This window comes from Patagioenas fasciata, chromosome 35 (genome assembly GCF_037038585.1).
Source record: "Patagioenas fasciata isolate bPatFas1 chromosome 35, bPatFas1.hap1, whole genome shotgun sequence".
NCBI lineage: Eukaryota > Metazoa > Chordata > Aves > Columbiformes > Columbidae > Patagioenas > Patagioenas fasciata.
The window spans coordinates 363730-485625 of NC_092554.1; the positions used below are offsets into that span (position 1 = coordinate 363730).

The 121896-nt window shown below is 53.9% G+C and overlaps 1 pseudogene; it reads right to left on the reverse strand.

The window, feature by feature from the left end:
- Positions 1-52868: 52868 nt before the first annotated feature.
- On the reverse strand, positions 52869-121662 carry LOC139826163 (dynein axonemal heavy chain 9-like; annotated as a pseudogene).
- Between the last annotated feature and the right edge of the window lie 234 nt (positions 121663-121896).

Sequence of the window (121896 nt, forward strand, 5' to 3'; positions counted from 1 at the left end):
CATTCTGACATCCTGGGGATCCCTCCTTGTCCTCAGGGCCCATTGTGACGTCCCAGGACCCCCCATTGTCCCCAGGACCCATTGTGACATCCTGGCCACCCCCTTGCTCCCAGGGCCCGTTGTGGCACCATGGGGACACCCCCTTTGTCCCCAGGGCCCATTGTGACATCCCAGGACCCCCCTTTGTCCCCACGGCCCATTGTAGCACCATGGGGACCCCCTTGGCCCCAGGGCCCATTGTGGCACCATGGCAACCCCTTTTGTCCCCAGGGCCCATTGTGACATTCTTGGACCCCACTTTGTCCCCAGGGCCTATTGTGACACCATGGGGACCCCTCCTTGTCACTGGGGACCCATTGTGACACCATGGGGACCCCCCCTTGTCCTCAGGACTCATTCTCACATCCTGGACACCCCCCATTGTCCCCAGGGCCCATTGTGACATCCACTGCACCCCCTTGTCCCCAGGGCCCATTCTGACATTCAGGGGACCCCTCTTTGTCCCCAGGGCCCATTGTGACATCCTGGGGACCCCCCCTTGTCCCCAGGGCCCATTGTGACGTCCCAGGACCCGACATTGTCCCCAGGGCCCATTGTGACATCCTCTGCACCCCCTTGTCCCCAGGGCCCATTGTGACGTCCCAGGACCCCCCCTTGTCCCCAGGGCCCATTGTGACGTCCCAGGACCCCCCTTTGTCCCTAGGGCCCATACTGATACCGTGGGGACCCCCTTTGTCCCCATGGCCCATTGTGACATGCTGGGGACCCTCCTTGTCCCCAGGGCCCATTGTGACATCCAGGGGACCCCCTTTGTCCCCAGGGCCCATTGTGGCACCATGAGAACCCTCTTTGTCACTGGAACCCATTGTGACATCCCATGACCCCCCTTTGTCCCCAGTGCTATTGTGAAATCCTGGGGACCCCTTTTGTCCCAAGGGCCCATTGTGACACCATGGGGAACCCCTTTGTCACTGGGGGCCATTGTGACATCCCAGGATTCCACTTTGTCCCCAGGGCTCGTTCTGACACCTTGGGGACTCCCATTGTCCCCAGGGCCCATTGTGACATCCTGGGCAACCCCATTGTCCCCAGGGCCCATTGTGACATCTGGGGGATGCCCTTGTCCCCAGGACCCATCGTGGCACCGTGGGGACCCTCCTTGTCACTTGGGCCCATTGTGACACCATGGGGACGCCCCCCTTTGTCCCCAGTGGCCATTGTGACATTCTGCGGACCCCCCTTTGTCCCCAGGGCCCATTGTGACATCCCAGGACCCCCCATTGTCCCCAGGGCCCATTGTGACATCCTCGGCACCCCCTTGTGCCCAGGGCCCATTGTGACATTCAGGGGACCCCTCTTTGTCCCCAGGGCCCATTGTGACATCCTGGGGACCCCCCCTTGTCCCCAGGGCCCATTGTGACGTCCCAGGACCCGCCATTGTCCCCAGGGCCCATTGTGACATCCTGGGGATCCCTCCTTGTCCCCAGGGCCCATTGTGACGTCCCAGGACCCCCCATTGTCCCCAGGGCCCATTGTGACATCCTGGGGATCCCTCCTTGTCCCCAGGGCCCATTGTGATGTCCCAGGACCCCACATTGTCCCCAGGGCTCATTGTGACTTTCAGGGGACCCCACTTGTCCCCAGGACCCATTGTGACACTATAGGGACCCCCCCTTGTCCCAGTGACCATTGTGACACCGTGGGTACCACCCTTGTCCGCAGGGCCCATTGTGACATCCTGGGGACACCCCCTTGTCCCCAGGGCCCATTGTGACATCCTGGGAATCCCTCCTTGTCCCCAGGGCCCATCGTGACGTGCCAGGACCCCCATTTTCCCCAGGGCCCATTGTGACATCCTCGGCACCCCCTTGTCCCCAGGGCCCATTGTGACATTCAGGGGACCCCTCTTTGTCCCCAGGGCCCATTGTGACATCCTGGGGACCCCCCCTTGTTCCCAGGGCCCACTGTGACGTCCCAGGACCCCCCATTGTCCCTAGAGCCCATTGTGACATCCAGGGGACCCCCTTTGTCACTGGGGCCCATTGTGGCACCATGAGGACCCTCTTTGTCACTGGGGCCCATTGTGACATCCCAGGACCCCCCCTGGTCCCCAGGGCCCATTGAAATGTCCCAGGACCACCCTTTGTCCCCAGGGCTTATTGTGACACCATGGGGATCTCCCTTGTCCCCAGGGCTCATTGTGACATCCCACGACCCCCCTTTGTCCCCAGTGCTATTGTGAAATCCTGGGGACCCCTTTTGTCCCCAGGGCCCATTGTGACACCATGGGGAACCCCTTTGTTCACTGGGGGCCATTGTGACATTCCAGGATTCCACTTTGTCCCCAGGGTTCGTTCTGAACACCTTGGGGCCTCCCATTGTCCCCAGGGCCCATTGTGACATCTGGGGGACGCCCCTGTCCCCAGGACCCATCGTGGCACCGTGGGGACCCTCCTTGTCACTTGGGCCCATTGTGACACCATGGGGACCCCCCCTTTATCCCCAGTGCCCATTGTGACATCCTGCGGACCCCCCTTTGTCCCCAGGGCCCATTTTGACATTCAGGGGACCCACCATTGTCCTCAGGGCCCATTGTGAGGTCCCAGGACCCCCCATTGTCCCCAGGGCCCATTGTGACATCCTCGGCACGCCCTTGTCCCCAGGGCCCATTGTGACATCCTGGGGACCCCCCCTTGTCCCCAGGGCCCATTGTGACGTCCCAGGACCCCCCATTGTCCCCAGGGCCCATTGTGACATCCTGGGGATCCCTCCTTGTCCCCAGGCCCCATTGTTATGTCCCAGGACCCCCCATTGTCTCCAGGGCCCATCGTGACATCCTCTGCACCCCCTTGTCCCCAGGGCCCATTGTGACATTCAGGTGACCCCTCTTTGTCCCCAGGGCCCATTGTGACATCCTGGGGACCCCCCCTTGTCCCCAGGGCCCATTGTGACATCCCAGGACCCCCCATTGTCCCCAGGGCCCATTGTGACATCCTGGGGATCCCTCCTTGTCCCCAGGGCCCATTGTGACGTCCCAGGACCCCCTATTGTCCCCAGGACCTATTCTGACATTCAGGGGACCCCCTTTGTCACTGGGGCCCATTGTGACACCATGGAGACCCGCGCTTGTCCTCAGGGTCCATTGTGACATCCTGGGCACCCCCCATTTTCCCCAGGACCCATTGTGACATCCTGGCCATCCCCTTCCTCCCAGGGCCCGTTGTGGCACCATGGGGACACCCCCTTTGTCCCCAGGGCTCATTGTGACATCCCAGGACCCCCCTTTGTCCCCAGGGCCCATTGTAGCACCATGGGGACCCCCTTTGACCCCAGGGCCCATTGTGGCACTATGGCAACCCCTTTTGTCCCCAGGGCCCATTGTGACATTCTTGGACCCCACTTTGTCCCCAGGGCCTATTGTGACACCATGGGGACCCCTCCTTGTCACTGGGGACCCACTGTGACACCATGGGGACCCCCCCTTTTCCTCATGACTCTGACATCCTGGATGCCCCCCATTGTCCCCAGGGCCCATTGTGACATCCACTGCACCCCCCTGTCCCCAGGGCCCATTGTGACATTCAGGGGACCCCTCTTTGTCCCCAGGGCCCATTGTGACATCCTGGGGACCCCCCCTTGTCCCCAGGGCCCATTGTGACGTCCCAGGACCCCCCATTGTCCCCAGGACCCATTGTGACATTCAGGGGACCCCCTTTGTCACTGGGGCCCATTGTGAAATCCCAGGACCCCACATTGTCCCCAGGGCCCATTGTGACATCCTGGGGACCCCCCCTTTGTCCCCAGTGCCCATTGTGACATCCTGCGGACCCCCCTTTGTCCCCAGGGCCCATTTTGACATTCAGGGGACCCACCATTGTCCTCAGGGCCCATTGTGCGGTCCCAGGACCTCCCATTGTCCCCAGGGCCCATTGTGACATCCTCGGCACCCCCTTGTCCCCAGGGTCCATTGTGACACTATGGGGACCCCCCCTTGTGCCCAGGGCCCATTGTGACACTGTGGGTACCACCCTTGTCTGCAGGGCTCATTGTGACATCCCAGGACCCCCCATTGTCCCCAGGGCCCATTGTGGCACCATAGGGACCCCCTTTGTCACTGGGGCCCATTGTGAGATTCCAGGACCCCCGCTTTGTCCCCAGGGCCCATTGTGACATCCTGGGGACCCCCTTTGTCCCAAGACTTCATTGTGACATCCTGGGGACCCCCCTTGTCCTCAGGGTCCATTGTGACAGCCCAGGACCTTACATTGTCCCCAGGGCCCATTGTGATATCTGGGGGACCCCCTTGTTCCCAAGGCCCATTGTGACACTCTGGGGACTCCCATTGTCCCCAGGGCCCATTGTGACATCCCAGGACCCCCCATTGTCCCCAGGGCCCATTGTGACATCCTCTGCACCCCCTTGTCCCCAGGGACCATTGTGACATTCAGGGGACCCCTCTTTTTCCCCAGGGCCCATTGTGACATCCTGGGGACCCCCCATTGTCCCCAGGACCCATTGTGACACTATGGGGACCCCCCGTTGTGCCCAGGGCCCATTGTGACACCGTGGGTACCACCCTTGTCCGCAGGGCTCATTGAGACATCCCAGGACCCCCCATTGTCCCCAGGGCCCATTGTGACATTCAGGGGACCCCCCATTGTCCCCAGGGCCCATTCTGATACTGTGGGGACCCCCTTTGTCCCCAGGGCCCATTGTGACATGCTGGGGACGCTCTTTGTCCCCAGGGCCCATTGTGACATCCTGGGGACCCCCCCTTGTCCCCAGGGCCCATTGTGACGTCCCAGGACCCCCCATTGTCCCCAGGGCCCATTGTGATATGCTGGGGAGCCCTCTTTGTCCCCAGGGCCTATTGTGAAATTCAGGGGACCCCAACTTGTCCCCAGGGCCCATTGTGACATCCTGGGGACCCCATTGTCACCAGAGCCCATTGTGATATCCTGGCGACCGCCCTTTGTCCCCAGGGCCCATTGTGACATCCTCGGTCCCCCTTTGTCCCTGTCGAGGGTTAGGATTGCGGGGTGACAATCAAACCCTGGCAGATGTGTTGTCAACCTCCTCTCCCCCCCCCAATTCCCCCTTTTGCCCCTCCCTCTCCCCCCTTCCCACTCAGCACAGGCGATCGGGAGGGGAAGAAGCACAGAGGGGAGAGAGTTGGAAAAGTTCAAGATGTTTTACTGATGCTACTGATAAGAATCGAGAAAATAATACAAATATACAAAACCCATCTTGTAAGTCTGAGCAACTGCGGAGCCAGCACCCAAAGTCCTGGATCAGACTCTGCAGCCAACCGGAGCTGGATTCAGTCTCTCACTGGCCTCCGTTCGCAGGGACGACCAGCAAGGTCCTCTCCTGATGTCGGCCATGAGGAAAAAAGGGAGAAAGGGAAAAGGGGCGAGATCCTCGTGATCTCCCACTTTTATATGAAGTATTCACGTGAATGGAATGTTATTCACCGTTGGTCAGTCTCTCGATCACCAGTTTCTCGTTGCCCCTCTCGCGAGATGTCCATCCGTGCTTATCAATAAGTTTTCATTCCATTGCTGGGTTTGCCAAAACATGTGTTGGGTTCTCCAGGAAAATGCAGCTAATATGAAGCTTGAGCTGACAGGCAAATTCACTAAAAGAGAAACTTGTTTTTTACCAAAACCAGGACATTCCACCCCTTATAATATGACATTCACTGAATACTTAAACCTTATCAATACAATCTATCAATACAATCTAATTAATCACTACTACTATATATATATACATATGTACATATATACACAGGAGTAATTAATCAGTGGACCATCCTTTGAAAAGTTCATTAAGTTCATTTTGTCACCACAGTCTCCCAGGGCAGGGAAAATGGTCCAAGTGCATCTCATGACCCCTGTTGGTGGGTTAAGGACACCAACTTCGAAGAAGGTGTCGGGCGCCACTCGAAGAAGCCAGCGCTGGTTTCATCACCATTGTCTTGATCTGAAAGACACTTATTAAACATTGTTAGTGCAGCAATTCACATCGTACAGTTCAGCATTGCACATTTTCACCTAAAATCCAATCCCCTTGAGGTGCACACCGAACTTCTCCATCCTTAAGCATCACCCACCAGGTGCTGCCAGGTCCCTGGGCAAAAACAATCCCACGAATAGGTTTGCCTGTGCCTGAGGCAGGAGGAACCCAGACTGCCTTTCCTAACATATTTTTCATGTGTACTACAGGGACTTTATCTCCTTCCACAGTCCATAGAATTTCTGATTGGGCAGGCCCGGCTCGATTGGTTGATCCCCTGGTGTTGACCAACCAAGTGGCTTTTGCTAAATGTGAATCCCAGTTTTTAAAGGCTCCACCACCCAGTGCCTTTAGTGTAGTTTTTAACAAACCATTGTACCTTTCAATTTTCCCAGAGGCTGGTGCATGATATGGAATATGATACACCCACTCAATACCATGTTCTTTGGCCCAATTGTCTATAATACTGGTTTTGAAATGAGTACCATAGTCTGATTCAATTCTTTCTGGCGTACCCGGCCACCAAAGGACTTGCTTCTCAAGGCCCAAGATGGTATTTCGGGCTGTAGCATGAGGTACGGCAGATGTTTCCAACCATCCAGTGGTTGCTTCCACCATTGTAAGTACATAACGCTTACCTTGACGTGTTTGTGGAAGTGTAATATAATCAATCTGCCAAGCTTCTCCATACTTACACTTTAACCATCGCCCCCCATACCATACAGGCTTTAACCGTTTTGCTTGTTTGATTTCGGCGCAAGTTTCACATTCATGAATAACCTGTGAAACAGTGTCCATAGTTAAATGCACCCCTCGATCACGAGCCCATTTGTATGTTGCATCTCTACCTTGATGCCCTGAAGCACCATGGGCCCACCGAGCTAGGAAAAGTTCACCTTTATGTTGCCAGTCCAAGTCCACCTCAGCTACTTTAATCTTAGCAGCTTGATCCGCTTGTTGGTTGTTTCGATGTTCCTCGGTGGCTCGACTTTTAGGCACATGAGCATCTACATGACCAACTTCCCCAGGCAGGCTCTCCAGCCGAGCAGCAATGTCTTCCCACAGCGTGGTTCCCAATGGTTTCACCTCTGCGCTGCCAGTTACTTTTCTTCCATTGCCGTAGCCACCCCCACAAGGCATTTGCTCCCATCCATGAGTCAGTATAGAGATAAAGCATTGGCCACTTCTCTCGTTCAGCAATGTCCAAAGCCAGCTGGATGGCTTTCACTGCTGCAAACTGACTGGATTCGCCTTGTCCTTCAGTGGCTTCTGTAACTTGTCGTGTGGGACTCCACACAGCAGCTTTCACCGTCGATGTTTTCCTACAGACGACAGGATCCACCTGTGAACAGTGCACACTGCTTATCAGTCTCTGAAAGCGGATTATATGGTGGTGCTTCTTCAGCACGTTTTACTTCCTCCTCATCTGGAGACATCCCAAAGTCTTTGCTTTCTGGCCAGTCTGTAATCACTTCTAATATCCCTGGACGGTTGGGACTTCCAATCCAAGCTCATTGCGTGATCAGTGCAATCCATTTACTCCATGTAACTTCGACTGCATGATGTGGAGAGGGAACCGTCCCTTTGAACACCCAGCTCAGCACCGGCAGTCGAGGTGCAGGAGGAGCTGTGCTTCAGTGCCCATCACTTCTGAAGCAGGTCGAACTCCTTCATATGCTGCCAGTCTCTCCTTTTCAGTTGCAGTACAGTTGGCCTCAGATCCTTTGTATCCTCGACTCCAAAAACCTAAGGGTCGACCTCGGGTTTCTCCTGGTGCTTTGTGCCAGAGGCTCCAGGTAAGTCCATTATCTCCGGCTGCGGTGTAGAGCACATTTTTAACACCTAGTCCAGTTCGGACTGGTCCAAGGGCCACCGCATGAGTTATCTCACGCTTCATTTGTTCAAAGGCTTGGCGTTGTTCAGGGCCCCACTCAAATTGGTTCTTTTTACGAGTCACTCGATAGAGAGGGCTCACAATGTGGCTGTGGTCAGGAATGTGCATTCTCCAAAAACCTACAATGCCCAAGAAAGTCTGTGTCTCCTTTTTATTAGTAGGTGGAGACATTGCTGTAGTTTTGTTGATCACCTCCATTGGGATCTGACGACGGCCATCTTGCCATTTTATTCCTAAAAACTGGATCTCCCGTGCATGTCCCTTGACCTTGCTTCGTTTTATGGCAAAACCAGCATCCAAAAGAATAGGAATTATTCTCTCACCTTTTTTGAAGACTTCTTTCGCTGTGTCGCCCCATACGATGATGTCATCAATGTATTGCAAGTGTTCTGGAGCTTCACCTTGCTCCAGCGTGGTCTGGATCAGCCCATGGCAGATGGTAGCACTGTGGTCCCTGGGGTCATTGGTTGGGTCATGGAGTCACTGGTTGGGTGATGGGGTCATTAGTTGAATAATGGGGTCATTGGTTGAATGATGGGGTCATTGGTTGGGTCATGGGGTCACTGATTGGGTGATGGGGTCATTGGTTGAATGATGGGGTCATTGGTTGGGTTGTGGAGTCACTGATTGGGTGATGGGGTCATTGGTTGGGTTCAGGATTGGTTGGTTGGATGATGATGATGATGGTTGGATGATGATGGTGGTTGGATGATGATGGTGGTTGGATGATGATGGTGGTTGGATGATGATGGTGCTCTATGCCAAGGATGCACGGAGCATCTGGGCCAGTCACAAGAGGATGCTTTTGGATATTGGGGTGCAGGGCTTTGGTGTGAAGGTTCGGGAGACAGACTTTTGGGTGCAGGGATTTGGGCACCAAGAGTTCTGGGTGCAGCATTTGGGTCTGCAGGGTTCAGGTGTTCAGGACCTGGGGGTGCAGGACTTGTGGGCTGGAGGATTTGAGGGTGCAGGGATTTGGGGTGAGGGATTTCAGGGTGCCAGTTATGGGGGGGAAGGATCTGGGGTACAGGTTTTGGGGGTGCAGGGTTAAGGGGTTTAGGATTTGGGGGTGCACAGTTTAGGGTGCACGTTCTGGGCATGTATGATTTGAGAGTGCAGGGCTTTGGGGTACAGGATTTGGGATGCAGGGTTTTGGGGTCAGGATCTGGGGGTGCAGGATGTTGGGGAGAAGGATTTGGGGGTGCAGCATTTTGAAGTGCAGGGTTTGGAGGAGGGAGGTTTTGGGGGTGAAGGATTTGGTGGTGCTGGTTTTGGGGGTGCAGTGTTAAGGGCGTGGAAGATTAGTGGTGCAGGATTTGTGGGGGTTCAGGATTTGGGGGTGCAGGGTATGGGAGGGAAGGATCTGGGGTTGCAGGATTTGGGGGTGCACTGTTGGGGGTGCAGGGTTTAGAAGTCAGGTCTAAGAGTGCAGCGTTTGGGGTGCAGGGGCTTGGGGGGAGATTTAAGGTTGCAGAGTGTGGGGTGCACAGGACTGGGGCACAGGATTTGGGGGTGCGGGGTTTCAGGGTTCAGGATTTGGAGGTGTGGAGTTTTGGGGTGCAGGGGATGGGGTGAAGGATTTGAGGCTGCAGGGTGGTGGGGGAAGGATTTGGGGGTGAGAGATTTGGGGTGCAGGATTTGGGGGTGCAGAGTTTTGGGAGGCAAGGATCTGGGGCTGCAGGACTTGGGGGTTCAGTGTTTAGGGCAGCACAATCTTGGGGTGCAGGGGTCTGCACTGAAGGGTTTGGTAGAGCAGGATACGCAGGTGCAGGACTTTTGGGTGAGGTTTGGGGGTGCAGGGTTCATGTGTTCAGGAACTGGGGGTGCAGGATTTGAGGGTGCAAGGCTCTGGGTGCAGAGTTTGGGAGTTCAGGGTTTGGGGTGCAGGGTTTTTGGCAGGAGGATCTGAGGGTGCAGGATCTGGGGGGCAGGATTTGGGGTTCAGCATTTTCAGTGCAGGTTTTGGGGGGACTTGATTTTAGGGTGCTCGCTTTGGTCTCCAGGATCTGGGTGCAGGATTTGGGGTTTCAGGGTTTAGGGTAACCGGAATTTGGGGTGCAGGGGCTTGGGGTGAAGAGGATGGTAGAGCAGGATTGGTGGGGGCAGGATCTAGTGTTTGGGGTTCAGGGATGCAGTGTTTTGAAGTGCGGGATCTGGGGTGCTTGATTTTGGGGTGCAGAGTCTTGCAGGAAGGATCTGGGGGTGCAGGGTTTAGGGTGCAGAATTTGGGGGTGTAGGGTTTTAGGGAGAAAGGCTTGGGGGTGCAGGTCTAGGGGGGTAAAATTTGGGGGCAAAGGGTTTGAAGGAGCAGGATTTGGGTTGCAGGATTTGAGGGTGCAGGGTTTGGGCGTGCAGTGTTAAGGTGGTGGAGGGTGCAGGGTTTGTGGTGAAGGTTTTGGGGTGCAGGATCTGGGGGTGCAGGATTTGGGAATGCGGCATCTGGGGTACTTGATTTGGGGTGCAGGATTTAGGGTGCAGGTTTTTGGGTTTCATGGTTTTGGGGCACAGGGCTGGGTGAGGCCAGATTTGGGGTGCAGGTCTGGGTGAGGGATCTGGGGGTGCAGGGTTTGGTAGTGCGGGAATTGAGGGTGCAGAGTTTGGGGGGCAGGGCTTGGGGGAGCAGGAGTTTGGGGTTCAGAACCTGTGGGTGCAGAGTTTGGGGTGCAGAACCCGTGGGTACCGGGTTTGGGGAGGCAGAATTGGGGGTGCAGGGTTTTGGAGTTCAGGACATGGGGTTGAGGATTTGGGGGTGCAAGGTTTGGAAATGCATTGATTAGGGGGAAGGATTTAGGGTGGTGGGATTTGGGGGCACGGGGTTTTGGGGTCAGCATTTGGGGGTGCAAAGCTTAGGGGGCAGCGTTTTGAGTGCAAGTTGGGGGAGGACTTGATTTTAGGGTGCAGGGTTTGGGGTGCAAGTTTGGGGATGGCAGCATTTCGGGTATACAGTTTGGGGGTGCAGGGTTTTGGGGAGCAGTATCTGGGGGTACAGGATTATGGGATGTGCAGGGTTTGGGGGCGCAGGGTTCAGGGTTGCAGGGTTTGGTATCACAGGTTTGAGGGGTTCATGGCTTGGGAGGAAGGATTTGGGGGTGCAGAATTTAGGGGTGCACGTTTTAAGGGTGCAGAGCTTAGGGGGAAGAATCGGAGATGTAGGGGTTTTGGGGACATTATCTGGGGGTCAGGATTTGGGGTGCAGGGTTTTGAGGTGCAGGGTTCAGGTGTTCAGGGTTTGAGGGAAGGATCTGGAGGTGCAGGGCTTTGGAGTGGAGGATTTTGGGGTGCAGGGTTAGTTGGGATTTGGGGTTGCAGGGATTTGGGGTGCAGGGTTTGGTGGTGCATTGGTTTTGGGGGTGGAGGACTGGGGGACACAGGGTTTCAGGGTGCAGGATGTGGGGGTGCAGGATTTGGGAGTGCAGAGTTGGGGGGCAGAATTTTTGGTGCAGGGCTTTGGGGTACAGGACTTGGGGGTGCAGGGGTTTGGGTGGGGAATTTGGGGTGCAGGGTGTTGAGGAAGGATCTGGGGGTGCATTGTTTGGGGGGCTGGATGAGGAGGTGCACGATTTAGGGCTGCAGAGCCTGGGGGGCAGGGGTTTGTTGGCAGAATGTGGGGGTGCGGGGTTCTGGGGTGCAGAGTTTGGGAGATCAGGGGTTTGGGGTGCAGGGGTTTGGGGGGAAATTTAACGTTGCGCAGTGTGGGTTGCATTGGTTTGGGGGTGAAGGATTTGGGGGTGCGGGGTTTGGGGGTCAGGATCTGGGGGTGAAAGGCAGTGGGGAAGGATCTGGGGGTGAGATATTTGGGGTGCAGGGTTTGGGATGCCAGGTTTGGGGGTGAAGGGTTTGGGGGCAAGGATCTGGGGTGCAGGATTAGGGCAATCAGGGCTGGGGGGATAAGTTTGTGTGGGGCAGAATTTCGGGGTGCAGGGTCTGGGTGGGCAGGATTTCAGGGGATCCGGGCTTGGGAGTGCAGGATTTTGGAGTACAGGGTTGGGGGGTGCAGGCTTGGGGAGGCAGAATTTGGGGGTGCAGGTTTGGAAGGGTCAGGACCTCGGGGGGCACAGTTTGGACAGCACAATGGGGGGTGCAGGATTTGGGAGAGAAGGATCTGGGGGGGCAGGGTTTGGGCTGAAGGGTTTGGTAGGGCAGGGGTTGGGGGGGCAGGATTTGCGGGTTCAGAACCTGAGGGTGCAGGGTATTGGGGAGCAGGATCTAGAAGGGCAGGGTTTGGGGGTGCAGGATTTTGGGGAGCAGAGTTTGGGGGTTCATGACGTGGGGATGGAGGAATTCGGGGCGCAGGGTTTGTGGGTGCAGGGTTCACATGTTTAGGACCTGGGGGTGCAGAATTTAGGTGTGCAGGGGTCTGGGGTGCTGGGTTTTGGGGTGCAGGATCAGGGGGTGCAAGGTTTGGAAGTGCAGGGTTTTGGGGTGCAGGGTTTGGGAAATCAAGGTTTGGGGTTCCAGGATTTGGGGGTGCAGTGTTAGGGGGTGAATGCTTTCGAGGGGCAGGGTTTGGGGGTGTATGATCTGGGGGTGAAGGGTTTCAGGGTGCAGGGTCAGGGGGAAGGATTTGGGGGGCAGGGTTAGGTGGGATGTGGGGCTGCAGGGTTTAAGCGTGCAGGATTTTGGGGTGTAGGGGTTTGTAGTGCAAGGTTCGGTAGGGCAGGATTTGGGGGTGCAGGGCTTTGGGGTGAGGGATTTCAGGGTGCCGGGTTTGGGAGGGAAGGATCTGGGGGTACAGGTTTTGGGGCTTCGGGCTTTTAGGGTGCAACTTGTGGAGCACGGGGTTTCAGGGTGCAAGGTTCCGTGGTGTGGGGTTTGAGGGTGAAGGGTTTGGGGAGACAGAATTGGGGGTGCAGGGTTTGGGATTGCAGGGTGTGGGGGAAGGATCTAGGGGTACAAGGTTTGGGGTAGCAGGGTTTTGGGGAGCAGGGTTTCGGGGTCAGGCTTTAGGGGACAGGGTTTGGGGGGCAGGGCTGGGAGGGATGATGTGGGGGTGCAGGGTTTAGGGCAGCAGGATCTTGGGGTGAAGGGGTTTGGGCTGAAGGGTTGGGTAGAAGGGATTTGGGGTGCAGGATTTTAGGGTGCAACTTGTGGGGGCAGGATTTGGGGTACAGGAGGTTGGGGGTGCAGGGTTTGGGGTGTAGGATTTGTGGAGCAGGGACTGGGGGTGAAGGTCTTGTGGAGGCAGAATTGGGGGTGCAGATTTTGGGTGTTCAGGACCTGGGGCTTCAGGATTTGGGGGTGCACTGTTTGGGGGTGCAGGGTTTAGAATTCAGGTCTAAGAGTGCAGCGTTTGGGGTGCAGAGTGTGGGGTGCACAGGACTGGGGCACAGGATTTGGGGGTGCAGGGTTTCAGGGTTCAGGATTTGGAGGTGTGGAGTTTTGGGGTGCAGGGGATGGGGGTGAAGGATCTGAGGGTGTAGGGTGGTGGGGGAAGGATTTGGGGGTGAGAGATTTGGGGTGCAGGATTTGGGGGTGCAGAGTTTTGGGAGGCAAGGATCTGGGGCTGCAGGATTTGGGGGTTCAGTGTTTAGGGCAGCACAATCTTGGGGTGCAAGGGTTTGCAGTGAAAGGTTTGGTAGGCAGGATTTGGGGTGCAGGATTCTGGGGTGCTGGTTTGGGGTACAGGATTTGGTGTTGCAGGGATGGGGTTGAAGGGCTTGGGTTTCTAGGCCTTTGAGGTGCAGGATTTGGAGGTGCAAGGTTTGGGAGGGAATTCTTTGGGGTGCAGGGTTTGGGGGCAGGGTTTGGGGCTGTAGGCAACGAGAAGAGAGGAGATGGAGAGAACAGTGGGGAGGTGGAGGAGCAGGAGTGGAGGTGAATACCAGAGAGAGCGAGTGTGTGCGGATCAGCAGTGATCACCCCAAACCTGCCCCGCAGACACGGCACCCAAAATCCTGCACCCCAAAATACTCTTCCCAAACCTGCACCCCAGATCCTGACCCCAAGCCCTGCACCAAAACCCTGCCCCTCAGTCCTGCACCCCCAAATCCTCCACCCCCGATCCTGACTTCCCAAACCCTGCACCCCAAATCCTGCACCCCCAAATTCGGCCCTACCAAACTCTGCACCCCTAAACCCTACAACTGAAACCTTGCACCCCCTAATCCTGCCCTCCCTACCTTCCTGAACCCCGAAACCTGCACCCTAAACCCTGCATTCCCAAATCTTTCCGTCCTATACCCTACACCCCTAAACCTGCCCCCAAACCCTGTACCCCAAAGAATTCCCTCCCAAACCTTGCACCTCCAAATCCTGCACCTCAAAGGCCTGGAAACCCAAGCCCTTCAACCCCATCCCTGCAACACCAAATCCTGTACCCCAAACCCAGCACCCCAGAATCCTGCACCCCAAATCCTGCCTACCAAACCTTTCACTGCAAACCCCTGCACCCCAAGATTGTGCTGCCCCAAACACTGAACCCCCAAATCCTGCAGCCCCAGATCCTTGCCTCCCAAAACTCTGCACCCCCAAATCTTGCACCTCTAAGCCTCCACCCCTTAACACTGCGTCCCCAAATCTTTCACCCCAAAACCTCAACCCAGAACCCTGTACCCCAAAACCCTACACCTCCAAATCCTGAACCCTTAAACCCTGCACCCCCAGATCCTCCCCCCAAAGGAATGAACCCCCAAAACCTGCACCCCCAGATCCTGCTGCCCCATACCCAGCACCCCAAACTCTGCACCCAGAAATCCTGCACTCTCATAACCCTGCACCTCAAACAATTCCCTCAACCCTGCACCCCCAAAACCTGTAACCCCAAATGCTGCACCCCCAGGTCCTGTCCCCACACTCTGCACTGCCAGATCCTGCCCCCCTAAACCCTTAAAGCCCAAATATTGCACCCTCAGATCCTTCCTCAACACCCTGCACCCCCAAATTCCCCACCGAAAACCTGCACCCCCAGATCCTGCAGCACCAAGTTCTGTGCCCTGAAACCCTGCACTGAAAATCCTGCCCCCTAACTCTGCACTTCCAAATCCTGCACCCCCAAATCCTGCATCCCTAAACCCTGCACCCCCAAATCCTTCAACCCCCAAAGCCAATGCACTGCCAAACCCTGGACCCCCAGATACTGCACCCCAGAACCCTGCACGTTGAAATCCTGCACCCCCAAACCCTGCAGCCCAGAACCCTCTACCCGATATCCTGCCGCCCCACAACTTGCACCCCCAAACCTGCAACCCCAAATACTGCACCCCAAATCCTGCATCTTGAAACCCTGCTCCCCTAAATCCTTCCTCCCAAGCCATGTTTCCCCAAAAACTGTAATACCAAATCCTGCACCCCCAAATCCTGCACCCCAAAATTGTTCCCCCAAACCATTCGCCCCCGAATCTTTTATGTCCAAACCTGTCCCCCAAAACCTTGCACCCCTGAACTCTGCTCCCCCAAAGCCGGCCTGCGAAACCTTGTCAACCAATTCCATCACCCCCAGATCCTGCTCCCCAAACCCTGCACCCAAAATCCTGCCCCACAAACCCTGCGCCCTCAGATCCTTCCTTACCCAACCCTGCACCCCCAAATCTTCCAACCCCCAAGTCCTGAACACCTGAACCCTGCACCCCCAACTCCTCACCCCAAAGCCCTGCACCCCCAAATTCTGCCTCTAAATCCTGAACAACAAGGTTCTGCACCCCATATCCTGCTCCCCAGATCCTGCTCCCCAGATCCTGCACCCCAGAATCCTGCACCCCCATGCTGTGATCCCTGCACCCTGCACCCCCAGATCCTTCCCTCCCAAAACCCGTAGCCCGATAACCCTGCACCCCAAAACGCTGCACCTCCAGATCGTGAACCTTTAAACCCTGCACCCCAAATCCTTCCTCCCCAAAACCTGCACCCCAAAACCCTACAATCCCAGATCTTGCACCTGCAAATCTCTGCACTCCACAACCCTGCACCCTCAAATCCTGCACCCCTATATCCTGCCCCCCAAAACCCTGGCACCTCCAGACCCTTGATCCGCAGATCCTGCAACCCTAAACCAGGCACCCCCAAACCCTTCCCCACCAAACCCTGCACCCCTCAGACCCTGAAGCCCAAATCCCTCTCCCAAAGCCCCTGCACCCCTGAAATCCTGTTCCCTAAGACCCTGCAGCCACAGGTCCTGAACCCCAAACCCCTGCACCCCAAAATACTGCACCCCAATCCCTGCAGGCCAACCCCGGCACCCCAGAGCCCTTCAACGCAAAATCCTGCACCCCCAGTTCCTGAACACGCAAATCCTGCCCTCCTAAACCCTGCACCCCAAAACCTGGCCCCCAACACTGCACCCCAAAGCCCAGCACCCCAAGACCCTTCATCCCCAAACCCTGAGCCCCCAAATCATGCACCTCCAGATCCTGAACCCCAAACCCTGTACCCACAAACACTGCACCCCCATATCCTGCACCCCAAGATCCTGCTACCCTAAACCCTGAACCCCCAAATCCTGCACCCCCAATTCCTCTCTCACAAGCCCTGCACCCCAAAACTCTGCACCCCCAAATCCTCTCCCCCCAAACAATGCACCTGGAACCTTGAACCCGCAAAGCCTGCACGCCCAGGTCCTGAACACCTGAACCCTGCCCCCGCAAATCTTTAACCCCCAAACCCAGCACCCCAAACCCTGTACCCCCAGATCGTTCCCCAAACACCCTGCACCCCCAAACCCTGCACCCCAAATTCCTGCCCTACCAAGCCCTTCACCCAAACCCCCGCACCCTTAAATCCTGCACCCCTAAACCCTGCACCCCCAAATCCTGCACCTCCAGATCCTTCTTTCCTTCCTTCCTTCCTAAAGCCTGCACCCCAAATCGTGCCCTACCAAACCCTTCACCCCAAACCCCTGCACCCCACAGTCTTGCTCCCCCTAATCCTGCCATCCCAAACCCTGCACCCCAAATTCTCCCCCCAAACCCCGATCCCTGAAACGCTGCACCTCCAAACCCTGTACCCCCAAATCCTTCCCCAACACCCTGCACCCCTAAGCCTGAACCCTAAATCCCTCACCCAAAACCCCTGCAGCCCCAAACCCTGCACCCCAAGATCCTGCTCCCCTAAATCTTGAACACCCAAACCTTGCACCCTCAAACCCTGCACCCCTAAATCCTGCAGCACCAAACCCTGCCCCCCAAATCCTGCACCCCTAAATTCATCCCTACCAAACTTTGCACCCCTAAATCCTGAAATCTTACACCCCCTAATGCTGCCCTCCCAAATCCTGAGCCCTGCACCCCCAAAGCCTGCATTCCCAAACGCAGCACCCCTGGTCCTGAACACCCAAACACTGCACCCCCAAATTAGGCAGCCCCAAACCCAGCACCCCAAAATCCTCTATTCACAAACTCTGCACGCCCCGAACCTGGACCCCCACATGTGCACCCCCAAAACCATGCTCCCCTGAAACGCTGCACTTCAAAACCCTGCACCCCCAAATCCTTCCCCCAAAACCCTGCCCCCCCAAACCCTACACCCCAAGGTCCTTCCCCCACCTCCTGGAACCGCAAACCCTGCACCCCAAAGAATTCCCTCCCAAACCTTGCACCTCCAAATCCTGCACCTCAAAGGCCTGGAAACCCAAGCCCTTCAACCCCATCCCTGCAACACCAAATCCTGTACCCCAAACCAGCACCCCAGAATCCTGCACCCCAAATCCTGCCTGCCAAACCTTTCACTGCAAACCCCTGCACCCCAAGATTGTGCTGCCCTAAACACTGAACCCCCAAATCCTGCAGCCCCAGATCCTTGCCTCCCAAAACTCTGCACCCCCAAATCCTGCACCCCAAATCTCTCACCCCCAAATCCTTCCCCCACCGCCCTGCAGCCTCAGATCCTTCACCCCCATCCCCTGCACCCCAAAACTCCACACCTCCAAATCCTGAACCCTGACACCCCACACCCCCAAATCCTGTGCCCCAGTCCTGTGCACCCCACACTCTGCACCCCAAACGCTGCACTCTTAGACCTGACTTCTAAACCCTGCACCCCCAAATCGTGAAGCCCCAGATCCTTCCCTCCCATACTCTGCAGCCCCAAATCCTGAACCCCCAAATCCTGCACCCCTAATCCTCCACCCTCTTAACACTGCACCCCCAAAACCTGAACCACCAAATCTTTCACCCCCAAAACCTCCCTCCTCCAAACCCTGCACTTCAAAATGCTGCACCCCCAAATCCTTCTCCCCAACACCCTGCACCCCCAGATCCTGACCCCAAAAGCCTGCACCCCAAATCCTGTACCCCAAAGCCCTGCACTCTCAAATCATACATGCCCAGAACGTGCACCCTAAACTGTGCACCCCAAAATCCTAAACCCCTTAACCCTGCACCCCAAATCCTCCAGACCCATGTCCCGAACCCAGCACCCCAAAATCTACCCCCCAAAACCTACATCCCCAAATCCTGCACCCCCAGGTCCTGAACAGCCAAAATCTGCACCCCCAATTCTGCCTCCCCAAGACCTGCACCCCCAATTCTGCCTCCACAAGACCTTCACCCCCAGTCCCTGCTTCACTAAATCCTACACCCCCAAACCCTGCACCCCCAACCTCCTGTACCCCAAATCCTGCCCCCACAAGTTGCACCCTAAAATCGTGCACCCCAAATCCTGTCCTACCCACCCTTCACCCCAAACCCCTTCACCCCAAGATCCTCCTGCCCTAAACCCTGCACCCCCAAATCATCCCTCCCAGCCCTGCCCCCCAAACCCTGTCCCCCTAAAGCCTGACTCCGAAACCCTGCTCCCCAAAACCCTGCTACCCCCAATCTTGTACCCCCAGATCCTTCCCCCAACACCCTGCAATCCCAAACCCTGCACCCCCAATTCTGGCGCTAAACCCTGCACCCCCAAAACCCTGCACCCCAAAACCTTCTACCCCATAATTTGCACCCCAAAGCCCTGCACCCCAAATCCCTGCACCCCAAATCCTGCCTCTAAATGCTGAACTACAAGGTTCTGTACCCCAACAGCCTGCTCACCCAGATCCTGCACCCCAGAACCCTGCACCCCCATATTCTGATCCCTACAGCCTGCACCCCCAGCTCCTGCACCCCCAAAACCTGTACCCCTAAATCCTGCACCCTTCAACCCTGCAGCCCACAACGCTGCACCCCCAACCTCTGCAGCCCCAGTTCCTTAACGTGTGAAACCTGCGCCCCCAAGTCCTGCACCTCAAAACCTTACACCCGGAATCCTGCCCCCCAAACCATGCACCCCAAAATCAAGGCCCCTCAAACTTGCACTCAAAGGTCCACACCAAGAAACCCTCCCCGCCCAGTTCCTAAAGACATGGAACCTGCACCCCCAAATCCCGCACCCCAAAACCCTGCACCCCAGTACCCCAGACCACCAAATCTTGCACCTCCAAATCCTGCCCCCTTTAGCCCTGCACTTCAAACCCTGCACCCCAAATCCTGCAACCAAACCCTGTACCCCAAATCCTGCAACCAGCCCTTGTACCCCTAAATCCTTGACCTCCACATCCTGAATCTCCAAACGCAGCAACCCCAAAACCCTACACCCCCAATCCCTGCACCCCCAAATCGTTGTCCTTCAAATCCCACACACAAAGCTCGTACACGCCCAGATCTTGCACCCCAACACATTGCACCCCAAATCCTGCACCCCCAAATCCTCCAGCCCCATGTCCCAAACCCCCAAACCCTGCACCCTCAAGTCTTGCACCCTAATTCTGCCTCCCCAAGACCTGCACCCCCAAACCCTGCACCACTAAACCCTGCACCCCCAAACCCTGTACCCCAAATCCTGACCCCCACAAGTTGCACCCTAAAAACCTGCACCCCAAATCTTGTCCTACCCAACCCTTCACACCAAACCCCTTCACCCCAAGATCCTGCTGACCTAAACCCTGCACCCCAAAATCATCCCTCCCAACCCTGCCCCCCAAACCCTGTCCCCCTAAAGCCTGACCCCTAAACCCTGCTCCCCAAAACCCTGCTACCCCCAATCTTGCACCCCCCAACTCTGCACCCTCAGATCCTGCTGCTCCAAACCCTGCACCCCCAAATCCTCCAGCCCCACGTCCCGATCTCCCAAACCCTGCACCCCACAACCCTGCACCCCACAACCCCTTCACCCCCAAATCCTGCACCCCCAGCCCTACCCAATAAAATTTCCACCCCCAAATCCTGCCCTACCAAGCCCTCCACCCCAAACCCCTGCACCCCAAGATCCTGCTCTCCTATACCCTGCACCCCCATATCCTCCTTCCCCAAACCCTGCACCCCAAAACACTGCACTCCAAACCACTGCACCCCTAAATCCTGCAACCCCAAATCCTGGCCCCCAAACCCGGCACCCCAAACTCCTGCACCCAAATATCCTACTGCCCTAAACCCTGAACCCCCAAATCCTGCACCCCTGGAACCTGCAACCCCAGACTCTGCAGCCACAAATCAGGCCCCGCAAAATCCTTGCACCCCCAAATCCTGCACCACCTAATCCTCCAACCCCCTAACACAACCCCCTAACCCCTTCTCCCCAGGGTCCATTGTGACACCCTGGGGATCCCCCTTGTCCCCAGGGCCCATTGTGACACCATGGGGGACCCCCTTCTCACTGAGGACCCATTGTGACATCGCAGGACCCACCCTGGTCCCCAGGGCCCATTGTGACATCCTGGGCACCCCTTTTGTCCCCAGGGCCCATTGTGGCACCATGGGGACCCCCTTTGTCCCCAGGGCCAATTGTGACATCCCAGGACCCCCCTTTGTCCCCAGGGCCCATTGTGACAGGGTGGAGATCCCCCTTGTCCCCAGGCCTGTTGTGATGTCCCAGGACTCCCCATTGTCCCCAGGGCCCATTGTGACACCTTGGGGACCCCCCTTGTCCTAAGGGCCCATTGTGACATCCTGGGGACCCCCTTGTCCCCAGGGCCCATAGTGAAGTCCCAGGACCCCGTTTGTCCCAAGGGCCCATTGTGACGTCCCCGGATCCCCCATTGTCCCCAGAGCCCATTGTGACATCCTGGGGACCCCCATTGTCCACAGGGCCCACTGTGACATTCAGGGGACAGCCTTGGTCCCTAGGGCCCATTGTGACACCGTCGGGACCCCCGTTGTCCCCAGGGCCCATTGTGACATCCCAGGACCCCCCATTGTCTCCAGGGCCCATTGTGACATACTGGGGACTCCCCTTTGTCCCCAGAGCCCATTGTGACACCGTGGGGACCCCCTTTGTCCACAGGGCCCATTGTGGCATCTAAGACCCCCCCAATTGTGCCCAGGGTTCATTGTAACATATCAGGACGTCCCATTGTCCCCAGGGCCCATTGTGACGTCCCAGGACCCCCCGTCATCCCCAGGGCCCATTGTGTCATCCTGGGGACCTCCTTTGTCCCCAGAGCCCATTGTGACATCCTGGGGAACCCTTTGTCCCCAGGGCCCATTGTGACGTCCCAGGACCCCCCTTTGTCCCCAGGGTCCATTGTAAAATCCTGGGGACCCCTCTTTGTCCCCAGGGCCCATTTTGAAACTGTGGGTATCCCCCTTGTCCCCAGGGCCCATTGTGACATCCTGAGGACCCCCTTTGTCCCCAGGGCCATTGTGACACCGTGGGGTCCTTTTGTCCCCAGGGCCCATTGTGACAACCTGGGGACCCCCTTTGTCCCCAGGGCGCATTGTGACATCCCAGGACCCCCTTTGTCCCCAGCCCCATTGTGACATCCAAGGGACCCCCCTTTGTCCCCAGGGCCCATTGTGACATTCCAGGACCCCCCATTGTCCCCAGAGCCCATTGTGATATCCAGGGCACCATCCTTGATCCGCAGGGCCCATTGTGACGTCCCAGTACCCCCCTTTGTCCCCAGGGCCCATTGTGACATCCCAGGACCCCACTTTATACTGAAGGCCCTTTGTGACATCCTGGGGACCCCCTTTGCCCCAGGGCCCATTGTGACGTCCCCGGACCCCCCATTGTCCCCAGGGTCCATTGTGACATCCTGGGGACCCCCATTGTCCCCAGGTCCCATTGTGACATTCAGGGGACAGCCTTTGTCCCAAGGGCCCATTGTGACACCGTTGGGACCCCTGTTGTCCCCAGAGCCCATTGTGACATCCTGGAAACCCCCTTTGTGCCCAGGGCACATTGTGACCTCCCAGGACCCCACTTTGTCCCCAGGGCCCATTGTGACATCCTCGGGACGCCCCTGGTCCCCAGAGCCCGTTGTGACATCCTGGGGACTCCCCTCTGTCCCCTGGGCCCATTGTGACACCGTGGGGACCCCCTTTGTCCCCAGGGCCCATTGTGACATTTAGGGACCTCCCAGTTGTGCCCAGGGATCATTGTGACATCCCAAGACCCCCCATTGTCCCCAGGGCCCATTGTGACGTCCCAGGACCCCCCGTCATCCCCAGGGCCCATTGTGACAGGGTGGGGACTCCCTTTGTCCCCAGGGGCCATTGTGATGTCCCAGGATCCCCCTTTGTCCCCAGGGCCCATTGTGACATCTCAGGACACCCCAATTGTTTCCAGGGCCCATTGTGACATCCTGGGGACCGCCCAGTTGTCCCCAGGGCCCATTGTGGCATCCTGGGTACCCCTTTTATCCCCGGGGCCCATTGTGACATCCTGGGGACTCCCCTTGTCACTGGGGACCCATTGTGACACCATGGGGACCACCCCTTTCTCCCCAGTGCCCATTGTGACATCCTGGGGACCCCTTTGTCCCCAGAGCCCATTGTGACATCCCAGGACCCCCCTTTGTCACCAGGGCCCATTGTGACGTCCCAGGACCCCTCTTTGTCCCCAGGGCCCATTGTGACATCCCCAGACCCCTCATTGTCCCCAGAACCCATTGTGACATCCTGGGGACCCCCCTTGTCACTGGGGACCCATTGTGACACCATGGGGACCACCCCTTTCTCCCCAGTGCCCATTGTGACATCCTGGGGACCCCTTTGTCCCCAGGGCCCATTGTGACATCCCAGGACCCCCCTTTGTCACCAGGGCCCATTGTGACGTCCCAGGACCCCTCTTTGTCCCCAGGGCCCATTGTGACATCCCCGGACCCCTCATTGTCCCCAGAACCCATTGTGACATCCTGGGGACCCCCCTTGTCACTGGGGACCCATTGTGACACCATGGGGACCACCCCTTTCTCCCCAGTGCCCATTGTGACATCCTGGGGACCCCTTTGTCCCCAGGGCCCATTGTGACATCCCAGGACCCCCCTTTGTCACCAGGGCCCATTGTGACGTCCCAGGACCCCTCTTTGTCCCCAGGGCCCATTGTGACATCCCCGGACCCCTCATTGTCCCCAGAACCCATTGTGAACATCCTGGGGACCCCCCTTGTCACTGGGGACCCATTGTATACACCATGGGGACCCCCATTGTCCCCAGGGCCCATTGTGACATCCTGGGGACCCCCCCTTGTCACTGGTGACCCATTGTGACACCATGGGGACCCCCGTTTGTCCCCAGGGCTCATTGTGACATCCCAGGACCTCCCATTGTCCCCAGGGCCCATTGTGACATCATGGGGACCACCTTGTCCCTCTGGCCCGTTGTGGCACCGTGGGGACCTCCTTTGTCCCCAGGGCCCATTGTGACACCATGGGGACCCCTTTTGTCACTGTGGTCCAATGTGACATCCCAGGACCCCACTTTGTACCCAAGGCCCATTGTGACACTGTGGGGACCCCCCTTGTCACCAGAGCCCATTGTGACATCCTGGGGACCCCCTTGTTCCCCAGGGCCCACTGTGATGTCCCAGGACCCCCCCTTGTCCCCAGAGCCCATTGTGACATCCTGGGGACCGCCTTGTTCCCCAGGGCCCACTGTGATGTCCCAGGACCCCCCCTTGTCCCCAGAGCCCATTGTGACATCCTGGGGACGCCCTTTTTCCCCAGGACCCATTGTGGCACCATTGGGACCCCCTTTGTCACTGGGGCCCATTGTGACTTCCCAGGACCTCACTTTGTCCCCAGGGCCCATTGTGACTTCCGGGGGACCCCCTTTGTCACCAGGGCCCATTGTGACGTCCCAGGACCCCCCTTTGTCCCCAGGGCCCATTGTGACGTCCCCGGACCCTTCATTGTCCCCAGACCCATTGTGACATCCTGGGGACCCCCTTGTCCCAAGGGCCCATTGTGACATCACAGGACCCCCTTTGTCCCCAGGACCCATTGTGACATCCTGGGCACCCCCTTTGTCCCCAGGGCCTATTGTGACAGTGTGGGGACTCCCTTTGTCCCCAGGGCCCATTGTGACATCTCAGGACCCCCCAATTGTTTCCAGGGCTTATTGTGACATCCTGGGGACCCCCCTTTGTCCCCAAGGCCCATTGTGATAGGGTGGGGAACCCCTTTGTCTCCAGGGCCCATTGTGCCATCCTGGGGACCCCACTTTGTTCCCAGGACCCATTGTGATGTCCACAATGGCCCCGTTGTCCCAAGGGGTCATTGTGACATCCTGGGGACCTCCTTTGTCCCCAGGGCCCATTGTGACGTCCCAGGACCCTCCGTTTTTCCAAGAGCCCATTGTGACATCCTGGCTACCCCGCTCTTTCCTCAGGGCCCATTGTGGCACCATGGGGAGCCCCTCTGTCTCCAGGGCCCATTGTGACATTTAGGGGACTCCTCTTTGTCCCCAGGACCCATTGTGACATCCCAGGATCCCCCAATTGTCCCCAGGGCCCATTGTGACATCCTCGGGACCCCCCTTTGTCCCCAGGGCCCACTGTGACACCGTGGGTACCCTGCTTGTCCCCAGGGCTCATTGTGACATCCTGGGGACCCCCCGTTGTCCCAGGTCCCATTGTGACGTCCCAGGACCCCCCTTTGTCCCCAGGGCCCATTTTGGCACCATATGGACGCCCTTTGTCACTGGGGCCCATTGTGACATCCCAGGACACGCCTTGTCTCCAGGGCCCATTGTGATATTCAGGGAACTGCTATTTGTCCCCAGGGTCCATTGTGACATCCCAGGACACCCCCTTGTCCCCAGGGCCCTTTGTGACATTCAGGGGACCCCTCTTTGTCCCCAGGGCCCGTTGTTGCATCCTGGGGTCCCCCCTTCTCCCCAGGGCCCATTTTGACATTCAGGAGAGCCCTCTTTGTCCCCAGGGCCTGTTGTGACATCCTGGGGACCCCCTTTGTCTGCAGGTCCCATTGTGACATTCAGGGGACCCCACTTTGTCCCCAGGGCCCACTGTGACGTCCTAGGACCTCCCTTTGTCCCCAGGGCCCATTGTGACACCGTGGGGACCCCCTGTTTTCCCCAGGACCCATTGTGACATCTGGTGGACCCCCTTGTCCCCAGGGCCCATTGTGGAACCGTGGGGACCCTCCTTGTCACTAGGGCCCATTGTGACACCATGGGGACCACCCCTTTCTCCCCAGTGCCCATTGTGACATCCTGGGGACCCCACTTATCCCCAGAGCCCATTATCACATCCTTGGGACCCCTGTGTCCCCAGAGCCCATTGTGACATCCTGGGGAGCCCCCTTTGTCCCCAGGGCCCATTGTGACATTTCGTGACCCCCCACTGTCTCCAGGGCCCATTGTGAACATCCTGGGGACCCCTCTTTGTCCCCAGGGCCCATTGTGACATCCTGGGCTGCCCCGTATGTCACCAGGGCCCATTTTGACACCGTGGGCACCCCCTGTTGTCCTCAGGGCCCATTGTGACATCCCAGGACCCCCAATTGTCCCCAGGACCCATTGTGGCACCATGGGGACCCTCTTTGTCACTGGGGCCCATTGTGACATCCCAGGACCCCACTTTGTCTTAGAAGGTCACTGATCGGACTACTGGTACATCCTGACTCTGCTTTCTCAATAAACATTGAAGAACACCTGGGGTTTGTTTGCTCCAAGGGAAAACTTCCCTGCCACGGTTCCTGGTTCCCGGTCCTGTTTCCCGGTCCGGTTTGGCTTCGCTATCAGAACAGCTGCTGCCTCCACAGCCGCGCTCAAAGTCCCCGTTGTGACACCGGGATGGCGGGAGAAGGGGGGTGGCGGGGGCGGCAGCGGCGGCGATTGGGGGGGGGCAGTCGGGGCTGGGCGGACAAGCGGCGGCTGCTGCGGCTCCTCAGGCAGCGACAGCAGCAGCGATCGGGGGGACGTGGGGGGGCGGACAAGCGGCGGCTCCTGCGGCTCCTCAGGCAGCGACAGCAGCAGCGATCGGGGGGACGTGGGGGGGCGGACAAGCGGCGGCTGCTGCGGCTCCTCAGGCAGCGACAGCAGCAGCGATCGGGGGGACGTGGGGGGCGGACAAGCGGCGGCTGCTGCGGCCGCGGCCAGGACGTGGCTTCGCCGGCACCGGGGCCCGAGACCGCGCGCTGTGGGGCTGCGGGGCGGGTGTGGGGCCGGGGGTCTCCGGGGGTCCCGCAGCAGCCGCTGTGGGGCGGGATGGGGCGGCTGTGGAATTACCTGTGGGGCACTCATGGGGCTGCTGTAGGGGTCTTAAGAGGCATGTCTGGAGCACTTATGGGGCGACTATGGGGCAGGTGCTGGGCTGCTACAGCGGGACCTGTGGGGCAGCCATAGGGCTGCTATGGGGTTGGTTATGGGTCACAGATGGGAGGGGGCAGCTGGGTGTGGCCCCGCCTACATGGGGTGGGGTCAGTGCCGAGGGGCGGGTACTGAGAGGGCACGCCCACGGGGAGCCCCTCGGGGGGGCGGAGCCTCTGTGTCACGCCCCATGGGAGGCGGTCTGGGGGCGGGCATTCTCTGGGGCACGCCCCCATGGGAGGAGCCTCTTGGGGTAGGGAGAGGGTGCGGTCAACATGGCACGGCCCCAAGGGGGCGTGGCTTAGCTCGGGAAGAGGTGGAGCCGAGAAGGGGCTGCCCGACCCGGCTCTCCAGGCGGCTCTGAGACGGAGCGGAGCGGGCCGGGCGGGGCCGGGCCGGGCACTCCCCGGGGCCTCGCAGAAACAGCGGCGCAGCGAGTCCGCTCCGGGCTCCAACGGTGCGCGCACGGGGCCGCCGAGAGCGCCCCGTGCACCTCGCAGCGCCCATTTCTGCGCATGCGCATTGGGAAGCCCTCGAGACAACCCTTCCCCCGCGGCCCGCCCCTTCTCTTCCCTCTCCGCAATCTGATTGGCCAGCTAAGCACGTCAATTTCCATTCTCTCCGCCTATCATCACCCGTCCCCGTTTGTCCCGCGCTGCGCTCTGATCCAGTGTCTATTTACACTTAAATACATTTAAACTTCCATTTTAACACTCAGGTATCTTTTCAAATTTACAGATTTTGACATATTTGCAATTATATATATTTAGACTGGGATATCGATTTACATTTATTAATAAATTAAAGGTATGTATACGGGTGTGAGTGGATATATATAGATGATATTTATTACCTATTTAGACTATGTAACACGTAGTAATTATACATAGCTCTGCCTACTCACACTTTTTTCTATTTTAAGTTCCTATCTAGATATTTTTTTCTTTTTCAAGTCCTTCACTTTTTAATCTACAAATAGATAAGATGTTTGTATTCTTAAAACCATCAACAGAAATTTTTTACATTCTAAAATCCTTTATATAACAGAGTAGAAAAGGGGTTTTATTTTAAAATCATTTTATATCTACATGAATACCATTCTGCAATATATAAATACAAACGACAGACTTCTCTCTGTTTGAAATTCTCACGCTCATATTTACAGGGTTTAATAAGTTTTATCCTCCCCCAGGAATTTTCAGGCATTTTTGGACTGTGACCCCCTCTTTTCAGGGGGACTCCCTTTTGAGCCCCACATTGTGGGGGATTTGAGGGATTTTCTTGCAGTCAGTGAACATTGTATGGAACTGAACTGAACTGAACAGGGCTCTGAGGCCTCTGTGTCCTGCAAGAGAGCAGGAGCGGAGCAGCCCCCGTGTCTACGTGACTGTACAGCCTTCTTCAGTGTTGGAACCGAGCTGCTTCGCCTTCTGTTTGTCCACGTGCACACACACCATTCCTCACTGGAAAACAGGCAGAAACCTTTCCACACGCACCCAGGTCTGTGCACCCAGGCCTTGTCTATTCCTGTCGGGTTTGCTGGGCTCTGTCAGGCTCCTCTGGCTCTGTCGTGCTTTGACAGCCTCTGTCAGGCCCTGCCAGACTCCACTGTTCGCTGTCAGGCGCTGTCGGGATTTGTCGGCCCCTGTTGAGTTCTATCAGGCTCTGTCAAGCCCTGTTGGGCTCTGTCGCGCTTTGTCAGGCTCTGCCTGGCTTTATCATGTTCCATAAGTGCTCCAAAAACTGGATGCTCTTGCGATGCTTGTATTCACACAATTATCGCATATTCATTACAATTTGGGGGAATTTTTAGCATCAAACGCATCTATAGTAAGAAAAAATGTCATAAACCTAGGGGTAGACTGAGGTTAATAATTTCATGGTCTTTGCTGCCATCTAGCGTCCCTTAAGAGAATGCACAGAACACACATTCGGAGGTGCCTGCAGGTATGTGCCTGTTCTTGGACGAACCTGTGCGCGAAAGCCTTAGTGCCTATAAACGTTGGTCTGTCCACATGTGAGAGCCTTGATGTCAGCTCCATTTATGCTAAAGCTGGAGCATCATCGTTCAGACGTGTGCGTGTGTGCAGTGTGCCAAACATCCACGCACGTGTTTACCCTCAAGCATGTCAGTACATTTCACGTACGTCTTTCTGTCAATAGATGGGACTGGGCACGCTTGTGGAAGTGTGCGTGTGTGTGGCCACGTGTTTGCTTACACATCAGTGTGTAGCTGCGTGTGCGTGCACGCGGTGCTGGGTGCACATACCTGGGTGCCCCACAGGTCCCGCTGTAGCAGCCCAGCACCTGCCCCATAGTCGCCCCATAAGTGCTCCAGACATGCCTCTTAAGACCCCTACAGCAGCCCCATGAGTGCCCCACAGGTAATTCCACAGCCGCCCCATCCCGCCCCACAGCGGCCGCTGCGGGACCCCCGGAGACCCCCGGCCCCACACCCGCCCCGCAGCCCCACAGCGCGCGGTCTCGGGCCCCGGTGCCGGCGAAGCCACGTCCTGGCCGCGGCCGGAGGAGCCGCCGCTTGTCCGCCCCCCACGTCCCCCCGATCGCTGCTGCTGTCGCTGCCTGAGGAGCCGCAGCAGCCGCCGCTTGTCCGCCCCCCCACGTCCCCCCGATCGCTGCTGCTGTCGCTGCCTGAGGAGCCGCAGCAGCCGCCGCTTGTCCGCCCCCCACGTCCCCCCGATCGCTGCTGCTGTCGCTGCCTGAGGAGCCGCAGCAGCCGCCGCTTGTCCGCCCCCCACGTCCCCCCGATCGCTGCTGCTGTCGCTGCCTGAGGAGCCGCAGCAGCCGCCGCTTGTCCGCCCCCCCACGTCCCCCCGATCCCTGCTGCTGTCGCTGCCTGAGGAGCCGCAGCAGCCGCCGCTTGTCCGCCCCCCCACGTCCCCCCGATCGCTGCTGCTGTCGCTGCCTGAGGAGCCGCAGCAGCCGCCGCTTGTCCGCCCCCCACGTCCCCCCGATCGCTGCTGCTGTCGCTGCCTGAGGAGCCGCAGCAGCCGCCGCTTGTCCGCCCCCCACGTCCCCCCGATCGCTGCTGCTGTCGCTGCCTGAGGAGCCGCAGGAGCCGCCGCTTGTCCGCCCCCCACGTCCCCCCGATCGCTGCTGCTGTCGCTGCCTGAGGAGCCGCAGCAGCCGCCGCTTGTCCGCCCCCCCACGTCCCCCCGATCGCTGCTGCTGTCGCTGCCTGAGGAGCCGCAGCAGCCGCCGCTTGTCCGCCCCCCACGTCCCCCCGATCGCTGCTGCTGTCGCTGCCTGAGGAGCCGCAGCAGCCGCCGCTTGTCCGCCCCCCACGTCCCCCCGATCCCTGCTGCTGTCGCTGCCTGAGGAGCCGCAGCAGCCGCCGCTTGTCCGCCCCCCCACGTCCCCCCGATCCCTGCTGCTGTCGCTGCCTGAGGAGCCGCAGCAGCCGCCGCTTGTCCGCCCCCCCACGTCCCCCCGATCGCCGCCGCTGCCGCCCCCGCCACCCCCCTTCTCCCGCCATCCCGGTGTCACAACGGGGACTTTGAGCGCGGCTGTGGAGGCAGCAGCTGTTCTGATAGCGAAGCCAAACCGGACCGGGAAACAGGACCGGGAACCAGGAACCGTGGCAGGGAAGTTTTCCCTTGGAGCAAACAAACCCCAGGTGTTCTTCAATGTTTATTGAGAAAGCAGAGTCAGGATGTACCAGTAGTCCGATCAGTGACCTTCTAAGGCAAAGTGGGGTCCTGGGATGTCACAATGGGCCCCAGTGACAAAGAGGGTCCCCATGGTGCCACAATGGGCCCTGGGGACAAAGGGAGTCACCAGGATGTCACAATGGGCCCTGGGGACAAGGGGGGTCCCACCCTGCAACAATGGGCCCTGGGGACAAAGGGGGTCCTGGGATGTCACAATGGGCCCTGGGAACAAAGGGGGCTCACCAGAATGTCAAAATGGGCTCTGGGGACAAAGGGGTCCCCAGGATGTCACAATGGGCACTGGGGAGAAAGGGGTGGTCCCCATGGTGTCACAATGGGTCACCAGTGACAAGGGGAGTCCCCAGGATGTCACAATGGGCCCCGGGGATAAAAGGGGTACCCAGGATGCCAGAATGGGCCCTGGGGAAGATTGGGGGGTCCTGAGATGTCGCAATGTGCCCTGGGGACAAAACAATGTTCCCTGAATGTCACAATGGGCCCTGGGGAAAAAGGGGGGTCCCCAGGACGCCACAATGGGCCCTGGGGACAACTGGGCGGTCCCCAGGATGTCACAATGGGCCCTGGGGACAACTGGGCGGTCCCCAGGATGTCACAATGGGCCCTGGAAACAATTGGGGTGTCCTGAGATGTCACAATGGGCCCTGGGGACAAAGGGGGATTCTGGGACATCACAATGGCCCCTGGGGACAAAGGGAGTCCCCACCCTGTCACAATGGGCCCTGGGGACAAAGAGGGTCCCCAGGATGTCACAATGGGCCCTGGGGACAAAGGGGGTCCCCAGGATTTCACAATAGGCACTGGGGACAAGGGGGTCCCCAGGATGTCACAATGGGCCCTGGGGATGACGGGGGGTCCTGGGACGTCACAATGGGCCCTGGGGACAATGCGGGGTCCTGGGATGTCACAATGGGCCCTGGGGACAACGGGGGTCCCGACGGTGTCACAATGGGCCCTAGGGACAAAGGCTGTCCCCTGAATGTCACAATGGGCCCTGTGGACAATGGGGGTCCCCAGGATGTCACAATGGGCTCTGGGGACAATGGGGGATCCGGGGACGTCACAATGGGCCCTGGGGACAAAGGGGGTCCCCAGGACGTCACAATGGGCCCCAGTGACAAAGGGGGTCCCAATGGTGCCACAATAGGTCCTGGGGAAAAAGGGGGTCCCCAGGATGTCACAATGGGCTCTGGGGACAAGAGAAGGTCCCCATAGTGTTACAATGGGTCCCCAGTGACAAGGGGGGTCCCCAGGATGTCACAATGGGCCCTGGGGACAAAGGGGGTCCTGGGACTTCACTATGGGCCCTGGGGACAAGGGGGGGTCCCCAAGATGTCACAATGGGTCCTGGGGACAATGGGGGTCCCCAGGATGTCACAATGGGCCCTGGGGACAAAGGAGGTCCTGGGACTTCACTATGGGCCCTGGGGACAAGGGGGTCCCCAGGATGTCACAATGGGCCCTTAGGACAACGGGTGGTCCCCATGGTGTCACAATGGGTCCCCAGTGACAAGGGGGGTCCCCAAGGTGTCACAATGGGCCCTGGGGACAATGGGGGGTCCTGGGACATCACAACAGGCCTGGGGACAAGGGGTATCTCCACCCTGTCACAATGGGCCCTGGGGACAAAGGGGGTCCCCATGGTGCCACAATGGGCCCTGGGGACAAAGGGGAGTCCCCAGGATGTCACAATGGGCCCTGAGGACAAGGGGAGGACCCCATGGTGTCACAATGGGTCCTCAATGAGAAGGGGGTCCCCCATGGTGTCACAATGGGCCCTGGGGACAAGGGGGATCCCCAGGGTGTCACAATGGACCCTGGGGACAAGGGGTTAGGGGGTTGTGTTAGGGGGTTGGAGGATTAGGTGGTGCAGGATTTGGGGGTGCAAGGCTGGGGGAGCAGGATTTTGCGGGGCCTGATTTGGGGCTACAGGGTCTGGGGTTGCAGGTTCCAGGGGTGCAGGATTTGGGGGTTCAGGGTTTAGGGCAGTAGGATCTTTGGGTGCAGGAGTTTGGGGTGCCGGGTTTGGGGGCCAGGATTTGGGGGTTCAGGGTTTAGGGGTGCCGTGGTTTGGAGTGCAATGTTTTGGGGTGCAGGATTTGGGGAAGGAGGATATGGAGGTGCAGGGTTTAGGGTGCAGGATCTTGGGGTGCAGGGGTTTGGGGTGGAGGGCTTGGTAGGGCAGGGTTTGCGGGTGGAAAGTTTAGGGGGTAGGGCTGGGGGTGCAGGATTTGGGGGTGAAGGGGTTGTTGGGTGCAGGGTTCTGGGGTGCAGGGTTTGGGAGATCGGTACGTGGGGCTGGAGGATTTGGGGTGCAGGGTTTGGAGCAGCAGGATCTGGGGGTGCAGAGTTGGGGGGTGCAAGATTGGGGGTAGCAGGGTTTTGGGGAGCAGGGTTTCGGGGTCAGGCTTTAGGGGGACAGGGTTTGGGGGGCAGGGTTGGGAGGGATGATTTTGGGGTGCAGGGTTTAGGGCAGCAGGATCTTGGGGTGAAGTGGTTTGGGGTGAAGGGTTGGGTAGGACAGGATTTGGGGTGCAGGTTTTTAGGGTGCAACTTGTGGGGGTCAGGATTTGGGGTACAGGGTTTGGGGGTGCAGGACTTCGGGCTTCGGGTTTGGGGGTGCAGGGTTCGCATGTTCAGGAACTGGGGGTGCAGGGTTTGGGGGTTTGGGACGTGGGGCTAGAGGATTTGGGGGTGCAGGATTTGGGGTGCAGTGTGTGGGGGTGCAAGATCTTGGGGTGTACGAGCTTTGTGTGTGGGATTTGAAGGACAATGATTTGGGGGTGCAGGGATTGGGGGTGTAGGGTTTTGGGGTTGCTGCGTTTGGAGATTCGGGATGTGGAGGTCAAGGATTTGGGGGTACAAGGGTTGGTTGCAGGATTTGGGGTACAGGGTTTGGTTGCAGGATTTGGGGTGCAGGGTTTGAAGTGCAGGGCTAATAGGGGCAGGATTTGGAGGTGCAAGATTTGGTGGTCTGGGGTACTGGGGTGCAGGGTTTTGGGGTGCGGGATTTGGGGGTGCAGGTTCTATGTCTTTAGGAACTGGGCGGGGAGGGTTTCTTGGTGCAGACTTTTGAGTGCAAGTTTGAGGGGCCTTGATTTTGGGGTGCATGGTTTGGGGGGCAGGATTCCGGGTGTAAGGTTTTGAGGTGCAGGACTTGGGGGCGCAGGTTTCACACCTTAAGGAACTGGGGCTGCAGAGGTTGGGGGTGCAGCGTTGTGGGCTGCAGGGTTGAAGGGTGCAGGATTTAGGGGTACAGGTTTTGGGGGTGCAGGAGCTGGGGGTGCAGGCTGTAGGGATCAGAATATGGGGGTGCAGGGTTCTGGGGTGCAGGATCTGGGTGAGCAGGCTGTTGGGGTACAGAACCTTGTAGTTCAGTGTTTACAGGCAGGATTTGGGGGTGCAGGGCTTTGGGGTGAGGGGTCTGGGGTGAGGGGTTCAGGTGTTCAGCACCTAGGGGTGCAGGACTTGAGGGCTGGAGGATTTGGGGGTGCAGGGATTTTGGGGTGCAGGGATTTCAGGGTGCAACTTGTGGGGTGCAGGGTTTTGGGGGGGAGGATTGGGGGAGCAGGGTTTTGGGGTGCAAGGTTCAGTGGTGCAGGGTTCTGGGGGTGCAGGGTGTAGCGTCAGAATTGGGGGTGCAGGGTTTGGGATTGCAGGGTGTTGGGGGAAGGATCTGGGGGTACAAGATGTGAGGTAGCAGGGTTTTGGGGTGCAACTTGTGGGGGCAGGATTTGGGGTACAGGAGGTTGGGGGTGCAGGGTTTGGGGTGTAGGATTTAGTGGAGCAGGGACTGGGGGTGAAGGTCTTGTGGAGGCAGAATTGGGGGTGCAGGTCTTGGGGAGGCAGAATTGGGGGTGCAGATTTTGGCTGTTCAGGACCTGGGGGTGCAGGATTTGGGGATGTAGGTTTTGGGGGGTAGATTTTGGGGTGCTGGGTTCGGCACATGGGTCTGGAGGATTTGGGGGTGCAGGGTTAAGGGGTTTAGGATTTTGGGGTGCACAGATTAGGGTGCACGTTCTGGGCATGTATGATTTGAGAGTGCAGGGCTTTGGGGTACAGGATTTGGGGTGCAGGGTTTTGGGGTCAGGATCTGGGGGTGCAGGGTGTTGGGGAGAAGGATTTGGGGGTGCAGCATTTTGAAGTGCAGGGTTTGGAGGAGGGAGGTTTTGGGGGTGAAAGATTTGGTGGTTCAGGTTTTGGGGGTGCAGTGTTAAGAGGGTGGAGGATTAGGGGTGCAGGATTTGGGGGTGCACTGTTTGGGGGTGCAGGGTTTAGAAGTCAGGTCTCAGAGTGCAGCGTTTGGGGTGCAGGGGCTTGGGGGGAAATTTAAGGTTGCAGAGTGTGGGGTGCACAGGACTGGGGCTCAGGATTTGGGGGTGCGGGGTTTCAGGGTTCAGGATTTGGAGGTGTGGAGTTTTGGGGTGCAGGGGATGGGGGTGAAGGATTTGAGGCTGCAGGGTGGTGGGGGGAGGATTTGGGGGTGAGAGATTTGGGGTGCAGGATGTTGGGGTGCAGAGTTTTGGGAGGCAAGGATCTGGGGCTGCAGGATTTGGGGGTTCAGTGTTTAGGGCAGCACAACCTTGGGGTGCAGGGGTTTGCAGTGAAAGGTTTGGTAGGGCAGGATTTGGGGTGCAGGATTCTGGGGTGCTGGGTTTGGGGTACAGGATTTGGTGTTGCAGGGATGGGGTTGAAGGGCTTGGGTTTCCAGGCCTTTGAGGTGCAGGATTTGGAGGTGCAAGGTTTGGGAGGGAATTCTTTGGGGTGCAGGGTTTAGGGTTCCAGGAGGTGGGGGAAGGACCTTGGGGTGTAGGGTTTGGGGGGGCAGGGTTTTGGGGGAAGGATTTAGGGGTGCAGGGTTTTGAAGTGCAGCGTTTCAGGGGGGCATGATTTTGGGGGTTTGGGGCACTCACCGCCGGGTCCTGGCGCAGCAGCTCCTGAAGCCCCGCCCACAGCCCCTCCCAGCGCAGCCATTGGCTGCGGGCCAGCGCCAGCCCCGCCCATGCCTGGGGGTCACCAGAGGTCAGCGGGGTCACCCTGAGCCCCCAATGTCCCATTGACCCCATTGATCCCAATGTCCCCATTGACTCCCATTGATCCCCAATGTCCCCAATACCCTCAATGTTCCATTGACCCCCAATTTCCCCCCAATTTCGCATTGACCCCAATGTCCCATTCACCCCATTGACCCCAATGTCCCATTGACCCCCATTGCCCCCCAATGTCCCATTCACCCCATTGGCCCCAATGTTCCCCCATTGACCCCCATGTCCCCATTGATCCCAATGTCCCCCCATTGACCCCAATGTCCCCCCATTGACCCCCATTGCCCCCAATGTCCCATTCACCCCATTGGCCCCAATGTCCCCATTGACCCCAATGTCCCATTCATCACATTGACCCCAATGTCCCCATTGCCCCCAATGTCCCCCATTCACCCCAATGTCCCAATTGACCCCAATGTCCCCCCATTGACCCCAATGTCCCATTGACCCCAATATCCCCATTGACCCCAATGTCCCATTGACCCCAATGTCCCCCCATTGACCCCATTACCCCAATATCCCCATTCACCCCAATGTCCCATTGACCCCAATGTCCCCCCATTGTCCCCATTGACCCCAATGTCCCATTGACCCCAATGTCCCCCCATTGTCCCCAATGTCCCATTGACCCCAATGTCCTATTCACCCCATTGACCCCAATGTCCCCCCATTGTCCCCATTGACCCCAATGTCCCATTCACCCCATTGACCCCAATGTCCCCCCATTGTCCCCATTGACCCCAATGCCCCCACTGACCCCAATTTTCCCCCAACATCCCCAATGTCCCCATTGTCCCAAATGTCCCCATTACCCCCATTGACCCCAATGTCCCATTGACCCCTATTGACCCCATTACCCCAATATCCCCATTCACCCCAATGTCACATTGACCCCAATGTCCCCCCATTGTCCCCATTGACCCCAATGTCCCATTCACCCCAATGTCCCATTCAGCCCATTGACCCCAATGTCCCCACCACCCCCATTGTCCCCAATGTCCCATTGACCCCAATGTCCCATTCACCCCATTGCCCCCATTGGTCCCCATTGCCCCCCATTGGCCCCAATGTCCCATTCACCCCATTGTCCCCATTGACCCCAATGCCCCCATTGACCCCAATTTTCCCCAACATCCCCAATGTCCCCATTGTCCCAAATGTCCCCATTACCCCCATTGACCCCAATGTCCCATTGACCCCCATTGATCCCCATTGCCCCTCATTGACCCCATTGACCCCAATGTCCCCATTCACCCCAATGTCCTCCCATTGTCCTCATTGACCTCAATGTCCCATTCACCCCATTGGCCCCAATGTCCCATTGACCCCATTGGCCCCCATTGTCCCATTCACCCCATTGGCCCCAATGTCCCCCCATTGACCCCAATATCCCCAATACCCCAATATCCCCATTCACCCCAATGTCCCCCCATTGCCCCCAATGTCCCCCCATTGTCCCCAATGTCCCATTGGCCCCCATTGATCTCCATTCACCCCCAATGTCCCATTGACCTCAATGTCCTATTGAGCCCATTGACCCCAATGTCCCCATCACCCCCATTGACCCCAATGTCCCCCCATTGACCCCAATGTCCCATTCACCCCATTGGCCCCAATGTCCCCACTGACCCCAATGTCCCATTCACCCCATTGACCCCAATGTCCCCACCACCCCCATTGACCCCAATGTCCCATTCACCCCACTGACCCCATTGATCCCCATTACCCCCAATGTCCCATTCACCCCATTGACCCCAATGTCCCCCCATTGTCCCCACTGACCCCAATGTCCCATTCACCCCATTGCCCCCAATGTCCCATTGACCCCAATGTCCCATTCACCCCATTGACCCCAGTGTCCCCCCATTGTCCCCATTCACCCCCATGTCCCATTCCCCCCAATGTCCCCATTGACCCCAATGTCCCATTCACCCCCATGTCCCATTCACCCCATTGACCCCAATGTCCCATTGACCCCAATGTCCCATTACCCCCAATGTCCCATTCACCCCATTGACCCCAATGTCCCATTGACCCCATTGATCCCCATTACCCCCAATGTCCCATTCACCCCACTGACCCCAATGTCCCCACCACCCCCATTGTCCCCATTGTCCCCAATGCCCCCTTACCTGTCTCACCTCCCTCTCCAGCTCCGCTCCCACCCCCCCAATCCCCCTCAGCGGGGCCAGCCCGGGGTGCAGCTCCTGCAACGGCTCCTCCTCTGCATTCATTAACAATTAACACCCTCAGCAGCGCTAATTAACACCCCCCCCACCCCCCCATATCCCCGCTGCCCCCTAATTACCCCCTAATTCGCGCTAATCACCCCTAATTCCCCCTCATTACTCACCCAGCAGCCCCTCGATGTCCGCAACCGCCATCTTGCCCCGCCGGGAGGGCCACAAACCACCTCAAAATTGACCCAAAATAGCGCTTTTTCAACCCAAAACCCTCCCGGTGATGCTCCCCGAGCTGTGTCCCCAAAGCCCCCGCTGTTGTCACCTCGGGAAAAGCGCGAAAAAAGCGGCCCCGGGGGTCCCCGCGCTTCGTTTCGCGCTCTGAGGGAAAGCGCGGGAAAACGAGCGGAGACGGAAAGAGCCGAGCGGAGCCGAATGGGCCCGAGCGGAGCCGAATGGGCCCGAGCGGAGCCGAACGGCGCCCGAGCGGAGCCGAATGGGCCCGAGCGGAGCCGAATGGGCCCGAGCGGAGCCGAATGGGCCCGAGCGGAGCCGAACGGCGCCCGAGCGGAGCCGAACGGCGCCTGAGCGGAGCCGAACGGCGCCCGAGTCCCGGCCGGGGCCGAACGCACCCGAAGTCTTCCCGAAGGGGTCCGAGTGGAGCCGAACGCACCCGAAGGGACCCGAACCCACCCGAGTGGACCCGAACCCACCCGAAGGGACCCGAACCCACCCGAGTGGACCCGAACCCACCCGAGTGGACCCGAACCCACCCGAAGGGACCCGAACCCACCCGAGTGGACCCGAACCCACCCGAAGGGGCCCGAACCCACCCGAAGGAGCCCGAACCCACCCGAGTGGACCCGCACCCACCCGAAGGGGCCCGAAGTCTCCCCGAAGGGACCCGAACCCACCCGAAAGTGCCCCAAAAGGCGCCAAACTCCCAAATCCCCCCCTTTTTACCCCAAAACCCGTGTTCCGCTCCCCCCCCGGCCCCTCCTCTTCCTCCCCCCCCCCCCCCCCCCCCCCCACTTTCTCCCCCTTTTTCCGCCTCACGATCGTTTCCCGCCGCGGCGGCGGCTGCGAGCGAGGCCACGCCCCCTTCCTCGGGAGGCGGCCAATGGGAAGCGGCGGGGGGGTGCGTGGCCACGCCCACTGTGCGTGGCGTGCGCAGAGGCGGCTCCGAGAGGAGCCGAAGATACACGAAGGGAGCCGAACGGACCCGAACGCACCCGAAGGGACCCGAACGCACCCGAAGGGACCCGAGTGGGGCCCGAACGCACCCGAGGGGACCCTAAGGCACCCGAAGGGACCCGAGTGGGGCCCGAACGCACCCGAAGGGACCCGAACGCACCCGAAGGGACCCAAACGCACCCGAAGGGACCCGAGTGGGGCCCGAACGCACCCGAGGGGACCCTAAGGCACCCGAAGGGACCCGAACGCACCCGAAGGGACCCGAGTGGGGCCCGAACGCACCCGAACGCACCCGAAGGGACCCGAACGCACCCGAAGGGACCCGAGGGGACCCGAACACACCCGAAGGGACCCGAAGGGACCCGAGTGGGGCCCGAACTCACCTGAAGGGACCCGAGGGGACCCGAACGCACTTAGGGGGCTCCATGAGTCACTTATGGGTCACTATGGGGCACTCCTGGGTCCCTAAGGGGGAAATTATGGGGGTCTATGGGGAGTTCAGGAGGGACCCAGGAGTACCCCAAGGGACCCAGGAGTACCCCAAAGGACCCAGGAGTTCAGGAGGGACCCAGGAGTGCCCCAAAGGACCCAGGAGTTCAGGAGGGACCCAGGAGTGCCCCAAAGGACCCAGGAGTGCCCCAAAGGACCCAGGAGTGCCCCAAATGTGTTGTGTTTTGTTTTTTCTCTCTTGTTTATGTCCTCTTTTACCTGAAATGGGACAATGGGGGCAATGGGGGGCAATGGGAGTCAATGGGGGGCAATGGGAGTCAATGGGTCAATGGGGTCAATGGGGGGCAATGGGGATCAATGGGTCAACGGGGTCAATGGGGGCAATGGGAGTCAATGGGGGGCAATGGGGGTCAATGGGGGGTCAATGAAGTCAATGACTCAATGGCTCAATGGGGTCAATGGGGATCAATTGGTCAATGGGTCAATGGGGTCAAAGGGGATCAATGGGTCAATGGGGTCAATGGGGATCAATGGGGGGCAATGGGGATCAATGGGTCAATGGGGTCAATGGGAGTCAATGGGGTCAATGGGTCAATGGGGTCAATGGGGGTCAATGGGGGTCAATGGGGTCAATGGGGATCAATGGGGATCAATGGGGATCAATGGGGGTCAATGGGGGTCAATGGGGGTCAATGGGGGTCAATGGGGGTCAATGGGGTCAATGGGGTCAATGGGAGTCAACGGGGTCAATGGGTCCCAGGGTCACATTCCCGCTGTCCCTGTCCCCGCTGTCCCCGCTGTCCCAGGGCTCAGTGCTCACTCTTCATTGGTTCCTGGCCTTTTGCATTCATTAATATTCGGTTAATTATTCGTTAAGGTTTTCTTGCCATAGTTGAGCCCAGCAGGAACCCCCGGGGTCCTAAAACCCTCCCTCTCTATGGGTCCCTATGGGTCTCTATGGGTCCCTATGGAGCTCTATGGGGCTCCTTGGATCTCTATGGGGTCCTATGGGTCTCTATAGGTCCCTATGGGGTTCCATGGGGCTCTGTGGTTTCCTATGGGCCTCTATGGGGCTCTATGGGTCCCTATGGGTCCCTATGGGTCCTTATGGGTCTTAATGGGTCTCTATGGGGCTCCTTGGGTGTCTGTGGGTCCCTATGGGGCTCTTTGGGGCTCTATGGGTCCCTATGGGGCTCCTTGATGCTCTATGGGTCTCTATGGAACCCCCAGGGTCCTAAACCCTTCCCTCTCTATGGGTCCCTATGGGTCTCTATGGGTCCCTATGGGTCTCTATGGGGTTCCATGGGGCTCTGTGGCTCCCTATGGGCCTCTATGGTCTCTATGGGTCCCTATGGGGTCCTATGGAGCTCTATGGGTCTCTATGGGTCCCTATGGGTCTCTACGGTCCCTATGGGTCTCTATGGGGTTCCATGGGGCTCTGTGGCTCCCTATGGGCCTCTATGGTCTGTATGGGTCCCTATGGGGTCCTATGGAGCTCTATGGGTCTCTATGGGTCCCTATGGGTCTCTACAGGCTCTACGGTCCCTATGGGTCTCTATGGCTCCCTATGGGCCTCTATGGTCTGTATGGGTCCCTATGGGGTCCTATGGAGCTCTATGGGTCTCTATGGGTCCCTATGGGTCTCTACAGGCTCTACGGTCCCTATGGGTCTCTATGGGGTTCCATGGGGCTCTGTGGCTCCCTATGGGCCTCTATGGTCTCTATGGGTCCCTATGGGGTCCTATGGAGGTGGGTGGTTTTTTCCAACCAAAGTGATTAATGAGTTTTTAGGGTTTATCCCAAATGATGGGAACCTCCGGCTCCTTCCTTCCCTCCTTCCCTCCTTCCTTCCTTCCTTCCTTCCTTCCCTCCTTCCCTCCTTCCTTCCTTCCCTCCTTCCTTCCTTCCCTCCTTCCTTCCTTCCTTCCCTCCTTCCTTCCTTCCCTCCTTCCTTCCTTCCCTCCTTCCTTCCTTCCCTCCTTCCTTCCTTCCTTCCTTCCCTCCTTCCTTCCTTCCCTCCTTCCTTCCTTCCCTCCTTCCTTCCCTCCTTCCCTCCTTCCTTCCCTCCTTCCTTCCTTCCCTCCTTCCTTCCTTCCTTCCTTGCCCTCTCATAACCGCACGCGAGCCCCGATGCTGAGGGCTTTTGAGCTCCTCCTCGCCTTTGAAAACAACACGGCCGACCTCATCTTGTTGATGATGGGGATCTCCTGGAGCAGGCCAGGGATCTTCTGGAGATCCTCGGAACGTGGTGCTTTCTTTTGAGCCCACGACTTCTCTGCCTGGGGCCTCTTCCCATTGGACGCTCTTGGAGGAGCCACTGAGTTTTTGGAGCTCGCCACCTCTTTTGGATGAAGCTGGAGCAGCTGGGGATGGGCCTGGGATGCTGGGCAGGAAGAGCCAGGGCCGGTGCTGGACCCTCCCCAGCCCATTTCTCGCTGTTCGCTCCTCCAGAATCCTCTGAATCTGATGGTGAAGATGACGAAGATGACGAAGATGACGAAGATGACGAAGATGACGAAGATGACGAAGATGACGAAGATGACGAAGATGACGAGCGCGGCCCCATGCGGGAAGACATCAAGAAGCTGATGGAAAGCAAGAAGAAGCAGTAGTCGCTCCAGGAGAGCTTTGGATGGCCCAGACCACCCCTTGTGCTTTGGATGCCCACACCACCCCTTGTGTTTTGGATGCCCCAGACCACCCCTTGTGCTTTGGATGCCCACACCACCCCTTGTGTTTTGGATACCCCAGACCACCCCTTGTGTTTTGGATGCCCCAGACCACCCCTTGTGCTTTGGATGCCCCAGACCACCCCTTTGGGGAAGACCCTCCGTATGCTGAGGTGTTGCGTCTCCTTCCTCTTCATCCTCTAAAAGGTGTTTGGTAAAGAGCAGAGCTGGAAGCGGGGGTTCCCATCATTTGGGATAAACCCTAAAAACTCATTTTGGTTGGAAAAGACCCTCGAGGTCATGGAGGCCAAGCATAACCCACCCCTGGCACTGACCTGTATCCCTGAGGACATTGTTTTGTGACACCATGGGGACCCCGCCTTGTCCTCAGGGCCCATTGTGACATCCTGGACACCCCCCATTGTCCCCAGAGCCCATTGTGACATTCCAGGACTTTACTTTGTCCCCAGGGCCCATTTTGGCACCATGGGGGATCCCTTTGTCACTGGGGCCCATTGTGACATCCAAGGACCCCCCCTTGTCCCCAGGGCCCATTGTGACATGCTGGGGACTCCCATTGTCCCCAGGGCCCATTGTGACATCCTGGGGACCCCCTTTGTCCCTGTCGAGGGTTAAGATTCCTAACCCCAACTCCTAACCCCAACTCCTAACCCAGACCATAACGCTAATCCTAATCCTAAACCTAAGCCTAATTCCTAACCGTAAACCCAATCCTAACCCAATCCCTTAACCTTAACCCAATCTCTTAACCCTTATCCCAATCCCTTAACCCTAACCCAAACTCCTAACTCTAAGCCTAAGCCCAACCCAGACGCCTAAGCCCAACCCAGACGCCTAAGCCCAACCCAGACGCCCAACCCTAACCCTAACCCAAACTCCTAGCCTTAAGACTAACCCTAAATCCTAACTCAAACTCCTAACCCTAAGTCTAAGCCTAAACCAAACTCCTAAGCTTAAGACTAAGCCTAACCCAAACTCCTAAGCCTAACCCTAACCCAAACTCCTAACCCTATGCCAACCTTAACCATATTCCTACCCTTTCCCCCTAAACCTGAAGTCTTACTGCTTACACAAACACTATTCCCTAACCCCTAACCTTAATCCTTACTCCTAACATTAACCCTAATACTAACCCTTATCACTAACCACATCCCTACCCATAAGCCCTAATCCTAATCCTAATCAAACCCTAATAATAACCCTAACCCTACCCCTAACACCTATCCCTTCATCTAAACTTCTAATATTAGTCCAATCACTTACTGTAATCCTAAAGCAAGGCTAAATCGAAGACCAACCTCTACCCCTAACTCCAACTCTAAACCTAATGCTTAGCCCTCTTACTCTAATCAGAAATCTATGCCTAAACCTAAAACCAAACTCTATCCCTCACCCAAAACCCCTCACCTTAACTCTAACCCTAATCCTAATCAAACCCTGACCCTACCACTAACTCTAACCCAAACGTAACCCTAACCCCAGCCCTACTTCCTCAAACCAACCCCTAACCCCAACCACTTCCACTGACACTACTCTCTATCCCTAACACTAATCAAATCCTAACCCTAACACATGAACACCTAACCTAAACCCAAATGCAAACACATACCCGAACCTAAAATCCTAACTCTCAGACTAATCCCTAGCTCCTAAGTCTAGCACTAACCATAATTCCTAACCCTAAAGCCTAACTCTAACACATAACCCTAATCCGAAACATCACCTAACTGAAACACATACTCCTAACCCTAACAGTAATTCTAACCCTAACTCTGACCCTTGCCCTGCGTTTAACCCTATTTCTAACCTTCGATCTAACCCTCCCCCTTAAACATAAATCAAACCCGTAACCCCAAAGTCTAACCCCACTCCCTAATTCCTAAGCCTAACCCTAACTGTAACTCCTAACACTTCCCTTTACCCTAAATCGAACCCTATACCTTAACCCTACTACTTAACCCTAACTTAAACCTCATAGAACCCAATCACAAACTTCTAATCCTAACCCTTAACGCTATGCTCTAACCTCTTGCCCAAAGTTTAATCCTAACTCTAACACTAAGTCTAACCCAAAACCTGACCCATAACCCTCACTCAAAACCCTAACCATGCTCCCTAAGCCTATCCCAAACTCTAACCCTAACTCTATCCCCTAACCCAAAACCTTACCTAACACTAACCCTCAACCTTAACTAAAACCTAACCCTTATCTAAATGCTAAACCTAAACCTAACCCTAACTCTAAATCTAACCCTAACTTAACCCTTACACTAAGCCCTAATTTTTACCCTAACTCTAACCTTTACTGTAAATCCTAACCCTAAGACAGCTGGGAGCCAAAAGGCTGAGCTGAGGACGCAGCTGAAGGTCGGCTTTTCAGGATTTGCCTGATGCAGTGCAGATGAGGACAGCCTGCAGAACAGGAAAAGAGGCTGACATGATCTGAAGGCCAGGTCAGGAGCCCCCCTCTTCCTCCACACTCCACAGTGCACAAGCACAGCACTCAATTGCTACCATCTTAGCCAACCCAAGAGAACAGGAGAGGTGGCTGCTGAAATCACTCCCTCCCCCGGGCCACCTGCCATGCAGTTGTCTCGTGGAGTACTGGCCTTGCTGCCAGTCAGGAGCCTGAGAGCGACTGGCACCACTAACCTCGACTTGCCAAAAGGCCCAGGAGTTGGGCTGGGTGCTGTCCATGGGGAAGGTGTGCTTGGCAAATTGGGAATGAGGTGGTGTGCAATGGTCGCTTCTGCTCGCCTTCCACAGGATGCTGCGCTGCAGCTATTGACATGAAAAAAAAAACAACAAACTTGGTGATCTAAAGAAAAGAGGTTTCCATGAGCCAAGAGAAGAAAATAAGAAGGAGAGCCCAGAGAAAAAGGAAGGGTAAAGACACAGCAGGGGAGAGGAAAGTGGGGGTGGTCAACAAATCAGAAGTGTTTTCTGTTAGAAGCAGAAAGGAAAAAAGGAAGGAGGGAAATGTAAACAACAGAAACCCCAGCGCACTGTCCTGAGCCCTGGCTGCACAGCGGCGCCCAGAGGGCCGGTCCCAGCCACTGCCTGGAGGCTGCAGAGTCTCCTCCTCCCATCACCCCAGGGGACAGGATACCCAGAGAAGATTGGCGAGGCCACCCCGCTCCAGGGACTGGCACCCCCGCCCCTCTGTCCTGAGCAAGAAGACAGGAGGCGTTCCTCCAGCCTTAATCCGGGATGGGAACAACAGCAGGGACCTGGCCCTGCACCCCAAACCAGAGCAATTGCTGCAGCCCTGGGGCTGAGGGGCTCTCCCTGTCTGCCTCCAGCTGAGCAAGACACCCAGCATCTGGTCTACACTGTCCCCAACACAATCTCCAGATCACAAGACACAAGGCACCTATTGAAGACCCCAGGCAGAAGCTCAGACTCACTTTTTGGCACAAAACACCAGCTTCTTGGCTGGTAGTGGTGACATGGTGCTCTGGCCCTGAACAGCCTTCAGGACTCACCTGGCCTGTCACTGGGGAAGACACGGGTCTGTTGGTCACAGCTTTTTTCACCTGATCAGAGGCGCTGGCCCCAAGAGATAAAACAGAGCATGAGCACAGGGCCCCAGACTGCACCAACACCCTGAGCCTGCCCCCAGCCAGGCCCTGGCCAGCACGCCATGAGGGACGGCTGCACTGTCCCCCACAGCACGGAGCCTCACTGGAGGAGTCGTGGCTCATGCTCAGGCAACGGGCTCTGCTTTGCCAGACAGAGGCAGCACAACAACAGCAGCTGCTTCCCTCTTGCCCACACCCTGCCTGACACTGGCAGTTAAGCAGCCTTGAGAGCAGGAACGGTGCAGCTGCAGGAACATCCCCTGTGAGAGCAGAGCTCCCCCCACCCAGACCCTGCCCCAGTACCTGATCTCCAGCGCCAGGTCCAGGAAAGGGTCAGAGGTCTCCCAGATGCTCCTGCACACTGAGAACTTCACTGCAAAAGCAAGAGCAGTAAGCACACCCTGGCACAACACCTGCACCCAACACCACCCCAGCACAGCACAGGCAGCTGCCGTGTTCCCCCTCTCCAGCTTTGGGCTCTGGGATGTCGGCACCAGGATTCACAGCGTGCAATTCCACTGCGTGCTGGGACAGCAAGTGTTGCTCCGTAACTGCCAACGTGGGTTCTTCAGCTGGTGGCAAAGAGCTGGGGCCCACAGCCAACAGCATTTTCCATCACCACAACACACCCCACAACCCACAGGAACATCCAGACTGAGCAGCTGCAGCTCTGGAGAAGTTACACACACTCAGCAGTTTTCCCAAAAGGTTTTTGCTCCAAGGCTCTCAGGGAAACCACTGCCCTGAGAGTCACAGGCCCAGGACCTGGCAGCCGGCGCTCACCACGGGAGCACAGGGATCTGCCAAAGATCTGGTGAACCAGCACGGTGGTCTGGTGATCCAACCTGGAGACAGCAGCACCAGAGCTCACACCGCCCCTCCGCAATGGCCACCTCCGTGAGCCACCGCAGGATCCAAACCCATCCCAGTGGCAGCTCCTCTCTCCTTCCAGTCAGGAGCATCTTGCCAACATTTATCCAGCACTTGCAGTGGCCACTAAGCAGGCCTGGAGCTGTCAGGAGAAAGGACTCCCTGGAGCTCACCCAGCTCTAAACTCAGCCCCAACCTGCTGCTGCCTCGGCAGCCGGCACTGCGAGCGGCGCAGAGATGGAGCAGTTGGCAAAGAGCTTTGCAAGGCAGAGCCCTCTGGGGCACAGCACTGAGCTGGACCCACTTCCCCTCTGCGTGACCGAGCGTCAGCCAAGAAAGCAGCAAGCTAAATTTCACAGGAACGGAAAATTAACATGGAAACGCTCATTTGCTCCCAGGTCGTACCTGTGGGATCGCCCCGAGGCTCACGGACACACTCAAGTGAAGCAGTCAAGGAGCCGCTGCCTACAGGGACGGCTGGAATCGAGCAGAAAGGAAAAGCGTTTCCATTTCACGTTGTGAAATGACCTGCAGCGCCTGGACGGGGGTCAGGCAACAACACGGGACCCAGACGCATGCTGAAATTGCCAAAGCTGCAGAGGGGCTGCAGAGCCCTTGTCTGGGACCTGGCAGCTTCCAAACTACTGTGTCCAGGCCACAGGCAACACCCCTCAAGGACCAGATGGACCAACACGGGGCCTCTCAGGGCCTTCTGACCAGGAGACCTCTCACACACACAAAAGGAAACCCACACTAACGTGGGAGCATGGAGCACCAGGGCAAAAAATGATCATCCATGTTTCTCCTAAATCAGAGCCTGCTGGCTACTGCAAGGCTCAACTATTGCAAGAAAACGTTCACAAATAATAAACCAAATACTAACAAACGCAAAAGGCCAGTAACCAATGAACACTGAACACTTACCCCTGCGATTCCCCTCAGGCTCAGGAACAGGATTACACCAAGAGGCTTGATCAGCATGGACTGCAGGAACCAAACAGGGAGTCAAACACGGGTGGGAGCTTCCATGGCACGTTGTGATCTCCTGCTTCCTCAGTCACCTGCTGTGATGGGAGAGGGTGAGATAATGACACGAGACATATACAGAGGTGTGTGTTCCCACAGCTAGAAACAGAGCACGGGTGACCTTTTTGCTGAGACCTAGCAGGTTTTCAGGCAAATTGAACATTCATGACTTGTCTGTGTAATACCACCAAGGCACAAAAAGCTTTTGGAAAGCCTCTGAGAGGATCTTGGGTACAATCACACATGAATAACCTATTAAAACACGAGTGTTTATTCGCTCAAGCAGACAGACAGTGACAACTCACCTCTGGGACAGCCCAAGGCTCCTAACCAGGACCCAGCTGAGAAGCTCGATCAACTCTGCCAAGGCCATGTCCTGGAGTCAAGCACAGATCAGAGAGGTTTCCAGGCTCACCGAGCAACACTCCTGCATTCCAGGTAAAAGAGGACATAGACAAGAGAGAAAAAACAAAACACAACACAACATATTTAGGACAACAGTGCCCATATCTTGCAGAAAAATAGCCGTATTTGGGGAAAAAACTGGCAAAACGACAAAATATTCCAAATATTTGGGGGCTAAATTGGTCAACACAGGCAAAACAATCTGAGTATTTGGGCAAAAAGTGGCCCAAAGAGGCAAAAACATCCACACTTGGGTGCAAAGCTGTCGGCAAACATGAAAACATCCCATATTTGGGATCACAGTGCCCATATCAGGGGAAAAAATGGGCAAAAGCACCTGAGTATATCGGGTCAAGAGAGGCAGAAAAAACCAAAGCACCACTAGATTTGAGCAAAACTGGCCAAAAAGGGGTATAACATCCCCAGATTCAGGGTGAAACTGGACCAAAGAGTCGAAGTATGCCCAGATTTGGGGAAAAAAATGGCCAAAAATGGCCCAAACACCCCCAGATTTGGGTATAAACAAAACTGGAAAACCAAAGAACTCCCAGATATAGGCAGAAACGATCCCAAAGGGCACAAATGTGCCCAGGTTTAGCTCTAAAGTGGCCCAAAGTGCCAAAGCAATCCCAGCTTTGATTTGAAACGGGCCCAAAGGCTCAAAGCGCGCCCTGGGATGGGGCCGTGTGGCACGAGGCTGGGGGGCAGGGAGGGCCCCACAGGGACTCAGTGCTGGTTTCTGCCCTGTGCCAGCACTCCCAGCCCCTGCTTGCCCAGAACCTGCCCCTGAAGCAGCCGCAGCCCCTCTCCCCTCCCTGCGGGTGTCTGCCCCCTGCCCACACCCTGGTGCTGCCTGGCTCGCCCTGCCCGGCCCAGCCCGGCTGCTCTCCCGGCCCCAGCCCCAGCCCTGGCCCCACTGCTGCCCTGCTGAGCTGCTCGGGGCTGGGTGCTGCCCCTGCTCGCCCACCTGCTCCCTGCGCTCGGCTGGAGCAGCCTGGGCGTCCCGGGCTGGCAGGGACACCAGGAGGAGGAACAGGGTGAGGACCATGGCCCCCACGCTCGCCCCATGATGCTGCTGCTGCCAAGACACAGCACAGCACGTCACCGAGGGGCTCTGACCTCACAGTCACATTGGAATCACCACATCTGCACACTGCTGCATGGCCTTGTGCTGCACCAGCATGGAAGGAACCGAGGTGGAGAAGGGGGCACCTATTTTGGGAGGCAGCTCTGCCTGTGGGAGTGCACAGGCTCTCACTTCTTGCTTCCCAGAAATCAATCAATCAATCAATCAATCCCAAAAGCTACATATTAATAGTAAATTTAAATAAAAAAAGCCAACTTCAAGGGTCTTTACTTGTAGCTATATTTGTCAGGCAGCTCTCTGGGAAGAAACCAGCTTTTCCTGCTAGTTTGACCACAGCTTCAACGCCTTTAAAGCCACCACTTCTGACCTCTGCTGCTCCAACACAGCCTCACAGCCCAGCAAAATCATAGTGCAGGCAGAAAGCTTCACCATACAGAGATGGAGACAGTCAGGAATACGTTCCTCTCAAAAGCAGACACTGCAAGCCACTCTTCCTCTTGCTTACCAAATTCAGACAGCGTTAGAAAACAACAACAAGGAAGCGAGATTCTTCTTTTATGCACCCCATTGTATGGACCATTCAACATCAAGTCCAACCGAAGTCTGAACCTCCGAATGAGAAATGCCATCTTCAAATTTCTAGGAAAATGAAGGGCTTTGAAGTGGCAAGACCATAAAATGTTCATTAAAGCAGTGCCATGCAAGTCCGCACCCCTGATCACAGACCACCTGCCCTGGTACCAAAGGCAGTGATGTTCTCAGCTGACATCTGGAAAGCAGCACAAAGTCTCATGTTCTCCAGTGCCAAACATGTAGTTTGGAACTGAAACAGGGCAGTAAACCATCTCCAGTCAGTCTGTTTTCATTCGAGTACATCAGGACAAGTTCAGTTCACATTCACCAGGAATCACAGCAGGTCCCACCCGTCCCTGCACACCCCAACACCGCTCCTGTGCAGGGTCCCCAGGAGCAGTAAGCACAGAACAAGAAACCTCCCTTCCAAAGAAGGCCCACAGCTGCTCTTCCAACGAGCTGCATAAGCAGCAGCTGAGAACAACCTCTGCTGTAGCTGCACCAGGCTCTGCTGTCTGCAGAAGGAGAGCAGCTCCTAAATGATCCCCAGCCCTACAGACACAGCCCAGGGCAGTGATGAGGAACCACCAGAGTGCAGGGACACCTGGCCATTCAGTTGAAGCTGCTGGGGAGAAGGACAGAGGACTAGCAAGAGACAAATCAGACAAGAGAGAAGACAGAGGAGCTGAGAGAGAAAGAAACACACAGGGAAAAGGATGGAGAGATGAAGGCAAAAAGGCACAATGAGCTGGGATGAGACAGGGAGGAAGAACCAGCAGGGCTGATGAGGAGGACAGAGGGATGGGGAGGGGGGAGGAGGAGAAGCAGGAAGGGGCTGGAGAAAGACAGGGAGGGGGATGCACAGATGGAGAGACAAAAAGAAAGACAGGGAACAGAACAAAGGGAGTGAGAAATAAAGCAAAGTGGGGATCCAAATGAAGAGACTGGAAAGGGGAAACATGCAGCAAGGAGCTGGAGAAAGAGGAAAAGAGGGCTGAGCAGCAGGAAAGAGGAAGAGAAGACAAAGAAAAGGCAGAGCCAGCTGGACAGGGGTGATATAGTGAGAAGGGATGGCACTGGGAACAGCGATGGGAGACAGAAAGAAAACCAGGACAGAAAGACATCAAAAGGAAGAGGGGCAGTAATCTGGACAGAGCTGGAGAAAGAAGCAGCCGGGAAAGGGAAGACAGGCAGAAGACAGAAGGGGAGCAGGAGAGAGAAAGAACAACAAGGGTTGGGGGCAGGACAGAGATTGGGGAAAAAATCCTGGGGCGGACAGCAAGATGGAGAGGGAGTAAAAAAGAAGAGGGGCAGGAATAGGTGCAGGGAGCAGGACAGAGGGATACAGTGAGAAATGATGGGGCAGGGAGCAGGACACAGCAACAGAGCAGAATGGTGACAAAGAGAAACCAGGGATGATGAGAAGCACAGAGCAGCGGAGACAGAGAGGGAGATACGAGAAACCCTGCACAGAGGTGCAGACGGGTGGAGGAAACGGTGAGGAAGAAGCAGAGAGGGGCAGAGAGAGAAGAGATGAAGAGGGAGAAGGACACGGTAGGAAAGAGGAGGGAGCAGGGAGGGAGGGAGGGAGGGAGGGGAGCACAAAACAGGACGAAATGAGCCCAAGGCCCCAGCACTCACCACAGTTCCTGCTCTCTGCACTGCCAGGCAAGCTGTGCAGTTCAGGCCCTTCTGTCTGCCTGTCTTTCCCTCCCCTCCTATTCTGTAGCTCCAGCCGTTTGTCCATCCCGCACCTAAGAGAACACATGGGTGTCTGACAGCTCTCACAGCACGAGGCTCCCCAGACGCACCCCACACACACACACACTATACGGCCGGACAGTGATTTTCCCCACTTACACAGACCCTGCGGTGCACGTTTGTGATCTGCTCTGCTGAGGCTGCTCACAGGGACTCTTCCTCACCCAGAGGGGCAGCTGTCTCTGGTGCAGCTGCAGCAGCAGCTGTGGGGATCCCCTGCACTTCACCCTCCAGCTGCTTCCCCTTCTCCTGCTCTCTCCAGCTCCAGCCCCAGCCCCAGCTGCTCCTCTCCAGAAAGTGCCCCCTGCCCCCTCCCCTGCCCAGGAGAACAAGGCCAGAGCAGCCCACACACACCTGGGCCAGAGGCAGCAAGACATCTCCAGGGCCCCAGAGGGAGGATAAAGGGCCCCAGGGCTGGGCCGGGCGCTGCTCGGCCTCGGGCAGCTCCACGGGCGCCATGGCAAAGCTCACGCTGGCCGCCTGCAGAGCAACCGCCTGCTCAGCCTGGGCTGCGCCACCATTGGTCGGGAGGGCTGTCAGTCTCCTCCCCTGAGCTGATCCTGCAGCTGATTGGCTGCCTGGGCAGTGATTCTGTCCTGCTTTGGGGCTCGCCCTGCCCTGAGGTGATACTCTCTCTGATTGGCGGCCTGAGGGGTTACTCCCCCCACAGTGTCCGCCTTCCCTGAGCCGCTCTTTTCTCTGATTGGCTGTCTGGGATTTCCCACTGGCACCCCCCACCAAATAATTGGTCAGGTTATTTGTCAATCATCCCTCTGCTGCACTCCCACCAGGTGTGATTGGTGCAGCCAGCACAGCCCGCCCCTGAGCGCTGCCCAGTTTGTCCAACTGTCGCCAACTGTCCTGCAGGTCTCAAAGCTCGATTGGCTGCTTACATTTCAATCACATGACTTGCCCCGCCTCCTCAAATGTGATTGGCTGCATTTCATCCCCTGGCTGTCCACAGACTTCCGGGCGGTTGTTGCCAGGCAGCGAGCTCCACCTGAAAATGAAGCTGCGGGCCGTGGGTGATGAAAGACGCGTTGGGACCCTAAACATGAGGATTTGGCCCCAAGAGGGAGGCTCTGGGCGCTCAGAAGGACGGGCAGATGCCACAGATGGCGCTTTGGGCCCTGCACACGAGGGGACCCTCTTGGCTCCCACCCGAGCTGGGTTTGGTGCCCGTGACCCCACGTTCCAGCTCTGCTGTGCTTTCTGACCTCATGGGCCCTCTTGTCCTGCCAAACTTCTGCTGCCAAACCCTGCTGTGGGAAACAATCCCCTTGCCAAGAGAACAGCCCCGGGCAGGATCTCTCAGCAAAGCGTATTTTATAAACGATTTGGCAAGACCAGGTGTTCTACCCAAAGACAGCACAGGGAATGGGACAAAAAGCCCCCGCTTACACATCCCCCAACCCCAGCTGCACATTCCCTGCCCTGCTCCCCAGCGCTTGGCACTGCAGGGGTTACAGACTCCCCAGGGCTGGCCTCAGTTTACCTGTCTCATTCATCTAATTAACAACCCTCTCACCTTATTGATTTATTTGAAATATGGATTCCTGGCTCTTTGGTTGCCCTTCCCCCTCGATTATCTTTTTAAACACAGTGATCAGTTTGGACTGTGAGCACCTTGGTGCCACCCTCGCCACCCTTGGCCACCGCCACCGCCACCCCAGTGACCACCACGGCTCCACCAACGAATTGGAATGATGGCACGGGGCGTGCGTGTGTCTCTGGGGTCCCTGTGGCCAGCTGTGTGTCCCACGGGTATGTGTCTGTGCTGGGGCACGTATCCCATGGCTGGCATGGCCAGGACAAGCACGTCTGCAGGATGGAGCTGCCCCAGCCTCCCTGCTCCTGTGCTGGCTCTGACTCGTGCCCATGACCCAGCCCGTCTGCACATCCCAGCAGTCTCTGTGACCCAGGCCATCCATGTCCCAGCCTATCTCTATGTCCCAGCCCACCCCCGTGTCCCAGTCCATCTCCATGTCTCAGCAGCCTCTGCGCCCCACCTGTCCTGGTTTTGGTAAAAACAAGTTTCTCTTTTAGTGAATTTTGCCTGTCAGCCAAAGCCTTCATGTCAGCTGCATTTTCCTGGAGAACCAGACACATGTTTTGGCAAACCCAGCAATGGAATGGAAACTTATTGACAAGCACAGATGGACATCTCGCGAGAGGGGCAACGAGAAACCGGTGACCAACTGTGTATAACATTCCGTTCACGTGAATACTTCATATAAAAGTGGGAGATCACGAGGATCTCGTCCCTTTTTCCCTTCCCTTTTGCCTTTTTCCTTCCCTTCTGCTCATGGCCGACATTAGGAGAGGACCTTGCTGGTCGTCCCTGCGAACGGAGGCCAGTGAGAGACTGAATCCAGCTCCGGTTGGCTGCAGAGTCTGATCCAGGACTTTGGGTGCTGGCTCTGCAGTTGCTCAGACTTACAAGATGGGTTTTGTATATTTGTATTATTTTCTCTGTTCTCATCAGTAGCATCAGTAAAACATCTTTAACTTTTCCAGCTCTCTCCCCTCTGTGCTTCTTCCCCTCCCGATCGCCTGTGCTGAGTGGGAAGGGGGGAGAGGGAGGGGCAAAAGGGGAAAGTGGGGGGCAGAGGAGGTTGACAACACATCTGCCAGGGTTTGATTGTCACCCCGCAATCTTAACCCTCGACAGGGACGGACATGGGGACAGAGGGACAGAGGGACGGATGGACGGACAGAGGAAGGGACAGAGGGACGGACACGGGGACAGAGGGACGGACAGATGGATGGACAGACTGACCGTTACATGGGGACACCGGGGACAGGCACATGGGGACACTGGGGACAGGCACATGGGGACACTGGGGACAGGGACATGGGGACACCAGGGACAGGGACATGGGGACACCAGGGTCTCTATGGGACACCCAGGGACAGTGGGGATAGTGGGGACACCAGGGACAGTGGGGACACCGGGGACAGCAGGGACACCCAGGGACAGTGGGGACACCGGGGACAGCAGGGACACCCAGGGACAGTGGGGACACCCAGGGCCACCAGGGATACTGGGGACACCAGGGACACTGGGGACAGTGGGGACAACAGGGAGAGCAGGGACACCCAGGGACACTGGGGAGAGCAGGGACAGTGGGGACAGGAGGGACACCCAGGGATGCTGGGGACAGTGGGGACAGCAGGGACAGCAGGGAGAGTGGGGACACTGGGGAGAGCAGGGACACCCAGGGACAGTGGGGACACCCAGGGACAGTGGGGAGAGCAGGGACAGCGGGGACAGTGGGGACACCCAGAGATACCCAGGGACACTGGGTACAGTGGGGACACCCAGGGACAGTGGGGACACCCAGGGACAGCAGGGAGAGCAGGGACAGCAGTGACACCCAGTGACAACAAAGGGACACCACAGGGATACGCAGGAGAGAACACAGGGACACCAGAGGACAGCGGGGGACACCACGGGGCCACTTGGGGACACCGGCAGACACTGGGGGAACACCACAGGGACACCTGGGGACACCAGGGTCACCTGGGGACACCACAGGACACACAGGGACTCCCAGGGACACCATGGGACACCCAGGGACAATGCGGGGACACCTTGGGGACACCTGGGGCCACTCACTGGGGTCCAGGCGCAGGGACTGCTGGGCCGGGTACCACTGGGGATCTGCAGGACAGAGGGGACAGTGGAGGTGGCACCGCGGGGACACGGATGGCGGGGACAAGGGGGGGTCCCCAGGATGTCACAGTGGGCCCTGAGGACAAGGGGGGGTCCCCATAGTGTCACAATGGGCCCTGGGGACAAACGGAGTCCCCATAGTGTCACAATGGGCCCTGGGGACAATGGGGGGTCCGGACGGTGTCACAATGGGCGCTGGAGACAAAGGGGGTCCCCAGGATGTCACAATGGCCCCTGGGGACAATGGGGGGTGCCCAGGATGTCAGAACGGGCCCTGAGGACAAGGTGGGGTCCCCATGGTGTCACAATGGGCCCTGGGGACAAAGGGGGATCCCCTGAAAGTCACAATGGGCCCTGGGGACAAAGCGGGTCCCCAGGATGTCACAATGGCCTCTGGGGACCATGGGGGGTCCTGGGATGTCACAATGGGCCCTGGAGACAAAGGGGGTCCCCAGGATGTCACAATGGGCCCTGGGAAAAAGGGGGGGTCTTGTGACATCACAATGGGCCCAGGGGACAAGGGGGGGTTCCCTAATTGTCACACTGGGCCCTGGGGACAAAGGGGGGGTCCCCATAGTGTCACAATGGGCCCTGGTGACAATGGGGGTCCCCATGGTGTCACAATGTGCCCTGGGGACAATGGGGGGTCCTGCGATGTCACAATGGGCCCTAGGGACAAAGGGTGGTCCCCAGGATGTCACAATGGGCCTTGGGGACAATGGGGGGTCCTGGGATGTCACAATGGGCCCTGGGGACAAAGGGGGCTCCCCAGGATGTCACAATGGGCCTTGGGGACAATGGGGGGTCCTGGGATGTCACAATGGGCCCTGGGGACAAAGGGGGCTCCCCAGGATGTCACAATGGGCCTTGGGGACAATGGGGGGTCCTGGGATGTCACGATGGGCCCTGGAGACAAAACGGGGGGTCACCATGGTGTCACAATGGGCGTGGGGACAAAGGAGGATCCCCTGAAAGTCACAATGGGCCCTGGGGACAATGGGGAGTCCTGGGAAGTCACAATGGGCCTTGGGGACAAAGGGGGCTCCCCAGGATGTCACAATGGGCCCTGGGGACAAAGGGGGCTCCCCAGGATGTAACAATGGGCTCTGGGGACAAAGAGGGGTTCCCCACGGGGCCACGATGGGCTCTGAGGACAAGGGTGTCCCCAGGATATCACATGGGTCCTGGGGACAATGAGGGGTCCTGGGATGTCACAATGGGCCCTGGGGACAATGGGGGGTCCTGCAAAGTCACAATGGCCCCTGGGGACAATGGAGGGTCCTGGGACGTCACAATGGACCCTGGGGACAAAGAGGGGTCCCCTGAATGTCACAATGGGCCCTGGGGACAAGGGGTGGTCCTGGGATGTCACAATGTGCCCTGAGGACAAAGAGGGGTCCCCTGAATGTCACAATGGGCCCTGGGGACAAAGGGGGGGTGCCCAGAATTTCACAATAGGCCCTGGAGACAAAGAGGGGTCCCCTGAATGTCACAATGGTCCTTGAGGACGAGCGGGGTCCCCACAGTGCCACAATGGGCCCTAGGGACAAACTGGGGTCCTGGGATGTCACAATGGGCCCTGGGGACAAAGGGGGTCCCCATGGTACAACAATGGGCCCTGGGGACAAATGAGGTCCCAAGGATATCACAATGGGCCCTGGGGACAAAGAGGGGTCCCCTAAATGTCATAATGGGCCCTGAGGACAAGCGGGATCCCCACAGTGTCACAATGGGCCCTGGGTACAATGGGAGGTCCTGCGATGTCACAATGGGCCCTGGGGACAAAGGGGGGTCCCCAGGATATCACAATGGGCTCTGGTGACAAAGGGGTCCCCACGGTGTCACAGTGGGCCCTGGAGACAAAGGGGGTCCGCAGGATGTCACAGTGAGCCCTAGGGACAATGGGTGGTCCTGGGATGACACAATGGGCCCCGTGACAAAGGGGTTCCCCAGGATGTCACAATGGGCCCTGGGGACAATGGGAGTCCCCAGGATTTCACAATGAGCCCTGGGGGCAAAGTGGGGTCCTGAGATGTCACAATGGGTCCCAGTGACAAAGGGGGTCCCCATGGTGCCACAATGGGCCCTGGGGACAAAGGAGGTCCCCAGGATGTCACAATGGGCCTTGGGGACAAGGGGGGTCCCGACGGTGTCACAATAGGCCCTGGGGACAAAGGGGGTTCCCCACAGTGTCACAATTGGCCCTGAGGACAAAAGGGGGTCCCCAGGATGTCACAATGGTCCCTGGGGACAATGAGGGGTCCTGGGACGTCACAATGGGCCCTAGAGACAAAGGGGGGATTCTTAGGATGACACAATAGGCCCTGGGGACAAGGAGGGGTCCCCTGAATTTCACAAAGGGCCCTGGGGACAATGGGGGTCCTGGGATGTCACAATGGGCCCCAGTGACAAATGGTGTCCCCATGGAGTCACAACGGGCCATGGGGACCAGAGGGCGTCCTGGGATGTCACAGTGGGCCCCAGTGACAAAGGGGGTCCCCAGGATGTCACAATGGTCCCTGGAAACAAAGGGGGTCCCCACAGTGTCAGAATGGGCCCTGGGGACAAAGAGGGGTCCTGGGACATTACAATGGGCCCTGGGGACAACAGGGGTTCCTGGGATGTCACAATGGGCCCTGGGGACAAAGGGGGTCCCTATGCAGTCACAATGGGCCCTGGGGACAAAGGGGGTCCCTAGGACGTCACAATCGGCCCTGGGGACAAGGGGGGGTCTCCTCAATGTCACAATGAGCCCTAAGAACAGAGGGGGGTCCCCAGGATGTCACAATGGGTCCTGGGGACTACGGGGGGTCCTAGGACGTCACAATGGGCCCTGGGGACAATGTGGGTTCCCTTGAAGGTCACAATGGGCCCTGGGGACAAAGGGGTTCCCCAGGATGTCACAATGGGCCCTGGGGACAAAGGGGGTACCCAGGATTTCACAATGAGCACTGGGGACAAACGGGGGTCCCAGGATGTCACAATGGGCCGTGGGGACAAGGCGGGGTACCCATGGTGTCACAATGGTCCCTGGGGACAATGAGGGGTCCTGGGACGTCACAATGGGCCCTATAGACAAGCGGGGATCATTAGGATGACACAATAGGCCCTGGGGACAAAGAGGGGTCCCCTGAATGTCACAAAGGGCCCTGGGGACAAGTTGGGTCCCCATGGTGTCACAATAAGCCCTGGGGACAAAGGAGGTCCCCATGGTGCCACAGTGGGCCCTGGGGACAAAGGGGGTCCTGGGACGTCACAATGGGCCCTGGAGACAAAGTGGGGTTCCCAGGATGTCACAATGGGGCCTGGGAACAAAGAGGGTCGTGGAATGTCACAATGAGCCCTGGGACAATTGGGGATCCCCAGGATGTTACAATGGGCCTTGGGGACAAAGATGGGTCACATGAATGTCACAATGTTCCCTGGGGACAAAGGGCGGTCCCCAGGATGTCACAATGGGCCCTGGGGACAATGGGGGTCCCCACGGTGTCAGAACGGGCCCTGGGGACAAAGTGGAATCCTGGAATGTCACAATGGTCCCCAGTGACAAAGGCGGTCCCATGGTGCCACAATGGGCCCTAGCGACAAAGGGGGTCCCCAGAATGTCACAATGGGCCCTGAGGACAAAGTGGGGTCCTGGGACATTACAATGGGCCCAGGGGACAGGGGGGTCCCCAGGATGTCACAATGGGCTCTGGGGACAATGGGGGTCCTAGGATGTCACAATGGGACCTGGGCACATAGTGGGTCCCCAGGATGTCACAATGGGCCCTGGGGACAAGCGGGGTCCCCAGGATGTCACAATGGGCACTGGGGAAAAGGGGGGTCCCCATGGTGCCACTATGGGCCTTGGGGACAAGGGGGTCCCCCGAATATCACAATGGGCCCTGGGGACAAAGTAAGGTCCTGGGCTGTCACAATGGGCCCTGAGGACAAGGGGGTTCCCCATGATGTCACAATGGGACCTGGGGACAAAGGGGGTCCCGGGATGTCACAATGGGGCCTGGGGACAAGGGGGGTCCCCAGGATGTCACAATGGGCCCTGGGGACAACGGGGGGTCCTGGGACGTCACAATGGGCCCTGGGGACAAAGGGGATCCCCATGGTGTCATAATGGGCCCTTGGCACAATGGGGGGTCCCCAGGATGTCACAATGGGGTCTTGGGACAAAGAAGGTCCCCAGGATGTCACAATGGGTCCTGGGGACCAGAGGGGGTCCTGGGATGTCACAATGGGTCTCAATGACAAAGGGGGTCCCCATATTGCCACAATGGGCCCTGGGGACAAACAGGGTCCCCAGGATGTCACAATGGGCCCTGGGGACAAGGGAGGTCCTCAGGATGTCAGAATGGGCCCTGGGGACAACGGGGGGTCCTGGGACGTTCACAATGGGCCCTGGGGACAAGGGGGTCCCCAGGATGTTCACAATGGGCCCTGGGGACAAAGGGGGTCCCCACGGTGTCACAATGGGCCCTGGGGACAAATTGGGGTCCTGGGATGTCACAATGGGCCCTGGTGACAATGGGGGGTGCCCATGGTGCCACAATAGGCCCAGGTGACAAAGGGGGTCCCCAGAATGTCACAATGGGCACTGGGGACAACGGGGGTCCCTAGGATGTCACAAAGGTCACTGGGGACGAGGGGCTCCCCAGGATGTCACAATGGGCCCTGGGGACAATGAGGGGTCCTGGGATGTCACAATGGGCTCCAGTGACAAATGGGGTCCCCATGGTGTCACAATGAGGCCTGCGGACAACAGGGGGTCCTGGGATGTCAAAATGGGTCTCCAGTGACAAGGGGGGTCCCTACGGTGTCACGATGGGCCCTGGGGACAAGGAGAGGGGTCCTGGGATGTCGCAATTGCCCATGGGGACAAAGGGATTCCCAAGGATGTCACAATGAGCCCTGGGGACAAAGGGGGTCCTCACAGTGTCACAATGGGCCCTGGGGACAAAGGAGGTCCCCACAGTGTCACAATGGGCCCAGGGGACAAAAGGGGGACTCCAGGATGTCACAATGGGCCCTGGGGTAAATGGGGGGTCCTGGGACGTTACAATGGGCCCTGGGGACAAACGGGATCCTGGGATGTCACAATGGGCCCTGGGGAAAAGGGGGGTCCCAGGATGTCACAATGGGCCCTGGGAACAACGGGGGCTCCTGGGATGTCACGATGGGCCGTGGGGATAAAGGAGGTCCCCATGGTGTCACAATGGGCCCTGGGGACACAGGGGGTCCCCAGGATGTCACAATGGGCCCTGGGGACAAAGGGGGTCCCCATGGTGCCACAATGGGCCTTGGGGACAATGGGGTCTCCCCAGGAGGTCACAATGGGCCCTGGGGACATGGGGTATCCCGACGGTGTCACAATGGGCCTTGGGGAAAAAGGGTGGTCCCCAGGATATCTCAGTGGGCCCTGGGGACAATGGGGGGTCCTGGGATGTCACAATGGGCCCCAGTGACAAATGGGGTCCCCATGGTGTCACCATGGGCCATGGGGACAAAGGGAGTCCACAGAATGCCACAACGGGTCCTGCGAACAAGTGGGGTCTCCACGGTGTCACAATGGGCCCTGGGGACAAAGTGGGGTCCCCAGGATGTCACAATGGGTCCTGGGCACAAGGGGGTTCCCGACGCTGTCACAATGGGCCCTGGGGACAAAGCGGGGTCCTGGGATGTCAAAATGGGCCCCAGTGACAAATCGGGTCCCCATGGTGTCACAATGGGCCCTGGGGACAAAGCGGGGTCCTGGGATGTCAAAATGGGCCCCAGTGACAAATCGGGTCCCCATGGTGTCACAATGGGCCCTGGGGACAAAGCGGGGTCCTGGGACATCACAATGGGCCCTGGGGACGAAGAGGGGTCCCCAGGATGTCACAATGTCCTCTGGGGACAAAGGGGGGGTCTCCACGGTGTCACAATGGGCCCAAGTGACAAAAGGGGTCCCCACGGTGCCACTATGGGCCCTGGGGACAAGGGGGTCCCCCGGATGTCACAAAGGGTCCTGGGGACAAAGAGGGTGCCCAAGGTGCCACAATGGGGCCTGGGGACAAAGGGTGTCCCCAGGATGTCTCAGTGGGCCTTGGGGACAATGGGGGTGCCCACGGTGTCACAATGGGCCCTGGGGACAAGGGGGGGTCCCCAGAATGTCACAATGGGGCCTGGGGAAAACGAGGGGTCCTGGGACGTCACAATGAGCCCTGGGGACAAAGGGGGGTCCCCATGATGTCACAATGGGCCCTGGTAACAATGGGGGGTCCTGGGATTTCACAATGGGCCCCAGGGACAAATGTGGTGCCCATGGTGTCTACAATGGTCCCTGGGGACAAAGTGGGGTCCTGGGACGTCACAATGGGCACTGGGGACAAAGGGGGTCTCCATGGTGCCACAATGGGCCCCAGTGACAAAAGGGGTCCCCATGGTGCCACAGTGAGCCCTGGGGACAAAGGGGGTGCCCAGGATGTCACAATGGGCCCTGGGGACAATGAGGGGTCCTGGGACGTCACAATGGGCCCTGGGGACAATGGGGAGTCCCTTGAATGTCACAGTGGGTCCTGGGAACAAAGGATGGCCCCCAGGATGTCACAATGGACCCTGGGGACAATGGCGGGTCCTGGGATGTCACAATGGGCCCTGGGGACAAAGGGGGTCCCCACGGTGCCACGACGGACCATGGGGACAATAGGGTCCCCAGGGTGTCACAATGGGCCCTGGGGACAAAGGGGGTCCTCATGGTGCCACAATGGGCCCTTGGGACAAAAGGGGTCCCCAGGATGTCACAATGGGCTCTGGGGACAATGGGGGGTCCTGGGATGTCTCAATGTGCTCTGGGGACAAAGGGGGGGTCCCCACGGTGTCACAATGGGCCCAAGTGACAAGAGGGGTCCCCACGGTGCCACTATAGGCCCTGGGGACAAGGGGGTTCCCCGGATGTCACAATGGGCCCTGGGAACAATGTGGGGTGCCCATAGTGTCACAATGGGTCCGCAGTGACAAGGGGGGCCCCACCCTGTCACAATGGGCCCTGGGGACAAAAAGGGTCCCCAGGATGTCACAATGGGCCCTGGGGAAAAGGGGGGTCCCCTGAATGTAAGAATGGGCCCTGGGGACAAAGGGGTCCCCACGGTGTCACAATGGGCCCTAGGGACAAAGTGGGGTCCTGGGATGACACAATGGGCCCCAGTGACAAAGGGATCCCCAGGATGTCACAATGGGCCCTGGGGACAAAGGGGGTACCCAGGATTTCACAATGAGCACTGGGGACAAACGGGGGTCCCAGGATGTCACAATGGGCCGTGGGGACAAGGCGGGGTACCCATGGTGTCACAATGGTCCCTGGGGACAATGAGGGGTCCTGGGACGTCACAATGGGCCCTATAGACAAGGGGGGATCATTAGGATGACACAATAGGCCCTGGGGACAAAGAGGGGTCCCCTGAATGTCACAAAGGGCCCTGGGGACAAGGGGGGTCCCCATGGTGTCACAATAAGCCCTGGGGACAAAGGAGGTCCCCATGGTGCCACAATGGGCCCTGGGGACAAAGGGGGTCCGGGGACGTCACAATGGGCCCTGGGGACAAGGGGGTCCCCAAGATGTCACAATGGGCCCTGGGGATAACGGGGGGTCCTGGGACGTCACAATGGGCCCTGGGGACTATGGGGGGTCCTCATGGTGTCGCAACGTCTCCCCAGTGACAAGGGGGTCATCATGGTGTTACAATGGGCCTTGGGGACAAAGATGGGTCACATGAATGTCACAATGTTCCCTGGGGACAAAGGGCGGTCCCCAGGATGTCACAATGGGCCCTGGGGACAATGGGGGTCCCCACGGTGTCAGAACGGGCCCTGGGGACAAAGTGGAATCCTGGAATGTCACAATGGTCCCCAGTGACAAAGGCGGTCCCATGGTGCCACAATGGGCCCTGGCGACAAAGGGGGTCCCCAGAATGTCACAATGGGCCCTGAGGACATCAGTCATTTAAGTGCTGAAGTCGGAAGCCCAAAGCTCCCTTCAGCTGGTCCCTTCTACAGCCAGAGGGCATTTCAACCCACCCCAAACCTGCACATCCATCTGGAACTACTCATCCCTCCCCGCTGACCACAAGAGGCTGGAAAGTAACTAAGCTTCTCAAAGCCATGGGCAATGGTTCTGGAATCCATCCAAAACTAACAAGGAATTAAGGAATGGCCTAAGGTCACCCACTTTACTCAGGGCACACATGTGCTGTGTCATTTTTAGGTAGGAGACTGCATTCTGCCCACCAGAGCTAGAGGAACACAGCTCCGCAGCCTCTTGTAGCATCGGGACAAGCTTCAAGTCCCACAGGACAGCAACTGCACTTACTTGGAAGATATTGGAGAAGTCTCTCAAGTTGAAAATGTAGTGGAACTTGATGGCTGTTGGAAGGAATGTAGCGGCTACTTTCTGGTGCAGTCCCAGGGCAAGGGCAATCAGCTGCTGAGCTGATTTTTGCACAGCCCCCGAGAAATTTCCACTTGTCAGGTGCTGCGTTAAAATGGTGCTATAGATCCTGGACAAGGCATCCTGCCCAGGGATGGACAGCGCGAAGACACAGAAGTGACGCTGAGGGAGAGAAAGGAAGGCATGGAAAGGTCAGAGAGGTAGAAAAACACCTTTCAAGCAAAATGCCCTTGGGGATTTGCTGTGATAATCTCATCTAGGCTCCCTTTCCCATGAAATGCTGGACCAGATGATCTTTTGAGGTCCCTTCCAACCTGGGTTGTTCTATGATTCTCTGATTTGCAGTCCACCTGAACAAGGTTATTTCCCTCTCCCAGTTTGCCAGCAGAGCTCAGGTGGGAAGTGACATCACTCTGCTCACTAAACCAGGGATTTTCAACTGCATCTCACCAATGCTACACTGGAAGTGCAGTCCATTGAAGAGCCAAAGGGCTCTGAAGGTCCCACCGACCTCTGACAAAGCCCAGTCACTGTCTCTATTAAGAGCAGCCCCTGGAAGGTGCCATCTCCCAGAGGACCTCTTTACTAATTTGGAACTTGCAAAGTTGCCCATGGGACACTTCATTTTAACTCCACACCTTGCTGAAGAGGAGCCAGGGTCCAAGCTGACTCTGGTCATTAGGTTTCTCCATGATGAAATGAATTTTGCTCACTGCTACCCAGTCCCTCCATCGGTTGGCAGCTCCCAAAAATCAAAGTCTAATGTTTAAGATCTCTTCCCAAATCTTCTGTTATCAGCAGCGCTTGAACTGCTTTTTGTTTGGCTTGGGGTTTTTTTGTTCGGTTAGGTTTTTGGGGGGATTTGGTTGGTTGGTTGGTTTTGGTGTTGTTTTGTTGGTTTTGTTTGGTTGCTTGGTTTGGGGTTTGTTGGGGTTTTTGTTGTTGTTGTGCTTTGGTGTGGCTTGGGTTTTTTTTTAGTTTTGTCTGTTTTCTTCGTTTGGGTTTCTCCCCCACACCTCTTTTTACTGACAGCTGCATCAGACAATTCTGGAAAGCAGGCGGCGTTAATGCACCATGCTTCAGAGCTAAATACGAGCTAAATGAAGGCAAAATCTGCCTGTATGGACCAGAAGGTTGTCCTGAAAGTAGGTGTTAAGCTGGCTGGCAACTTTTGACTTCCTCCTCTGACGGAGCTGCAGAATGCGAGGAAAAACAAACAAGGGAATAAGGGACCCAGTTCGGTGCTTCACTATTAGGAATCACAGTCACTCGACAGATTCGTGCCATTTGTACTGATAAAACAACAGCAGGATCTGCCAGTGGTTGTCCTCTAACCTCACGTTTAAATGATCCACCCCAAAATAAACCCAGCGATGCACCTGCCGTTGTGCAGGGCTTTACCTGCAGCCGAGGGTTGATGGTGAAGCTCCCCACCGTCGGGTTCACGCACGACACACACTGCACGTTCGTGATCTCCTTCAGCGACAGCTTGGTCCGGTCGTACCTTCGGGCAAAACACAAGCAGCAGCACAGTGACCACGGCCACTGCCTCTCTCAGTACGTGTCCCTGGGCTGCCAGAGGCCGCTTGTCTTCAGGGGGTCAAATTCTGCGTCTTGCCAAGATGAGGCCCAGGCCCAGGTTGCCGGCCTATCTGTACACGGCCTGGCACACGCGAGTCCTGCTCCTGGTGGAAATCCTTCAGCTTCAACAACCTGTAGCTAATATTTCTATCAGTAATAAGCACTGAGCAAAGCCCCTGGGCCATACTCTTCACTTGCATGGAAATGGCAGAAAACAGCAGGAGTGTCTCTGGTTTGATCCCAACCCGGGACAGGGTGTGAGAGACTACAAGGGTGACTCTCAAACACTGTGGCAAACCCAGCCCTGCAACACCCAGTCATGGGAGACGGGCCATCGTGAGCAGGTGAATGGTGATTTACATGTCAAGGCCGAGGTGACAGCCACAGACAAAGGCTGGGTGACACAGGCAGTGCTGTGTTGAAGGACACGCAGCCTGTGCGCTGACAGGCCCGACACGGTGTCAAGGCCCAGGCTGAGAGACCCTCCGGGCCTCCCCCATCTTCCACAATCACCCCCAGTGACGCCTGCACAAAAGCCCAGGTGATCCCGAGGGCTATAAACCCTATAAAACCTGTGCCAGCACGGGCAGGGTGCCACCCTGGGGACCCTTCCACCCACCGGGCTGACCACGGGAACCGAACCACACACCACAGGGTGCTGAACCCTGACTACAGACCCAAGCATTCCTGCATAGGAACTGGGCCTGAGACTACAAACCCCTCAAACACACCACGGAGCCCTAAGGGTGGTGAGACCTTTCCTTTCCCTTTCCTTTTCCTTCCCTTCCCATTTCCTTCCCCCTTCCTTTCCCCTTCTTTTCTTCCTCTCTCTTTCCTTCCTATATTCCTATTTCTTTGCCTTCCTTTTTGTGAGTAATACAGTAACATAAGGTTTAGAGCCCCACTTGTGCCACAAAACTCTTTCATGTGAATCTTTTCGCTGCTAAACTGTTTATCGATTGAGCTTAAGTAACATAAATCCTTCTGCCACTGAGTCATTTGCCAATTGGACCAAGCTACAAAAAATAAAGGTCTTTTGTTTGTGGACCTTCAGGATTGTATGTACTTTTTTCCAACCCAGGGGACTGACAAATCTCAGTCACACTTCCCCCAACCATAGCGCCAGGTGGGACATGACAAGGGTCAGCAGGCTGCTGCTGCCGGGGGAGGACAGGGAGTCCTGGGCTCCCTGGTTTAAGAAGGACAAGGAATTACTGGAGAGAGTCCAGCGGTGGCTACAAAGATGCTAAGGGATCTGGAGCACCTTTCTTGTGACAAGAAACTGAGAGAGCTGGGGCTGTTGAGCTGGAGAAGAGAAGCTGAGAGGGATCTGATCAATGGGATCAATATCTCAGGGTGGCTGTCAGAGGATGGACCAGACTCTGTTCAGTGGTGCCCAACGCCAGGGTGAGGGGCAACGGGCACAGACTGAAACACAGGAGGCTCCATCTGAACATGAGCAGAAACTTGTTTGCTGGGAGGTGCCAGAGCCTGGCCCAGGCTGCCCAGAGCGGGTGTGGAGGAATTGAAAACCATTCCAGTGGTTAAAATTCAGACAGTCAAGAAAACACACCTTCAATGAAAATAAAGAAATAATGGGAAGGGTTATTAGAATGGAGTCGTGAGACAGGTAAACTGAGCCTTGGCAGCTAGGAAGTGTCAGGTAGTCTGTAAACCCTGCCGTACCCAACCAACGGGGAACTGGGGAGGGAATTTGCAGTTGGGATTAGGGGTGGATATAAGCAGTGGCTTTTTGCCCTGTTTTGTGTGCCTACCTTTAGGTGGAACACCCGACCTTGCAAAATCGTTAATAAAATATGCTTTGCTGAGAGATCCTACCTGAGCCTATTATATTGGTGAGATGATAACTTCCTGCATGCAATACAGTGCCCAGTGGGCACTGCTGAGCACATGGGCAGAAGGCCTCGATGTGTCTGGGAGGGGACCCATGGCATGCTGCATCCGCCCGCACCTCGCTGCATCCCCTGTACGTTGCTGCATCCCCCCGCACCTCGCTGCATCCCCTGTACGTTGCTGCATCCGCCCGCACCTTGCTGCATCCCCTGTACGTTGCTGCATCCGCCCGCACCTCGCTGCATCCCCTGTACGTTGCTGCATCCCCCCGCACCTCGCTGCATCCCCTGTACGTTGCTGCATCCCCCCGCACCTCGCTGCATCCCCTGTACGTTGCTGCATCCGCCCGCACCTCGCTGCATCCCCTGTACGTTGCTGCATCCGCCCGCACCTCGCTGCATCCCCTGTACGTTGCTGCATCCGCCCGCACCTCGCTGCATCCCCTGTACGTTGCTGCATCCCCCCGCACCTCGCTGCATCCGCCCGCACCTCGCTGCATCCCCTGTACGTTGCTGCATCCGCCCGCACCTCGCTGCATCCCCTGTACGTTGCTGCATCCCCCCGCACCTCGCTGCATCCCCTGTACGTTGCTGCATCCGCCCGCACCTCGCTGCATCCCCTGCACGTTGCTGCATCCCCCCGCACCTCGCTGCATCCCCTGTACGTTGCTGCATCCCCCCGCACCTCGCTGCATCCCCTGTACGTTGCTGCATCCGCCCGCACCTCGCTGCATCCCCTGTACGTTGCTGCATCCCCCCGCACCTCGCTGCATCCCCTGTACGTTGCTGCATCCCCCCGCACCTCGCTGCATCCCCTGTACGTTGCTGCATCCCACCGCACCTCGCTGCATCCCCTGTACGTTGCTGCATCCCCCCGCACCTCGCTGCATCCCCTGTACGTTGCTGCATCCGCCCGCACCTCGCTGCATCCCCTGTACGTTGCTGCATCCGCCCGCACCTCGCTGCATCCCCTGTACGTTGCTGCATCCCACCGCACCTCGCTGCATCCCCTGTACGTTGCTGCATCCGCCCGCACCTCGCTGCATCCCCTGTACGTTGCTGCATCCCACCGCACCTCGCTGCATCCCCTGTACGTTGCTGCATCCCCCCGCACCTCGCTGCATCCCCTGTACGTTGCTGCATCCCACCGCACCTCGCTGCATCCCCTGTACGCTGCTGCATCCCACCGCACCTCGCTGCATCCCCTGTACGTTGCTGCATCCCACCGCACCTCGCTGCATCCCCCTATGCCTCACTCCATCCCCCACACCTCGTTGCATCCCTCTGCGCCTCACTGCATCCCCCTACTCCTCGCTGCAGCCCCTTGTGCCTCCAACGCTCCCTCGCAGCTCCCTCACCCTCTATCTGCCTGACTTCCCTGACACCCACAGCCCAAGATTTCTGCCTCCGCTCCACTGTCTCTGTTCCTCGGAAGCTTTTGGCAGAGCTCAGGCATGCACACAGCTGAGGAGAGTGGAAATTGCAATGCGTCCCTGCCCTGTATTCCCTGTGGAGAGATGCAAATATTCATGTCCCACACAGAGCTGCTGGCTAAAGTGTAAAACACACCCATCTCCTTCCAAAACAGTCACTGCTTTTCCTTCAAATCACCTCTGCCTAGATAATGGTTGTTTGCTGCTGCCTGACAGAAGACAATGTTAGGTGCTCACAGCAGGGGGGTTCACCCCAGCTGAGGCCAAATCCACAGCCGCCTCTGCTCTCAGCGTCGCGGGGCAGCAAGGCCGAGCATCGCGCTCCCCTCGCAGGCTTTGCACTGGGACCACAGTCACAAGCCACAGCAAGAGCAGAGCAAAGCTCCTCTCAACCCAGCTATGAGTAAGCAATCAAGCGGTATTAAAGAAGCGATGGACAACGTCCTCGGACACACGGTGTGAACTGTGGGGTTGTCCTGTGCAGGGACAGGAGCTGGACTCGATGATCCTTGCGGGTCCCTTCCAGCTCAGGACGTTTTGTGATTCTAAGTGAATTTGTTTGCTGGGGACAGGGGAAGCCCTGAGGGTGCTCAACTCTCAGTTCACCCAGAGCCTCCCAACCAGCTCTAGCCCAGCAGTATGCAATGGGAAGAGGGACCCACGCTTTGAGATTCTCTCAAACCCACTCCCCAGCACTGGAGCTGAACAAAAAGGTCTCCGACAACCAAGCCCAAGCAGGCTCCTACCAGTGGCCGTAGTCCAGGTGCTGCCGGATCAGCGTATGGGGCTGCACTGTCCCGTAAGCGTCCACCTCGGGCATGTTGAGATCATCAATGAAGTACACGAGCTTCTTGGTACCTGGAGGGCCATAATTCCTACCAGCCTTTTTCTCCAGAGGTTTCTCAAGCATACCTGTAGGGAGGCAGAGGTGCAAAGCTCATCTACTGGGAGAGCAACTGCTGCAAAATAAAAATGATTTCTCAGCCCAGCTCAATGCTGTGCTGTGTGTAGCTACAGCGGCCCCTCAAGGAGCTGAGATGTCCCCCAGCTGCAGCTGTATGAGGAGCAGCTGAGGGGCCTGGGGGTTCAGCTGGAGAACAGGAGCTGAGGGGAGACCTTCTGATCTCTGAACTGCCTGGAAGGAGCTTGGAGCCAGGGGGGTCGGGCTCTGCTCCCCAGGAACAAGCGCCAGGAGCAGAGGAAATGGTCTCAAGTTGCACCAGGGGAGGCTGAGGCTGGATCTGGGGAACAATTTCTTCCCCAAAGGGCTGTGGGGCATTGGAACAGGCTGCCCAGGGCAGTGCTGGAGTCACCAGCCCTGGAGGGTTGGACAGACGTGGAGATGAGGTTCTCAGGGACTAGAGTGCTAGAGCTGGGTTACGGTTGGACTCGATGATCCTGAAGGTCTCTTCCAACCAAACTGATTCTATGATTCTACAGTGCAGCTGGGAGCCCTGCAGGGACCCTTGGTCAGCACTTTGGTTTGACTTAAATCAGAAAGCTCTCAACTCTTCCTTCCAAACAAAAATACAACAAACTTCGTCTGCTACAAAACATGTCTACCTCAGAGCAAACAAGAGCTTTTCATGCAAGATAAAGCCTTTTGAATCTCTTCTGCATAATTTTTTAAACGCAATCTTGCTTGCAGAGGTGGCTGTGCCAGAGCAGTGAGCATCCCCTGCTGCCTGCCCCGGCGATGCGGCAACTGCAGCGTGGCCAGGGCAGCAGGCACTGGGCGCTGCGATGGAGAAAGGGAGATGGATGCTGTGGGCACAGAAGCCCACGAGCAAAGCTGCTGGTTTTGTGAATATATGCATCTTTTACCCTGTTAGACAAAAATAGGCGATCTCAGGGCCAAATTCCTGGACATCTTCAGAACAACCAACATGACACTTTTATTTAAATGCATCAAATAATCATAAGTTCCCTGATCTTCTCACCAGCGTTACCCAACCCTCCAGATAATGTGACAAGACTTAATTCCAACACGAGCTGTCAAATTACCACCTAGTTTCAAGTAGGGTCACGCACACGCAAAGGAAAGCACGGAGAGAACAGTTTCGCATTTCAAAGCCTTGGAAGACTTTAATTTGTTTTAGCAGAAGGCTGGGGTCATATGTTGCTCTAGCTCATAAAACGTGGGGAATATTTATAATCCTGGGCTGATATTTAATAAAAATCACCCCACGTCGCTGCACATCATGTTCTATAGGTTATTGATTCCTCTGATTGCAGCCCAGGCAACCTTTACTGTCTCAGTAAGTGGAAAAGCAAACGGAAGCAACGCTCCTCTGCCCAGACCCCGGGTGGGTTTTCTGCCCTGTGCTTACTCGAAGAATTTGTTTCATTAGCAGTTTTGGGTTGGCAACAGACCTATAAGGTGCTATAAAGCAGCACACGGTAAGTAGCAATTCTTTGTAATTAGGGAAGACTGGCAAATGTAAACGGGACTGGGAGTTTTTTTAAGCCATTTATTATCACGTGCAAAAGTTGTTAAGGAAGATTTATATTCTGTTGGTTTGTTTCAGATCACAGACCTTTCAAAACGCTGGGTTTTTCCTGCTTGGGTGCACTGCAGACAGCTCGCCTTGCTCACCACTCAAAACGCAGCTGATTTCTTGTCACAGACAGTTGCTGCACAAAGGAATGGATTGTGCTACGAAAAATGATGAATCTGTCCTCAGCGGAGCCTCTCTCCCCGTTCAATAAAACCACAATATTTGAAATTGCTGGTAGCAAGTTAAATTAAGTGTTTCAAATAAGCATTTAATTTAAATTTAATTAGTCCCTAATTAACATATAAAATCAGCCCTTTTTGAGGTTAAACAAGTACGCAAGAGATGCATCACACTGAAATGCAATTACTGGGGATCAAGTGACATGTGCGTGGAAGTGGTATTTTAATTCAAAGCCGTATCTCACAATAATAATAAGGGGCGGTGTGTCTGTGAGATCCTGACACATACTCAAACCAGCACCTCAAAGAAACAGTCTGGACACCTCGTACCTTCTGGTTGGTGAGCAAGGGAGAGGGAAAAAAAGAACCCAAACAAAAAAAACCACAAGATTTATTGCAATTTCTCTGAATGACAGAAGTCAGGGCTACATCTGATGGAGGGGCAGAGGCCCAAGAGGGCACGAAGCAGAGCGAGGCCCAGGGCAAATGCCACAGAATGTGGTATTTAGTCACAATAAACTACAGAAAATCCCCAAACTGGCCCCAGGTTCAGGCAGAGAGAGTGTTGGGCTCCTTTTAACCCCTGTGCACATGGCGCTTCTGGAAGCCACAGGATGCAGGGATGGGTTGAACAACAACTCTGCTTCCCCTAAGGGCTGCATCTTATACATCTCTGCAGCAACAGGCACCTTGTCTAAGGAACTACTGGAACTCAGGTTAGGATCTTTTTTAAGTAAGAAAAAATCCAAAATTACTTTGTGCCCATGTTTTACAAATTTAAAGATGTGCCTGCTGGGGAAAAGAATAAAGCAGCCAAGTGACAAACTACACAAAAAGGGACAAATTAACTCTAAAAAATGAGCAGCAGGGATCCAGGCCAAGCAGTATAAATCATGCTTCTCAATGCAAATCTCACCACCACATCTTCATCCACACACAAGACAACTTGCTCCTCTGTGCAGGGGAAGAAAATCACTAACTCAGCCCACAGCTCATGACCAGGGACACGGTGCCAGGTCTGCCTGTACAAATAACACCTGCACACACTCGCCCATCCAGCTGGAGACAAACGGCTGCACATTCACAGAATCACAGGATCCCAGGCTGGTTGGGCTGAAGGGCCCTCTGCAGATCCCCAGTCCAACCCCCCTGCTCACGCAGGGTCACAGAGCAGATCACACAGGTGGGTCCAGGCGGGTTTCAATGTCTCACAGAAGGAGACTCCACACCCGCTCTGGGCAGCCTGGGCCAGGCTCTGGCACCTCCCAGCAAACAAGTTTCTGCTCATGTTCAGATGGAGCCTCCTGTGTTTCAGTCTGTGCCCGCTGCCCCTCACCCTGGCGTTGGGCACCACTGAACAGACTCTGGTCCATCCTCTGACACCCACCCTGAGATATTGATCCCATTGATCAGATCCCTCTCAGCTTCTCTTCTCCAGCTCAACAGCCCCAGAGCTCTCAGTCTCTCCCCATAAGAAAGAATCTCTAGGTCCCTCAGCATCTTTGTCCCCCACCCAGGCAGCTGGACAGAGAGACAGACAGACAGACAGACAGACAGACAGACAGCCAGACAGCTCAGCCCATTTAGCAGCTCAAGGACATTTTGCAGAGACCCCAACACAGGGAAAAAAGCAAAGGGGCACCTGGGAGGGAGGAGGGAGACTGCAGCCATCACACACTAGCAAGACCCAAAACCCTTCAGACCTGCCCCAGAAAGCTGCCGTGACTCCACGACACAGCCCCAGGTGACACAGCGTGGGCTGAGCCTGTGCTGTCACCTCTGCGAGTGGATCAGTCCCACAGGGCAACTTTAAACTCTGACACCTTCCTTAAAACATCTGCAGTGCCGGGAGCCCAGCAGAGCACAGACAGGGGCTGTGATGCTCATGGCCGTGAGCGTGTTCGCCCCAGGGCCACCTGGCCAGGAAAAACCCACATGGTGAAGGTTAAAACCTTGGTCTCACTGGTGCTGGTCCTGTAGAGGGAGTAAAGGGATTTCAGGACACTTGGGTCAGACCAAACTCCATAAAGGAAGTTATTTTGGTTTACAGTGACCCACAGCTGTTGTTCAACTCAAAACAAGCAAGGTTGTTTCATTCCTGATTAATAAATACATGTAGAAAATTATCCTCTCTCTTTAGGTCAACTGAAAGTGAAAATACCATTCCAAAATGAGTCACTTTTCAACAATTCCCTCTTTCTCTTCATCTGTGAAAAGACTACACAGCAGAACTGACCTTATCCTGGTCTCAAACTTCATCTTTCACTGATGTGCCAAAATCCTCATCAAAGATATTCTCATGGGCTTCCCCAGGTCAGAGCCTCCCAGGGTCAGCAGCCGTGTCCCCTGGGGCGGTGGGATGTGGCACCCGCTCCGTGGGAGCACACGGGGCTGCATCAGGATGCGGGGGACAGCCCAGGAACCAGCAGCACCTGCACATCCCCATTAGCACTGTCCTCACTGACAACTGGGATGCAATTCCCATCATTGCACTCTGAGGACAGCTTAGATCCCAGCCAAGCAACCCATTCTATTCAGCACGGGCTTAAATTCAAGCGTATTAAAGACACACCTCAAGTCAAGTACGAGCTGTGTGCTGTAGAGAACAGCAGCAGATTTAAGTGTGTGCTTTGCACAGCCCTGAACCAGAGTCGTGGTGTTCAGAATTCAATCCCTCATGTTGGGAAATGCCATTTTCCATAAAACCAGGAGCCTGCGGACCAGTGAGTTTCACAGTGGGATTTAAGAGTCAGTGGGTGCCAGTGCAGTGCCCACAGTGCACACCCAGCTCCAAACCCCGACGGACACCCCAGGAATTTGGTGACCTGCCAGGCAGAAGTCCCACATCTCAGCCATTGTCTTACCTTGCAGCATGGCAGAGGTGGTGTAGTAGTTAAACGGGACCTTCTTCACCACATAGGCGTCTGTATCCAGTGAGCAGAGCTTGTCCCCCACCAGCACAGACTTCCCCGTGCCGGCGTTGCCCACCAGCATCACGGGGCGCCGGCGCTCCAGGAGCCTGTCCATGAAGTACCGCACATGGACCGTCTCGGTGGTGGGCACCAGGCAAGCCTGAGAGGGGCAAAACGAGCAGGTAAGTGTACCCATCTGTGGCACCACCCCACTGCCATGTTCTGAGGAGACATCAAACTGGGAGAGCCAGGAATGAGTGCGGTGACCTGAGTTTCTAGATGGCGCTAGGAAGGGAACAATACACTGCTACCAACCATTCAAGTCAAACTATCTGTACAGACGAAACAATGACAGCGGGATGCTGAGAGCAACATCTGGATCTCCCCGCAAACACACATTTTGCTAAAATGGTAACAATTTTTACAAGTCATCTGCTCACTGTGGCACCTCTAAAAGGAAAGAAAGGCATAGCTGGCAAACGCAATTCACTACCTGCAGCAACTCTCATTTTTCGTCCAAATCATATAAACAACCCTATTTTCAGCCACGCAGAATGACGAGATGGTGTCTCAGGGACTTTGTCACTACGTTGTCCCACATCCTGCTTCTCTCTGCAGGCCAAACGCACCTCCATCCCGCACCCTGGGCACACCAGCCCTGGCTCAGAGGTGTCTCTGAGCCTGCGCCTCATGTACATCACTCAGCTCTGGAAGATGGATGGAGGATGAGTCTTCACAGTCAAAGTACAGTAAAGAAAGATGGGTAATTGAGTTGTACTTCATAAAGAATGTGTCAAGGGTTTTGATTGTGGGGTGACAATACAACCATGGCAGATGTGTTGTTAGCCCCCTCTCCCCCACCTTCAGCCCCTCTCTCTCCCCCATTCCCACTCAGGACAGGTGATTGGGAGGGAAAGAAGGATAGATAGAAGAGAATTGGAAAAATTAAAAATGTTTTACTAATGCTACTACTAAGAATAGAGAAAATAATACAAAATATACAAAACCAATCTTGAAAGCCCCAGCAACTGCAGAGCTGGCACCTGAAGTCCTGGACTGGACTGTGCAGCCAACCGGAGCTGGATTCAGTCTGTCATGAGGCCTCAGTTCGCAGGGACAACCAGCAAGGTCCTCTCCTAATCTCGGCCATAAGCAAAATGGACGAGATCCTCATGATCTCCCACTTTTATATGAAGTATTCACGTGAATGGGATGTTATACTCTGTTTGTCAGTTTCTTGGTCACCTGTTTCTCATTGCCCCTCTCGCGAGATGCGAATCTGTCCTTATCAATAACCTCACATTCCATTGCTATGTTTACCAAAACATGGATCTGGTTCTCCAGGAAAACGCAGCTGATATGAAGGTTTTACCTGACAGGCAAATTCACTAAAAGAGAAACTTGTTTTTAACAAAACCAGGACGGAATGCCATTCTTATTATGAAGTGCTTGACCTCGAATGAGACTTCAATTGAAATGCCTGCATACAGTCACTAAAATGCATGTGCTCTTCCCAGACAAAACACGTGCAAGGTTCACATACCTGTAAGGGCATTTCTGGATCAAATTCAAACTGAGGAATAAGTTTAGACCAAGGTTCAAACTTCTTCGTTTCTGGATCAATGTAGAAGTCAAAGACTGTGCCCTGAGAGGGAAACTTGATAGTCTTGAATTCTGCCACCCACCACTTGCTGAACTCCACTCTGTAGTCCACAAGCTATAAGACAAAAAGTGGAGAAAATACACTAATCTGGATCAATTAATTAGTAATGGAGAATGTTATCTATCCCAGTCCACCAGAGCGGGATTAGTCCTTAAAATATATTCCACAGCATAAAGTTCTTATCATTTTTCCTGCTATTAAGCCTAATTTTTCATTTTCTTCATTTCTGCTCATCAGTCCTATTTATTCATCTAAATAATTCATCCTCTGTGTTGATCACTCTTGGTATGTCTGAGACTAGATAGATGGATCAATTTGAAAAAGAGAAATACGTGCCTATGACTAAACAGACCACTTGATTGATTCTTGGTGCCTACTTCTTCCAACAGACAAGGACACAACATCCGTCTACATCTGTGCTCATGGTCGGTCACAGCATGCGTACCAAAGCCTTTCCTCATCAATCACACCACTCTATTCAGAGTGAGTTGTTGTCTTCTGGCTTCTTTTCAAGCCACAACGTTTCAGACAAGCAGGACTGCAGACACCAGCGTACCAAAGCAGCAGCGAGGGTCTGCCCCTCTGACCCCGCCGTGATTCTGCGCTGCCACATTCCCCTCAAAGCACCCGTTTCCTTGCTTTTCCCCATTGTATCTTTCTACACATGGAGATTTTGGAGCATCTGAATTTTTTCAACTGGGGTGACAGTTTTGCTTTAGATGCTGGGTCAGGACTCACAAAATGTGCTTAGTCCCCTCCTCTGCCCTAGGTCTCCTGTATGACATTGGGCCAGCCATTCTGCCCAAACACCTTCCCATGTGGACAATGGGAACTGGAGAGAGGTGGAGGGGAGGAGGAGAGGAAAATTGCTGTGAGAAAGATGTTTGTGAAATACCGGACGCATCATTTAGCCCGTTTTAACAGCACAGTTTGTTCCTGGGGTGTCTGCGGGTCTCTCCTCCCCATAGCCATACAATGTGGGGTCACCAACACATTGTCCATAGGCTGCTCGGCCTCCATAAGGAAACCTGGGTTTGTTGCTGAACTGAACCAAGTGTCCTCCATAAAGCCTCCTGAGCCACAGTCCCTCAAAAGACCAGTGGATTTGAAAAACACATTAATAGTATCCACGATTTTGCAGACTCGTGCTATTCAGAGAGGCAGAATCCCTGTAATTCTCCGTTCTCCTGTTGTTATAACTCCTCAGCAGCGGCAGCAGAGTCGCCCGCAGTGGAGCGGGACGTGCGTGGCTGCTAAAAGCTTTCCCACAAGGGTGCCCTTACCCCGCACAGCCAGACCGCCTGCAAGCGCGCTGTGCCGCGCTGCCCGCCCTCCCTGACCCCGCGGTTAAATGGAGCCACTCCAGCCCCAGCTCTATTGCCAGAACGGTGTGGAATTCAAACCACTTCCTTAATAAAAACCCCATATGGATTACCGCTAATTTCAGAGCCAGGAAATGGCAAATCTATCATCTGTTTTTATACAGGGGCCCCGCTACCCACCAACAAGCACCGAGTAGTGGGAAGCCTCCCAGACTGTTTCTCCTGACATTTCGGCCGCGAAAGGTCAGCGCGAAGGGCACCTTCGGTGGAAAGCAATAAACAGATTTTATATTGGATCATTTTTCATCAGGCTCCCCATTGCTCGGACTGCTGTATCCTCGCACTCTCAGCTCTGACATTCACAGAGCATCGCGGGCAGTAACGCACAGCCAGGCTCCCGGCGGAGCCTCCCGGAGGGTCGCTGTGCCTGCAGCTGCTCCTGCAGCCCACCCAGAGCCACTACCGCAGGCAGGAGCCCGGCCTGATGCACCCCAGACTGACTGTGCGGCATGGGGAACACAGCGGCCAGCTGCCACAGCACCGCACACCAGCATACTTGCGCTTGTACTGCTGAAGCAAAGACAAGTAGTGCTTCCCAGGCTTTATTGTGTTTTGTTTTGTTTCTTTAAGTCATCCTAGACTGGCAACACTAAGGCTGAGTATTTCCCAGCTGGCACATGGGAAATGGAGGCTCCACAAGGACCAAGGAAGCTGGTCTCGCACAGCTCATTCAATGGTCACAAGGTGCGATGGCACCAAGTGAGCACCCAGCTGAGCTTGAGCTGTGTTGTTCAGCACTTCCTGAAGCATCTGATCCTTGGCATGGAGCAAATCTGAAGAGACCAGCAGACACTCTAGGTCTGGCGTTAAGGTACATGAAAACACACAAAGAGACCCCTGGGAGCACTTGAGCAGCCATCAAGAACGGCAGTGCCTCCACCCGAGCTGGGGAGGGGTGTCTGGTGTTACATTCGTGGAGAGACCTCCCGCATAGTCCAGACAACACAGAGTTTGACACAAGCCCAGCGGAGATCAGACGTGGATCTCCAAGCCCTTGACAGCAGTGCAGTGTGGGCAGACCCAGACATCAGGACTACACACTTTAGATCTGAGGATAAGGCGTCCTCTGACTAGGGGATGCAACCACCCAAGAGTAGGTGTGCCCCTGTGGCCACGAAAGTCAATGGCACCTGGGGTGCCTTAGGAAAAGTATGACCAGCAGGTCAAGGGAGGTTGTTCCTCCGGCTCTGCTCTGCCCTGGTGACAAAACACCGGCTGGTTTGTGTTATGTAGCACGTCTACCTGTGCAGTCAGAAGGCTGAAAGACTGCTCCACTGATACATCCATCTGATAAATCAGTCTTAATTTGATCACATTATGCACATCCACAGGCTTCTATAAGTTAACCTTATGTTTCTCCCCAGTGAAATGCATCTGCATAAGCAAACATCCCTCCACCTTTACCACTGACCCCTCAGCTGTTCTCCGGTGGTGTTACACCCTGGATAACGAGGCCTTTCGTAAAAGGAATTGTTGTGTTTCTAGTTTATTATCACCTATATGAGAGCCCCAGGAAAACAGCATTACTGGCATAGCACTATGTTTCAGAAAGTATGAAGAAATCAAAACAACACAAAACCACACAAACAAACTGTGTGAAAGATGCTGAAGAGGCATCTTCCGTCTTACCTGATCTCGAAACATTGATCCACCAAAGGCCCAGACGGCAGCAAAGACAAAGTAAAGTTCATAAAGCTCCTTGGGACAGTCAGGAGGTGTGTTCTCCTCTGCCAGGAGACATTCAAGGAGGTAGCACAACATCTGAACCATACTCTGTTCAGGAATGGGAATAATCTTCTTAAATCTAAGGGATGGAAATTAGAAAGCAATACGTCCATCACAACCCAGGAAGACTAGAAATGCTCTTTCAGAATACTGGCATTCTGCTTGTCAGCGGTACGTGTCCTATTCCCAGGTACAATAAAGAGAACACCCATTCTCACACTCAGACCCGCTGGCACCGGCACATATACAAGTAATAACAATAATCAGAAGTTTCAAGCATTTTAAAACTTTGATCTTCTTGAAAGAAGCAGAATGGAAGACTTGCTAAAGGCAATGATTTCCTGCGAGCACGATGAGTTCAAAAGCGGTCAAATAGAGGAGTAATAAAATAAACCCTTTCATCTTGCCATTTTACATTCATTTAAGCTACACTTACAGAATTCCAAACTAATATTGTAGCTGCACTGAAGTCCTCCATAAAGTAATTATAGCTATTTGAAAGGTTGGTTCTACGATTTCTGAATTAAGCAAGCTACCAAAACACTCAGCTCAGGGTTGCCTGCAGCTAATCCCGTGGATTTCACGCTCTGAGACAATGTTCAGCAAACAGAATGGGAAACGTCCGATTGACTTTGCTACCAACAGTCAAAACCAACTTGGTCCCACAGAGAGAAGTTCCCTAGCACAATGTTTAAGTCCTGATTCCAGACCCTTCTGACACATCCCCCTTTTGGCTGACATCTCCCATGCTCACTGATTTTTCTTTTGTTTTTAAAGGAAAGTGCAACTATAGGAAGCAAGTAGAGGATGGGAGATGCTCCCTTAAGTTTTCTGGGACTCTACTTTGGCCAGTCCTCACCACAGTATGAGAAAGAGAATGGTTTCACATGATGATAAGCAAGAACCACATGACTTCCCTGTGGACACTGCTTTAAAGCCAAATCAAGCCAAGAAGCACTAGGACCCTTCCAAATACCCAAGTTCTTAATGAAAAATAACTTGTGGAGTGGGCTCAGGTCTAGCCTGACACATCAGGAGGCTGAAAAGCTTTCTCTTTGGGATCTGCCGGAATTATTTTCCAAGAGATAGAGAGTTGATACAGGAAATACAATAAAAATCAAATCAAAATGAAATCAGATGAAAACCAGATCTGACCAACACGATACAGGCAGGAGCGTCACTTTGCCCACCTCGCCCTGCTGGTTCTCTGAGCTTAAGCCAATGATGCTCAGGGCTTCCAGGGGCAAGGAGGATCATGTGCAGCACAACCCAGCGCAGCACAGCTGGGCTGGACAGTGGCAGGTGTCCCCATGCCCTCACCACGGGTGACACAATCACTCATCGGATGGTACCTTGTTCTGAGGGTGTCCAGGCAAATGGGCAGGTACTTATCAAACAAAATGGTCAGGTTGGCTCTTTCGGACTGGATCTCTCGCCTGTCGATCCAGCTGCTCACTGGAGGATTCCAGCCCAGATCCGACGGGTTGATGTACAGGATCCCTTTAGGCCCAGGGTAAGAGAGAACATATAGTAAAGACATAGCAGAAACTGTTCCTTTCTTCCAGCAGAGTTTACCAGGTACTTTCACACAACTAAAACCCTATCAAATATGACGGGACGTCCCATTACCTGCCCCCTTTTCCTGCCCCACTGCAGAGTAGAAACATGAACAGTGAAGAAACTTCACCCTTGAAACCACGGCGCTTTTCATGACCTTGCCCTAAATTCAGAACATTGTCTTGTCTGAGCAGTTTCATTGCTCTGGGCCCCATTTCCCCATGTGTAAAACTAGGGGACACCTCCATTCCCTTCTCCCATACTTCATGCACTTCTTCAGAAGATCAAGAACTCTTTGAGACAGATACTGTCCTTCTCCTCATGAAGTCCATCCAAAGGGCTTTGCACAACAGGAGCACTCAGCAACGCTGAAGCCATGATCACCCACCAACAGTCAGAGTGCTCTGGGTAAATCTCCAGGATGATGACAGCTCCACATGTGCATTTGGGGTCAGGATCCTCAGTTTGTCTGTCAGAAACCTGCCCTGTCCACCCACGGCCGCTGTGATCTCAGGTTGGGTACTTGCAACAGGAGTCAAGTTGGCCAACAGAAGACTGGTTAATGGCACTAGATCCTCCTGGGTTCACGGCAAATCCCAGTGCGGAGCTCAGGCCAGGACTCACCCGCTCGGGACACGGTTGCTGGGGTGGCTGTGCGCAGGTGGCTGATCTCAAACACCAACCGCATCGTTGGGTTCAGAGGGATTCTCTCATTGCTCGCCAGGGTCAGCACCTGCATTGGGCAGACAGACAGACAGAATGACATCTTCCCCAGGAACAGGAATGAAAAGCATTCAGCACTTTGCACTAAAAAGCTTGGTTGCTGCCAGCACAGTTCCTTGAGGGAATGCAGCTGATTTCCAGCAGGTAGTAGAACTGTCTGCCATGACTCAAAGGAACAGCACTCCCTTCGAGCGGCGGAAAAAGGTGTGGAATTAGGACCCCACCCTATTTTTGAAGGGCCTGGAGTTACAATCAGGACATCTGTGATTATCCATGAGCCCAGTTCCAGGAAGGGAAATTACAAAGAAACCATGATTTGAGCTATTTCCCCTCATGCACCATTTTCTATATGTGATATTGTTTGGTGTATCTGAAGAAACACAACCGCATTATTCTAGGAGGTGTTATTTCAGCATCTGCATTTTTAGGCTGAACCATGCCATGCAGTCAAAGAATATCTCCTTCTTTAACTTATATTCATTACCTTATTATCATCCATCACAGTATTAAGAGACTCAATCCACATTGGATCAATATCTCCTTCTAGTACCATCCACTTGGGACCGTCATGCGTGATGTTGGCCAGCTCTCGCATGATTGATGAAAACAGGCCTGGGAGGGTGACAGGAAGATGGTGATGAACACTGAACTTGACACCTGCTCTAACGGTTTTCTCCAGCAACACAGTAAAAATTACTCTAATTAATGCTTTCCTCTCAAACATGCAAAACTCTATGTGCCTATACGTAAATATTACTATATCACAATACGGTTCTAGTTTGCTTTAAAGTGAAAAAAGGGTTATCAGTTATCACTACTGAAAATGATTGCAGACCTACGCACGAGCTTCATTCCCACCGAGAATCATAAGGGATAAGAAAAATGTAGAGTAGCTACTCAAAGGCAAAAGGCGGCATGAGTTATACAATGCAGAGAAAACCACCTGAATATGCCTAGGAAATCCTTATAAATATTTTTTTGTGGCTCAAAGTATATCAGGGCAATCAAGATGCATTAAACGCTGGGTCATGGCTTTAGTGAGACTGAGGGGAGAACAAGCACAGAATGACATTGAATGACAGAACAAAATGTTGGTAAAATCAAGGAGAGAGAGGATACAGAGTCTCAAGGGGAGTAAATAATGAATGTTAAGAAGACCACGAAGGCTGGGAATAGAGCAGCAGCACTGCAGAGCAAATGAAAACTCCACAAAACTATTGCTCTCCTCTACATGTGAAAATACCTCGGGAGATGCTGGTCTTCATGAAAAAACATCAGGCAAACATTTAAAAAAAGCCTCTCTTCCAGTGAATTGTGACAAGGACTCTTTTTTTTTTCTTTTTTTCTCCAGGACAAGCTATTTCTTTGTGATCCAGATCAGGAACAGCTAGTGGCACCATCTGACTGAAGACAAAGCTTGTGCTCAGCAAATGCAGAACGGCTCACCTGGAACAGGTGTGTGATCCCGAGACTGGGTCAACAAAAATAACGCTTCAGCGCCTCTGCCTCCAGCCAGTTCCTTACGTGTTGGACACACGCCTTGGGAACCACTCCGACATTATTAGCATCAGAAACAGTTGCTGTCTCAGGGCATCAGGGCTTCCCTCGGATACACCGCGGCAGCGGGGAGAGGAAAGCGCCTCTGTCCTGACCTTGTGCATCCACAGCACACGGCTCTCTTGGGGTTTAAAAGAAGAGTTTTGTTCTGCAAAGAACACTTTTGGGATTCCCATATGGGACCTTTTACCACCTAACATGTAGGACCTTCTCAACTTCTGATAATGTGACAGGATAAAACTGGGGAGCGGAAAAGCAGGGGCTGATCTGTAAGGGAACAGGTCACCTCTTGCTAGGCTGTGGTGGAGATTGCCTTGCTGGTCTTTGACAACATGAAACAACATTTTCAGGAATGGTTACTGCAGAAAATATCTGCCTTGAAAGCTCAGGGAGGAGTGCCACTATTTCATTTAAACCATCGCAGGCCAGAAACCACTGGACAGTCACCTGTAAAATGTCCCTCCTGCTGTTCGGTGTCACCGCTGCCCTCGATCTGCAGCCGCTGCTGCAGCCAGTCTGCACAGTTCAGGCTGTACCCTGCACGTCCCTCTGCCACTTTGATTTAGGCTCCCTAATTACAATTAGAAAGAAATTAACCTGGCATTGGAGCAAAGCAGGGGGTCGGGAAGGGTCCATGGCGGGGCCAGGGGAGGTGGGTGGCAGCTCATCTGCTGCTGTGGATGATTCATGGTGATGTCTTCCCTCACCTCCCCCACACCTCCCAAACCGCCGCACACGTAAATCGAAGCTGCCTTTATGTATCAGTCACAACCCAACATTTCCACTCCAGATTTTCTGTAATCTTCCAGCAAGTTTGAAATGTTCCTCAGGAGTAAGCAGGATCAACAGCTTGGCAAACGCTGGTGTGCTACAGAGATCGGGCAGCCATACTGAGTGGAAAAACTGACGTTAAGGCTGCTGTGCGTGCTATCAGCAATGAAAACCTGGGGATGGGACATTTTTTGGGGTCCCAGTGCACACCACAGTGCAGGAGGGACATCTCTTCCATCACTGGTCCAGCCAACTCCCAAAAACTGCCTGCCCCACTTAGGAACTGGTAAGTGTTGGTATTAATGGGCATTAAAATTATTCTTAGGGCAATAGGATCAAGTAGGCTTATGCTATATTTCCCATGTGAAGATCAAAGAGCTAAAACATCCTGTGTATCCTTTCAACAACAAACTGTCATGTGGCTGTAGGCAGCAGACAAGCACCTGGGCTCTCAGACCTGCACATGAAGAACCAGTCACCCTGCTGCTGCTCGGGAAAGTCATTAAAAATACCCGTCTTTATCTACATATTTCAGACATGAAATGACATTTACCGTCTTTCCATTCTCTTGTTGCTGGGTTAATGATGCCAAAGAGCTCATCATTGGTGACTGCCTTGGGGTTGAGGTCTGTCCAGACAGGACGTCGCTTCATTATCTGGTAAGTCCTGTTCAGGGATCTCATCACCTGAGACTTGCCCGTGCCCGCGTTACCCACCACGCAGACAGAGTGCCGGACCGTCAGCAACTCCTCCAGCTGCACCACCTGAGAAAAACACTCCCAAATTTTAGACAAAGATGCCAAACTGAAGTTCAGGTCTATAAAATAGGTCCCACTGGGCCACCTCTTTAGAAAGACGTGACCCTGAGACACAAGCAGATTTGACAATTGAGTTTGGTCCAGCCACTCTAATCACAATGGGTGAAATCCTCAGCCTGCAGATAAACTTTCAGCGCTGTTTATACTTGACAACCACCACCTGATGAGGCCCTGCTCTCCAGGGGCTACACTTTCATGAGCCTACAAAAGTTGGCCCCTTTGGAAGCCCAGAGACTGATCCAGTGCTGACTTCAGGAGCAGGTGCAGCTGCCTCAGACCCAGCACAGCTGACTGCCCTCCAGCGAGATCTGCCTGCAAGGACAATGCTGTGCAGAGCTCTCTTTGTAGAAGCAAAGCTGTTTGAGAAAACCCAAATGATTTGATGGCGATGTGGGTGTAGCAGAAGATCTCTTGGTCTTACTTTGAGCACAAAGTTGTCCTCAGCCTGCAGCCGGAGGTCCAGCACAGCCTGCCTCACAAACGACTCAAAATTCAGGTCACGCTTCCGAGGCACATCCAGTGCAGGGAACAGATCCCCAATCAGCCCCATAAACACCGGCACATCATCCGTCACAATCTTGGGGATGTTGAAGTCACGAAGAGAGCGCATCAGAACCTGGTCTTCGGGTCGCTCTGGGTCATCTCGCTTGAGGGAGCCAGCAACAACTAGCACTGACTTAATGGCACGCAAGCCCCAGTCGTAGTGATCCTACACCAGAGGAAGGAAAAAAAAGAGGCATGAGTTTATGCTTAGACAGCACCATGTAGGGTGAAGAACCACCATTCCCAAACTGCCAGACTAGTAAGCAATGAAAATACATCTAAATCTGTTATTTGCATTGTGGCCAGAGACCTTCTCCAGCCTGAGCGACCTGGTTTCCATCTCAGTAGGTGAGATTCCCGTCAGGGACAGTATTAAAGAGTCAAATAATTCAGCTGTTCAGACCATCACATGGGCTCACAGTTGGCAGTAAGACAGCAGCAGGATTTGCACTCCAGAGACCAAAGCAATTTGTTTCACCTAAATCATAAAGCACCTATAGCAAGGCCAGCCAGCCCCCTGCATCTGCAGGAGCCACCAAGGTGAAAGGCTTGTGAGTCCATTATGAGGCCCCAAAGACCCAAGTTTCTCCACCCTGCCCATCACAAGATGACAAGCCTGTTTGGTCTCAGAGGAGGTCCAGGAATAAGGGGTCAGTAAAGACATTGCTGAAAAAGTACCACAAAACGGCATGAGAAGAACTCTCAAGCCAACAAACAACTGCTCATATTTCTGTCCTGTTAACACCCTCCAGAGCACAGCTCGACAGCCGACTGCTCTGTGTGGGAGGCCATGGCTTCCACCAGGCCCCTCAAGGCACAGCACCAAGTTTCTGCGACAGAGCATATCCCACCCAGCCTCATGCTGGCACAGCCAAGATCAGGTTTGTATCATCAGGAATCCTGATTCAGGTCTCCTCTGGACCCAGCTTCGATCTACACAAATAATGACAAGGAAAAATCTGATTTGCTTTGCACTGACAGTAACTCTAACAAGACCTGGAACCAGCCTAAGGCTGAACTCAGAGAGGGACACCATAAACCCTTTGCAGGCAGGAGAATCAATAGGAAGAGACTGGAAAGCAAAAGGTCACTGAATACTACCCCAAACATGGTGTCATTTAAACTCACTGAAAGGTCTCCCATTAATGCAGCTGGTCAAATGCTTTTGTCCCTGCAGATGCTCCAGTAAAGCAGTCTGAAAATTTTATTGCTCCGATGATCACCAACCCTCTCCTCCCCCAGCAGCCAGTGCAAATGCAGTCATTAAATAAAAGCTGTGAAACGTTAGCCATGGAGCTGAGCAGCACAGTGCCATGTTTCTGCTGATTTTGGAGATTCATCATACCACTCAGCCACAGAATCAGGCTCACCTGCTTGGACAGGAGCTCTTTGCAGAGTTGGTAGAGAGTAATGAACTTCCTGGCTAACACCCGGGCCTCGATGAATCCCTCAGCCACCAACATAATTTCACAGATCAGCTCAAAGTCTGGCACAACCATCGCACACGGCCTAAAATGACAGGTGAGGAGGCATCGCAGAACAAGTATTTCTTGACTACAGGTCTTACAGGCAGCGCATTTGCAGCTTCATCTTCTAGGCCTTCTTTTATGAGCCAGGTCACCCTCTGCCTTCCCCACGACAAGGGACAGAGCTCCTTTGCCCTGCCTGTGCGTGCCCAGACCCAGGCCTGTTGTGCAAGGCTTAAACTACCTGCGAATGCCCTATGCGAGTGAATTCCCCAAGGACATGAGGTCGAGCCTGGATGTTCCAAAAGACAGTTTCTGCCAGGTCACAAACCCTGACCTGGACTCACCTGAAGAGAGCTTTTAAATTCTCAGGTAGCTCTGTTCACCCTGCGTAACCAGGGTTCATGGTGATGAAAATGCCTACTGATGGTACTAAGTTGATGTCTTCTCCAAGAAAATTGAAGGATTTCTTCTTCTCCCGTATTGCATCCTGCACGCTCTTCACCTAGAAATCAAGACAGTACTATAGTATCAGCGTTCACTTATGAAAAACACATCAGACAACGGTGCTTCCTTCGTTACTCTTGGCCTCGTGACAAATGGGGCTAATCACTGTTTTATTTTTTACCGGCAGCATAAAGCTTTATACACTGTTTGGAGTACATCAGCATGGCAATATCAATTTCCCATCTCAGTCAAACTCTGGCAAAGCAGAAAAAAGAGCTGAAGAGAGTGGAAAGTCAAAATGCAAAGGAGTTGCAAGACTTCACACCTTTGCTCCATGAGACAATGATGAACGTGGGTCAGGAAGAGCAACTCAGGAGCGGGAAATGTCCCCAGCACTGCCTGCATTCACCTTGGCTTTTGACATCACCTGTGGGACACTGCTCAGCACATCTCACAGCAAAAACACCACCAAAGGCTCCACCATCTCTGAACCAGCCAGCCCAGCAGAGGTCTGATGTGTGAGAGAGACACAGGGCAGTACAGGTATCCACAACACAGCCAACACCCAAACGCACTCCCCAAAGTCTATCACAATATGGGCCCATTATTCCCTTTACCCATCTCACCTCTCCCCACACAGCGTTGCTCTTCAGGACATCCCAAAACCCTCCTGTGCCTGCTCCGTTCCCTGACCAGGCCCAGAGAAGGGGTAGCACCTCCCAATAAGCTTGGCCTCAGCTCAGTTGTAAACTGACCACTTGATATCACTTTTAAAGATTTTGGGACATCAGATGTTTGATTTAAAACCAAAACCAGAAGGCAGAAGCTGTAAAACCTCTCCTAACACCTTCACTCACTAATATTATATTGTTTTTTATATTTGCCTGATTGCAGCTTTGTTCTGCTCATTCCTCTCCTTCCGAGGAGTTCACCTCTCTGCAAACAGCACCTCAGCGAGGGGCAAATCTCTCTCTATTCACCGCTCTAACCTCACTACTGTTTGCCATCTCAAAGTAAAGCAATTAATCGAATTTTTCCCTGTAAGGAACCATATCGACATCAGCTGCATGAGTAAGACAGCCAATTAAACATCGCCATGGTAACACTCCTAATAGCAGCCAGGAGACACCATGATGGAATGACGGCCGTGCCGCTTTCTTCAGCTGCCACGCTCCAGCCAGGAGCGAGGGAACCATCAGCAGTTGAGTCATTCCAGGGCTTCTTTTGTTCAGCTTCCCTTTTTATTTCAAGATCCTCAAAGACTTTTTTTCAATGACAACTTTAAACTAGGACCTGACGGAAGAGAAATTGAGAGGGAATGATACATAAACTCTTGTACCTGCCTGGGGCTTCTCTGGGATGCCACATAAGGTACCAATTATGAGTGAAACAGATGAGAAGAATGAGGAGTTCATGGAGGGGTTAAGAACAATGTCTTTGACCGAAACATTTACAGAAGTGTAGAAACTTCTGAGCTTTATATCTTTCTATAACACTGAGCCCAAAAGGGAGTCCAGGAACAATTCAGCACCTCAATCAGATATTAGGATCCTAAAACACGCACTCAGCTGACAGTTGGATCCTGAAGAACTTGGGCACTTTGGCACCTCAGTTTTCTGCACTGAAGCCCCCCAAGGCTTCCCCTGTATAAAATAATGCCAGGTTTCCTCATGGGCTGGTAAGAGGAGGGGAAGGAGGACGCGAAGTGACAGATTATATATATAAGCACGAGAGCACAGGACTTTCTGGCACGATGGGGAGGCCAGTCTCCCTTCCAGCCCTTCTCCAGGGATGCTGCTGCGCTTCACACGAGACTCACCAACACAATGCACTGAGCAGCTGAACTACAGAGGAGATGAGAAACCATTCGCCAGGGGAAACACCCATGCCCAGCTGGGCACCGCTCCAATAGCTCTGTCCCAGGTTTAATCCCACGGTGTCAGGGTACCCTGGGCAAGCGCGTCAGCAAGGGCCGCAGATCTGCCCCAGATTCCAGCTCCCGAGTGTCACCAGCTGACACTGGCTTTTGGGAGCACCACGGGGCTGCACACATTCCTCCAAGGAATGGTGCCAGTTGGCCAGGAATACCTTCCAAAGCCGCTTGGCAGAGCTGTCGTTACAGACACCAGAACTAAATCCACAGCCATACAGTTTTGGAGACAGGTTAAGAAAATTAATCCTGAATGTATTCCCATTTCCTGAGTATGACACACAACCTGTGCCTGACCAGGGGTGATAAGGAACCCCCAGAAGTCCAGCGGATCTGCCCCAAACACCCCTCTTCCCCTCTGTGAAAATTATTCCCTACATTGCAGACTGAGCAGCCGCAAGTCAAGGCAGCTTCTCTGTCTTGAAACGATGTGCTGCAATTATCTCACAGCAGATTAATGACACGAGTGCTTTCCTGAGGAGGAACAGGTACAGAGCCATGGTGCGTAGTGGTCTGGGAAAAGATGCTACAAAGAATTGTCTTGGCACAAATGCTGTAACTGGGGCAAGAAAAGTGACAAATATCTTTGCAGCACGTAACTGCGACATCTTGGCAGTGCTGTGATATTCATGTGATTAATCTTGAGATCTAATCCCACACCTGCCTATACACAGAACTGAAACCGGCAATATGCAATTGCCATTTTTACCCTTGCTCCAAAGACTGCAGAATGGCTCTGCTCTGTTTGTATTTATTTATGAGTGTTTCTCCACTCACCTGTACAGCAACCACAGAAAGGACCTCAACTGAGATCCTGTTAAATTCATCAAAACAGCCCCAGGCTCCCGTCTGGGAAAGGCCTTTGTAAATATTCCCACAAGACTGGAAAAACAGAACAAAAACAAAGATCACAAGAGTGAAATCATAAATGGAATCAACTCCAGCAAAAAATTGATTTTATTTCCCAGCCTGTTTATTTATAGCAATTTACAGTCTATTGTGGGTATTTAGAAAAGTGCATGGAAACAGCAGGCACAACTCAATTATAATATTTATAGCTCTGCGCAGCTTGCCACTTTATCTGCTAATTGCACTTTCTCGATATATCTGTGCACCAGTTTCATTTAAAGGTCACTTGTGCTGAATTACTGATGGTCCCGTTTCCTGGGAGAGCCCATAAGCTAAATGAAATATGATCCGAGGCTACCAAAATCACTGTACCGTGCCAGACTGGCAGAGAGCAAGACTCAGCCTAATGATTCAGTGCTCTGTAGCGGCTGAAGGTTCACTATGTTTTGGGTTTATTCTGGGAGAGGATCCTGAGAAAACCAGGACAGGTCCCTCCCCGTGCCAGGGGCTGCCAGGTCGCGAGCACGCCGAGAAGAAACGACCAGGGTCCAACTATCAGCACAGCCTTGGTCTCAACTGAACAGACCAACATTTTTGAAGAATTACACATGAAATCTAACTCCAGAAAGGAAGGGAAATGCATAATGAGGCAGAGAAGATAGTTCGGGTCTCTGCCTCCTGAAGAACCTTGTGCAAATCTTAGAGAAGGAACGGGAGGAGAAGGAAAAGGCATTCAGCTTAAAGGAGTGTAGCAGGGATTTGGAGAGAGGTGATCACAGGATCCCAGCCTGGTGGGGCTGAAGGGACCTCTGCAGATCCCCCAGTCCAAGCCCTGCTCACGCAGGGTCACAGAGCAGATCACACAGGTGGGTCCAGGCGGGTTTCAATGTCTCAGAGAAGGAGACTCCACACCCGCTCTGGGCAGCCTGGGCCAGGCTCTGGCACCTCCCAGCAAACAAGTTTCTGCTCATGTTCAGATGGAGCCTCCTGTGTTTCAGTCTGTGCCCGTTGCCCCTCACCCTGGCGTTGGGCACCACTGAACAGAGTCTGGTCCATCCTCTGACACCCACCCTGAGATATTGATCCCATTGATCAGATCCCTCTCAGCTTCTCTTCTCCAGCTCAACAGCCCCAGCTCTCTCAGTCTCTCCTCACAAGAAAGAAGCTCCAGACCCCTCAGCATCTTGGTAGCCCACTGCTGGACTCTGTGCAGTTATTCCTTCTTAAACTGGGGAGCCCAGAACTGGACACAACTCCAGATGTGGCATCACCAGGGCAGAGCAGAGCGGAAGGAACAACCTCCCTTGACCTGCTGGTCATACCTCTCCTAATGCACCCCAGGTACCATTGCATTACTCTCATCCTTCAGGTCTGCTCGGGCCCTGAGCATCCCCAGCCCCATGTGACCGCACTGCAGCCGAGGTGGGAGCCATACCTTGTAGTCCATCTGCTCGGAGCAGTTAAACACGTACACCATGATGCCCAGGGCTCGCCCCAAATCTTTCGTAGTCTCCGTCTTGCCAGTGCCCGCAGGGCCTGCAGGTGCTCCGCTCATGGTCAGGTGCAGTGACTGGGTCAGGGTGATGTAACATCTTTCACAGTGAATGATGAATGAAAAAAGGAAATATGTCCAATAGGTCAACTGTGGGCTGCAGGGCAACAGCACTAGAGCATTGCACTCAGCAGAGCCTCTCCTCTGAAAAGCTGTACGTGAGCAGGGGTCATGTCTGAGCTGAAAGCCTTCTTGGCATTAATTACCACCTCTGCTCAGCTCTGTTTTCTCCAAGAGATACTCATCTTCCACCAAGGTCTGCCCAAACCTCTTCATGTCCAGCTTGTGTTCTCTCTGGATCCTCATACAACTCATGGATATTGGGCACATCTCAGGCAGTATGAGAAAAGGACAGCTTTTCTGGAAGACCTGTCACTGACAGAAACCTGCTCAGGTGGCCTATGAGTGAACCCAACTCAAAGCTGCAGCAAGTCCCAAAGTTTCTCCATCATGTTGATGATGGACACTGGGGTGGTGTCCACATGTGAGTATCTATACTACCTGTATAAGCCACAGAGGTGTAGTCAATATAGCCAACAAAACCTGATGATACCTGGGGGCTTGACGCAGCTGACTAACACAGGTGACTAGAGCCACCTGAGATGCTCTTGGTTGCTGAAATGTCACATAGGGTGGAGAGATATGACAAGGGGTCCATAGGAGACTTTTACACTTCTGGATTGGCAGCTGGAAGCCAGGTGGGACAACACAGAGTATCTCAAGTAACCCTAGGTGTCCCCACTGAGGCAACCAGGTAGATGTCTGCTTCAAGATGGGATGAAAGCTCTCTAGACTCACCAGCTTTATGGACTGCGGACATCTTGTGCACAGGAAGACACCCACAAGTGTTTTAATGTGTGAGCTGAATCCCACCCAGGGATCTGATGTACAAATTCCCCAGAGGGTACCACCAAAAACCAGATAAGAGTTAGAGCTCGACCACTGGAGTGCTGGGACATGGAGACAGAACAAGAGGGATACAGGTGTCTGAACTAAATCCATCTTTGGTTGGCATCTCTCTCTCTACCTGTGTGGCAAAGCCCAGCTATGACATTGTGTCCCAGGGACTTACCTGTCGGTCAGCGGAGTGACCACAAGCCGAGGGGTATTGCCAAGGTATTCATAGGAGTACAGGAACTGGGCGTCACAGATGTTGGCAAAGCAGTGCCGTTCCTCATCTGACCATCTGTGCCGGAGCTGTGACAGCCAAATGAAGGCCTGGGCATTGTCCACCTGCAACACACCCACAAACACCATCACAGGAAGGCCGGGGATGCCAGACACATGCAGCTCGGGGGCCAAAATAGCGACTGCTATAAAATTTTCATGGGGGATGACTGGTCCTCACTGCAAGGCAGGTGTGGTGAGGAAGGCCGCCTCCTTGCAATGCGGTGAGAAATGTCACCTCCCCATCTCCCATCAGTAAAGGGGAGGAACCAAATTAGTGACCACATTGGTGGGAGAGGAAAAAATTAATGGCCAAGAGAAAGAGCCTTACAAAAAGACTCCTGAATAGATTTAAGAAGCAGCAAGTCATGAAGAAGGTCTCATAACGCAACCAGAGTGAGAGAAGGAGCAGAGGCCATCTAGACAAGGAAGAGGTTGCAGACAGCACCAAGGAAACAGACTGGGGACAGGTGGACAAAGACAGGCATGGCCAGCGCTCTCTGCACAACCAGCAGGCAGGTCCAGATGCATCACTTCACCCCAGGCTGGACCGAGGCACCACTGAGCCCAGCTGAGCCTTGAAGACAGAAACCCTGTGAGCAGCCTGGCTGCCTCTGAGATGACACAGATGAGGGAAGAGCCACAACCCAATACATTCAGGGCATCTTCCCACCCACCTGCAAGGCTAAACACTTGGCATGGTGTCAGGGACAGGGGAGTAGTGTGGGAGAGGTGTTGCAGGAGAAGGGAGTCCCACATAAGTCCCTGTGGCCCCACACCAGACAAAGGACGCTACAAAGAACAAAGCTTGAATGCTTTTTCTTACTTTCTAAAGTCAAAACTGAGACTGAGTCCAGCAGCCTCCCAACACACCACCATCATCCACCAGCACATGTCTTGGCACCAGGACGCAGTGCCGCGCTCTCACTCCTGGTGTGAATCTGCAGCAACTACAAGTTGGTGTTGCAGGGCCATGACACAGCACAGCTCTGCAGGCTTACAGGGGCTTTCTGCACACTTACTACAAACATTGTAGAAATAAATTTAGTCATACGTCTCCCACTGAGACCGGCAGTGATCTGAATGGCCAGTGGTTGGGCCCCCTGAAGCCCCCTCTCCAGCACCCACAGAACTGTGCTGAACTGCCAACACCAACCTTCTGTGCTATCATCTTTGCCACCACATCCCGAGCATGCACGTCGATGGTGCAAATGGTCATGATTTTCTGTCTGTCGCCCTTGGAGAGCTGCCCGATCAGCATGGTAACGAGGGTGTTCAGCTGGGTCACTTGCTTCTTGTGCTATTCCTTCATCGCATTCTCGTAGCCTTCCTCCACCCTGGCAAAGGCAATCCCAGCCTCGGTTGTCCACCAGATCTGGGTGCAGCAAAGCGCCACCTAGGGAAATAGGCTGGTTCAGTATCAGGGAAAATACCAAAGCTTCCTTATGTTCAAGAGTGTCGGATCCACAGGGAGATCAAGGATGAAACATCCGTGACATGAAATTAAGTATTTTTTCATACAGTAGTCACAGCAGACAGTACAACAAGGATCTGCTCCATGACATTCATTTAAAACACCATATCAGTGACAGACACATTTAGCAGCTAGTTATAAGTAAATCAGCACCTTTCACATGCCTGACACAGCAGAGGAGGAAGAGTTGGAGACCACGAGGTTGTCAGAGGTGCATCTGAGGGGCTCTTCACTCTTATCAGGCCTCACCACTTTGCCTTCCTGCTGCACCTCTCACTGCTCTGGCTGTACAGACTGCACTGCCCAAGCCCCTGGGCTCTGTCACCCAACCAAGAGCCCCAACCAGAGCATGGAGCTCAGCCTGAAAACTCCATCAGGAGACCGCCAGGATAAAGGACAACTCATCCTCCCTCTCTCCTGGATAGCAAGGTGGAGGCCAGAAACATGCCTGTCCACAGCTGCTGAAAGAAGGGAAGGGCAGGACTGATGGGGAACCCAAGAGCTACCTTTCCACGAGCCAGCCTGAGTGGTGATAAGAAGCAGTGGCAGATACCTGGGCAGGATAGTCAAAGAGCCATTGTTCCCTTGGTTTTTCCTCATAAGCCATGACGGCTTCTGTCATCTCATCTCTCACAGTAGCCCTCATGCTGTCTAGTACATGACTGAGCCAGACTTCAACCTGGAAAAGAGATTAAATCCCAGTAACACATTTGCTCTTCTTAAGTGCCTTTGGTAATTAGTGAAGATAGGAAATGAGGCAAGCATCTCAGTTCTCTTTAGACTGGACATGAGGGAAAGGTTCTTCACCCAGAGGTGCTGGACACTGAACAGGCTCCCAGGGAGGTGTCACAGCCCCAACCTGACAGTGTTCAAGGAGAGACTGGGCAACGTCCTCAGACACACGGGGTGACCTGTGGGGTTGTCACTGCAGGGACAGGACTTGGACTCCATGATCCTGGTGGGTCCCTTCCAGCTCAGGACATTCTATGAGTTAACCAAACCTCACAGCCTCCTTCAGACTGGGTAGATTTGGCTAATTCTGGTACTGTAGGATTAGCATCTACTTCCAGACACCAAGAACAGAAGACAGATTTTTTTCTTGAACTCTAGCTACAGGAGGAACCAAAATGAACTCCGTCAATGAATAATTTGGTCAGGTGTGTTCCACCTCCAGGCCATGACAGAATCCCTGGTGGGATGTGGGCAGTCTGCCAGCAGCAGAAGAAAGATGCTGCCAAACTTGGGAACACAATTCCTGCTGAATTTCATATTTCACAGGCAAAGCCCTCAACAAGAAGACAGACTGAACGCAGCAAGCTCCATTGCTGGGGAGCTCAGTAGCCGGTATTACGTACTTTAGCTTCCTGTAATAGACCATGCAGAAAGGTGAAACTACCAGGATAGATAAGCTGAGCAGTAGCTTGATTCTTACATTTCATACTTTCACTCGTGGTATGAAATAATGAAGACTTGAGAAACAGGTAAAAGGCCTTCTCCTGCCAAACACACCCGTGCAGAGGTACTATGGAATAGCTTAGTCTCTTTTCAGTCTGCATCCCCTCCCTCACCGAGGATATTTGTAGCAAGCTTTAAGACCAACCTTCAAAAGGTCTTAGAAAAAATCAAATTAAAAACCTAGTCAGAAAAATGGCACAGCTCTTTCTCTCACAGTGGACTGCGACATCCACGTCCCCCCTTAGTGAGGACCTATCCAGAGTGACACGAAAGGTTGTGGTGTAAGGAGGTACTAAATCACCACCTCTTCCAGCTTTTCTCATGCACCAGGGGAGAGCAGTGAAGCTCTATGACGTCTTGGCAAGGGATCTCACACGAGGGGCAGGGGAGCAGACTCCACCGGACAGTTCTGATAGACAAGGACTTCCCTCTCACCTGCCCACTGCAGTCACAGGGCTCGCTGAAGCTGACGGACTCCTCCTCTCTACTGTACATTCCCAGGCCAACCTTGGTTGGCTTTTGCTCAGAGTCCAGCTGGAATTTCATCCTGGCCAAGCTGTCAAAGAGTTTGGAAAGATGACGTTGCACCTGCAAAACGGGTTGTATAAATAAAGCAACCGAGATAGGACGAGCGGAATGAAGATCACTATACGTGTCACAAGCAAAATCATGTTAACAAAATATCTTGGATATTTAGGTAGCACCACATCTTCTCAAATGTGGCCAACATACTGCCAACAAAAGCCTCTTGCTGTCTCTTGTAATACTTCCACCTATTTCTACGGAATTTAGAAAACAGACATGCCTTAATAAATCATGTTTCTCCATTGGGAAATCTTCCATACAGAGCAAAAGCATAGAAAACATTGAAACACCTCATGACTCCTACCCCAAATTTCCCTACATGTAGTGATGAGAAGTCTGTAGCCATTTCTCCACCTCATCCTATTCTCAGCACAACGTGGAGTTTTCTTCACTATGAACTTTCCTGTTTTTCCACTACTAGAAACTGATTTTGTGCTAGTGAAATATCCTAAATTCTCTTTCATGGAGAAGAAAGATCTTTATTTCTGCCTAAGACCTATGATAAACAGCCCAGACCTCCTATAGAACAACCATGTTCACCAAAAGCACTCTTCCAGAAGGAAAAGAATAATTCAGTTCTTTCCTGTTCACCTCCATCTGAGTCTGCAAAGCCAACAGGGAGATGCTGTGGGCTCTCAACATCAGCATCTGCCTGCTGGGAGCTGAGCAGGTCACCAGCACTTCTTCCAGACCACTGCGTAACACACAACTGCATCACTGCGCGCCCCACGCCAATGAAGGTGAGATTCTCCTAGGATTGACGTCCCCACAGAAAGGGGAAGCTCCCAAAGCAGTCCCAGACAGGAGCTGCCTCTCTCAATTACAGCAGAGAGGTAGAAAAACTCCCATAGGGGAGATGAGAAATGAGGGAAAGGGACCTGGGGGTCCTGGGGACAGCAGGGTGACCATGAGCCAGCACTGGGCCCTTGTGGCCAGGAAGGCCAATGGTACCTGGGGTGGGTTAGAAGGGGGTGGTCAGTAGGTCAGAGAGGTTCTCCTGCCCCTCTGCTCTGCCCTGGGGAGACCACACCTGGAATATTGTGACCAGTTGTGGCCCCTCAGCTCCAGAAGGACAGGGAACTGCTGGAGAGAGTCCAGCGCAGCCACCAAGATGCTGGAGGGAGTGGAGCATCTCCCGTGTGAGGAAAGGCTGAGGGAGCTGGGGCTCTGGAGCTGGACAAGAGGAGACTGAGGGGGGACTCATTCATGTTTACAGATGTATAAAGGGGGAGTGTCAGGAGAATGGAGCCAGGCTCTCCTCGGTGACAACCAGTGATAGGACAAGGGGGAATGGGTTCAAACTGGAACACAGGAGGTTTCACTTAAATTTGAGAAGAAACTTCTTCTCAGTGAGGGTGTCAGAGCCTGGCCCAGGCTGCCCAGGGAGGCTGTGGAGTCTCCTTCTCTGCAGACATTCAAACCCCCTGGACCCCTTCCTGTGGAACCTCAGCTGGGTGTTCCTGCTCCGTGGGGGGATTGCACTGGATGAGCTTTCCAGGTCCCTTCCAACCCTGACATTCTGGGATTCTGGGTGAGATGCCCAATGCTCTGATGCTTTCAGAGAAGGAAGGGTGGAGGTGGATTTGTCCATCTAATTCTGACTCACTGACTCACAAAGAACTACAACCCTCCCTCTCATGAGCTGTGCTGCAAGCGGACGCAGCTTCTCACACACATACAAGCAGGGCCAAACCCTGGGAGGTGCTAAGTGACTCTGAGAAGCACAGGGCACTCAGCATCCCCCCAGATCACAGAATCATTTTGGGTGGAAGAAACCCTCAGGATCAAGTCCAGCCATACCCTAGCTCTGGCACTAATCCATGTCCCTAAGAACCTCGTCTAAATGCCTTTTAAACCCCTCCAGGGATGGTGACTCCAGCACTGCCCTGGGCAGCCTGTTCCCATGCCCCACAGCCCTTTCTGGGAAGAATTTTTTTACAATATCCAATCTGAACCTCCCCTGGCACAACTTGAGGCCATTAAGCGTATCTTGAGGCCATAAGCTTATCTCTTTTCAAACCGTAAGTAAACCGTAGAAACTTTTTCTTACATGTAGAAGCTTCTGGTCACAAATCCCCAGCTGCCCCTTCCCAGACCCTGTCCAGTCTGGAGGGTTCGGACACAACCCCAGCACTTGCTGCGATCCTGCTGCCAGAGCCCGAACGCACCTGAGTCTGCACAAGTTCAGCACCCAGTTCACGAGGATAATGTCACTGTGTATTTAATCCTCCTTTAGGAATCATCAGACTTTGAAACTACATTGGGAAGGCTGAGAGTGTATCTATGTATGATACTGCTTGACATTTACTTTGATTTTACTGCAAATACTTTTGAATAACAGAAAACACCAGGAATTTCTTCTTACTCAATAGAGCATTTCAACACAGTATCTTTGCTTCCTGTGTTTTTTTTTTCCTCTTCATTTTAAATATCAATCAACTATGTATTTATGATACTCTGTGGGCTGAAATCACCCAGCAGCAGACACAGATAGAAGCAGCGTTAAAGGTTAGAGGTAAACAACAGCATTTCCAAATACACATGCAAACCTGCTCCATTCCTGTGCTCACATCAATACTGAAAATGGTGGAAAGCCTGAAGAAAGTGAAAATACTCGCTACCAAAAGACAGAATTAGGACTTTGTTCATCATCCAACACTCGCCTTTTGCTGTGAACGTTTTGACTGGTTTTATGCACCAACCTCTGAATAAAAGATGCGTCCCAAACAAGGCCAAGCAGAGCTGTGCAGGGTGGGTGGCAACCCAAGGAAGTCCTGCCTTGGCCACAGCCACTGTCTGACCACCAGCTGTCTTACCTCTTCCAGGCTGTGTTCTGCTCTTCCCCTGTGAACAGGCCATCCCAAAGACCTTTGCACGGGGGAAGGAAGAAGTGGCTGACTAGCAGATGTCTCCTCTGCCTAAAAACAGAGACGTCTCCAAGCCCTCGGTTGTCAGCACTGTCACATTTGAATGACCGGTCTGTGGCTCTTTCAACAACAGATGCTGTTTGCTGGCATCCCAGCTTGGGGAACCAAGCTCAGCAACAAGTTTTGGCTGAGATCCTCAAGAAATGGTTTCCCCCAACCTCACTGTATCCCAGCAGAAACAAACCCACTGTTTTTATGGTATCAAGAACATAGCTCTGCTCTGTGCAGTGCTTTCAGAACCATCTGCAAGCATCACCAGGGACAGATGGGACAACATCCAGTGTGCGCATTGCCTTTCAGAGACGACAGATGAAGGCCAGCAGTGAAAGAGTTATTGTTAATCCAAGTGAGGGTGGGAGAAAAGGCACTCAAGAAAGGATAAGCTACAGCTGAGTCCCTAGACAGCATCTTCCACCCTGACATTACTGACAGCTGGAAAATGTGAAGGTGACATAGTGCAAGGCTTACCAGCTGTGGGTTGGTGCCATTGGAAAGAATATCCAATCAATCTGCTGAAGAAACAAAGTAAAATCTGGGAAAGGCCAATCTTTTCATGTCCAAATATTCAGCCAAAGCCTTCTCACACAGGGACAACCTGGGGAGAAGAGCAGAAAAATAGAGCCCAGGACAGGCGGGTGAATATCCTTTAATGTGTCGTGCTACAGTTTGGGTTATCGAGCAGATTCTCCCCTCCCATGGGGAAATGCCAGACATGAGCTGAGCCTGCAGGCTGGTCCTTTACAGCATTTTCCAAATAGATAACAAAGCACATAGTAACTCATAGATCTCTCTCCACTCCCAAGGGTCAAACAGACAAAGAGTCAGAGAATCCTCACCAAAAAGCAGAAACACAGGTGGAAGAAGAGGCTAGAAAGGCTTTGCAGTCTGACTTACTGTTTTAGACAAGCTCTCAACTGCCACAGGTGATTTCACACTAGGATGAAAGTTTCCAAAACTGCTTTTATTCTAATGAGCACATTTTAAAGTCTGATTCAAACCTACTCAGCTTTTTGTGCTTGTGAAGCCTGAAAAGAAACTTGTTTGCTCCGTTCTAAAATGAATCTCTCAGTGTTTACATGTTAAACTGCTGCTGAGCTTTCAAAGTTCATAAATAACATGCAGTTAGTCCTCTGTGGGGAACACGGGCCTTATCTGTTTAGGAAGTAAAATTAGATCTCTATTTTAAATGGATAGTTATTACTGACACAACAGCTATCACGTTAACTTGTTAGGTGTGTTCCAGGTAGAGCAGCTCATATGTTAGGTGAGAACTGCATCCATCTCTGGACATTAAGGTCTTTCTCAGGGAGTTTAGTTATACCATCTGTGAAGGGTACACACACAAAGATAATTTTGTTAATTAAAGCACATGGGATCAGCTCTGCTGCAGATATCCCTGCTTGGACTGCTAAATAGATATTTAAGACACCAAATTTGGGGTGGCAGTGAGGCCACATGTTATTAAAACCAACTGAGTGCCTAGCTTTGTATGTGTGCAAATCAATATTCAAGATAAGAGTTTGCACATACGCAAAGCCAGAATCCACCTTGGGGGCTTCAGGGTGATGGATCATGAATAAAAAGACTCAATGTGTGAATGCAAAGAACGCACAGTCCAGAAGGAAAGCCTTGGAGCACAGGTTAAACCAACTTATTAGAGCTGATCCCAGTCTCTGACAAAATCCTGGGACTGAAGTTGTACCTACCTACTCTGAATGTCCTCCAGTGGTTGGGACAGACCTGGTTTATTGGTGGCCTCAACCACATTTGGGGTTTTCTGAGTTTCACAGGCCAGTTCTTTAAAGTCCACATCAATCCCTTCAAAGCGTTTGGAGTCCTAAAAAGCAACACAAACATGTTCATGGTAAAACATGGATTTTGTGCTAAAGGTCTCCATCCTCTGGGTGCTGTCTTTGGGTTGAGGGGAAAACCTTCTGTCCAGTGCAGACAGGGACCCCTCCACCATTCCAGAATGGCTCTTCCACTGACTTGCCTGAAACTAGTCTGCAAACAGGCACTTGCCTTCTTGTCACTGTATCCCAAAGGGGTTGTGGATAAAGTGCTCCATGCAGGAGGCAATGTCTAGGACCAACCATTTTCATGGGATTTAATTCCCCTTGGAAAACCTCATAAATCTCTCTCTCCCATGTCCAGGTGAAGTACCAAGTTTCCCTGGCTGCAGCAGCAGGAGATGCTCCCACACCGTGGAAAGGCTCCCAGCCTCATGTGAGTGCACTCCTCCCCTCCTGCTACAGCACAGGAATCCCAACACCCATCCACAAAACGGGTATGATGACTCTTGTAGAGGAGAGCCCTTCCTTGCCTTCAATGAGGGTATGGAAACCCCACGTCAGCACCGGAGGCCCACATCAACAATTATGCTCCATATCTAACAGGGACTCTGAATTTCTGGAGCTAAACACTGAAGAATAAAGCAAGCTATGTTCAAAACATCTCTGCTCCTCCCTTCTTCCCAGGTCAGGCCTCCTAAGTGAGGCGGGACACTGAACAAGTGTTCCAAGCAGTCCAGGTAACACTTCCACGCTACCCTGTGTTCAGCCCCAGGAGCAAGGCTCCATCTGGAAGGTTGAGCCCTCCCTACACTCACGCCACAGATCCAGCTCCAGGTGAGCATCCCACAGCCTGTCAGCACATCCCCCCAGCCCTGGATGCATCCTGAGGGTGCTCAGCTACAGAGACTTTGAGCTTCAGTCTTTCTTTTACGGAAGAGAAGCTGCTGACTGAGCCACCTGTGTCCCTGGAGCCAAGAGGGCCCCGTGTCCTGGTGCATCCAGCACAGCACGGCCAGCCGGGCAGGGAGGGGATTGTCCCGCTCTGCTCTGTGCTGGGGCGGCCTCACCTGCAGCATTCACTGTGTGCAGGGCTGGGGACACAGGAGAAAAGGAGATAAAGCTACTGGAGGGTGTCCAGAGGAGGGACATGAACTTGGTGAAGGGTTCGGAGGGGAAACCGTATGAGGAGCGGCTGAAGTCCCTGGGTTTGCTCAGCTGGAGCAGAGCAGACTGAGGGCAGAGCTCATGGGCTGCAGGTTCCTCAGCAGGAGCAGGAGGGGCAGGGCTGAGCTCTTCTCTGTGACAGTGACAGAGCCCAGGGAATGGCAGCAGATGTGCCAGGGAGGGCAGTGGGACATGAGGAAAAGGTTCTTCACCCAGAGGTGCTGGACACTGAACAGGCTCCCAGGGAGGGGTCACAGCCCCAACCTGACAGTGTTCAAGGAGAGACTGGACAGCGTCCTCAGACACATGGGGTGACCTGTGGGGTGTCCTGTGCAGGGACAGGAGTTGGACTTGACAATCCTGATGGGTCCTTCCAAGTCAGGACATCCTATGGTTCTATGGTTCATACCACTGCCAGACAGCTACTGAGATGCAGACAGCTGCCCAGCAGGATGCAAATGTAAATCACGATGCAATTTCATACATGACATTAGATAGCTCCTGGATATTAAGAGCTTGCTGGCACATGGTACAGCCTCAGGGCACTGGTTATCAGCACCTGTATATATTGCCCAGTGAGCGAGGTGTGCCCAGAATCATAGAATCATTTAGCTGGAGGAGACCATTGAGATCACTGAGTCCAACCATAACCTAAATCTAGTACTAAACCATGTTCCTCATCTATACATCTTCCAGGGATGGTGACTCCAGCACTGCCCTGGGCAGCCTGTTCCAATGCCCCACAGCCCTTTGGGGAAGAAATTGTTCCCCAGATCCAACCTCAGCCTCCCCTGGCGCAACTTGAGGCCGTTTCCTCTGCTCCTGGCGCTTGTTCCTGGGGAGCAGAGCCCGACCCCCCCTGGCTCCGAGCTCCCTTCAGGCAGTTCAGAGATCAGAAGGTCTCCCCTCAGCTCCTGTTCTCCAGCTGAACCCCCCAGGTCCCTCAGCCGCTCCCATCACACTTGTGCTCCAGCCCCTCACCAGCTCCATTCCCTTCTCTCAACTTGCTCCAGCACCACAAGGGCTTTCTTGGTGTGAGGGGCCAAAAACTGCCCCCAGGACACTCAGCACAGCGTGCTCTCTGAAGCAGATGGAGGAACAGTCCAAGCAGAGCAGAGTGCAGGGTTGGAGACAGAACAGTGTGTTGTCCAGGGGTCAATGGGCTGCGCACATCCCCTCGTGGGTGTTCGTCCCACAGTGGTGCTGTCAGCGATGCTGCTCGTGAACAGGGACGGGGGTCACACAGCCAACTGTGGGTCACTCGTGAGTGAAAGGCAGGTTCCTCCACAGGGCTGCGAGTGGTCCAGCGGGGCCAGGAACAAGCTTGGAAGATTTTCTAAATAATCAAGAGAATAGGGAATAAGACTGGAAGCTGGACTCCAAGACAGCCCTGAGGAGGTCACAACCCTGAGGAGGGCATCAGTGACAACTCTGCTCAATTTTCTGAAGCTGAAGTGGGAGAAGAGCTGCTCTCCTGCTGCACCAGCACTGGAGGCAGGGAAGCGGATACTGCAAAGCTGCCTGGTCCAGCTCTGATTTGACAATTTGCACCATCTGAGTAATTATCTCCGTCTTCTCCCCTCCAAGGAAAGAGGGAACATGCCTGTACCACTGAAGGAAGCCAGCAGCCTCCTGCTCAGCCTCCAGGAACTCTGCATCTGCTGTGCAATGGTGGAGGGGAGGAAAAACAGTTTCTCAGCAGGGTTCAGGCACAACCAACAGTACAAAAACATCCTGGGGCAACACTGGGGAAACTGCTGTAGCATTAAGGGAGCCTCCAAGAAAGCAATGCAGCAAGAGAACAGTCCTGCTTGGGGGAACACGGCAATATAGACAACCTTCTTCTGTGTAATGGAGGCTCTTCTTCAACGCTTTCCACACAGGAAAAATAGGATTTGGGATTTCATACCTTAGGAAGCTGTGCCCGTATATCTTCTGAGCCTATGAATATGCTCTCCAAGTGAGACCACGTACGCTGCACTTCGAACCAGAGAGAAATGACGGAATCTGTTGTGGACAGCTTCCTCTGCCATATGGACACTTCCTCCAAGAAGAAAGCAATACATTTGGATGTCATTAAATTCTGCAGCTGCACCTGGTTGTCTTCTAAAGTTTCTATGAGTTCCTCGTCTGACTTCAGCAACGGGATGTTCGTCCGGGGGTGAGGCTCATACTGAAACTCCATGGTGCTCCAAGTCATTTTTAGCTCCTTCAGGACTTTCTCCATACTCATTTCTCGTACTGCTTTGTCCACAATGCCACGAACCTCATCCTCAAAGTTATGGAGGTTGAGCTTCAGGAGGTCAGCCAGCGTGGTGTCCGAGTCCACCACAAACCTCACACCCGTCACCTGCATCAGCTGATTCCAGTGCCTTTCCCTAATGGCGGGATTTTGAAGTTCTGCCACAGCTTTCAGGGCCGTCAGCATGTTCTTCACCTTGCTGTCCAGCCCAGTGAAAGCATCCCACGCCCTCACCTCCTTATCCAAATTCCGAATCTCTCTTGCAAACTTTTTACACTCCAGATCCATGTTTTCCACGTTAATATCCGCCCATTTGGTGGTCTGCCAGTCATCAAGGCAAGTGCCCACAAGGGAGATCATATCCCAGAGCTCTTTGAGAAGACACAGCTCCTTTCGGCACTGCTTCAGTTGTTTATAGTCTGGCACTATGACTTCAAACAGACCAGCTGATTCATAAATCGAGGTCATGGCTGACTCCATTTGTTTAATCTCAATGTGCTTTGTATCCAGCAGTTGATAAGGCTTTTTGGTGTCAAACCTAGAAAGAAATGTTTGTTCTTCATAAGTGATATTGTAACAACTTCTAAAGAAAACATAAAACAAATGGTGCCTCTGAGACACAAAGCAGACACGATACATCTATAGTACCCATTGACGGTGCAGCCACATGGCACTGCTGACAACCCCTTTAAGCAATATTGTGCACTCAGCATCCAGATTGAATCTCTTGCTAACACCTTACAGTGTTTGCAGGGACAAAACACCCAGGGCATAACAGATACAACACCGTGAGCAGGTAGGAAATGTATGCAAGGGTTCAAGAACACATCCTCAGGACACTCCGAGATGATCCCATGAAGCTTTTCTTCCTCAGGGCTTCTCTGATGTTATAATTTCACTGTACCTGAATGGTGCTTCTTTCCGAAATCGCTCTCTGAATCTGCGTTGCTCAACATCAAACGCCGCACAGCTCTTGCGCACAACTGTCATTTCGTTCGCCTGCAGAGGAGCCACACGCTGCTTCACAGCTATCGCCAGCTTCTTTATATTGTTCCATTTTTCTGGCAGCTCCTGCAAGCAAAACTTAAATGACGGTAGGCAGTATTTGCTATTTGATATAAGATGTGACTGATCTGTTTATGGACAATCACAGAACAGGAAAAGCAACAGATTCCATGCCTAAAACTGCAAGGAAGTTTTGTTGTGATGCAAAAGCTAAACACAATTTGGGATAAAACTTATCAGTTATCCACAATTTTGAAGACGAACGAAGACTGAGACTTTAAAACTGACTGCTCTGATTGCAAAAACATGTTAAATAACTTCAGAAGAAGGGTCCCAGACCAGATCCTGGGCTCCCAGGATGGCTCGGTGGTTGAGAGAGCACAGTTCTCCTGACACCGAGCCCAGCGGGACCCAGAGCTGGCTGGAGGCAGGAGGGTGGGCTGAGGATGCAAGTTCATCAGATCGTCCGGCTTCCCAGAGCTAATTAAGAAACAGAGCCTGGGAAATTTCCAGCCAGCTCTTAGAGCAGAAGATATTATGCCAGAAGGACTTCTACAGAGCTTTCTGGGGCAAATCCCTCCAGCCTGCCTGTATAATATTAGTACTAAATAAGACAGTTTCTTTCTCAGGACTGCATCCAAGCTGCTGGTGCACAGCACTGCTAACAATCCACCCTTTGCACCTGGGATTTCATTTAGAAAGAGATTTGATTTCTTCTCTTCTCACTAGACTTCTCGAGCCAAATCCTCACCCCAGACAGTGACACCAGCCAGGGCTCTGCTGTCCTCAAGTCCCACAGCTTTGCTCTCCCACTTCCCCAGGTACTGTGCCAGCCTACAGGAAAGACTTTGGGCTTCTTTTCATCCCAGTGCACATAGTTGAGAAGACTAATGGAGATGCACCAACACTATGCAAAGAAGCGAAATAACCTGGAGGCAGCAGAGGCGGCCAGAGCAGGGCCAGTCCCTCCTGAGGGGTCTCTTTCCGGCACTTCATGTTCCAGTCTCTGTAGAAATCACTATCCATGACCATAGCAGGGCACACATGGAGCTGCTTCCTTGTCCTTCTCATACAAACTATCAGCTCCAGCCCATCCATCTTCATGGCCATGGAGGGAGCGGTACCTGGAGGAACTTACTTTGGTTTTCCTACTGTGTACAGCAGTGAATGAATTATTCAACTATGTGTTGCTGTCACTTGCCAGAAAGAACGAAACTGTTTTGTTATCTCCTACATCTGAATGGCTGCCCTGCATACCTCATTTCTTCTGTCAGAAAAATAAATCAGTTGTTCAAATCTACACGCACAAACAGGCACCAAGCAAGCGGCTCTTGGGCAGAGGAATCAGCAGAGCTGGGTTCCCCATAGCACCATTTTTTATGCTGAACTGAAGCTGCTGTAGCAGCCAAAACATTCATTTAATGCAGCTCTTCTGTTTTTCAGGGTGTCTGTAGGAATCCAGTTATCTTTAGGACCCTTACCCGTGTCAGATTTGGTGATACAACCATCCGTGGATCACGGCTGCACCAGCAGAAAACTGGGGGATTGCTGAACCCCGCTCAGGTCCCATCCAAGCCTGCAGCAGAGGGAGGAACTTCTCCCCAAAAAGCTCTGCCTTAAACCTGGTGTCCTACACAGAGCCCTCTGCACACAACGCCCCGTGACTAAGGGGTATCCATCAGTACGCAGCCACACGCTCCTCCACCGTAACATGGTGACTGCTGCCAGTTCCCCAAGGCTGGCTGGGCATCCCACAGGCTTTTCCAGCCTTCACCTCATGGTCCCCTGTCCAGAAATGAGAAGAATTCCCCAAAGAAAAATTGATTCATCAGGGCCAGATGTGGAAAGGTGCTGAAATACTTTCATAACGTGCTCCCAGTGATGTCCTTTGGGTCAAGCAGATTGGGTGTTATAGACCTAGTGGAGGACTGAAGTCCTATGAGAAGGCGACTCCTCTGCCAACATTATCCTTCCCATCTCCACAGTTGCCAAGAACTGGCTTATTTAAAAATAATTATAATTCAAACTAATTAACAGATGTATTTGAAAATGCATTAATTTTTTTCAAGAGTAATCGCTGAGAGTTGGAGCAGGCAATTCTATGTTTTTCATACATAACAAAAGGCTTAATCTCTGCTTTAAAAGAAAAATCTCAATATAACTCCAAAATTTAGAGCTATTAAGGCACATCCCACAATAGTAAAATACTATCCACTGAGGCCCTCTAATGACAGGGAGTGGGGCTTTAAATATTCCTGCAATGCTCTTAAGCTCATACTCTTTGACGCTGGCTACTCGGCAAACCGCCGTGTCCACCGCAGCTTTTCACCCACCTCCAGTTGCTTATAGACTTCCTCCGGCAGCTCTTGCTCATCCGTCTTCAGCAGTTCGACGGTTTGCTTCAGGGGCTCGAACATGGCATCGGTGACACTGTGCCTTTCCTTAACGGCCAGGAGATGCCCCATGATCTCCACCAAACCATCATAATCGCCTTTTTCAACCTTTTTGCTCAAACCTTTGTCAGCAGTTTTTATGAACTCGTCCAGGTCAGACAAGCTGTAGAACACAAAACAGGAAAGCACCAAATGAGAGCAGTTCCTACCGGAATCATCCAGGCAGCTGGACTGGCACGGAGAGGGAAAGGCCTGGCTAACTCTGCCCATCACATGGCAACATGCTGAGGGCATCAGAACCACAGTTCATGCTCACAGGGATCCATAGATGTGGTACAGCTTCCTGTGAGGAACGGATAAATGGGTTGGGACTTCACAGGTTGGAGAAAAGGCATTTGAGGAGCACAAGTCTTACGAGGAGCAGCTGAGGGAGCTGGGGCTGTTCAGCCTGGAGAACAGGAGGTGAGGGGAGACCTGATCTCTGCAACTGTCTGAAAGGAGGTTGGAGCATGGAGGGGGTTGGTCTCTTCTCTCAGGTAGCAAGTGATAAGATAAAATGGCCTCAAATTTCTCCAGGGGAGGTTCAGATTGGGTATTAGGAAAAAAATTATTCACAGAAATGGCTGTCGGGCCTTGGAACAGGCTGCCCTGGGCAGTGGTGGAGTCACCATCCCTGGAGGGGTTGGATAGACATATAGATGAGGTTCTCAGGGACATGGGGTAGCGCCAGAGTTAGGTTATGGTTGGACTCTGTGATCTTGATGGTCTCTTCCAACCAAACAGATTCTATGACTCTATCCTATGATTCTATAAGGGAGACCTGTGAGCTCGGGTCTGTGGTCTGAAGAGAGTGAATTTGAAAGGACAGTTTTCATGTCATCTCTTCCAATACAAGAATTCAACAAATGAACCTGGTAGGTTGTAAAGCTACAACAAACAGGGATTCTTCTTCGCACGCTGCCTTATTTCAGAGGGTAAGTCTCTGCTGCAGAAGGATGCAGATGTTAAAAATTCACAGCGGTTCAGAAAAGCAACCGAACATTTGTGGGAGAAAAAAAAATCCATCCAGGTCTTTAGATACAAAGGCACAACCCATGACTCTCAAAGTCCTCAGGTACGAATGGTTAGAGACAAGGAGACTATTTGGGGGAAGTTTCCCTACCTGCTTCTTGATCTCACCAGCTGCTGGACACTGTTAGCAGAGCTTGATGGGCTCCTGGATCTTTGGTCCTTTCCATTCTTCCCTTCTCAAAACGCTTACTTTTGAAGTGCCCGCTTAAATTCTGTGGATGCTGCTGGACCAAAACATAGCCCTAAACACTTCACCTATTAAAGACTAAACTGCTGAGTCAGGAGCTCTTACTAAGAACTCCTAAATGCCTGTTCTAACCTATGCAAAAACCTCTTTGCACAGGAATTATCGTGCTGAAAAGAACACAAGAGATCACAGCAGCCACCACACGCAGCAGCCTTCACTAGTACATATGTCTGTAAATATTTCTTCGTAAGCATCCAAGCCCTGTGGCATCCTTCAGCTGCTACTACTCAAATAAATCACCTAACACATCATCCTGCAGAGACCAGGCGGCTGAGCAGCTATTCAGAGCAGGGAACACATGTTAATTCAAAACTTACATCCAAAGCTCCTCCTTTTTGTAACCTTGAAACTGCCTCCCCATGACTGCTCATGCCAGGCAACCCAAATTACTTTTTTTACAAAGAGTGCACTCAAAAGAGCACTGCATTTAGAAACGGAGCAAGTATCTCATGGCATTAATGCAGCTTTACTGATGGCAAATTCAACAAAATAAGCATAGAGCCCTAGAAGAGATCAGATTAGTTGGACCAGGATGAACAGACAAACAGACATCCTGTCCAACACCACACAGTAGGTCGTAGGAGCATCAGCTCGCAGGATGTCGATGGTACCGAGTTCGTGGAACTGTTTGCACTTTACACACTCAGCTGGACCAGCTGCTCCCAGCAGAGACGAGGGGATGAAAGTCAGCAGAGATGCGATGGAGCTGGCAGGGGGTGTGTGCCGCCTCCTCTTGCTCCTGTATTAGCCTTTTGCTTATCAGTGTGAAATGATAAAGCCCAGCCAACACAAGAGAAACCCACTTTGGTTCTGGGAAGAAGAGGTAGAACGGTTCCTACCTGTGCATGACGTGGTCCATGAGATGCTGCTTGAACACCAAGCTCCACCGTTTAATCACATTCAGCAGAGACGCTTTGAAAGGCCGAGCATCAACTTTCATCCAACTCTGGAAAATGCTGATGGGCTCGATGCGATTCACCTCCTCATAGATCTTCTCGTAGGAGTCAATCTGCTCTCGGAACTGCTGCAGCGTGGGAGGTGACTCAGGGACCCCGTTCTCTGCATGGGCCTCGATTTCTGCCGCAGTGAGAATGTGCCCGTAGAGGAGGAACTGGCGGAAGAACTCCTTTCTGTCCTCCCCGTACAGGTAGGAGTAGTGGTCGAAGGCACTGCGGTAATCACAGCAGGCCGCCATCACGGCCTGCACACGCCCCATCAGCTCATGGCGCATGTCGGCCAGGTCAGCCATGTCCTCCATGTCAGCCTGGAGAGAAGAGGAGAGGAGCTCGCAGTGATGCGGGGGCAGCGTGGCACCTCCTCACTGCCACACAGCGTGAGGGAGCTCCACAGCCACGGACCTGGTAGTGGAGGAAGCCGCTGTGCTCAGCCAGCCTGGGCACCAGCGATGAGATCCGGTAGATGTCGTTGAGAAGACCTTCCACCACGTCGTAGAAGCCATCGTTTGTGCCAGGGTCCAAGGAGGGTTGACATATCAAATCTGGGATCACCAAATCCAGCTGCACCTCAAACAGGGGAGGAAGCCCTGCCTTGGGATCTGGTAGGGAAGAACAGAGGTGCCAGGTTATTTTTGAAGGGGAGAAAAGTGATCTAGAGCCACCACTAACATCCCACCACAAGACACACACATGCCCCACAGGGACACCAGGCAGGTGGGACACCCACTCGCTGGGTCCAGTGACATTGTGTCTGCATACAACGCAGAGGGGAGGCTGCCAAACCAGCTGGTGTTCTGGTACCCACAGGAGATACTGGAGAACAGATGAGACACAAGTGATTTAAGGACCGGAAAAATGCTGTGGAGGGAAGCCTTAAAGAGACCAGGCTCTTCAGCTAATCAAAAGGGAGTCTGAGAGCTGAACAATTACAGCGCATAAGTACTTAAAGAGGAGAAAAACAACAGGAACCAAGAGGCTCTTTAATTTAGTGGAGAAAGGCATGAAAAAATAGAACACCAACTGGTTTCACAAATGTGAAATTCTGTGCTTGTTTTTAACAAGATGGTGAGGAACTGGATGCAATTCTCCAGCTCAGTGTGCCTCCACATCCAGGAGGGAAGCGTTCTGAAGATGTGCTTTAGCTGGACACAGCTGCTCTCAGCAGAGTGACCCTCCGTGGCAGCCTTAGGCAGGAGCTCTGCTTTGGTGACCCCTCTCCTCACTCCTCAGTGATGGAGGTTTTTCTTTCATGTCTTTCATCCACAGAACCAACTCTTGAGACTCTCCACAAACGAAAGGTTGTGTCACCTTGATGCTTTGTGCATGGGAGGTCAGGAGATGGCTGATGCCCAAGAACAGACTTGGAATGATGCCTCAATTTTGTCTGTTCACAAATCCCAGCAAATGGTGCACAGTCATCTCTGTCCCTTCCCTTGAGCAAGGCTTTGCTCCAGTGACCAGGGGACAGAGTTACCCTCTGAGTCTGGAGGCTCCTCCAGCACTTGCTGTAGACAATGCAAGAGGCAGAGTAGAAAGACCACCACAAGTCAAAGCACAAAACAGAAACTTCCTTTTGGTGAGACTGAAGATGGTATCACGGCCAGAGCTGAGGAACCAGCAGTTACCTGTGTTTTCGAGGAGGTACTTGAGTGAGCACTCAATGGCAGTGAAGAATCCATCCAGAACTATCTCATCCACGTAATCCACATGGGCCTTCCAGATGTCAGATGCTGGGTCTGCAAGTAAGAGGCTCTGGTTTTCCTGGAAGAAAAAGACGACACTTTGAAATACAGCGGGGCTGAGTCTGTCCTACAAGAGCTGCCCACAGCTGAGGACTCATGGCAATGAGCACACAGGTACCAGCCCTGCGGGGGGAGAGAAACCAGACAGACGGATGTTGCTGCTGGTAGCATGGCCACAATTTTCTCCTTCTGTCAAGGGCTGCTTTGTCATCTGAAGCAACTCAAAATAATCACAAGGTAAAAATGGAGTGCGTGAGAGACTTAGCAGCCCTGCAACCTTCTCCTCCCTCTTCTCTGAGGCCAAAGGGCTCAAGGGTGCTTTGCAGACCTGGGCCAAAGGCTCATCCCAATGCATGAAGCCTCAGTCCTTGTGGCCTGTATAATGTTACCTCGGGTGGATGAGTCCTTCCAAGTGGACTGCTTACACCTCTGCCCTACAAATGGTCATCTCAAAACAAGAGAACTTTAAAATTCAGAAAAGGGTTTTTAAATAAACCAAGTGAAAATAGTTAAAGGTTGGGATCAGAAGACAAAGGGTCGGCTTACAGCCTCCCTTCTCAGCTTATTGCGTTCCTCACCTCCAGGCAAGTTCACAGTCAGGAAATTCACGGTTTTCTAGGCCACAGAATGGCCCCATCCTTCTTGCGTCTCCTCTTCCACACCCACAAGACCAGCCTGGGTATCCATCCCCTGCACCTCCCAGGCTCTGCCGTGATCCTGTTCCGGCCTTGCTATGCCCTCTGAGGGCTCTTTCTCCTAAGCCTGCCAGGGGCTCTCAACACAGGCACGGGCTCAAAAAAAACGTAAGGTCCAGCTTGCAGTCTGCTGCCAGGGGTTCAAAGCTGGCTGTATTTCATCTCTGGGGACACAGGAGAGGGTGCCATTCCCAGTGGCATGGCAGCTTGGCACACATGAGATCATAGAATCATTCTGGTTGGAAGACACCCTCAAGATCATCGAATCCAACCATAACCTAACTCCACCACTAACCCATGTCCCTAAGAACCCCATCTGTACATTTGTTAACACCTCCAGGGATGTGACTCCACCACTGCTCTGGGCAGCCTATTCCAAAGCTTCACAATCCTCTCTGTGAATTATTTTTTCCTAATATCCAATCTGAACTTTCCTTGGTGCAACTTGAGGCCACTTCCTCTCATCCTATCTCTTACTACTTGGGAGAAGAGACCAACCCCCTCCATGCTCCAACCTCCTTTCAGACAGTTGCAGAGAGCAAGAAGGTCTGGCCTCAGCCTCCTCAAGATAGAGTGGATTGCCAATTGGGCTTGAGTCAACCCAGAGTTGCTGCTCCCCAACTTTACACATCAACGCTGAGTGATTAAACTGTTAACAGAGCAAGCCAGGGCTCTGGTGCCTTGCAGACTCACCTCCACATTTTGCTGACACAAGAGAAAGGGGAACTTCACAGGACTGAACACTATGGGAATGCCCATTTGAAAGCACCACCCCCTCTTCACCGTCCCATGCCCTTGTATTTGACAATGCCCCCTTGTCACTGGTGTTCTACTGAACCTTTACTCCAGAGGCCTCATCCTGGTGCAAAAGGGCAATGCAAGCCAGCATCTCACTGTCCTGCCTGTGCTTGTGGGTGCATGTACCCAAACTCTCTGTGCTCTTCTCTCAGCAGCCTCAAGACTCACCTGCTCAAAAGAAGACCTGAACACCCAAGGGAAACACAGCAGACCAGCTCTTGGCCCCTTTGCTGCTGTTCCTCCAGGTTTGACCAGCACAGCAGGACAGAGGCATGGGGACATCCTATTTTGGGCCACGGTGCCTTTCCCTCCCCAGGACCTTCATGCTGCTTTGCAGTTGGTCCTGCCCTGTGAGCCACCAGAGCAGCGGTGCCAGCCCTTCTGCCTTGGCCACAGCCCCATGTTCTCTCCGGTCAATTTAGGAAGTGTTCCCATCTTTTGGGTGTAGCTGGAGGTGGTTGAGCCTGTCACAGCTGTCGCAGCAGGACAACGTGGGCATAGTAAAATCCTCGCCGTGGGTTCAGAGGGTACAGAAGTGGGTCAGAAGCCCAAGGCTGAGTGCAGACAGTGAAGTAAGGTGAGCAACAAGGGCTCAGTGTCCCAGAGAGGCTCAGCCCAGTCTCTCCAGAGTCCAAGGCCAGATGGTGACCCTCAGGAGTGGGCTGGACCTAAAATCCATCTGCCTTCCAGCCAAGGTGCTGTCCCTGACACGCTAAAACCTCTGGGCAGGTGAGGCGCAGAGATTTGGGCTTTCTCCTGCTCTGCAAAGAGGACTCTCAGCTCTGGCAAAGCCACTGGAAAAAACCCAGGGTTCAGACAGCAGCTTTTTTCTTGTTACTCAGCTTCTCCCTGGACTGACAGCGTCACCTCCTGCTCCCACAGAGGAACAACAAGCCTAAAGCAGAAAGGTCAGCCACAGCCAGCTGCCTCTCCATTTTAAGGTGAATATTTCGGAGGAGTTTTTCCTCTGAGCAGGATCCCAAAGCCTGATGCACGACTCCCCTCTAGTGGCTTCACAAGAACCAGGACTGGGAGCCAGACTGGGCTGCATCGGCTCCCGCTCCTGCTCCAAACTCGGTGCCTGGTCAGCAGCCCCGCACACTCAGCTGTACCAGCTCACCCATCAAAGTATTCCTTCATCAACAACAGGTAAGTTTTTCAAATGAGTTAAGGGAGTTAATTTTAAGGTGAAGCAGCTCTGGACATTTTCACCAGAGCGGAGAGACACCCAGAGCCTATGAAGAGTCAACAAACCCCTGGAGAAGGTCCCCCCTCACCTTCACCAGCAGATGAATCCTCTGCCCTGACTCTCGGACAAGGCTGTAACGCCGTTCCAGGCGGTCCTGACAGTCCTCCAGGCTCAGCAGCGATTCTCTTTTACAATCTCTTCTCACAAATATGGGCGACGCCCACGATCCCACGATGGTCTGGATCTCCTCAACATTGTTTTTGGCTTTCTGTATCCTCTGCTCGAGGTCATGGACATCATCCATCACCATGGAGATGTGATCCCAGACACCTGGTAAAAAATGAGATGATTGACTACTTTTTTTCAGAGCTGCATGGCCAAGCTCTTGTGCACTCTCCATAAGACTTTTCCCCCACGGTTTCATGTATTTCTCACCCATCATTAACACAAGAGACTTACCACCTCAACCAAAAGAGTCACTTCTAGCTCCCTCCTACCCCAACAATCCATGGTACAGCTGCAGCCTCTGTTTTCTGCCAGGAGCACCAGCACCGTGGGGACGTCTGACACTTCCCCCTTTCCCGTACCCAGATTTAATCTGCTACCAGAGAGAGAACAAGGACAACAGGCTGAGTGTTCCTGCCACTGTCACTAGAGCAGGGACCCACAGCCCCACAAACACAGGCTGTGACAGCCCAAGGTACCAGCGAGGGCTGCATTTAGATTCAGGGAACTTCATCTGCAGGAAAGTCCCTTCATCTTTGGTGTGCAATGGAGAAAGAGTTTTTCAGCATGAGGAATTCTGCTTTGCAAGTTCCCAAGGGAGGACACTTGTTCCTGTTCATACCACAAGCCTGATGACAGAAATATATATTCCAACAGCGAGCAGTTTGCTTTCACCAAGAGGAAACAAATTGTCTTCCTCCATTCTGCTTTGCAGTTAAAACTGATCAAGCAAGAACACTGGTTAAATCATCCCAAAGTCACGGTGCACAAACCTCACCACTAACCACAGTATTTCATCTGGCTGGAAAGGATAACGAGGTGGCCCTGGCCCCCACCGGGAGAAGTCTGTCCCAAGCCAGATGGCTGGGCCAAGGGGTCCCAGTCCCTGCACAACTCAGGGAGAAAGCAGTGCCTTGGGGACACAGGGACATGACCACACAGTGGGTCACTTGGGCTGGCACGGGCAGGGAGCAGACTCTTCAACCCCAGCCTTGCCAGCTCTCACAAACCCCAATCTTGCCGTTTCCTCAGCATCACTGCTTACAGGGCAGCCTCTCTTCCCCAAAAGCCCAGAGGGAAGCTGAAGGGATCAGGATCCTGTCCCCAGCCCAAGCAGATCAAGGTAAGATGGGAAGGAGCAGGCAGGCTGGGGGCTGCCCTTTGTCTCCCCAGTGCTGGCTCTGCTGGAGAGTCCCCTGCCCTGCTGTGAACTGTCACTGGGAACCAGGTGATGGAGGCTGGGGACATGGGAGGAATCTGATGAGACCCAAGTGAGCAGGTTAACCATGAGCAATGTGCCCTGTGGCCAAGAAGGTTGATGGTACCTGGGCTGCGTGAGTAGGAGTGTGGCCAGCAGGTCGAGGGAGGTGAATCCTCCCCCTCTGCTCTGCACTCGTGAGGCCCCATCTGAGTGGTGTGTCCAGTTCTGGGCACCCCAGTTTAAGAAGGACAAGGAATTACTGGGGAGAGCCCAGCGGTGGCTACCAAGATGCTGAGGGGTCTAGAGCATTTTTCTTCTGAGGAAAGGCTGAGAGAGCTGGGGCTGTTGAGCTGGAGAAGAGAAGCTGAGAGGGATCTGATCAATGGGATCAATATCTCAGGGTGGCTGTCAGAGGATGGACCAGACTCTGTTCAGTGGTGCCCAGCACCAGGGTGAGGGGCAACGGGCACAGACTGAAACACAGGAGGCTCCATCTGAACATGAGCAGAAACTTGTTTGCTGGGAGGTGCCAGAGCCTGGCCCAGGCTGCCCAGAGCGGGTGTGGAGTCTCCTTCTGTGAGACATTGAAACCCGCCTGGACCCACCTGTGTGATCTGCTCTGTGACCCTGCGTGAGCAGGGGGGTTGGACTGGGAGATCTCCAGAGGTCTCTTCAGCCCTCACCAGTCTGGGATTCTGTGAAATCCTGTACGGCCTCTTTTGCCCTAACACAGAGCTAGCTCACCCTCCATCTTCCAGTTGAGTGTTTCTTCTGCCTTCTTCAGCTTCAAGTTAATATCCCACAGCTGCTCCTGTATGAGAGGGTATTCGACCTCCAGGACTGTCTTCAGGACCTTGTTGTATCTGTTCACCATCAGCTCCAAGTTGGCCGCCAGCTGCCGGTATGACTCCTTGGAGGAACAGATTTCTGCTGCCGTGGGTGGGATGGCTCCCAGGCGGCTGCCAGACAGGTAGCTCAGCTCCCTCAGCACCGACACCAGCTGCAGAAACAAGGCAGAGAGCTGAATGTGAGACAATCCTCCCCATTCACCTGGTAGACACCCTCCCGTCAATTCTGGGGATCTTAGGGGGTTCCTGCTGTTTTATTCACAAAGCAGTACGCTCTGAGAAGGGCCTGGACACCTCCTAGTCCAGACCATCTCCCTCCCATTGATCTTTGCCTCTGATTTGCTTCCCAATCAAAGACATATAGCTCTGTTAACTACCCAGCCAGCAAACCCTGTGCAGCCTCTAAAAGCCATGATGATCTCTGGTCTTCTCAGCGATCCTCATCAATACAGTCTTTCAGCAATACTGTGCCTGCAGGAGGAGGCACAACCAAAAGCATCTTTGAGTTGTGATGGAACGGGATTGAGTGGGTTATTAAACTATAAACCCAAGTAGAAGTGAGTCCCTGCAACAAACGGAGCAGCAAGGTCTTCCAACGCAATATATCACTTCTAAGACAAAAAAAAAAATCTTTGCTCAGTTTAGCGGCTTGTGAGAGGGAAAATGCTCCTGAAACGGCACATTTTGGCTGGGTGACAGAAATTCAGTACATTGTATGGGCAATGGCAGGGGTGAGGAGTATCTACAATACTAAAGTGACTATGTCCACAATGACAAGAAGAGGAAAGAAAGACGGAGCGCAGAAGGGTGAAGGGAGCAGTTTGAGGAGGTGGATGGAAGAGGATGGGATGGGAGGAAGGGAAAAGCAGGGGATTGAGGGAGCAGGAGGCCAAGTGAGATAGAACCAAACTCCCCTCCCTTTTATGCACTGGAATGTCTGAGACATCCCCACCATGGTGTCAAGGATGTCTTACCCTCTTTCCCTCTCCTCCATGGAAGGTGAGCTCTGGAAGATTCTTTAATGTTGAAGGGTTGCAAATACATCCTCCCTTTAGGCAAAATGAGGTGCTCCTATCTGCTCTGAAGGGCATGAAGGGGCTGCTAAGCAGGCACCTGAGGACATGAGGCAGTCCTCAGTACGGAAAGCTGAGAGCAGCGCAGAAGCACTCAGAGACTGGAGCTGAGAACATGCTCAGCACGTCACAGGCTCCAAACCCTGGCACCAGGGTGAAGGGTGGAAAACATCCCCTGGGGCCATTTGCTTCCCACCTTAGCAAGGAGATTCCAAGCAGCTGGACAAATCCTTTGTCTGAGAGCCAAGCTGGAATGAGCTCTGGAACCTCAACACTTTTCTCTAACAGCAGCAAGTCCCAGGGAAAGGGGGAAGTGTTTGATGTTTTCCCAGGCCCCTGAGATTCAGCACCTCCGCAGCAAATGGCATTTCACATTTGAGAGGCCCCAGCTCTCATCAGGCCCCAGCACCTTTGAATCCACCTCTGCACTCTGCTGGCTTGGACCCTGCCTCTGCTTTGGGCAGGGGGATGGTCAGGCCTCCCTGTGCTGGAGAGGGCAGCCCTAGGGAACAGAGACCTACTGGAAGCCTCCTGCACCACAATTAAGGAAATCCAACAGCCACAACACTGAAGTAACAAAACAAACCTTTCCTGGGATTTTTATACCCTTTCAGGAAGCTCAGATTTCAGGTAAACATAACACGAACCCACGTCTGTAGGATGATGCTCCTACGCTCCCCACACCAGCGTCAAACCAACCTGCTCTGGAGATGTTGACACCAGTTAACATCTGGCTACTCACAGACTTTCTGGCTTTAATTACAATCTGCGCTGCTTAAACTGTAATCCTGGTATTTTACCAGGAGACAGAGCCCACAAAGGGGATGGTTAATTCATGTCACCCATAACAGATGCTCCAGGGACCTCAGCAGAACAGATCTAGTAGCGATCCCACCAGACTTGCCATGCACGGTGGGGCACAGCTTGGAGACGTGCCCTCCAGCAGGCAGGAAAGCTAGTTCTTACCTGGGGATCAAAATTAACTGTGATCAGTTTGGTTTCTGGATCTCGCCGGATAAGCGGTTGAGTAAGGTTGTACTGTGATTTTCCAGAGACTGTCTGGGACCAGTCTGCATAGAGCTTCTCCTGATACCTGCCGAAAAACAAACAAACCAATTAAAACATCCACCACGTAGCTGCCAAGCCCGCACACCAAGACACAGAACCAAATAAAAGCCAAGTCCACTTCTGAGGGCTGAAGAACATCAAGGAATATTTAAAACCCACCCACACCACCTCCATAAAGATCTTGGCTTCAAAGACAAACACCTGAAAACCAGTGACAGCATCAAGTCAGGAAAACAAAGATCCCCCAAGTACCATTCTTAGCAGAGGATTCAAATTTGGGGACAAACATTCAAAAGCTCAGAGCAATCAGTTCAGTTTTAGCATCAAACATTAAGATATTAAGTGAGGTGCAACGAATCCCACTCCCACTTGTGGAATACACACATTACAGCCACGGTAAGTACACTGTGAATGGGCACAAGTGGATCGAGACTTCTGGTCAGCTCAGGTTTTCTACCACAGCATCTCCTACATCCAAAAGAATCTCGTTCCAACATTTCTGCTGGGCTGCACAGCCCCTGTCCCTCCCATGCAAACTTCTCATTTCAAGATATCACAGAAAGACTGTGGTGTGTAGCAAAGGATTCCTCCTCCTCTCTCATCACAAAATTCCTTCTGGCTTAGAAAGAGACATTCTCAGGCCCTGGGCTTGAAAATGTGCTGAAAGGTGGTTTAGAGAAGGAGAAGGAAATGGCCTCAAGTTGCACCAGGGGAGGTTCAGACTGGATAGTAGGAAACATTTCTTCCCCAAAGGGCTGTCGGGCATTGGAACAGGCTGCGAGGGCAGTGGTGGAGTCACCATCCCTGGAGGGGTGGACAGACGTGGAGACGAGGTTCTCAGGGACACGGGGCAGTGCCAGGGTTGTGTTAATGGATGGACATGAGGGTCTCTTCCAACCAAAACAATTCTATGATTCTATAAGGTTTGGCTTTTTTTCATATAGTTACAGTCATGCCTGAGCCACCACTTACCTGTCGAGCAGCTGGATCATTTCTTCATACTTCTCTATCACCCTTCTTCCTTCAGCAGAGTCCAAGCAGCTGGTGGCACAACAGACAAGCTCAGCGTTACATTCAGCCCTGTGAGGCTGCAGTCTCTATTTACCCCTTCCCAAAACCACCCACCACCTTGCAGGCAGAGCCTGGCTGGGGATCTTACATTCCAACCCCACCATATTGCCCAAAACCATTTCACTGCACAAAAGCTCTCCAAGCCCCAGTGCGCCCTTTTGCGGGTGTTTGCATGGCAACTGGCAAATGAGAACCACGTCCTGGGGGAAGAACAAGGGCCCAGAGCTGCTGGAGGAACACTGGTCTCCGTAACATACTCAATGCTCCGGTGTTTGCACAGAGCAGGGCAACCTCTGCTCACCAGCCACCACTTTCTGAGGTCAAAGAGGCACAGAAAGAAGCAGAGTGTGGCTCCCGGCAGATGAAGCTCTTGGCGGTGCCCAATTCATGCCCCTCAAACCGAAGAGCAAAGGTGTCCCAGAGTGCGGGAGGCAGAGCCCTGGCCACGCTGCCAGGGCTGTACAGCCCAGGGAACAGCAGGCCAGAGGAATTCTTATCATGCTGTCTTTTCCCCACTGTTTCATCTACAATATCCAAGTTCTCCTCAAGATGGTTGTTGATTTTGGAGGACATATTGACAAAACTTGAATTAACTTAACCAAAAGCTGGAAAAAAGGAGCGCCTGAGCAGTCACCGCTGGGCAAGTGCTGAGAAACCTGCTGGAAGTAAACAAGTCCTCTGAGCAAATCCAAGTAAATCCCAGCAAAACCACTTTTGTTTCTCCTTTTTAATCCTTTTTCCCTTTCAACAGCATCATGTCACCACCGTTGCAGAGCATGTTATTAACTACTCTAAACAGAGGACAGAAAATCAGTGTGAAATGCAGATCTGGGTCCTTCATGGTGGACAAAAATTTGCCATTTAGGTTCAAATCAGACATGATAACTTGGGCTCTGTGCTGGGAACAGCCCAAGAGTTTGTTTCATTGCACCAATGTCTTTGCTGCTGCAGAATAACTGTGCACTTAAAGACACTTAATGGCAAGATACAGTGAGAGAAGGTTACAAACATGGTACAGTGACGGTCAAGTTATTTTGGTCAAGTACATTAAAAAAGTGGATCCATTTACACAGAATCCTGACCAGCACACGTGAAGCCATTCCTGTGAGCTACCAGGTGCAGTCCCTAGAACACCCTCAGTTGTCATAAGTCCAACACTGCCTTGCTTACAGAGCTCTTAAATGTTGTCTCATGTGGTGCCAGCTGTGAGTATGAGGCCATACTTCCCTGACACCATCCGTTATAACAAGCATTTGGGTGATAAATATACCAGCATTGGTTTCTTTCCTTGATCTTGGGAGATGGCTCCTTTGTTTAACGCTGAGAAAGTTTTCTTCTGCCCAACAAAATGCTCGTCTGCTCCCCAACATGCAAACCCAGCTCCATCGACCCATCTCAGCTGAGTCCAGCCCAGCACTTCTCTGCTATTCACAGTTTGGATGATGCCAGAACCAGGACTTGCAGCTGAGGAGGTCCTGGAGAACATGCTGAGTGGGATTGCAGCAGGAAAGGTTCTGATACCTCTTTCAATTGCAACCCGGGAACTATGTCTGAAAGCTGAATAGCCCACTGTGCCTCTTAATCGCTTCAAAACAAATCCAGTTAATGAGTTTCTTAAAAAAAATAATGATCACAAGGAAGCTGAAAAGCACCAGTGCAACCACTTCACACCTCTTTGACTAAGAATTGTTTCAGCTATAACCATGGGATAATGTTCACCACAGAAAGAAAATCAGATTGATTACAGAGAAGATAGCAAGGTGGTCATAAAGCAACTTAGCTGGAACAGACACGCACAGATGTGGGATGTGCCTGAAGTGATCAAACGGCACCTGGATTCGCGCTCGCAGCTCCTGCGCCCAGCGCAGCGCTCCAGCCACCGGCGGCATGTTCTTGTGCACAGGGGGGGATCCTGGGGAGGGCACATTGGAACAGCATTTGACTGAACACTGCACTTGTAACCCCAAAGATGCAACAACAGAACCTCATTTGCAGAAAACTGCTCTGATTTCCCAGCTTCCTTCCTTAAATCCAACATCTGCCACACTGATGTAGGTCTGTGACCAAGGCAAGTGCCTCTGGATCTTGAATAAGGAGCTGAGATCGAACGAGAAGCCCAGACTATGTCCAAACCTGAGCTGATGTGAGGTGTCCCTTGCCTGGGACACATTCCCCGCCCCTCACAAACACTGACATAGGGATTTCTGACCAGGAGTTACTTCTGTCCGTCTTATCTAACAGCCACAGAACAATAACCACAAATTCACAGCAAATGATTCTCTCCATGATTCTCTCCAGTCCAGGACTTGTCTCGTTCCAGTATGATCTTTCTGAGGCAAGTAAATAGGTTATCGTTCAAAATGACACACTTGAATCCTCATAATCTGATAGAAATCCACCCATTCCCCCCTGTGCCAACAGTCACGGGGAATAATAAACTTGGAAAAGGCTGATTAAACCCTTGGTTACAAAGTCCCACTCGCATACTTTGCATTTTAAGCATTGTAAGGGAAACAAAATAAATTCCTTCTGAGGAGCACATGAGTGGGTTTGCAGGTCCCATGGGGTGTTGGAGGCAGCACACAAATGTGGAGAGAAACCTCCTGTCACAGCCTCGCTGGGAGAAAAGCCCAGCATGTGTCTCCATTCCCAGTCACATATCATGCATACACATTTGAAAAAGGGTATTTTTACTCCTAACCAATTATTTGCTTTAATACTAAGAACAGAGCTTTCCCAGGCATTTCCATTGCCACTAGGAGCTACAGAGGCTGAAAACATCTGCAATTTGTAAAGTTTTGGGTTCCTTAGAAAAATAAATCATTTCCCCCCCAAATTAATCTCAATCAAACTCCCTGTAAAACCCATTTTACTCAGCACGTTCTACCTACCGAGCTTCAGCTCTGCCTGGATGTGCCGGGAGTAGATCAGCCTGGCGTGGTCCAGGGCCCTGCTGAACATGCTGATGAGGACGGAGTATTTGCCAGCAGCATCTGCAGCGACTGCCGGTCGCTCCAAAAGGCTCCCGAACATGTCCAGCAGCTGTTGGGGT